This window comes from Artemia franciscana, chromosome 15 (assembly GCF_032884065.1).
Source record: "Artemia franciscana chromosome 15, ASM3288406v1, whole genome shotgun sequence".
In the NCBI taxonomy this organism is placed as follows: domain Eukaryota; kingdom Metazoa; phylum Arthropoda; class Branchiopoda; order Anostraca; family Artemiidae; genus Artemia; species Artemia franciscana.
In genome coordinates this window covers 31,843,731-31,987,909 of record NC_088877.1, presented here as the reverse complement: position 1 = coordinate 31,987,909, position 144,179 = coordinate 31,843,731, and the positions used below count along the sequence as shown (strand labels likewise).

The following is a 144,179-nucleotide window of genomic DNA, read 5'->3' as shown; positions in this document are numbered from 1 at the left end:
ATCATACTGTGTCATATTTACACCAACGATTGCCGCCAAGGCCGAACCCACGGGTGGGGTTAAAGGGTTTGAACCCAGCCCTCCCTGGGAATCTTTGCCTGACTCATAAAACGTAAAAAAATGCATATAAACAAAAAAAAATTATGTGTTTTTTGTGTAAATCCTCTCCTCGAACAAAAATCCTGGATACGCCTTGGATTGCTTTATATTTGAGTTAGAAATAAGACTGAGTGTTTAGTAGTGTCCCCTTTTTGGATTCCATGACACACATATCCATGGATTCTATGACATTCCCGCTTTTAAACGCATCCCTATCCCGTCATTCCGACGACAGCCCTAGTTTTAAAGACATTTTTATCTCGTTATTCTGACGACAGCCATCAGGTTTATGTTACGTCATAGGGAATATTTTCTAAAAGACGCAGGTGCATGTTACGTAATAGGGAACGTTTTCTAAGAGATGCAGGTGTATGTTACGTGATATGAGATTGTTTGCCTTCGTTTATGAAGACGTAATCTTGCGTGACTTGATTGATTTATTGGGAGTGACACAGGACTTGGGGCCCGCTGGGAACCCCCGCTTGTAACCGAGCACTGCGCACACATGGGTATTATGTAGTGGCGGTGCACACATGGGTGTTACGTAATGGCGGTGCATACGTGGGTGCTACGTAATGGTTGCGCACAAGTGAGGTATCACGTAGTGGCAGCGCACACGTGGGGTGTTACATAACGCCGATGCGCATGGGGTATGTGACCCAATTTTACACTTGGGCATTACGTATTGCGGAGGGGGGCACACGTGGGTGCTACGTAATGACAGCGCACGCGTGGAAAGTTACGTAATGAGAGCATAAATTTCGAATGTTACCTAATGATGGTACACACATCGGTTTTACATAATACTTTAAGAGATTTTTTCTTTGGGATTTCTTTTCCTTTCAAGGTGTTTTTTTTCTCTCAGGGAATCTTTATATTATAATGGTTTTTGTCCTCATAAGGATTCAAAGGGGTTATTTCCATCCAATGGAACTGTGCCCTAGACAGCAGGACCAGCAATTTGTTTTTAGAGATGTTTTCTTAGAGAATGATGTAAATCCTTTTTTAAAACATAGGAAAATACTCCTTCTTAGGGAATGTTTAAAGATGTTTTCTTAGAGAATGATCCAAGTTTACTCAAAACAAAGGAAAATTGGGGCACAAGACATATGACCTAATTCTATATTTTGTTCACTTTTTCTAGGTATTATTTTATATCATTTTCCAGCCTGTGACGTTTAATGGCTGAAAAACACCGCCCCTAGCAAGCACTATCACACATATGAGATTTTTCGGGAATTTTTATGCAAAAATATTCGTTTACACAACAATCTATCGATTAAACTTAATGAAAAATTCCCATAAGCGTTTCTTCTGATGACTCCTAGAGGTTGAGCTCAGTGGGGCACAATGTATCATTCCTGATGTCACCTTTGTGGTGCACATTATCACAGCTAAGGGTTTCTCAAGCTTTTGCCCTCGAAATAAATATATAATCTAAAAAATGACCACTGTTTTTTTTATCTGAAGAGCCGACACTTGCCATTTCATTGCTAGATTGCAATTTTCCATGGCAATTCCGAGCTTATGACGCTCGATGGTCGACAAACGACACTCTGGCATGTATTATCGCACATATAACATGTTTTCGGGTATTTTCCTGCAAAAATATTTGTTTACGCTAGAATTGATCGTTTAAACTTAATGAAAAAAAATCCTCATTAGCGTTTCTTATGATGACTCCTAGGAATAGAGACCAGCGTGGTACAATGTACCAGCACACGATGACACCTTTCTGGTGCATATTATCACACATTAGGGGTTTTCAACATTTTCCCTCAAAATAAATTTATAAACCCAAAAATAACCACTGTGCTTTATTTTGAACAATGAGAACTTGGCATTTCATTGCTAGATTGTGATGTTCGATGACAATTCCTAGCCTGTGACTCTCAGTAGCTGACAAATGACACCCTCTAGCAAGCACTATCACACATATGACATTTTTCGGCCATTTTATGCAAAAATATTTGTTTACACAAAAATCGATCGTTTAAATCTAACAAAAGAAATCCCCATAAACATTTCTTGTGATGACTTCTAGCAATTGAGGCCAACGTGACACAATGTACCAGCCCTTGATGACACCTTTCTGGCGTACATAATCACGCCTTAGGGTATTTTTCAACATTTTTTCCTTAAAACGAATTTATAAACTAAAAAATGACCATTGTTTTTTATTTGAGCAGTAGAAACTTGCTATTTGATTGCTAGATTGCGATATTTCATGTCAAATCCAACACTGTTACATTCAATGCCTGACATACGACACCCTTTAGCAAGCATTATCAAACATATTACATTGTTTCGAGCAATTTTATGTAAAAATATTCGTTTACATAAGAACCGGTCGTTTAAATTTAATGGAAAAAATACCCATTAGTGTTTTTTCTGGCAACTCCTAGCAAATGAAGTCAGCGTGGCACAATGTATCACTTCTTATGACACCCTTCTGGTGCACATTTTCACATCTAAGGGTCTTTTCAAAATGTTTGTTTACACAAGAATCTATCGTTTATTAATGAAAGCATCCTCATTAGCGTTTCTTCTGACTACTCCTAGCATTTGAGGCCAGCGTGTCAGAATGTACCACTCCTGATGACACCCTTCTGGCACAAATTAACACACCTAAGGATTTTTCAGTATTTTACCTTCAAAAATAAATTTATAAAACTAAAAAATGACCATTGTTTTTATTTGAACTTGTTGCGTGCTGATTTTTGTTCGTGAAACTTTTTGCATGTTGATTTTTCTCTTTATGAGCAATTTCAACGTAAATTTAAATAACTCATACCTCTATCAATATTCCAGGGATAAGAATCAAAAGGACAAAAATCAGTGTACAAGTTTCACGAAGAGAAAATCAATATGCAACAAGTTTCACGAAAAAAATCAGCACATCACAAGATCCACGTACGCAAATCAGCATACAAAACGTTTTATGAACAAAAATCAGTTTCACGAGGAGAAAAATCAAGGTACAAGTTTCACGAAGAAGAAAATCAACATGCAATAACTTTCACGAAAAAAATCACACGCAACAAGTTCTACGAACAAAAATCAGTAAGAAACAAGTTTAAGGAACAAAATCATTTTCACGAGAAGAAAAATCAAAATGCAACAAGTTTCATGAGACAAAAATCAGCACGCAGCAAGTTCCACGAACGAAAAATCAGCACACAACAAGTTCCATGAACAAAATTGGTTTCAAAGGAGAAAAATCAATGTACGAGTTTCACGCAGAGAAAAATAAACATAAAACCAGTTTCACAGACAAAAATCAGCATTCAAAAAGTTCCATGAACAAAATAAACACAAAACAAATTCTATGAAAAAAATCGGCTTAATGAGAAAAATGAACATGCAACGTGTTTCACGAACAAACATCAGCACGCAACAGGCTCCACGAACAGTAATCTCCACGCAACAAGTTTAATGAAAAAATCCGTTTTACAAATTTCATGAAGGTAAAAATCGACATGCAACAGTTTTCACGAACGAAAATCAGCCCGCAACAGGCTCCACAAACAAAATCAGCCTGCTACAAGCTCCATGAATAAGATCTGTTTCACGTGGAGAAAAATGAATACGCAAGTTTCACAAAGAGAAAAATCAAAACGCAACGAAAAAAAACATTTTCACGAACAAAAAACAAGATACAGCAAGTTCCTCGAAAAAAAATCATCACGCAAATAGTTACATAAAGAAAATAAGTTATACGAAGAAAAAATCAATAAACAAGTTTCACAAAGTGAAAATTCAACGTGCAACAAGTTTCAAGAACAAAACTCAGGACGCAGCAAGTTCCAAGAAGAAAAATAAGTACGCAACTAGTTCCAAGAACGAAACCAATTCCACGTTGAGAAAAACCAGTGCATAAGTTTTACGAAGGGAAAAACCAAGATGCAACAAGTTTCACGAAAATAAATAAGCACACAACAAGCTGTATTAACAAAATCAGTTTCACGAGCAGAAAAATCAATATACAAGTTTCACGTGGAGAAAAATGAACATAAAAGAAGTTTTACGAATAAAAATCAGCACCCAACAAGTTTCATGAACAAAAACCAGCACGCAACAAGTTCCATGAGCAAAATTGGTTTCACGAGGAGAAAAATCAATGTACAAGTATCGCAAAGTGAAAATCAAAATTCAACAAGTTTCACGAACAAAAATCAGCAGACGACAAGTTCCATGAAAAAATCAGCACGCAACAAGTTCCATGAACAAAATTTTCTTCGTGAGGAGACAAATCAATATGCAAGTTTTACAAAGAGACAACATTGATATGCAACAAGTTTTGTGAACAAAAGTAAGCACGCAACAAGTTCCATGAATAAAAAATCAACACGCAACAAGTTCCATGAACGAAAAATAAACACGCAACAAGTTCCATGAACAAAAAATAAACACGCAACAAGTTTCCAATAAAATCAGTTTCACGGGGAGAAAAATCAATGTACAAGTTTCACGAAAAGAAAAATCAACAAGCAACAAGTGTCACGAATAAAAATCAGCACACAACAAGTTGCATGAGCAAAAACTGTTTCACGAGGTGAAAAATCAACCTACAAGTCTCACAAAGAGAAAAATCAAAATGCAACAAGTTTCACGAACAAAATCAGCAGACGACAATTTCAATGAACAAAATTAGTTTCGTGAGGAGAAAAATCAATATCCAAGTTTCATGAAGAGAAAATATCCATATGCAACAAGTTTCACGAATAAAAACCAGCACGCACTAAGTTCTACGAACAAAAAATCAACACGCAACAAGTTCCATGATCAAAATAACTTTCACCCAGAGAAAAATCAAGGTATTAGTTTTACTAAGTGTAAAACCAGGATACAACAAGCTTCAAGAACAAAAATCAGCACGCACCGGTTCTACGAACAAAAAAATCAGCACGCAATAACTTCCATGATCAAAATAACCTTCACCATGAGAAAAATCACTGTACAAGTTTCTCGAAGAGAATAAAATAATATGGAACAAGTTTCGTGGGCAAAAATTAGCACGCAAAAAGTTCGACGTACAAAAATCAATACGCAATTAGTTTTATGAACAATATCTCCTTCACGAGGAGAAAAATCGACGTATAAGTTTCACGAGTATCAAAATCAACATGCAACAAGTTTTACGAACAAATTCAACATTCAACAAGTTTCACGAGCAAAAATCAGTATGCAACAAGTTCCACGAACGGAAAACCACATGCAACAAGTTCCATGAAAGAAATCAGTTTAAGAGGAGGAAAATCAATTTACAAGTTTCATGAAGAAAAAACAAACATGCATCAAGTTTCACAAACAAAAAAATTATCACGCAACAAGTTCTATGAATAAAATTGGCACGCAACAAGCTCCATAAAAAGAATCAGCACAGAACAAAATCAGTTTCACAAAGAGAAAAATCAATGTACAAGTTTCACAAAGAGGAAAACCAAAATACAACAAGTTTCACGAACAAAAATCAGCAGACGACAAGTTCCATGAAAAAATCAGCACGCAACAAGTTCTATGAACAAAATTTTGTTCGTGAGGAGGCAAATCAATATACAAGATTTACAAAGAGACAATCGATATGCAACAAGTTTTGCGAACAAAAGTCAGCAAGCAACAAGTTCCATGAACAAAAAATTAACACACAACAAGTTCCATGAACAAAAAATAAACACGCAACAATTTTCAAGTAAAATCAGTTTCCTGAGGAGAAAAATCAATATACAAGTTTCACGAAAATAAAAATCAACAAGCAACAAGTTTCACGAATAAAAAGCAGCACACAACAAGTTGCATGATCAAAAACTGTTTCACGAGGCGAAAAATCAACATACAAGTTTCACAAAGAGAAAAAACGTAACGCAACAAGTTTCATGAACAAAAATCAGCAGACAACATTAAGTTCCATGAACAAAATTAGTTTCGCGAGGAAAAAAATCAATATACATGTTTCATGAAGAGAAAATATCCATATGCAACAAGTTTCACGAACAAAAATCAGCATGTAACAAGTTTCATGAACAAAAATCAACACGCAACAAGTTCCATGATCAAAATAATTTTCACCCGGGGAAAAATTAATGTATAAGTTTGACGAAGAGTAAAAACAGCATACAAGAAGCTTCAAGAACAAAAATCAGCACGAACCAAGCTCTGCGAACAAAAAATCACCACGCAACAAGTTCCGTGAACAAAATAAGTTTCAGAAGGAAAAAAATCACTGTACAAGTTTCTCGAAGAGAACAAAATAATATGGAACAAAGTTCCGTGAGCCAAAAAAGCACGCAACAAGTTTCACGTAGAAAAATCAGTAAGCAACAAGTTCCATGAACAAAATCAGCGTCACGAAGAGAAAAATCGACGTATAAGTTTTACGAGGAAAAACATCAACATGGAACAAGTTTCACGAACAGAAAATCAACATGCAACAAGTTTCACGAGCAAAAACCAGCTTGCAACAAGTTCCAGGTACGAAAACCCGAACGCAACAAGCTCCATGAAAGAAATCAGTTTCACGAGGAGGAAAATCAATGTACAAATGTCATGAAGAAAAAATCAGCACGCAACAAGTTCCACGGACAGAATCAGCACAGAACAAAATCACTTTCACGAAGAGAAAAATCAATGTACAAGTTTCACACAGAGAAAAATCAACATGCAACAAGTTTCACGGAAAAAAATTAGTACCACGTGGAGAAAAATCAATTTGCAAGTTTTTCGAAGAGCGAAATCAGCATGCAACAAGTTTCACGAATAAAAATCAGCACTCAACAAGATCCAAGAACCAAAATCAGCACGCAACAAGTTTCATGAACGATATCAGTTTCACGAGGAGAAAAATCAATGTACAAGTTTTACGAAGAGAAATTTCAACATACAACAAGTTTCGCGAACAAAAAAGAATCATCACGTAACAAGTTTCATGAATAAAATCAACACGCAACAAATTCCATGAACAGAACCAGCACGCAATGAATTCCAAGAACAAAATCTGTTTCATAAAGAGAAAAATCAATGTACAAGTTTCAAAAAGAGATTAACAGCTCGCAACAAGTTCCATGAACAAAATCAGTTTACGTGGGAGAAAAATCAATTTACAAGTATTACAAAGAAAAAATCAACATGCAACAAATTTTACGAATAAAAATCAGCACCCAGCAAGTTCCACGAAAAAAAATCAGCATGCAACAAATTCCATGAGCAAAATTGGTTTCACGAGGAGAAAAATCAATGTACAAGTCTCACACCAACAAAGATGAAAAACAACAGGTTTCACGAGCAAAAATCAGCAGACGACAAGTTCCTTGAAAAAATCAGCACGCAACAAGTTGCATGAACAAAATTAGCTTCGTCAGGAGAAAAATCAATATAGAAGTTTCACGAAGAAACAATATCAATACGCAACAAGTTTCGCGAACAAAAATCAGCATGCAATAAGCTCCACGAACGAAATCAGTTTCACTAGGAGAAAAATTAATAGTTCCATGAAAGAAGTTAGTTTCGTGAGGAGAAAAATCAATGTACAAGTTTCACGAAAAGAAAATATCAATATGCAACAAGTTTCAGGAAGGAAGATCAGCACGCAACAAGTTCCATGAAAAAGAAATCAATGCACATAAGTTCCATGATCAAAATCAGTTTCACCCGGAGAAAAATCAATGTACAAGTTTGACCAAGGGTGAAAACAACTTACAACAAGTTTGAAGAACAAAACTCAGCACGCATCAACCTCCACGAACAAAAAATCATCACGCAACAAGTTCCATGACCAGAATAAGTTTCACGAAGAGAAAAATTACTCTACAAGTTTTACGAAGAGAAAAAATAATATGCAACAAGTTTCATGAGTAAAAATCAGCACGCAACAAGTTCTATGAACATCAGTTTCACGAGGAGAAAAATCGATCTACAAGTTTTACGAAGAGAAAAATCAACATTCAAAAATGTTCACGAACAAAAATCAACATTCAACAAGTTTCACGAACAAAAATCAGCACGCAACAAGCTCCACGAACAAAAATCAGCATGCAACAATTTGCATTCACGAAATCAGTTTCACGAGGAGAAAAATCAATTCAAAAGTTTCACGAAGAACAAATCAACATGCAACAAGTTTCACGAACAAAAAAACATCATGGAACAAGTTCCATAAATAAATCATCACGCAAAAAGTTTCATGAACAAAATCAGCGCGCAATAAGTTCCATGAAGAAAATCAGTTTCACAAGGAGAAGAATCAACATGCAACAAGTTTCGCGATCACAAATCAGCACGCAACAAGTTCAAACAAAAACAATGGTCTCTTTTTAGTTTAGTAGTCTATTGTTGAGGGTAAAATGTTGAGATAAACCTTAGTTGTGATAATATCTGCCAGAAGGCGGTCATTGGAGACTGATACATTGTACCAAGTTGATTTCAATATGTAGCAGTAATCAGAAAAAACTCTAATTGAAATTTTTTATTAAGTTTAAAGGATCGATTCTAGCTTAGACGAATTTTTTGCAGGAATATGCAGGAGGAAAATGTGATATTTGTGATTGTGCATGCTAGAGGGTGTCGTTTGTCAGCCATTGTGTGTCACAGACCTGGAATTGCCACGTAAGATCGTAATCTAGCAATGAAATGGCAAGTTTCTGCTTTTCATATAAAAAAACAAAAGTTATTTTTTAGTTTATAAATTTATTTGAGAGTGAAAGCTTGAAAAAACCAGTCGGTGTTATGATATGTGCCAGAAAGGTGTCATCGGGGAATGATACATTGTGCCATTACTGACCTCAATTGCTAGGATATATCAGAAGAAACGCTTATTCGGATTTTTTCATTAATATTTTTGATCCATTCTTTTGTAAACGAATATTTTTGCATAAAAATACCTGAAAAATGTCATGTGTGTGATAGTGCTTACTAGGGGGTTTCGTTTGTCAGCTTTTGAGGGTCACAGGCTGGGAGTGGAGAGAAAATAATACCAATAAAAAATGAACGGAATATAGCATTAGGTCACATGTCTTGTGCCTCCATTTTCCTATATATTGAGCAAACTTAAATCATTCACTAAGAAAACATCTCTAAGAAGGACCCTCCAAAATGCTATGATCATATCGCAAACAAGTGAAGAACTGCTTTGTCTGGGTTTATAATACCCTTCTAGAGCATTACTTAGCTAGCAGGTGTACTTGAAATATAACCAAATTCTAGTAATCGGTTTTCCCCTCTCCATTTCAGTTATTGTAGTCATAGGATACACGTAATCAATAGCTTTATTATTCTAGTAAGTGGGATATGGGTATTCTCTGCGGGTTGAATTGGGTAATTTTTGGAATCTATTTCCTGAATTATAATATTAGAAATGAATTGCTGGTCCAGCTGTCAAGGGCGCAGTTCCATTGGACGGAAATGGACCTTTCGAATTCTAATGGGGACAAAAACCATTAGAAAATAAAGGTTCCCTGAAAAAAAGGCCTCAAAAGAAAATGAAATTCCGAAGAAAAAACAACTCTTGAAGTAGTATACACCACCGATGTGTGTACCGTCATTACGTAACTTCCACGTTTGCGCTGTCATTACGTAACATCCTACTTGTGCACGGTCATTACGTAACATCCACATGTGCAGCCTGTCATTGCGTAGCACCCGCGTGTAAGAGTGCGTCTCATCTTTCGTGTGCACCTTCATTGTGTAACACCCCACGTGTGCGCTGCCCTTACATGACATCTCACGTGTGTGCCGCCATTACGTAACACCTCCGTTGCACCGCCATTGTGTAACACCCACGTGTGCGCTGTGCTCAGTTATGAGCGGGGGTTCCCCACATGCCCTAAGTCTGGCATGTTACACAAGATTACGTCATCCTCAACGTAGAAAAACAATCTCATATTACGTAAAATACACCTTAATCTCTAAGAAAACATTCCCTATTGCATAACATACACCTGTGTCTCTTAGAAAACATTCCCTGTGACGTAACTTGCACCTGCTGGCTATCATCGGAATGACGGAATAGGGATGATTTAAAGCAGGGCTGTCATAGAACCCATGGATATTTATGTCGTGGAATCCAAAAAGGATAGTACTGAGTTTGCTGGGCAAAGCTTCCTTAATACACCTATATGGCAGTCAAAGGATGTATCCTATTCGTTGTGTGCAAATCAAAGTTTAGGGACTGTATTTTAATTTCAAAGGCCAAGTCAATAGAGTAGAAGAAATCTGAAAACCGATTTAGTAGTTTTAGCAAAATTTTTCAATTGTATTTTTTTTTAATTATTTTAGGCGACTATTATAGACGCACCTGCATATCCACACCGTGGTCTGATGGTTGACACCGCAAGAAATTTCATCTCGTTGGAAAAACTCCTGCACATAATCGATGGTTTGGCTCACGACAAAATGAATACTCTTCACTTACATCTCAGCGATGCTAACAGTTTTCCATTTGATTCCAAAAGAGTTCCTCAAATGGCAAAATACGGTGCTTATTCACCAAGAAAAGTTTATTCGTTTGAAGATCTCAAAGTAAGACAAAGTTAAAAGACTCTACGTCAGCGGTCGCCAACCTGTGGTCCATGGACCACTGGTGGTTTCTTGAAAATATTTAGGTGGTCCAATTTTAATGTCGCTCCTTACTTTCAGTTTAAAAAACCTGTTTTTTTTTAATTAATATTCCATAAAAATCTTGTTCGTCCTAAAGGTACGACTTAAAACCTATCCCCTGGACGCTGATAGGGGGGGGGGGGTGTTTACGCCCTAAAGGCATTGTCTCTATCATCATTCCCATTAGATATGTTTGGTGAAAAGAGGGATCGCCTGGGGAGGTGGCTAGTTGCCCTCCATCACTTTCACTCGTAAGAGGGAACTAGAACTTTCAATTTTCAATCAAACGAGCCTTCCCTAAAGTTAAACAATCATCCCCTCCATAAAAACCTTAAATACCCCCAAGGCACAATTTATAACCCTATCCCCAGGTTTTCATATTTAATCAACAAAAGAAACTGGGTCAGATCGGCTTAATATCTAGACTCTGGAAGAACAGAATAAAAACTAATCAAAGGAGAAAGAAGCGAAATGAAAACTATAAAAAGCAAAAAATTTATTTAAAATATTTAAGGCTGTAAAAAAATTGAACGTTTTCAAAACGTTTTCAAATCTGGCCCGAGCTAAGTTAGTTGTCATGACTCCACATTGCTAACTAAATTTAGTTCAACAAATATTTCACCAGCTTTTATGTATTAAATTAAAAAAAGTTTTTCAACTGGAAGTAAGGAGCAATATTAAAACTTAAAACAAACAGAAATTATTAGGTATATGAGGGAGTTAAACCTCGTTCTTTACGCAAAGTTTTTTAGGAAGTTTAAAAAATGCTTCTTATTATTCTAATTGAAAGAACGTGTTATATCAGGAGTCGTTCTTAAGGAATTGGGACAGAATTCAAACTTTAGCGTTAAGAGTGAGGTGTTTTGGAGGAATACCTCCTTCATATACGTGATAATTTCTGTTCGTTTTAAGTTTTAATGTTGTTCCTTACTTTCAGCTGAAACAACTTGTTTTTTATTTAATTTCTGATCGTTTTATAAATAATTCCAGGAATGCTGGCTACTCCTCCGCGGAAAAATCCCCCTCCCCAAGGATTTATTCTCTGGACAATTCAATACTGATGAAAATTTACCACGGACAATTGCACTTAACATTTCCAAGCGTAAAATTGAGTCGGCAATGAGAAACCAAGACATAAGAAGAATTTCGTATAGGAATTGAGGCAAATTCCCACAGTATAAAGTTTCCTCTGAAATATTCAACCCCCTAGAAACTGCAATCCCCATGGAAAAATATCCCCATGAAAAATTTCATCAGCAGATAATTCCCCTCCTCCCACTCTCTCGAAAAATGTATGCATACTTCACAATAACAAGTACTATACGTGAGCAGTAAACAGATTCTAACCCAAAGGCTTAAGTTATTCGGCCTTTCAACTATGCCGAACAAAATGGCTATCAGAAAATTTCAATCGAACAATTTAGAGAAAAAATGGGCGTGGGTGAGGCCTTCCAATTTTTCCGGACATCTGAAAAGGGCACTAGAACTTTTATTTTCCATTTGAATTAGCCCTCTTACGATATTCTAAGATCCGTGGGTCGATACCATCACCCCTGGGAAAAACAAACCGACAAAAAAATGAATAGATATATAAACACACATCAGTGATCATTCTTCTTGCAAAAAATAAAAAATTCCACATTTTCTCTGATAGGCACTTGCAACCTCTACGGTAAGGTTCTCTCATACGCTGAATCTGATGATGTGATTTTCATTAAGGTACTATCACTTTTAAGGGGTTTTTCCCCTTCTTTCAAGAATTAAGGCAAATTTTCTCAGGCTCGTAACTTTCGATGGGTAAAATTAAACTTAATAAACTTATATATTTGAAGTCAGCGTAAAACTCCAATTCTTTTGATACATCTTTTAGTATCAAAAATAGGTTTTTTTAGAGTTTCGGTTGCTATTAACTCGGGTCGCTCCTTACTTACACCGCGAACTGTTTGAATGGTGACTTTTGTTTATTTTTTCATAAACATAGTATGGGATTCAAATTAGCCTATATTCATTATGCCAAGGCATACACGTTTTCATTCAAGGTGATATTAGATAAACGCGGAAGCGTATCGGTGAGCATCATTGCTCAGGCCTTCACGCACTAATGATCGGATCAAGCCAAACTTTTACAAGCGTCAAAGTCGAAGCTAGAATAAGTAATATAAAAAAGCTTTCAGGGAAAAAAGGAGGAAGCTGAAAATCATTATCAACGAATAGAAACAAAACATGTAACAGGACGATGCAAAATAAAATGAAATGAACATTTTACATGTAAAACGAAGAATAAAGGGCATTAATAATTTTTTATCATGGTTGCAGAGGAAGTTGCAATTTAGTAAAGAATAATGCAGCTGCGGCCTACTAAAGAGCGAACCACAGCCCATAGTAACCAAAAGTTAAGAAACTAGTTTTGAAAAATGCTGACACTCACTCAGGAATGGTAATTATTATTTCGGTTCGTTTTAAAAGTAAAAGTTTATTGTGAAGAGAAATTTATGGTGATTTCGAAAAAAGTTTGAAGCTCGAAAATGGCGTTATATCAAAATAAAAATTGTGCCATTGGAATCAGCCTGGTTAAAAATGTTATACGGGGAAATACAATCCCCCTTTTGGAACAACAAGAAAGTCACTTTATTGCATCGGTAGCACTGATCTATCTCCAGTTTTTATGGCACTTGATATAAGACAAGTGACATATAGCAATCGCAAATTCTGTCGGTCTGTCGGTCCCGGTTTTGCTACTTTAGGCACTTCCAGGTAAGCTAGGACGATGAAATTTGGCAGGCGTATCAGGGACCGGACCAGATTAAATTAGAAATAGTCTTTTTCCCGATTTGACCATCTGGGGGGGGGAGTGGGGGGCCGTTTAATTCGGAAAAAATAGAAAAATTGAAGTATTTTCAACTTACGAACGGTTGATCAGATCTTAATGAAATTTAATGTTTGGAAGGATATCGTGTCTCAGAGCTGTTATTCTAAATCCCGACCGGATCTGGTGACATTGAGGGGGGAGGGATTTGGGAGGGGGAAACCATAAATCTTGGAAAAAACTTAGATTGGAGGGATCAGGATGAAACTTAGTGGGAAAAATAAGCACAAGTCTTAGATACATGATTGACATAACCGGAACGGATCCGCTCTCTTTGGGGTAGTTAGGGGAGGGGGGTTAATACTGAAAATTATAAAAAATGCGGTATTTTTAACTTACGAACGGGTGATCGGATCTCAATAAAATTTGATATTTAGAAGGATATCGTTTCTCAGAGCTCTTACTTTAAACCCCGACCGGATCTGGTGACATTGCGGACCTAAAACTTGGAAAACACTTAGAGTGGAGGGATCGGGATGAAACTTGGTGGGGAAAATAAGCACAAGTCCTAGATACATGATTGACATAACCTTAACAGATCCGCTCTCTTTGGGGTAGTTAGGGGGGTTAATTCTGAAAAATTAGAAAAAATGCGGTATTTTTAACTTACGAACGGGTGATCGGATCTCAATGAAATTTGATATTTGGAAAGATATCGTGTCTCAAAGCCCTTATTTTAAATCCCGACCGGATCTGGTGACATTGGGGGGAGTTTAGGGTGGGGAGCCTAAAATCGTGGAAAACGCTTAGATTGGAGGGATCGGGATGAAACTTGGTGGGAAAAATAAGTAGAAGTCTTGGATACGTGATTTACATAATTGGAACGGATCCGCTCTATTGGGGGGGGGGGTAATTCTGAAAAGTTAGAAAAAATGACGTACTTTTACCTTACGAAGGAGTGATCGGATCTACATGAAACTTCGTATTTAGAAGGGCCTCGTAACTCAGATCTCTTATTTTAAATCTCCACCGGATCCAGCGTAATTGTAAGGGAGGCAGTTGGGGGGACCGAAAATCTTAGAAAATACTTAAAGTGGTGAGATCAGAATGAAACTGGATGGGAAGAATAAATACCTGTCTAAGATACGTGACTGACATAACCGGACCGGATCTGCTCTCTTTGGTGGAGTTGGGGGGTAATTTTGAAAATTGAGGTATTTGTAGCTTACGAAAGGGTGACCAGATCTTAATGAAATTTGATATTCAGAAGGATCTTGTGCTTTAAATCTCTAATTTTAAATTCCGACCAGATCCTGTGACATTGGGGGGAGTTGGAGGGGGAAACCGGAATTCTTGGAAAACGGAAAAATTGGTGTATTTTTATCTTACGAATAGGTGATCGGATCTTAATGAAATTTTATATCTAGAAGGAATTCATGTCTTAGAGCTCTTATGTCAAATCCCGACCAGATCTTTGACATTGGGAGGAGTTGGAGGGGGAAATCTTGGAAAACACTTGGAGTGGAGGAATCGGAATGAAGCTTGGTGGATAGAATAAGCAAATGTCCTTGATACGTGATTGGCGGAACCGTACTGGATTCGCTCTCTTTGGGGGAGTTGGGGGCAGGGGTTCAGTGATTTGGCGAGTCAGATGCTTCTGGACGTGCTAGGACGATGAAAATCTGTAGGCGTGTCAGGGACCCACACAAATTGACTTGATAAAGTCGTTTTCCCAGATTCGACCATCTGGGGTGCTAAAGGGAGAGGAAAAATTAGAAAAAATTAGGTATTTATAACTTACAAGTGGGTGATAGGATCTTAATGAATTTTGATATTTAGAAGGACATCGTGACTCACAGCTCTTATTTTAAATCCTTGCCGACATTAAGCCTCTTATTTTCCTTTTAAATCAATCTATTGATTCATAGAACTTTGTTAGAGCTCATACCATATGATCTCTTGGCTCTTAGCTCTTCTTGCCTCGTCACAAGTGCCATAGAAGCTCTTAGCTCTTGTTTTTTTTTTTCGTTTTTTTCAGCAGGCCTAGTGGGCTACCAAAACATCGTAGACAGATTTTTGTAGCTCATATAAAAGATATTGCTGATATCTAAGTTTTCTCTATAAAATTCACCATCTGCAAGTGCCAAATGACACTAAAAATGATACGATTAGTGTCTTGTCTCAAGTGGAAAAGCTGGGGCTAGTGGGAATCCAGAACTTCTTAGAGAGATGTTTAATGATTCGTTTCTACGTTTTATTGCTCATATCTACGTGCTTTTTATCAATTCTACCATCCATAAGTGCCATATAGCATTAAAAACAGCACTTATGTGCCACTTCTTAAGTGAAAAAGCTGGGAAGTATAAAACGGTACCATTGTAATATTTATAATCCAAAACCCCTAACTGGAGATTTACAAGAACCCCTCCCGTATAGTCCCCCTCCCAGCCCCCTTAGTAAGTCTCATTAGTCCGTTGGGAGAATTCACTATGAACTCTTTAACACGGTCAGCCGACATTGGGGCTCTCAAAATGATTATTAAAATATCGAATATTCTTTTGAGGAAGAAATTCATAGAAGAACAAATAATTGAATCTCAAAATCCCAAATGACTATTCCTTGACGTACCCCCTCCCCTCCTCCTATTCGCAAAAGTTTTGCTTCGCTAAATATAATTTAATGCTCTCACTCTTTATAACAGAAGCTTTTATTAACTCAATGTTTTATAATAGTCAATTACAAATGCATTTGCTGAATAAGGTCCAATAACTATGCTTTTGCTGATGACATAGCTCTCCATAGTCTTTGGTGAAAGGGCCGTAAGTTACATAACTTGGTCCTACAAGAACAAATAGATTGAGTTCGATCATCAGCTGCCGTAGTTGAGTTACTAGAGTGTTAGACTTTGAATCAGAATGGCAAGGGTTCAGTTCCTTAGTCTGGAATTTTCATTTAAATCATGGTTTTCTGCCTTATATACGATTATTTTTCACATATTTCACTTTTTTTTTTTGAATTGTGAATTGTTCCACACATTATTTTGAAAAAATTTGCGCGCCGGACCCCATCCCCTTCCCACGTAGGTGTTGGAGGAGTGTAGGCATAGGATTCTGGAATCACTCAAAGTTGTGACTTCAAAGAAGAATCACTTATTGTTACATTTATTTATTCATATTATTTCCTTTTTTACTATTTAATCAAACAGTTCGTGGTAACGAACTGTAGTAAGGAGCGACCCGGCTCAATAGTAACCGAAACTCTAAAAGATGGAATTTTGATTCCTGATTTTAAATATATAAGTTTCATCAAGATTAGTCATACCCGTCGAAAGTTACGAGCCTGATAAAATTTGCATCGTTTTAGAAAATAGGGGGAAACATCCCCTAAAAGTCATACGATCTTAACGAAAATCACACCATCAGATTCAGCGTATCAGAGAACCCTTTTGAAGAAGTTTCAGTCCCCTATCTACAAAAATGTGGAATTTTGCATTTTTTGCCAGAAGACAAATCATGCATGCGTGTTTATTTGGTTTTTTTGTTTGTTTTTTTTTCCCATGAGTGATCGCATCTACTCAGTGGTCCTAGAATGTCGCGAAAGGGCTCATTCTAACCGGAATTCAAAGTTCTAGTGCCCTTTTTAAGTGACCAAAAAATTGGAGGGCACCTACGCTCCCTCCCACGCTCATTTTTCCCCAAAGTCACCGGATCAAAATTCTGAGATAGCCTTTTATTCACCATAGTCGAAAAACCTAATAACTATCTCTTTGGGGACGACTTACTCCCCCGCAGTCCCCGTGGGAGGGGCTGCAAGTTACAAACTTTGACCTGTTTTTACATATAGTAATGGTTACTGGGAAGTGTACAGACGTTTTCAGGGGTATTTTTTGGTTTGGGGGAGAGTTGAAGGGGGTACGTGGGAGGATCTTTCTATGGAGGAACTTCTCATGGGGGAAAGAGACTTTCAATGGAGGGGGCGCAGGATTCTCTAGGATTATTTAAAAAAACAATGAAAAATAAATATGAAAATTTTTTTCTACTGAAAGTTAGGAGCAGCATTAAAACTTAAAACGAACAGAAATTATTACGTATATGTGGGGTTGACCTCCTCGTAATACCTGGCTCTTTACGCTAAAGTATTTTTAGTAATTTCAACTATTTATTCTACGGCCTTTGTGATTTAGGGGTCATTCTTAAGGAATTGGGACAAAATTTAGTTTAAAGAGCGAGGTATCGACGAGGGGTGAGCCCCCTCATATACGCAATAAAAATATACGAATATAGAAGTTCGCTACGTAAGTTAATTCGTAAGTTACGTATATTTTTTACGTATGAAAACGTTCGTAAAAAATTAAAAGTTATAGTTGCCTTTTTAAGTAATCAAAAATTGGAGGGCAACTAGGCCTCCTCTTTCGCTCGTTTTTCTCAAAATCTTCTGATTAAAACTATGAAAAAGCCATTTAGCCCCCCAAAATTAATGTGCGAATTTCGTTTTAATTATTTATATGCGGAGAGCCAAGATCAAAACATGCATTAATTCGAAAAGGTTCAGAAATTAAACAAAAAAAAAACAAGTTTTTTTTAAATGAAAGTAAGGAGCGAGATTAAAACTTAAAACGAACAGAAATTACTCCATATATGAAAGGGGCTTTTCCTCCTCAACGCCCCGCTCTTTACGCTAAAGTTTTTTACTGTTTTAAAATGTAGAGTTAAGAGAGACTTGAGCGTAAAGAGCGGGGCGTTGAGGAGGAAAAGCCCCTTTCATATACGGAGTAATTTCTGTTCGTTTTAAGTTTTAATCTCGCTCCTTACTTTCATTTAAAAAAACTTTTTTTTTGTTTAATACACAGAATAAAACTATCAGTAATGTATATAGAGAAATCATAGCACTAAGAACATTATTATAATTTTTTTTATTCTGGGATATTTTTCTCGTTGTCAAGTTACTTTCCATTTTTTTCTTGTTTATTGCTATTCCACGCCTCTATGTCTAATGTTTCTTGGTGTCTATCAGGGGGGAGGGGGGAGATTTTTAGTGAAATAAGTCAGACATACCAAAATTTTTGCTTAGGTTTTGAAAATTCTTCTTTCGAAAAACAGTTACTCTTTCCTCACTGTCGTGGTTGTCCACCTTCAAAAATCGTGTACACCATTTTTTGTAGCATAGATTTCCCTTCAATATTTGAAAAGCGATCAAAAATTGAATTTTTTTTCAATTGAAAGTAAGGAGCTACATTAAGACTTAAGCCGAAAGAAATTATTCCATATATGAGGGTGCTGCCCCCCCCCCCCTGCGCTAAAATTTAAAAAGATCACTGCAGTGTTGTTTCTGTACGAAATTTAAATTAAAAATGGACAAAGATTAACCTTAAAAAACAAAGTTTTTTGAGGGAAGTAAAGAGCGAGGTTGAAACTTAAAACGAACAAAAATTATTGCTTCACAGTCTGTCTAGCATAAATCAATAAAGCTAGTTCAAATAAACCAAATAATCATATTTTCCTATGTTTGTAGGATTATAGAAAACTAGCGCTTTACTGAAAACACAAAACAATATAGGAGTTTTGGTACAGTAAAAGTAGACCAATTAAGGCCACTTTTTACAGTATACAAAAAAAGCATTTTTTAGTAATACTAAAGTGTATTTCTTACAATTTAAGATTGCTTATTACTTAATATTGGTATTATAGCTGGTGAGACCAAAATATTACCTGACAAGCCAATCCAATATTTATGTATGCTGTTCACTGACCTTGCGGTTATTAAAAAAGTGTTTATTTTTATGCTTATGGTTTTAAGATAATTATAATTGTATACTGAAAGCTACTGATATCACAGCTGATGTAAGACAATGATAAACCTTATAGATTAGTTTGTTGTTACCAGGCTACGTACTCACTTTTAACCAGTAAATCAACAGTCTTGTTTTTTATGCTTCGTTTCTGTGTTTTCAGTAAAGTGATAGTTTTCTATAATCCTATAAATATAATGAAATATGGTTATCTGGCTTATTTGCACTAGCTATATTGATATATGGTAGATAGACTGTGAAGCAATACTTTTTTTCGTTTTAAGTTTCAACTTCACTCTTTACTTCCCAAAAAATGTCATTTTTTAATTAATCACGATCAAAGCCAACTATTCTATTGTAATGATTAATGAAGTCTGGAACAATATTTTTTGCTCCTCTCAAAAATGGTTTTGAGACGGGGTATTCTGCGTCCATTATAAAGGACTCTTAACCAGGATGGTTATGTTAGCGGGGCTGGATGTTTATCTTCTTGTATTCATCTGAGGTTGCACTTGAAGGCTATAAGATTCAATTCAGGACTTCTAAAATGGTTGCACAAAGCTGGGAATTTAGGCCCGGAAATTAGGCCGGATTTAGGCCCAGTTGTATTGATCCAAGTTCTTTGCGATAGAAACATTTTATGCGTATCGACAGAGTATTTTTGATCACTTCAATGATCGTTGTGAGTGCACGTGATAAAATAATTAATAAAACTTGTATTTAGCTTCCCATAGAGAAAAGAAGAACCTGCACACTGTATTGATGCTCTGCTTGCCAACACAGGGCCCACGACTCGAATCCAGCTACCATAAAGTTGGGTAAAAGGTTTTCTGCCTACATGGGTTGAGGGGGAGAGAGGCAGTGAGCCTGTGCCTTCTAGGTCATAAAATAGCCTTTACCTTTAGGGTATTCTATTGAAAACGCCTTCTTTGGTGTTCTTAATGAGAAAATTGAAAAAATGGCCAGTTTGCTCTCCCCCTTAGATACTCAAAAAAAGATCTTACCCTTCCCCCCAAAAAAAACAACAGAAAATTGATTCCTTTGGCTACTGTCCTTGTATAAAAGACCCTGCTGTTCAAACGTCAATTCGACAATCTATGCGGGATCAATGGTTTTGGAAGATCTTTATGCTTCCTTATAGGAAATATGCTACTCATACACGCATGGACAATTACATCGTCTTTCTGCTCAAATTAATGCTAGAGCGTTTTTTTTTTTTTGTTTTTTTTTTGAAGTTTCAATCCCTCATTTTGGCTTCTCGTTGGCATTAGACTTTCTAGTAGATTAGTTCACAACAGCACTGTCTGGAAAAATTGAAAATGCAAGAAAAATGTTCCCTTCTTTTGTTAGTGTGAGTAAAGTAAAGTAAGTAAGACTAAAGTTAGTGTGAGACAAGGTGTTTATCTCTACTAAACCCCAAATTAGATCAAATTAGCATACTTTTGTACCTTGCAAAAATAAAGTGTCAGTAATTGATATCAATTTAGCGTTTGTACAAAAATCTTAGGAAAACTAGAATGTGAGGGGGACAAGTGCTCTTCTTCCTCTTACCTAAATATGACGCATGGAATAAACTGTTTATCTGTAGATGTTGGCTTTGAAACTTACGAAATGGTAGAATAAATTTATTCAAGTTAGGCTAGTTATGTCTAGCCTCTCACTGGTTAACGAATGACTGTTATTGCATCTGAACAGTCTAGGGCATTGGCAAAGCTAGGGTATTTGCATCTGAACAAATTTGGGCATTGGCAAAGTGACACAGACTGCAAGGCTGCACTGAAAATAATTGCTGATGCTGAAAATATGTACCATTTTATCAGTTTTTTTGTCCATTGCTTCGAATATCTAAGCTGATATCCTGAAAATCTTGCTGCACATTTTGTATGAATTTGTCTTATTTTCAACACTAGTTGGGATAGTAAGACGAATTTGAGAATCTACAGTAGAATCTTGAAAAATTCGACAAAAAAAAATGCAAAATAATTTTAACAGCCCGATCTATAATTGGTTTATTAATGGCAAGAGAATAAGCGGTGAATGGGCTTTCAGCCCAAACACAAAAACTAATTTAACAATAAAGTGTCATGGATCAATATTTATCCTTGGCTTGATATGTAAATTATAGACACATATTTACTCCTTAAATTTTAAACTTGTACATTTCAGGAACTTGGTGAGTATGCAAACGTAAGAGGTGTCCGCATTATCCCGGAAATAGATGCTCCAGCACATGCCGGTAACGGATGGCAATGGGGCAGTGAATATGGACTTGGGGATCTGGCTCTTTGTGTAAACGAGTCCCCGAGGTATGTAAAAATGCCGCATGAGTGACTGTTAGCTGGAACATATAAACTACAATTTACCGTTCTTTTTAGACTTACATTATTGCCTAAATTGATTTTGGTCCAATATAAAATCAATTGGTCCAAGAATAAAATTGTTTTTCTTTTTTGAGAACAGGTCTGTCTGATAAGGGTAACGGATGGCAATCAATCGAGATAAGTCCCTCCCAAGAAAACTTATTTTATTCTTCTCTCTCTCTCTCTCTCTCTCTCTCTCTCTCTCTCTCTCTCTCTCTCTCTCTCTCTCTCTCTCCTCTCTCTCTCTCTCTCTCTCTCTCTCTCTCTCTCTCTTTCCTCTCTCTCTCTCTTTCTCTCTCTCTCACTATTAGGATTTGAAGTGAATCTTCATTTAGGGACATTATTATATATATGTATGAGCAGCTTTGATGATATGATGATATGAAGATTTGATGAAACATATTTGATCAATATAAAGATTAAGAAATAAGAAAAAATTTGACTTTTTGTGGTTTTTGAAGTTTCGAGTATATATCTTAGATTTCAATGCCCATTAATGAAGTCTTGCGTGATCAAAATATTTCATGGGGCATAAAAAACCATTTTTCGTTTGAAACTTGCAAAAGTTTGAAATATCATAGAACAGTTCAATATTTCATGTGACCCTCTGTACCAGGTTTTAAATTACCATAGAAAACTTTGTAGGAGCTAAATTAAAAAAAAAAACTTTTCCGAAAATAATTTTTTGAAGGAAAAGTCAAAGTAAGAAAAAAAAAGTAAAATGTTACCTATGAAAACTTACGAGCCTCAGAAAATTTGCTCAATGTTTTAATAAGGGAAGAAACACCCTGAAAACATCAAGTGATCACACACAAGAAAAAATCACACATAAAATCACAAGAAAAATCACACATAAGATTCCGCATAGTAGATAATCCTACTGAAGACGTTTCATGCTCCTACATACAAAAATGTGGAATTTTGATTTTTTTTTTTTTTTCAACAGAAGAAATATCACGGATATGTGTTTATTTAAATAAATGTTTTCTCCGGGGATCATCGTATCGAATCAGTGATCCAAGAAGGTCAAGAAAGGGCTCATTTGGTCAGAAATCAATACTTCTATTGTCCTTGATAAGTGACCATAAAGATTGCTAGCCCCTCTCCCATGCCGCCTTTTTTCCTCCTAATTCGTTTGATCCGGCTGGGGGGTATTTTATGGGAGAGGAGCTTTCCATGGAGGAGTTTTCCATGAGAGAGGAAAATTTTTCATGAAAAGCGAGCCTGATTTACTGGCTTTAGGCCTATTTGAAAAATGATCAGAAATTGTATTACAAAAAAAACAATATTTTTTCAGCTGAAAGAAGATGCAATATTAAAACTCAAAATGAACAGAACTAATTTCAGATATAAATGCGTTGCTCCCTCCTCAATACCTTGGTCTTCACGTTAAAGTTTGACTGTTTGTCCCAATTTCTTAAGAATAACTCCTGAAACACAAGGGCCATTTAATTAGAATAAGAAGCTTTTTTAAAAGGGTTAGAGAAACTTTAGTGTGAAGAGTAAGGTATTGAAGAAGGGGACAACCCCTTTATATACGGAATAATTTCTGTTCGTTTTGTATTTTAATGCTGCTCCTTATTTTCAGTTTAAGAATTTGCTAGTTAAAATGACCACAAACTACTAACAAAGAATGAATGAAACTCAAAACAAACGAAATCAAAATAGATGATCTCACCAAACATTAAGATTAAACATACTGATATATAGGAATAAATATATACTAAAACAACTGAAAATTAAAATGACTACTTAAGCCGAACTGGAAAAACAATTAACTAGAAGAAAGAGGAAAGAGGCTAGAAGAAAGAGGGAGAGAGACAGAAAAAGTTGACACATTTTACAGCAGAACCGTGAGAGAGAGGGAGTATATAGTTACCGAGAGAGATTAGTTGGACAATATAGTGTTTGCACAAGCTTTTTAGACTAATTTCGTGCCATTTTAATTTCTGCTTCTGTAATGCACGTGGGACGGTTAATCACGATAAAATTATCTGATTCAAAATTTCCGGCATCTTTACTGACAGGTATAACTATAATGTGGCATGAGGCTTGGTTTTAACCTGAATAAGCACCGGTTTTCATTTTCTTGGGAAACATATACAGTTATTTGTTCTTCTCGACGGTGAAAGTCTTACGTTTTTTCGGGTCCCAGCTCAAAGAAAATTCCTTACTCTTGCTATTTTTCATAAGCTTTTCTGTTTTTGATGTGCATAATGTCAAGTTTTGAGCATTAAAAGTAGAACAAATCATCTAAAGTTTACCCAAGTTTTTGATTTGATGTTTTTTCATTGTTTTCTTCCAGGTCACAAGGGGCTTGTTATGACCCACCATGTGGTATATTAAACCCAGTGAATAACTACACCTATGATGTTCTAGAATCCATTTATTTTGACCTTATGCAAGCTTTAAACCCAGATATGTTTCATATGGGAGGGGACGAAGTTAGATTCAACTGCTGGAACAATACAAATGAAATTACTGAATGGATGACACTTAATGGATTGTCAAGGTACTATGTCATTAGTTATTATTTTTTTTAGTTAATTAGTATAATAATTCCTATAATTGTAATTACTTTTTAAGGGTACAATAAAAAGTCATTTTTATGTTTCTTCTTTCTTTTTCTCTATGCAAATAAACTATTTTATTTCTAGAACAGAAGAAGACTTCTTCCATCTTTGGAAATATTTTCAGAACACGTCCTTACAGAGGGTTGACAACGTTTTTGGACGGGATACACCAGTAATCTTATGGACATCGTCATTGACTGACCAGGTTGCAGTTAATGGACACCTTGATCCTGGGTAGGTGAGTCAATTTGTTTCAATCTATTATACTTGAGGAAAAAATTGTTTCCTTGGCAAATTGTTTTAGAGCCTCCTAGTAAATTCCTTCCCTAAACGACTTCAAGTTCTTATATCACCCTTTCTTTATTTTGTAGCCACTTCACTTAAGTATGAACTGCTTAATTGGCTACCTCAAATCATGCTGTCTCCTAATAAATCAGACTGCAAACCAATGTTGTGAATCTTTTTAAAAAAGCCAAGTTGAATAATTCTTTCAAAGCCAAGGGTGGATTCACTTTTGCGGATTTCTACCTCGTCTTATATTATGTTCTGAACAAGCAATAAAAGGCTAACTTTTGGGCATTTAAGCATGCATTAACTTCACCATATCGCACATACAAATCTATTTTTCAAAGGGTCTAGCTCTGTGCCTGCATATAATGCTGGTGTACTCACTGTGCCATTAATTTTTTGTGTGTGTTAAGGGTTGGGTGTCACATTCATTATTTTCTATTTTGATACATAATTTATAATTGAAAACAGCAAACTTACTACAAAAAGTACAAAACGGGACTTGCCTTAATACTGTTCTAATGGGGATTACATTTTGCCTTGAAGTGGAGCTCTTATATGTCTTTTTTAATAGTTTATACTTAGTTATACAAACTAGTTTGTATTTATCCGTAAAATTTAGTGTTACAAATGATTCACCCCTCTCCCCTCTACGTTTTTTTTTGCCATTGCCATTGGCTTTGCATTGATCTATGAAGAATTATTTTTTCCTTTCAGACGATACATTATTCAAGTCTGGTCTGGATCTAGAGATTTTACCATACCGAGGCTATATTACACTGGCTACAGGCTTATTTTCTCCAATGTGGACGCTTGGTATTTAGACTGTGGCTATGGCTCTTGGGTAGGGGATGGGTTAAACTCGTGCGCTCCCTACAAGTCTTGGCAAGTGATGTATGACAATGACCTTGATTATTTAATGCGTGGATTTGGAATTAGACCTGATCCAGGGAAAATCCTTGGAGGTGAAGCAGCCATGTGGTCAGAACAGGTAAGTAGGCTTATATAATGAAATACAATTATTTTTGTTGTTTTCTTCTTTTTTTCGTGCATACTTTTTTCATTTAATTTTTTGCTGTTTTCTTTGCTATTATTGGTTCTAATTGTTAATTGTGATGTTTATTTTATTTTTTAAATCTCTTCCTAAGATTATGGCTATATTTATGATATTTATACATAAACTTGAAATTTCAATCTTTTGAAAATTCTTACTGAGAAAATTCGTACACATAAGAGCATTAGAAACGGATATAAACGTTTATGCTTTGACATGTTATGACATTATTAAAGATAAAAAATTAATAGTTTCATTGATAGAATAGTGTTTCCTTGTAAAAGAATAAAAAAGTTGCTTAATTAATAGTTTGATTTCAATTAAAGGTCTATTTTCAGTTGAAACAAGTTAAATAATTTTAACTTATCCTTGTTTTCTCTCTTCTTTATTGTCCTTTTTTCTCCTTCTTTTATTATCCTCATTTTGTCTCTTCTTGGTGATTTTATGTTTTGTTTTTTCACGTTGTAAATTAATTGGGGCTTTATTATTACGCAAAAATTCTCTGCTATTTCTGTTATTTACAGGTGGTCTATTCTGAAAAACTTAAAGGAAAAGACGCTGACATGTGCACACATTTCATGACCAAAGCTAGTGTTGTTGTGTACTTTTCTTACAACTAATTTCACTGATTTAGTGGCCGGAGTAGTCGTGGTTGTTTTTTTTTTATAACCTTTAGTTTCGTCTTTTGTCAGTCTCCCATATTTTTCGCTAATACCGCTTTATAGATCATTAACTTAAACGTTTGTATGGATGTATCATTTTCTAGTCTAAAATAAAGTTGTGTTTTTCTGGGTAAAATTTGTCATATTTTCTTTAATCAGCAAAGCCTCAAATGGGGTGTGCATGAAAAAAAATTGAAAAGCCATCAAAATCAGCTTTTCAGGTTCCTCCTTTGATCCGCTACAAAGCCATAAACGGAGCCAGATTTCAAATGTTCAGTCGAAATGTGTCGGCCAACAGAATATAAGACAGGCATAAATAAGACAGAGAATCGTTTATTGTTTTGTACTGCCAATAAAAATTCGTCCTTTTACAAGCATTAATCCATGTGATTAAATCGTTCCTACATCCGTAGATGGCGTTTTATCATAACTGTTTAGTTATAGATTTTTTTTTTATTTGTCAGCGTTATGTTTTGTACTGTCGAACCGTATATTACTGGACTACAGAATAGTAAATTTATATTAGAAAACCTGAAATTATTTAGTTTTCTTGTGGGTAGAATGTACATGGCTGATTTTTATTGACAAATGATGAGAACCCAAAAAAAGAATGTCCTGCTATTTATTTGAGCTTTGATTTAAATGTGTATACATGTGGCTATAGAGTCTTCAGAAAAGGAAGATTTAGGAATGATATCTGAAACCTGATGATACGAAAATTCCAGTGTTAATAACTAACAAATGGTTTAGCAGAGGTGTTAGAGATATTTAACAAGTAGATATAAATCAAACAATATTATCCTAATAATATTTTGCTTTTCATAAGAACGTTCGTTGTTTTCATAAGCAGTGCCCAAAAAATCTGACAGATGATGTAACGTGCATTCGACCCACCACCAAAAAAAGCACAGATATTACTTACTTCAGCGTTATTTGATGTATATGGTACTCTAAGAGTGTGTTCGAGGTGGAAATTGCAATTGCATTCGTATTTACTTCAAATATGATGCGAATTAACTGCCAACGTGGAATGGCTCATTAACTAATGCCTTAATTTGCATTGTAATTTATTATTACTACACGAGTAATTTTTAATGAGGAAGGAGTAAAATATAAAAAATATGAGTTTTAATCCCTTAATACTCATTAATTAATATCAGATTGGTCATTTACCTCCATTTTTTCCAATTTTATGATCATTGCGCAGAAGTTAATACACTGAAGATACTAATTAATCATTTTCACAAAAATCAAATAAAAAGCTAATTTTCGATCGTTCCAGCTGTAAATGTACTCCCACCTGGAGCTAAATAAACATTCTTATTAAATATTATTAATTTTTATCGAGCCTGGAACACACTTTTGGTTCTTTACTTGACTCTAGTTTTTCCTCTACTTAAAGGTAGATGACGCTACAATTGACGGTAAAATTTGGCCAAGGCTAAGCGCCGTTGCTGAAAGGCTGTGGAGTAACCTTCCAGAAAGATGGAGATTCGCAGAAAGACGCTTTGTACACCACAGGTAATTCTTTTTAGAAACCTAGAAAACTGAAAAATCGTATTTAATTTGAAATTGTAAAAAGATTATGAGAGCAAAATTGGAACTACTTTTAATAGATTTGAAATTTCTGAACCTATACAGACATTTAGTTCTTTATAAGACGTGTGTGCAGGGAAGGATTTGTTTATCCCCTTTAATAGAAATGATGATGTCCTTTTAATTCAAAGACTGCAATATTTTTAAAGTTCCATCTTTATTCTCCTCACTCCCTCCCCATCAGTTACTAATTCACCACTCTTCCTCGCTGCTGAAATATATTCCTGCAAGTGTGCTTGGTCATGGAAAGAGTGGGACTTCAACAAGAACTGGAACGATTTTAGATCGAACTAAATGTTTTTGTAACTCAATCATGCAGTTTCCCAAGTTTGAAATTTAACATGAATATTGGTTTACGAAAAATAATGGACTGGCTTGACTTTGCCTTTAACAATTAAGTAATAACGCACAAAACTATTGGCCTCAGTTTTACATCGGTGTGATGTCTGGATCTTAATCTCCCATCTCCCCCCCCACCCTCTGAAATTTGAAAATGCTGTAAATAAATCACGGTTTATCGTTATTAAATGTCGAAAAGGGTTCATAAAAAATATCGTAGTTGAACCATACTACACCTCCTATTCCCATGCTTATGGATATGATTATCTAGATGTATAACTACTATTAATATATCCAATTGAGTTAGTAGTAAGTTTTTTAAACCAAAATTCACCAAAGATATGACGCTAAGCCTAATAACTGAAAGATAACTTATTGCACTTGGGAAACTTGCAAAATAATTACCAATTATGTCACGGACAAAATATCAAAATTAAGAATAAATGGTCAAAAGTTCAATTATGAAAAATATTTTGTTCGGTTTTACCATTGCCATAATTGTTGGTCCTTAGAAATAAAATCATTCATCGATTTCCTATATTAGAGTTTCTTAATATTTCTTATGAGAAGTATTTCCTCTTCATGTCTTGATATATTTGGCAACCGTTTGAATTATTAAACCTTTTTTAGCCATCAACTCTTGTAAGAATCATCAGAAATAAAAGATTTTTTCCTAAGTTGTTTGTATAACTTACGATTATAACAAATATGCAACAGAAATGCCAAATACTTACTCGAAATGTCAAATTACATATCAACTAGTGGAAACGTCAGTTGCATGTCAACTACTTGAAATATGAAATAACATTAGCTCCACAAAATGTTAAATTATATTGGTATAAAGTTCATAATAATCTTGGAAAATATAATCTTTTTTTTATAGGGAAAGAATGCTGCTGAAAGGCATTATGGGTGACGCAGTTCAGCCACTGTGGTGCCATCAAAACGAAGGTTTCTGCTATAATTAGCAGCCTGTTGATAAAGAAGTTCCTAGCGATACGATTTGTGCTATTTTGTTGTATATTTTATAGGCACTTAATTTGTCATTTTAGACGTGCTATTTATTCAAATGACCTAACAGTGAGAAATAAATCGAAGTTATAGTTCCAATTTATTTTCTGTGTGCTGTTGTATATTATTTAGACGAATTACTTTTTTATTTTTTTTGGTCTGGAAAGTGAATTGATTCTGTAGCATCTTATTAAGTAGTCATTTAAAATTTAGATTTAAAATAGATTTTTATAGATTTGGGTCTAAACATTTACTGAATTTAGTTCCATTTTACTTGACATTGTCAAAAACGTGTGTGTCATGGCTTTTGCAGCGGGACGCTCGAGGTCGTCAACTACCTCAAGGGAGACAATTTTCTTCACATCCATAGACCTAGTTACGCTTCGCCAGTGTGTGGAGATGAAATGCGACATATTTCTGAGCATTCAAATACCATTAAAGGTAACGAATAGCGTGGGGCAGCTAAGTGCTTATTGGTATCGATGAAAATCTGGACATAGTAATACCTAAAACTGTGTGAAGGAAAAAGTTAAATTGTATGGCAAATTAAATAGGCCAAAAAAAATTTTTATACCATAATATTTTTTATTTACAGGTCCATTTTTTGTTGAAAATTGAGTTTTCATTGTTGAATGTTTTTTCCCAAAAAGTCAGTAATGTCGTAAAAAAAAATATATAAGAAAGTTAGTGCAAATATATGGTCGATACGATCTGCTGATACGAATAACCGAAGCTGATACGATCACCCTTTCTTTATATACCTTATATGCCCCCAGGGCATAACTTACAAACCCTTACCCTGAAGTCTGTGGGGGGAGGATTTCTTCCTCAAAGACATAATTTCCAGACCTTTCACTTACGTTGAACAAAATGGCTATCTGAAAACTTCAATTGGATGTGTTTGGAAAAATGGTATGCGTGTGAGGGGGGTTAATTGCCCTCCAGTTGCTTTCGACGATTATAACGGGCACTAGCTCTTTCAATTTCCAGTCAAGTGAGCCTTTTTCGAAGTTTCTACGACAACAAATTGCCATCTCAAAACTCCTATTAGATGTATTTCGGGAAAATACGAAGTGTGGTATCCACTTTTCGATCACTCAATCTTAACAAAGACACTAGAACTTCTGATTACCAATTCAATGAGCCCCCTCCGAAGTTTATACGATCGTCCTTTCTATGTAACCCCTATATGCGCAAGGGCATAACTGAGAACTCTTGCCCTGAGGGCTGCTAGTGGGGGGGGGGGGGGGGTTCATCCTCTAAAGACGTGATTTCTGGACCTTTTAATTGCGTTGAAAAAATTGCTATCACAAAATTAAGATTGAATGTGTTTGGGGAAATTTTGGGTGCGGGGGGGGATAGTTGCCCCACAAAAACTTTCAACTATTGAAAAGGGCACTAGCCTTTTCAATTTCCAATCGAATGAGCTTTTTTCAAAGTTTCTGTAACAACAAATAGCCATTTCAAGATTTCTATCAGACACATTTCGGGAAAATAGCAGGCGAGGTATATATTCCTTATGTGCCCCCGTAGTATAAATTACAACTCTTGCCCTGAGGACTCGTTTTATCCACAAAGACATAATTTCCGGACCTTTCAATTACATTGAACGAGATAGCTATCTCAAAATTTTGATTTGTTAGTTGCCCTCCAACCACTTTTGACTATTAAAAAGGGCACTAGCCTTTTCAGTTTCCAATTGAATGAGCTTTTTTCGAAGATTCTGCGACACCTCCTTCGATATGAAGTGCCCAGGTCTAAAATAAAAAAAAAAATATATAAATAATACATTGTGCCCACATTGCTCTTTACTTAAGCAGCGCTATTGCGCTGCCTATGATACTATCCAATAGTATATATTGAAATTATTTTTTCTTATGGTTGTGTCATTTGGTCAAGTAATTTTTATGTGAATTTCAAGAGGGTGCAAATTTTACAGAATAAAGCAGTTCGTTTGTTAGGTTATTACTAGGAAAATACCATCGATACAGTATCTTGTTTTAAGCGACTGAGAGTGATTTTTGTTGGACAAATTAGAGATTACCAAGCTACAATTTTCGCCTGGCAAAGTTGGAATAACATATGTCCTATAGTTTTTCGTCAGTTCCTTCGTGCTAATAGTGCCCTCCATACATATGGAGAAATGCAGCAATGGAGGAATAAACAAGCAATGCAAATAATTTCGTAGTCGAATATCGAGACACCAGAACTGCGGGCTTCATAATTTGTTATTTAGCTCCAGATATTTGGAATGGTATACCTACTAGCATTGAGGAAGCTAAACATACTAATTTGTTTAAAAAGAGACTGAAAAAATATTTCTTTAAGTGGAGAAATGTATTGTATACATTCTTTTTTTACTGAATTTGAATTAAGGTTTTCTTTGGTGGAGGGGGGAGGGGCGGATTAATTTATCTGGATTTTTTCTTCTTTTTCGAAAAATATGTGATGAGAGAGAGGTTTTTTTATATGACTCTGTGGTTGGTTGAGAGTAAAAGGGTTGCAGCTGTCTTTTACCAAGTGAAACGTGCATTCCCTGGGCGGTTGTTGTGTTTAATGTTTGTTGTATGAGTTTTGTAAATAAAATAGCCAAAATTTGCTTTAAAATCATCAGAAAGTTTTTGAAGTATTCTTCTGTTTTATCTTTTCTTGTAGTGTCCTTAAATTATTTAAAATATCAAAAGAATTGATACTTCTTCTTACTATGAGCAGCCACAGGATGTCTCTAAAAGAAATCTATCCTTGGCAGTTTATTGATTTGTTATTTGTTTCTGGTATAAATGACCATTCTGTGCTAAATTAACCGAAAATTTGAAAGCAGCAAAACAAAATTTTAATTCGTGTGCTACGAGATAAAAACTTACTTTTTCTAAAATTGCACATAATAATCCTAATGATTTTCAATTTCATTGGTTTTTGGTTCATTGGTTTTAAGTGCTGTTTCTTTTATATTTTACCGGAATTATTCGAACCAAGATAATCAAATTTTCAAAAATAGTTGGAAATATTAATCCTTAAATTATATGAAATCTTTATTTAACTGGCTCAACTATTCGTTTTACAATAGTAACTAATGTTTGCTTGGAAATTGATTGTCTACTATGGTTGGAGCATAGATGTACTTTTATCTTAATCCATTTAAGAGCTTTAAGATTCTCCGAACCTATAGAGCTCTCAAGTTAACGACTCCCAGTCAAACCTCTACTGCCTCTTCTCCCACTCTTCTTCAAGTTGGTATCTGAAAGACTAGATGGTGGGATCGATGACAATTGAGGGCTTTAAGATTCTCCGGACCTATAGTGCTCTCAACTTAACGACTCCCAGTCAAAATTCTACCTCCTCTTCTCCCATTCTTCTTCAAGATGGTATCTGAAAGACTAGATGGAGGGATCGATGACAATTGAGTCTTTGAATTAATTCCAGTGGTTCGTGATTCTTCTTAGGAAGTACATTTGACGGGTTTTCGATCAGGAGCTTAGTTTTGGCAGCTTCTTGGAGTTTCATCCTGTGTGATGATGGCTGGTTTGCAGTTGCTGATAAAGATGAAGCTCATTTAAGACGTATAGTATCCTTTAGAAGTATTAAAGTCAGTATTATATCGTTGCGCCTGCGTCTGCAGATTTAGGTAGGTAGCTTAAGTTGCTTAAGGCGGTCCTCGTACGGAGCTGATTTTAAACTTGTTACACATTTCATTGCTTGTTTCTGGATATCTTTGATGAGCCTTACACCTTGCTGATAAAAGGAAGCAGAAAATTACGTGCCAAAATCGAGATGGGCTCTAATGAGAGCCTTATGCAATTTTATGAATATTGTTGCCTTTCGGCTACTAATGGTCCGTTTCAGTAGGCCAAGGATGGAGTATACTCGGGAAACAACATGCTTAATTTGGTGGCTGTCAAATCTCAACTTGTCTCCGAGGATGACCCCAAGGTCCCTTTCTTCTTTTCTACTCTCTAGATGGTCCCTTATTTTAGTGATGGGATTGAAAATTGAGAAGCCATTGAGGTGTTGGGTCCAAGGTACAAAATACAGCATTTGCTTGCACTGAATAGGAGAAGGTTGTCTTGGATCCAATCGTGTAGCCTGTCTATGTCGCGTTAGATGTTCTGTGGGTCTGCAATGCCAAAAAGTTAGGCATCTTCAGCGATCAAATGGATATTATTATACACATGATTGAAAATGTCGTTGATGTCAGGAAAATATCAGGAAAATAGTTGGGCCTAGTACAGTTTTAGAACATGTTGAAATTATTTTAATATGTCTAAATATCGACATTTTATTATTATTTGATAGGCTTGTAAAAGCTATTCTAATGCTTTATATGCATTAATGCCCCAATGGGTTTGACTAGGCATTTCAACCTGCCATCTGTTTGAACCTTTATCAGGATAGAAACAAAGTCATGTGATTTGGTTCAGAATAATTTCTAATAGGCTGTAAAATATTGATAATGGCAGGATTTGCTAAAGAAAAAGTGGACAATTTAATTCAAAGTTACCCAGAAGATATCGAAAAAAGTAGGTGGAATTTGTTACAAGGGTCAACCTATGGATAGAAACATCTAAGCTACTAGCCTACTATAGGTTAGTTGGATAAACATATAGATTGTATCTTCATATAGATTAGCTAGAAAGAAAGTCAATTAATGTCTTTCATATGTTATATCCAATTTCAATGATTTCTTTTGGGACAATTTCATTTTGAGCCCATAGAGGCTAAAATGAGGCATTTGAATGGTAAAATTCTAGTTTAATGACTTCTCTCTATCTTGGAAAGGGGTTAGGTTAGGAAATGAAACTTTCAGGGATGGGTCTAGGCTACAGGCTAAAGTATATCCCAAGAAGCTTTCTTACAGTACCAACCTCCACTTGTTCTCCCTCTAGAGCACCCTGAAATTAGCCTACATGACAGGTCTATCAATAAATAAATAAATATATTCGCAAATATTGAAATTTTGACAAAACAACATTTTACCTTAATTTTCAGTTACCAGTTGCTTTTTCTCTGCCTTTATTTGTGAAAATGCAATTCCTGTTAGCCTATTTGAGTAGCCTACAATTCTAAGCCATATCAATGTTGTTTTTTTTCAAAATTTAGGAAATATATTTGCATACCTTTAAATCCTTATAAATTGGGATTAAGAAAAGTTGTGAAGCTGAAAACAATTTTGTTGTAATTCATTCAAGCAGAAGATCTATTTTGCAAGGTTTCACTTTTATAACACACATATTTTTGAAGGTCAGGACCCACTAGAGAGAGAGGGAGTAGAGTTAGGTACTTCAAAATACCTTCCTGGGACATACTTTAGCCTGTAGACCCATCCCTGAAAGTGTCATTTTCCTAACCTAACTGCTTTCCAAGATAGCAAGAAGTCACTAACTATAATTTTACCATTTAAACTTATAGCTGATTCACAAATAGTAAATATTATTTTCAGGAGTCTTATTGGTAAAATGTTATTTTGAAAGCAAATTTGCTAGGCTAGAATTTTAAAAAGAGCCCAAAACTTACAGTTTTGAGAAGTTTTAAGTCAATTACTCCCCATAATAGGAGTATAAAAATATAAATTAAAAGAGATTTAGGCTAATATCAGAAATCTATAGGCCAGGCCTAGGTAAAATCTTTGTTGTTTGTACTATTGACTTACAAATAAAATGAACATACCACTTGGCCACTTTTTTTATTATCTTTATAAATATTGCTTCTATTGTTGTGAGCTTTCAAAAATGACCAAAATATTTTAATTTTTGGGTATAAAAAAGGCTTAAAACATCAGTTTCACACTTAAACCAAACAACATAACTTTTAAAACAAACAAAATTTGCAATAGAAGCAATTATTATATTCATAAAGAGCTTAAAAAAGGCATCAAATGGTGTGTTCACTTTATTTGTAAGTCAGTAATATAAACAAAAAAATTACCAGACTAGGGGAGAGGGCTGATGCCCCCTGTCCAAACCTAGAACCACCACTGTCTAAACCCTCTTTAAAATGATATTGCAGCCACAGCCAAAAAAAAATTCTCCATTGAAATTCAGCATTATGTAAACTACCTGTTGAAAACTTACAGCCCCCACCTTGAACAACAAGAAAAAACATGTTTTTGCATAGGTAGCATTACTTCTGTTTCTTCTGTTTTGTAATGTGTTGTTTTTTTGTTTTTTTTTTCTTGCTAATAATGCACTAAAACATCACAGAGTTGTTTCAGGCCTTGTTTAAAAGCTAATTTTATAACTAAATAATTTTAACTAATTTTTTAGCTTTTCATTATAGTCTAAAAACTGTAGACAAGGTGATAATTTACCTTTTGGGGTCCCATTAAGGACTCTAAGTGGAATTTGCCTCAGAATCAATTATTGAATTTGGTAAGACTATAGAAAAAGACTCAAGGAAATATGACATATTTCCATTTCTGAACCATCAATTAAGTGAACATAGCATACTACTCAATGCCTTTCTTTATGCACTTTCTGAGGTACAACTGTAGACAAGCTATTCTTTACAATCTTGGAAATGGGTTAGGCTGGGAAAATGAAGCTTTTGAGGATGGATCCATAGACTGTAGTGTGTCCTAGGAAATAGTTTTGAAGTAATTTCAAAATAATTTTGCATTTGTGAATTGATATATATATAACACACCATTCTGTCAGATATTGTTACAGTCACAGCTATGTAATTATACTACATTTGATTCTAATGGTTTAATTAAAAGGTTCAAAAAATTGATAGTCTATTTTGACCTGACAATGCAGGTTCTTGAACATCCTCTCTTTTAGGTGGAGCCACAAGTCTACTTCAACAAAGAGGAAATGAAATCAGAAATCAATCAATTAACTGGCAATCCTATTTACAGTAAGTCAAACAACTAATAATGTGGGTTGATTTATCTCAGTAGGCTATAGTCTACCTTTTCAATTAGAACCTCTTTAAAATCAGAGATCAGTGAGTTAGCTGGCAATCATAGTTCCAGCAAGTCAAACAACTATTTATATGGATTGACATATCTCTATCAACTATACCTCTTGGATGAAGTGTATTTGACTATATTAATTGCATATGGGAAGGGGGGTGTGTAAAAAGTAGGAACTCTTTCTTTTAAATGCAGGATATTCAGCCTTAAAAATATTTCATTTGATGTTTACAGGATGTTTTTTCTCAATAAGGATATCAAGTCTAGATGTTTAACTAAATTAAGATATACAGGGAACTTTTTCATCCAGTTTTGAACTAATAGCTTTGTATATGGAGATATTCACTCCAGTTGATGAGCTTTGGGAAGTGTGGGTACTTGAGCTACCTATCCCCATCAGTTTAAGGCCTATAGGCCAGCTGGTACCAATACTGTTCTTCCTGCTCTCTTTTGCACACTCCAAAACAAATGATGCATAAACCCTTTCTTATTGTCTTCATTGTGCATTAGTGATAACTAATCAATTGGTCTGTGCTTTAAAATGTCAATAGAAACCTTAAAAATCTTTCCATCAATGTGCCAAAGCAGGTTAGAATTCAGGATTGCAGTGTAGGTAGTTGGTATATTATCCATGTAGCAGAGGCACTTAAGAGAATAGTCTCCACACTTGGGGCTGACAATCAAATAAGACATGCTGGATACATGCTGGATAGTTTCATTGGTTGAGAAGCAGACATGTCATTGAGGAGAGTGATGTAACTGCCAGCTAAATAACAAACTATTGAGAAGAAGGGCACCTGATTCCAGATGGTAATATAGCACTGTGTGTAATCAAATATGAAAATTAGATAAAATCCATTTACTGTGATTAACATTAGATCTTTGCCTAACAATGTCACGTGAGTTGAGATGAGAGGAAGGGTTTGGGTTTAACAAAGAAGCTTGGCTGCTAGTAAATCAGCAGTATCATTATATGTTGTACCTTTATGACTTGGAACATGTTGGAAATAAATTTGGTAGCCTTTGGCCTGAAGGTTCAGAAGCTGTCTTCTTATTTTGAATACTGGTAAGTCCTTTTCATTGGGAATTCTATTAATTTTCCTTTTTTTAGCAATTGCCAATATGGAGTATACTTTATATAATATACTTTATAAGAACATAGGGGGCAAGGCAAATGGCCCACAATTCAGTGGACAAAATTGAAGATCCCAAAGGAAGGGGTGAATAAAGGTTAAGGTCCAGTGATGGAGTGCATGCTGCTGCTCCAGCTCTCTCACCCTGGACAGATCCATCTGAATAGATTTTCCTGTGATTAGGGTACAATTTCAAAATATGTTCAACTAAGATAGTGTAGATTTCATAGTTGGGAATTAGGTTTTTATTAATTGGAATAAGTTCTGCTTGGCAAATAGGTGGACTCATTTCCCAACGCAGGTTGTCAGTAAAGGGGCATGCATAAGGCTAATACTGACTCCAATTTGGGACTTCCAGTTGAAACTGATTCCAAGATGAATGGGCATTAATGCAAGCTGTCTTCAAAGCAAAGGTATATTTATACACAATATGCTTGCTGCCATGAGCTTGAATTCGCAAGAAGTATTTTTTCCTTTGACTGGATGCTCTTTTACTTAGGGAGACCAAACCAGACAATTGTTTTAATTTAGACAGAGAAGTATGCCTGTGCAAACCCAGAGCAAGTCAAATAGCTTAATCTTGTAATGATTCCAGGTTTTAAATACAGATGAGGGACGAATTGAGAAGAATTGGATATCTTATTGTAGATTAGAACAGATATATCTATATATATAAGAATAAGTTGTCTGTGTGTGGATCTGTGGATCAGGTGACGTCATGTTTGTCCGCATATGACGTCTCAATTATTTCACACTAATACAAAAGAAGAAAAAAACTAAAAAAGGTAAAAACTACAAAAAAAACTAAAAAGAAAAAAAAAACTAAAAAAGCTAAAAAACTGAAGAAAAAACTAAAAAAAGGTAAAAATCTAATAACTAAAAAAAAACTGAAAAAAATAAAAAAAGACAAAAACTACAAAAAAAATAAAAACTAATAAAAAAACTAAAAAAGCTAAAAAACTAAAAAAACTAAAAAAAGGTAAAAAACTAAAAAAAACTAAAAACTAAAAAAGAAAAAAACTAAAAAAAAGGAAAAAACTGAAAAATAAAAGAGAAAAAGAAAACTAAAAAAATATGAATAAATATATATAAAAATAAGTTGTTTGTGGGTTATGTCTGTCTGTCTGTCTGTCGAGTGACGTTGTGTTTGTCCGCATATGACGTCTGAATTATTTCACACTAATACAAAAGAAGAAAAAAAACTAAAAAAGGTAAAAACTACAAAAAAAACTAAAAAGAAAAAAAACTAAAAAAGCTAAAAAACTAAAAAAAACTAAAAAAAGGTAAAAAACTAAAAAAAACTGAAAAAACTAAAAAAAGGCAAAAACTAAAAAAAAAACTAAAAACTAATAAAAAAACTAAAAAACTAAAAAAACTAAAAAAAGGTAAAAAACAAAAAAAAACTAAAAACTAAAAAAAAGGAAAAAACTGAAAAATAAGAGAAAAAGAAAACTAAAAAAATATTAATAAATATAAAAAATATAAATATAAATATAATATAAATTAGCAATCAACAAAGCACCGAGACACAAATGACGACCGGGACACAGGGAGTATAAATGACGACCAGGACATAAGTAAAAAAAAAAAACTAAAAAAATGGTAAAAACTACAAAAAAACTAAAAACTAATAAAAAAACTAAAAAATCTAAAAATCTAAATAAACTAAAAAAGAAAAAAAAGAAAAAAGGAAAAAAATAAAGGAGAAAAACAAACCTAAAAAACGAATGTATATACAGACCGGGACACCGGGATACAAATGACGACCGGGACACAGGGAATATAAATGACGACCGGGATACAGGGACACAACTACAATGGGGACTCCGGGGGGCACAGGGGGATATAAATGACGACCGGGACACAAGGAATATAAATGACGCCCGGGACACTCAAAGAGAAATCACAGACTGGAACACCGGGACACAAATGACGACCGGGACACAGGGAATATAAATGACGACCGGGACACAGGGACATAACTACAAAGGGGACGCCGGGGTGCACAGGGGGATATATAAATGACGATGGCGACTCAGGGAATGGTCGATTAGCAATCACCATCAACAAAGCTCAAGGGCAATCATTAGAATCATGAGGTATAGATCTGAATACGGATTGTTTTCCCATGGACCATTATATGTTGCATGTTCAAGAGTCGGTAAACCTGAAAATCTATTTATATGCACAGACAATGGGACAGCAAAGAATGTTGTATATTCGCAAGTTTTACGTAGTTAAAAACATATATATATATATATATATATATATATATATATATATATATATATATATATATATATATATATATATATCTATATTCACAGGTGGGACATAGGGACACAACTACAATGGCGCATAACTAATATGGCGCGTAACGACTTACGCGCGCGGGGGGGCTTGGGGGGGGGGCGAAGCGCCCCCACCAACTAGGTGTTGGGGTGGCGCGAAGCGCCACCCCAACAGCTAGTTATTTATAGAAATCCAAGATGATTTTGGGGTGGCATCCCCATTTACTTCCAGCAAGTCTCTTTAGAACGCAAAGTGTCTGAATGATCATGGATTTCAAAGAATTAACATGAACATGACATAACATTTTATAAGTGGATTGGGGCGATCTCTTAAGCAATTAGTAAATACAATGGCTTTGAATTTACTAATTGAAATTGGAAAACCAAAAGCTGAAGAAAATCTCTGAACTTATCTTATATCCTGTTGAATAGTACAAGTTGAAGAAGTACAATATCCTTTCTGGACTTCCAAATAGTCAAATCATCTGCATAAAGGTCAAAGAATCAATGTGATAATTGCAATTCTGAAACATACAATTTGAACAGAAGGGGACTCAGAATTGCTCCTTGAGGGGGACCTCTAGTAATGGAACAAGTCTCCCCCTATGCTCATTAACATGAACATAAAAACTTCTATTACTTAAAAAGGAATTCATAAAACTTATGAAAGACTACAGAAAATCCAGGTTAATTAAAAGATTAATCAGTTTATCATGGACTATATTTCCATAGGCATCTGACCAATCAAACAGGAGTGCCACTGTGACCTGTCTAGTTTTAAGAGAGTTACAAACATCATTCAAGGCAGGTGATGTTATCCACAGAGCCATGTCCCTTTCTGAAGTATGTTTGTTCACTTGGAAATAGATTATTAATTTCACCAAACCGCTCGATTCTAGATATGATAAGCCTTTCAAGGACTATACTGAAGGCAGGTAAAAGAGATGTAGGTCGGTAAGACTTGGGGTCACTAGATGGGTAAGAAGGTTTTAAAGCTGGAAATACCAATCTTCCAAGCATCTGGGAACTTTTGACTTGTAAGATTATACAGACTTAAGAGGCCAGTATGGAAACCTGTGGGGACTCAAAAATCCATTTAATATAAATACCATCATGTCCTGGGGAAGACTTGATATTAAGGGAATTCAGTGCTGCACTGAATTCATCTTGGGAAAATGGTTCCATTAAGGCCCTTTTATGTAAAAACGTATAAGGCAGGGTACAAAAGGAGGTCGAGTGGAATGAGAATCAGAGCGGTCATTTTTATAAATATTAGAAAATTTGTTTGCTTTCATCTTAACCGAAGAAATTGGAGAGCCATCCTGTATTATATCATATATTTACGATCATCATTAGACTGCATCCCACTATTGAGTTGGCTAATAAAGTTGCGAATCTTAGAAATTGTGGTTCTGAAGCTAATACCTGCACTAAAATTGAACTATGTGAACTGTTTAGCTTTCTTACATACCAATTTTACTTTGGCTCGTGATTGCTTATAGAAAATTGCTATTGTTGGAGATCGATTCTCTTGAAAAATTCGACGAGTCTTCCTTTTTGCCTGTACTGCGACCATACACTCCTCATTCCATAACTCTTGAGTTTCTTGGAACCATTGTAAAAATTTGGCAAAAATAAAGCAAAAACCAGCTTCCTTTAGTATTTCCCAAAACAGGGGCAATCGCCTTTTGAGTTTTTAAAAGTTGGTATGTGGGTTTTAGCGAGAATAGCATTTTGAATTTATGTTAGAATTGCAGAGTGATCAGATTGCAGAGAGGAAACCTTTACCATCTGAACTTGATCGTAATATGAAGATGGACCAAATAGCAATTCAATAATAGAGAAGGCATTAGATGAAATAGTATACCAGGTCGGGAAATTAAATAGAGTGAAAATCAAAGTATCCAGAACATTGAACCACATGTTCTCTGTGCCTCTTCCTGCTTTGTTTCTACAGGCTGTTTGTTCCCCGAGTTTGCTATGCACATTGAAATCAACAAAAAAAAAGGAATTATTTCCTATAGGTGCAGATTTAAAAACATTTTGGATATCATCGTTTCCACATGGACTATACAATAACTTTATGACAAGATGATTGCCGTTAGCCAGGTTAAGTATCATACCTATTGCGTCAATTTCATCCCTGTAAAGATTTAATGGTTGAGGGACATGAGCGATTATATCGTGCACAAAGATGAAACTCCTCCTCCCTTTCTTTCTTTCCGGTAGCCCTTGTAGCCAGGCATTTTGATTTTCTTGAACTGATGAAGATTGGTCTCTTGTAGACAAATAATCCAATAAAAAAAAATTCATAATAGTTAATATCCTAAGAAAAGAGAAAACAACAACAAAACCCAAATTGGTATATTCCGTCAGTTCAGTATTAAACTAAAACAAGTTAAGTCCTTGGACCCTTTTTTTGGGGACGCTGCAAAATTCATGAAACATGCATTAAAATGGAAAATTAATCAATGAATAAGGGGTAAAAATAAGTTTTTCCGGGTTTACCGCAAGACCCTCCTCCCCTTGAAAAGAAAGTGAAATACTGTCGTCGGTATGGCAGTATTTTTTTGAAAATTTATAAGTTAATTAATTATGTTGGAAATATCAACAGAAATGGAAGATTCTGTTCACCTTTCACACTCTGAAAGGTGAAGAAAGAAAGAAGAAGAAATAAATATATGTCTGTATTGTTTCTATATTGTTTGTCTCTCAGATGCTGCTTCAAGGGAAACATAAAGAAAAAATCTTAGATGTTTCTCCCAAAAATCAATTTACTTTGCTATAATGGAGAACAGATTACAAAGTTCTCATAATTATTTCAAGTTATACTCACAAAGGGTATCCACCAAATTATTTCGAAGACCATAGACAACCTTAAAATGCAGGGGTCCGACCCACCCCCTCCGGGAAATATCTTTTGAAACCCTTCTGTATGAAAACTACATATTATGTTCTAGACTTGTTCTATATATTGTCAAAAATAAAAAAAATATGCATTACAGATCTCAGATGATTAGTCAAGATGATTATCGATTTATTGTGGATTTTGATTCGGGTGATAGTCAGAGGAAAAACGAGGTTCTTATGCGTAATAAACAGCAGGCAGCTCGAACCTTTCTGAACTTACTATGCCAAGTTTCAAGGGATACCACAACTCAATATGTGTTAACACTTATTGATGATTTACTCCAGGTAATCCCATTTTTGTTTCTTTTTTTGACTTTTCCTTATTTCTCTTTATGTTTTTGGGCTGACAGTGTGCGCTGTCTTTCTCCTAGTACCAATTTTTTTCTTAAGTAGAAAGATTCTAAAACAAAAAGTCATCAATCAGAATTGAGACAAACAATTTATTTTGATAAGTTAAAAAGGAAATAAATAATAATACTATCCTGTCTTTTGCAGTAGAAAGTAAATCTCTTGACTAGGCTAGATAAATCTTCATCAGTTTTGCCATTTTTCCAACATACTTGTGTCCAACATACTGCAGATTATGATTTGAACTAACAAGATTGCTGACTGCTGTTTTTTAAATAGTTATTTTAGATTTTAAATTATTAAATGGATCAGTGAATTTTGTCAGTATTAAACTATGGTTTTGAGTGGGAACTCTAGGTGACAAAGATTTTTTTCTTGACAAGACTTCCATGGAGCTGATAATCTGGTTAAAGAGACAAGCCAAATAAGGATTGAAAATTTTCAAGAATTCCTCAGGGTTGGTCGACCTTACTAAGCAGTGGCAATGCTAATTAATCAAGCTCCTTTATGGGCATATAATATTATTTTCCTATCACACCCAAAGGGTCTTCCTGAATTAGACGGGATTTGGTTATGCACATTGATTCACATCTAAATCCAATTCGGGGGAGGGTGTCGAATTAGCTAAGAAAAATGTCAGATAAATGCAATAAGACATTTGGGGAAAGAGGACTTGTGTGAAGGCCCCCATTTGTGACTGTGCCAGTTAGAATTAATCTATTGGATATGTTTTGGAGCCGTCCTGTTTCTTCGCTCTCAATTGAAACAAAAACTTGATTTTTTTAACTTTTAAATTTTCTCAATACATATGATTTTTATGGCACTTGGTATTAATCAAGTGACATATAGCAATTGCAAATTCTGTCGGTCTGTCTATCTGTCTGTCGATCCCGGTTTTGCTATTTTAGGCACTTCCAGGTAAGCTAGGACGATGAGATTTGGCAGGCCTATCAGGGACCGGACCAGATTAAATTAGATACAGTCGTTTTCCCGAATTGGCCATCTGGGGCGGAGTGGGGGGGGCGGTTAATTCGAAAAAAATAGAAAAAATGAAGTATTTTTAACTTACGAACGGTTTATCAGATCTTAATGAAATTTGATGTTTGGAAGGATGTCGTGTCTCAGAGCTCTTATTTTAAATCCTGACCGGATCTGGTGACATTGGGGGGGGAGTTGGGAAGGGGAAACCTAAAATCTTGGAAAACACTTAGAGTGGGGGGATCGGGATGAAACTTGGTGAAAAAAATAAGCACAAGTCCTAGATACATGATTGACATAACCGGAACCTAAAATCATGGGAAACGCTTAGAGTGGAGGGATCGGGATGAAACTTGGTGGGAAAAATAAGCAGAAGTCTTAGATATGTGGTTGACATAATTTGAACGTATCCGCTCTGTTTGGGGGAATTGGGGGGGGGGGGGTTAATTCTGAAAAATTAGAAAAATGACGTATTTTTAAGATACGAAAGAGTGATCGGATCTCCATGAAACATCTTATTCACAATGACCTCGTAACTCAGATCTCTTATTTTAAATCTCTACTGGATCCAGCGTCAGTGGGAGGGGGGCAGTTGGGGGGGGGATCAGAAATCTTAGAAAATATTTAAAAAAGGAGAGATCAGGATGAAGCTGGATGGGAAGAATAAAAACAAGTCTAAGATACGTGACTGACATAACCGGACCGGATGCGCTCTCTTTGGTGGAGTTGGGGGGGGGGGGTAATTCGGAAAAATGAGGTATTTGTAACTTACGAACGGGTGGTCAGATCTTAATGAAATTTGATATTTAATAGAATCTTGTGCTTTAAAGCTCTTATTTTAAATTTTGACCAGATCCTGTGACCTTGGGGGGAGCTGGAGGGGGAAACCGGAATTCTTGGAAAACGTGAACATTGGGGTATTTTATCTTACGAATAGGTGATCGGATTTTAATGAAACTTGATATATAGAATGATCTTATGTCTCAGACGCTCCATTTTCGACTCGAATTGGATCCGGGGACATAGGGGGCTGGAGGAGGGAAACAGAAATCTTGGAAAACGCTTAGAGTGGAGAGATTGGGATGAAACTTGTTGGGAAAAACAAGCACAAGTTCTAGATACGTGATTGACATAATTGGATCGGATCTGTTCTATTTGGAGGAGCTGGGGGGGGGGGTGTTAATTTGGAAAAATTAGAAAAACTGAGGTATTTTTAACTTAAGAACGGGTGACCGGATCTTAATGAAATTTGATATTTAGAAGGAATTCATGTCTCAGAGCTCTTATTTAAATCCCGACCAGATCTGTTCACTTTGGGGGGAGTTGGAGGGGGAAATCGGAAATCTTGGAAAACGCTTCGAGTGGAGGAATCGGGATGAAGCTTGGAGGATAGAATAAACAGATGTCGTAGATACGTGATTGACGTAATCGTACTGGATTCGCTCTCTTTGGGGGAGTTGGGGGGAGGGGCTCAGTGCTTTGGCGAGTTTGGTGTTTCTGGACGTGCTAGGACGATGAAAATTGGTAGGCGTGTCAGGGAGCTGCACAAATTGACTTGATAAAGCCGTTTTCCCAGATTCGACCATCTGAGGGGCTAAAGGGAGAGAAAAAAATAGAAAAAATGAGGTATTTATAACTTACGAGTTGGTGATCGGATCTTAATGAATTTTGATATTTAGAAGGACATCGGACTCAGAGCTCTAATTTTAAATCCCGACTGACATCAAGCCTCTGATTTTGCTTTTGAATCAAGTCCATACAACTTTCTTCATTTTAAAACGCCCTAGTGCAATTTAAGAGGATAGTATTCTGTTTCCTTGTCCCAGAAATTGAAAAACTCGAAAATTTATATGAATAGTTGTCACAATGGAGAATTGTTACCCCACCCCTCTCTAAAAAATGAAATATGGTGACAAAAGATGTAATGGATGTGAAGCCAAGACGTTTTTCTCTCTGCCTCTAGTCAAAAACCCACCCGGATCGCTTGTTAGAGTCCCGATTGGGTACGTGCTCATAATTTTTCCAGTCTTCGTTAAGGTGAATGACCTCCTGAATGCCTCCACACTTCCGAAATTCTTTTTTCAAAAGAAGGGGAGGGGAAGTCTTTTTTCCACACTTCCGAAAGTGTGCTAAAGAATTTCACCCTGACTTTCTTTGCTGCATTATGCATTTTGGGCTTTTTGAAATAGCCTTGGATTCCCCTGTGGTGGGGTCAAGAGTGGAATGGTTAGACGTGTATTACTTTGTCATAGCTCATAGGTCAGTATCATTTTACCTCTTTTTCTTCCGTAGCTAAGAGAAAGTAGGTCTAGGGTTTGGAGTCTTCTTGTACCTTTTGTTTTGGTCAAAGGAGACTGGAAGAAGAAAAGTCCTTGAGGGTAAACAGAAAGAAATAGGAAATTATATCATGTTGGCTATTTAGCATGGCCAAGAAAACTGTAATTATTGATTGATTGATGTAGCAATATCGATGGAGATTAAAGAATAATATTTCTTAGACGAGCTCACTCAAAGTTAGACAATCTACTGAAATTAACTTTCGATTTTCTATATGGTTTGTGTTCAGAAAGTACATTGCGTTTGTCTTCTCAGGCCTCTGGTTCGTCATGAATAGGAATAATCTACCAAAAAAAAACAGTAAGCTTCCTTGAATTCATTTAAATGTAAATATCTCTATAAATATGGGTTGTAAACGCAATCAACTGAGTTGGTGTGTACAAAAATTGGATAAAAGAAAGCTTCTTGTTTAGTGAAAAAAATGAACATGCCTTTTAATGATATTTTGTGACAGTGTCGTGGGTATTTTCGTAAGATATAGAAAGGGTTATGCCCTAATAAGCGGTTTGAAAACGCAGATATGGAGAAGTAGCATAAATTTTGATCAAACTTTCAAGTACAATGAGTTACCATGACCACCACAATATGCAGTAGTCCGTGTCTGATTACAGAGTGAGATATTGTGGAAATCCTCCTTCTTCTGGAGAAGGGCCAAAAGGCTTCCTTCCAATAAGATGAGGGATTGGGGCGTATAAAGACAGTAACAGAACCGTGAGCACCGCCATGGTATTGTATTGTGGTTTAACTAAAATCATCCTAATGTTGACCCTTTTTTTTCTCCGTTTCATTATAGCTCTCTGTTACTTTGTATTTTTCAGTAAATCCACCAATTTGATGGTAAAAAAAATATTCTTCCCCAAGATTGGTCTGTAGGATCCTTCCTCTGAAAATTTGGAAATCCAGGCCAAAAAAATTTTTTTTATTGTTGTTCAGTTCTCTACTTCCAAATAAGTCATCTGTCCACCTCTCCCTAAAGTCTGGATTCTTTCAAATTTGGTCGTCAAAAATGGAAACACTTACCAAGCAAAAGCAAAAAATATATTCAAAGGGACCATACATGATTTTTAGTCCTACTGTATTGATTGCCAACATCTACAAAGTTGTTATATGTCTACTTTTTAATTTACCGTAACTTTATCTATCTATTCCCATGCAATAAAACATTTTAAATCTGCGTTTGGCTGTAGGATGATTGGCCTATGCACAATAACTTACGGTATTCAGGGATGACTGGCCTATGTACAATAGCTAACGGTATTCAGGGGTTTGATTACAGTTTTTATCACCTAGGTTAATTTTTTTTCGAAGGAGTGATTTTTTCCCCTTTGCATTCTTGTTCATGAAGTTGCTGGGTTTTTTTTTCGTTTCCTGTTTAAGCTTAGATGTTTTAAATTTTAGGAAGATAAATCTCGAATTGATATATTCAAAGAATACACGAAGAAGCGCAAGGAAGCAGTGTGGGCACCCTTTTTGAACTGTCTCAATAGATTAGATGGATTTATTGTCAACATGGCATCAAGGATCATTGCGAAGTTTATATGCTGGTCAACTGAGCGCATGGAGGGGTCAGACTTGCATTTCTACCTATCTTTTCTACGGGATCAAATTGTCTCCAATGTAAATATATTGTATTTTCGTATTTTGCTTTGTATAACTTTTTTCACAATTATCAATAATTGTATATCCGTCTCCGTTAATTTTGATACATAGGCTCTGAGATAATATTAATTTATGTAATTCTTGATCTCGTTAAGTTCTAAAAAGGTCACAAAGCGAAATTTCGACATCTAATGTTCGTGTTAAATGTGGTATGTTTTTCTAGCTTCTTGGTGCTTTGTTTACAAAAATGCTGTACTACTTTTAATAGTTTATTGCTATTTTAAGTTGCCCGAGACCATTACATCTCTTCCTTTACCTGTTCGTTACCTGAGATCATCTCCTGCTCTTCCTTTACCCCATTCAGTCTGCAGCTTCATCATTTGTTCTCTGCCATGAAGTTTCTATATCCTTTAAGATATGTCTTTCCCCCTGAAAATAGCGATTTCGTTACAAGCCTGTAGCTGTAACGATTTTGTGACAAGGCCTGCACCACAAGGACAAGATACTCATATCATCAGATTCATCATTCTCAGATTTATCTATTCACTGAGCTAGAATTATGACATTACTTATAATATCTCCCAGAGAAAGATCTAAACTTGCTTAAAAACAAAATTTTAATTACCTAACATATTTTCAACTTATTTTTAATCTAAAAGACCTTGTACACCAGATTTCAAAACTTTGATTCGGTAGATGTATAGATCTGAATCTCAGTTATGGCGTGGTTGCGGAATTTTCATCTTTTGTTGAGACAGTACAGCGGTACGAGAGCAGAAGAATAATATAAGGAAACTTTGATATGGAACACAAACATTAAGTTTTTTCTTGGTGTTGTCCTATCCTATTTGAGAAAATTCCGTTTTTCATTCAGCTCCTGATGGATGGCAATCTCTGGCAACCTATTATCCTTCATCCGTAAAACGAGACTATTAACGTTCTATCAACGAGACACCTGTTGGTGTTTTGTACAGGCTTTTTCTACCGGACTATCTATTGCAACCTACCATTCATTATAGTCCTAATTGGTAGAATCGTAAGTAAGTTTAATATATTGTCACTCATATGAGTAGGTTAAAACTACCTCAAGAAAGTGCCTCTGGGAAACACTTGGCATATTATCGTGAACATTTCGAACCTTACTTTTATTTGTGGCAGGAATCAGTCTTTTCCGCCCAAAATACAGGGTCTTAGAGACTTGTTTGGTCTGTGTAGTGCAGTCTGCTCTGCATTTTCAATCACCAGTGATTCACAAAAACACTTAAGATAGGCCATTTCCGTTAGTTCTAGTATCCTACTATTAGTTGCAACGCGTATCCTTCTATCCTGGAAACAATTCTTCAACTGCGTCAAAACATCGTACCTCCCGGTTATAGTGAAACACCATGCCTTCTGGTTATTCTACTTTTGTCTTCTCGCTTCGTCCACTTTCCAGTCAATAATGCTGATTAGGAAGTGAAGCTATCTATAAATCGTCTTGTTACCTAAAAAAAATCACGTTACCCCTAGTTGTTCCTAAGCTCGAATCGCTCATTGAGCGACAGTAATTCTCTTAATTCTCTGCATTGAAATTCAATCCTGATCTCACTTTCATCACTCAAAACCTCCACATACATCTTCCATCTCCTTAGTAAATTGGTCTATAACCTACAGGCCTATATTATATCAATAACTTACATGCCAGGCATATACAGGGGCGGGGGCTATCAGTATAAAACCTCCCCTCCCCTCTTGAAATTTTTAGACTTGTAAAAATGTAACAAAAATGTTAATAAAAGTTTGATTCGCTTTTAAAGTTCCCCCCCCCCACGAAATTTTTTTCTGATCCATAAAAACATAACAAAAATGCGTATAAAAAGTGTTAGGTTCCTTTTTAAGTTTTGTTGTTTGTACTTAAATACAAGAGGTCTTAGAGCCTTGTTTTCCGTATGCTGGAGTCTATCAACGTCTTCAATATATGGCAAGGTGTTCCTCTTCGCAGATTTCATATTGAAACTATTTCTTGAAACTACTAGAAAGTGTCAGCTTTAATATTTTCAAATGAAAAAAAAACAAAAACGAGTCGTTTGAGTTTTTTTTAACTACTAAATGCATAAAAGACTGAAATAACCAAATATAATAACAAAGAATCTGTAATTTGACATGTTTGTGAATCTGAAATATTTAATCCACTCCTTTTTTATATCAGCCCCTCCGAAAACCAACTCATGCTTTGTACTTTTATACCTATTCATAATTCATACTTTAGTGTCTTTTCTAGTTTCTCTAGTTTCCTTTTCTTGTCACACATCCATCATTAAAAAAAAAGGTTATAAATCCTCCGAATTTAAGTACAAGAGATTTTGTAGCCTATAATTTTTTTTTTTTTTTTTTTTTTTTTTTTTTTTTTTTTTTTTTTAATACTTATTAACCCTTCCTAGAACCAATCCATATTTTCTACTGTTATGTATAATCTCGATAGAATCGAGATTTCTTGCTGCTCAGATAGATCTTTGGCTTGCTCGAAAAATTAAAGAATGAAACTTTTAGGAATAAATAAATTTAATAGCTTTAGCTACTTCTATTAAAAGCTACTTCTAAAAACTGCAGTAGGGCCAGATACTGTAATCAAATTGATTTGACGAACTACCTGAATCGTTACCAGTATAAACACTACTCAATGAATATCTGCAGTAAAATTAGGATTAAAATAAAAATCTCAAAATCATTCGTAATTTGAGGGGCAATTGGATTCGTAAAGTGTAATATGCTTCTCTTTTTCTTATTAGCCATTAAGAACAAATTCATATTTATACTTTTGCACATATTCTCGATCTAATCGAAACCTGTGAAATCTCGACTCAATCAACATTTCATGCAGCTTAGGTGCAGCTAAGATCTTAGGGAATTTTAAGACATTAAGAGACTGGAAAATCTTCTACTGCAACTATTTATTCCGGGATTTCAAAATCCTTTGACAATCAGGACCATTCAATTGCTTTTGAAGAAAGTAATCCGTTTAGGTTATTGCTACTATTATCAGTATTGCTAGGTCGTCGCCAATAGAGAGTGTAGATGAGAGTGTAGTAGAGAGTGTAGATGAAGAAATAATTGAGCTTTGTGTTTCCTTATGAATGAATAAAATTACGTGGGATGCATATGCTGTTTGACGTTTTTTATACTTCTTTTAAATTTATGTAAAAAAAAATACTTATATACGCCCCTTTGGCTTATAGTGAGCACTTACTTTTAGGAATTAAACCTCTGGCTCAGGAATCAAGTTCAGGAATGAAATCCAACTCAGTTATTAAAAATGATATGTTTGCCTAAATTATTCTAGAATGGAAAAACTGGTCACTATTCACGAGTTTTCGGCATTGATGGGTAGCAATCCAGGGGAATTACAATAATTGAACAGCAGTAGTGGTACTAACAACCAGAGGTGTCACAGACAGAGGGGAGGTGGGTCGTCCTCCAATTTGTTTGATCAATTGGTAGAATGGTAGTTGTGATCCATCTAAATTGGAAAAATGTTGCGATCCATTTCAATCTGCTACAGTTGTCATTGTGTGGATCTGCTAGGCAGCAGTCCCAATCAGAAGAGTTGTCATCTAGCTATGGAAGTAAAACTATTGAAATTTTTTGTGACAAAGTTGCTGTATACAAAGCAGAAATCATCTGGGTACTCAAGTCCTTGCAAGCTTCTATGTCTGCAGCTTTGTGTGACGGAATCATATGTGTCTTTGAAGCCATGTTGCATGGTAAGCTACTCCCTGGGATGTCGATGCGAAGAAAGCCGTGTAAGTAATAACTGATGCACGTCATCCACATTATAAACAGAGTTTTATTAAGGATATAGGTAAAGCTGACTTTGTTCTTGAATACAACGAAACTACGAACAGTTAAGGAAAAAAGAGCTATAGATTAGAGTAACCCATGGTTCTCTTTAAGAGATTAAGTTGTGTGCTGCCATCTGGTGATGCATTTAATGGGATATGGAACTGGTGATGACATTGCATAAAAGCTGTTGTCATCCGTTGGGAGAATTTACCTCTTGAAAGACTAATAAAGATAGGTAGCGATGGACCTAATTTCAATAAAAAGGTATGGTCGCAAATGTATGCATTGAAGAAGAAAAAGTCTTCAAAGGAGCTTGTGAATATTAGCACGTGCAATATCCATGCTGTACATAATGTATTCATGAAAGGATTTCAGGAATTTGGCGTGGAGTCATTAAATTTTTTGTAATTTTGATGTATTTTTTCCCTGGTTTGCCTGCATAATATTAGGATTTTTGAGAATATCAGAAAAAGAAAGGCGTCCCATACAACAGTTTCATTCAGCAGGTCCCAACAAGGTGGCTGACGTCCTGCTGTTCGCTGAGCGATTGATAAGCAGCTGGCACTCTTCGAGTATTGTTTGCGTTACTTGCCATTGAAAAAACATTTAAGGAATGTCACGTTGTCTGCAGAATATCCCAAGATTGTAAGCTACCTAAAAAAGAAAGATATGCTTGCAGAAATCGAATTCATTCATTTATCGTCTGAGCCTTTTACGCAATTCCCAGCAGCGTTTTAGAAGAATGAAGCCGTTTGTTCACGTTCTTCATGCTGAGCTGAAAAAATTTCTTCTCACTGTTTTGGCAAGACTTTTGAAGCCTGACATGCTCGTGCTTGCGGAAGAAATGTCTACCAGTTTGCTTGAGAATTTGGACTACGATTTGCAGGACACTATTGTCGGTGAGCAACTTGAGTTTGCGTTAGATGCTCAGAAACTCACCTTTGTAGAAAGACAAGGGTTCTGTGGAAGGGCGCGAAGCCCTTTCAAGGCAGCTGCCGAACACTTCATCAAGAAGCATCCCGTCTCTTCTAACAGTTTTCTCGAAACGCTTAGGTGCCTGGATCCTAAGGAAAGGAAAAGAGCTAGAAGTATATCAGATATAGTTTTGCTTTCTCGAGAGTTCCCAGTAGGAGTAAGTTTTGACGATGTTAACAGTGAGTGGATATTGCTGGAAGTCAATAACTCAGTAGAACCAGCGTCATCACGTGTCGACCATTATTTGACATCAAACCTTCTCTATGATAGATGCTTTTCTTGCGTAAAAGTATACGCTTTTGTCGAAGCTTGTAAAAGCTGCGTTAAATTTATCGCATGGTTGTGCTGACTTAGAGAGGGGCTTTTCGCTTACAGAATTACTCCGTCACACAGAGCCTCCATGCCAGAAAGAGTCTTGAATACGAAGTTCTATGTAATTGACAGATTGAATGCACATATAAAGGCAAACCCGGAAGGTTTCCTATTCCCAAAAACTTTTTGACTTTTGCTAGGTTGGTATAGTCGAAATGCAAAGGCTATTTGGGGAGCAAGGCGGAAGAACAAGCTCCTGAACGAAACGTCCAAAAGAAAGAAAGGGAGCTAAACGTAACTGATATCTCTAGCAAAAAAAAGAAGCTATATAGACTTGAGGAGTCATTGCAAGAAAAGTTGGCTTCTGAAAAACAAGAACAAGCAATTGGGGATGCCCTCTTGAAAGAGGCCACCGATGGCTTCCAGAGACTGGTGGCCTCAAATGCTTCTGTGGACATCCAATTCCCTACTAGATAATGCCATAAAAACGCGAAAAGACCAGAAAACGAAACTGATGAAAAAAAGCTGAAAAGGACATACAAAAGAAGAATTGAGACATCATAATTAAGTTCACCAATCTCCCAAAAAAGTTGAAGCAAGTCAATGGGTTAGCTTTTAAGCTGAAGTCTTAAGAATTTTTTTCCTTGTTTCTAGTCTTGAAGTTGCTTTCCTTTTTATGTTTTAAATAGACATAACTGAAAATTAAAAAAAAAAGAATATGGAGAAACAATGACGACTGACCCGTCTCATGGGAAAATGAGTTCCTTCCGAGGTTCGTGAATATGATGATTCTTAGGGTGATTTTGTCACCGTTTCTCATTCATAGTAGTAGTAGTAGTAGATCAATTTTATTAGAAATAAACATTTCTTAATCAATAGCACAAAAGCGAAGCTTGCGAGGCTGTGCTAAATTCAAGGAAAATAAAGAGAGAATAAGGAGAAAGAGACCATATACCGAAATCAACAACAATAAAAAAACATAAACAATAAATTACCTTGCGTGGCCCCCAGACAACAAAAAAAAACACATAAATATTACAAATGAATAACCTATGGAAAATTTATTTTAAAACGTAAGGAAAGTAATATTTTAGTGGTGAATGTCAATCAAAATTTCTTCCCACTTTGGTCCCTATTGGTCCCTTTTTTCAACCCTAATAATCTCTTGACAGGTCGTAAAGTCCCTTTTCTAATGAACAGGAATCATTCTGAACCCTGCAATAAAATATATTGTAAATATATAATTAATATAAATCATATATGCTAGTATCAAACAGTTCGTGGTTATGAACTGTAGCAAGGAGTTTTTTATTGTTTTAAAAAGTAGAACTGTGACAAAGAGCCAAACTTTAGCGTAAAGAGCGGGACGTTGAGGAGGGGACAACCCCTTTCATATACGGAATATTTTCTGTTCGTTTTAAGTTTTAATGTCGCTCCTTACTTTCTGTCGAAAAAACTAGTTTTTTTTATTTAATAAGTAATAAAAATACTAAAATATGGATATGAAATATAAAAATATTAAATGTTAAAAATATATACATTAATATAAAAAATATATATGTAATTATAGTATTTCTGTGGTATAGTAGTGGTAGTATTTCTGTGGTATAGTAGTTCTGTGGTGTAGCATTTCTGTGGTTTGGAGTTTTCTTAGCTTTTTTTTAGCTTGTATTTTCTTTGTAAGTAAATTTTAAATTTAGCTTATGTGTAAATTTTCTGTAGCTTTTATATTTTCTTGGAACTTTAATTTTACAGCAAGTGCGTCCCTAAGGATTTGTCCTTTAAATTTATCTTCTTTTTCTTTCAGAGTAACGAGTACGTTCAAACGTCTGGAAGATGTCTCCAGATGGTGTTACGGATCGAGGAATATAAAGCTGCGTGGATACGCATGGACGGAATCCGTACACTTGTCACCGTTCTACGTGGGAAATTGAATTTCCAGCTTCAGTATCAATACTGTTTCTGCTTATGGGTTATTACCTTTAATCCAGAATATGTAGAAGAAGTTACCAAACACGGTGGCATTCCAGTATTATCAGATATACTGAATGATTCACAGAAAGATAAAGTTAGGCGAATTGTTTTAGCTGTTTGTCGAGTAAGATATTTTTGAGTTTACTGGGGAAAAAATAGATGTGTAATTTCTCATTGGAAACTAGATCAGTTTGGTTAAATTAAGATGATTGCTTTAAATTTTATCAACAAAGCAAATAATTTAAAACTTAAACTTTTTTTTTTTTAATTGGGACCTATGTATTTATGCAGCTGAAAAACTTGATAAAAAGCCAGATTCTGTAAATTTTGTAGGCTGTCTTTTTCCAATAAACCCGAGACCTTTAGTCTGCACTATTCTGAATTTGGACAGTGTTAAAGAATCTCTTGTATATTGCGTTTTCTGTGACATTTAATTTTTTTCCGCCTTAAAATTTTTTTTATATTTACAAAGATCCCCTCATGAGGACGGAACCCTATAAATTCAATATTTCTTTAATGCAAGACAGTTTTTCTTTAATAGAAAAATTATCATTTATTTCTTTATTTTTTTCCTTTTAATTGTTATTTCAATTATGTGCTTCTGTCCAAGAAATAAGTGTATCAAACTAAAAAGCTATATTCAATCTTTCAAAAATTATATTTCACCCTTCGAAAATCAAGCATGAATCCAATTTTAGTCAAATTTTAATGTCAATTTTAGTCAATTTATCCAATGATAATGTCAATTTAGTACAATTTTAATGTCATTTCTTAAGGTCACGACTGCAACAGTGTTTTGCTCTTATACGCGGTGTCACACCTAAAATAAGGGGGAAAAATATATATTGCATGATACCCTTGATATATTGCAAGATAAAGTTAGACGAATTGTTTTAGCTGTTCGCCGAGTAAGATATTTTTGAGTTTTCCAGGAAAAAAAATAAAAATAATTGTCTAGTTTCTCATAGGAAGCAAGATTAGTTTGATTAACTTAAAGATGGTTACTTTAAATTTTAGCAACAAAGCACATAATTTAAAACTTTTTTTTATTATTATTATTATTATTATTATTTTTTTTTTTTAATTGGGACCTATGTATTTACAGACCTGAGACCTATATACATATAAAGAACTCAATGAAAATCCAGATTCCGTAAATTTTGTAGGCTGTCTTTTGCCAATAAACCCGAGACCTTTAGTCTGCACTATTCGAATTTCAACAGCTTTAAAGAATCTCTTGTATATTGCGTTTTCTGTGACATTTTATATTTTCCATCTTCGAAATTTTTTAATAGCTACAAAGTTTCCCTCAAGAGGACGAAACTCTATAAATTCAATAAATACAAGGCATCGCAGTGTTAATTTTTTTTTTTTTTTTTTGAAAGAATTATGAGCGTATCATGTATTATACCTAAGGTAGTATTTCTTAATGTTTTACTACTGCAAGGGGTCGGTTTTAGTGTAGGCTACCCATAAGACAGTTTTTCTTTAATAGAAAGATTGTCATTTATTTTTTTATGTTTTTCCTTTTATTTGTTATTTCAATTATGTGCTTCTGTCCAAGATATAAGCGTATAAAATTTTTTATAATAAGGTTTGACACAGAAAACTACCCCTTAAAAAATATCCGTGTGTTTCCCAATAACAAATACTATCTGTAAGCAGTGGACAAATTACAAAACTTGAAAATGCACTTAAACTTCTACAATGGGTTACTCTGATTGTTTTGTAGTTTGGTAGGAAGGGAGATACCTTAAAGCGTGCATTTTAATGCCAAAACATCCCAGCTCTCATTGAGCCGTCAGATAAATACAGAATTAGTTCGAAGGAAGAGACTAGAGGAGATTTGAGGTAGAAATCTACGCATAATCCCCAGGGCCGTAATCGAAACTTGGAGGGGGGTTTGGGTGGGGGGAGTGGGCACAAAAAACTTTAAAATAAATAAAAAATCGGAAATTGATGTCTACTCCTGTATGATTTTTCTGGTCTGCGCTGTCATTTTGAAAGTAAAGAGTAATATTAAACATCAAAATGAGCACTTTATTCTGTACAGGATGGAGACTGCCCATTCCTTTCCCACACCTTTACCTCATGGTCGCAGAAACTTCGGAATGTACTTATTAGCTCAGAAATTGAGAGTTTCAGTTCTTTTTTTTTTAAGTCGAAAGTGATTGGAGACCAAGCAGGTGTGGGGGAGGGGGTATTTTTCGTAGGGGTGTAGACGCCGGTCACCCTTCGTAAGCTTGACGTAAACACGTTCTATAAAGCTTCAATGTTAAAGCTAACCAAGTCAAGTTGGGTTTTTTTTTTTTTTTCGATGAAATACTACCTTATACTACAAGGCATAAATATTTTCAGCCAACACGCAAAAGGGAAGTGGGTGCTTTCTTATCGTCGTGAATCTTTGGAAATGTGTGTCTTCTGCCTCTACATAATGAATCAGTTTTACACTTAAGTCAATGTTTTGCTTATTTAGTTTAAACTTAGTCTTAGATTAACATATAGTTGATGATTAATTTTGCTTACTTTAGAAAAAATTGGGTAGTTTATTTATTTAGTTGTTGTTATAGAATTTAGTTGAAAAAGTTGAAGACTGGAAAGTGGCTCGTTTTAACTGCATTCAAATGGTTCAGTGCAAAATACTGAAGCATCTTGACTTATTTCAACAGTCTCGTTTCGATGATGAAGAACTAGTTGCTGATATTGAGTTCTTAAGTGAGAAACTCCAGGCTTCCGTGCAAGATTTAAGGTGAGATTGTAGTCGTTCCTTCTTTTGGTAATCCAATTGCTAACCAACTTTTAACTCCATGTTCACTTTTTAAAGCTGGAAAATAATAAAATAATAAGGCTGCGAAATAAACCTGACCTCGGAGATTGAGAACAAAAAAAAAATGAAGAAAATCCATGTAATGTTAGGCAGTTTAATGCGAAAACTATTTGTGCTTTGTAGTTTAAATGTGTACCGCTACCCTTTCTCTGTCGCTAATGCTATAGGCTGGTGCATTCAACTGGGTAACCTCTGTGGCACAAGCTGTTGGCAGGGCTGTTCCTGGGGGGGGGGGCAACCAGGGCAGTTAACCTAGGTGCCGTACAGGGGCATGATTTGCTATGGGGCAGGGGGCAACTGTCCCTGCCATACCTCGTTTTTCCCATCCCCCTACCCCAGTTTGCCCCCACCCCTCCCCAGCTGAAACTTTATTTCTTCAAAAATCTTGTCAAAACTAAGACAAATCTACACAACTCAAGATTCAAAATATACTGATCCGTTTTCCTTAGTGTATACTTGCCTTTATAGTACAATAAAACACCCTTATAGTTGTATATTGTACCATGATGGTACCAAATTATGGTATTTACAGTCATTTTCACCTGTTCTGGGGAAATCGGCTCCAACTTTGCCCCCCTCCCCAGGATTTTAACGAAATTGAGCCGCTGGTACTGTGGCTTGGGGCATATCATGACTGGGGAATCAGCCACTTTGATTTGTCTTTTTTATTTATTATTTGAGTCGGAAGGGGGCGCTGTAGCTAATTTTTTCCCGGACGCCACCAGCCCTAGGAATGGCTCTGGTTCTGTTCTGCTCCTTGGTTTATGTAGTGTGAAAATGCAATACAAATTTTGGTTATGCATGGGTGCACAGTAGAGGCACCATACTCTGGAAGTTATCAACACTGTACAGGCAACCTGCTTTTCAGAAACTATAATCTCGTCAAAATCAGGTGGCATCAAAGAAGGCATGAAACTAAAGAGAAGCGGAGGTTTGTTGCTTCAGCGTGGATCCTATATCAGTCAAATATTATAAAAAAAAACTAGCTTCTTCTCAAGAATATTAAAAAGCGACATTAGAAATTAAAAGCAAACAGAGATCAGTCTATGACAGAGATCGTCTATCTTCTCAGCCTACCTCTCTTTACTATAAATATCGTTTTTGCTTAACTAAAATTAATGCACAAGCGTGTATGTATTTTCATATAATGATAAATGTTATGCATAAAGGTTGTATCTGAAATTGCTATGCTCCTGAGGTAATTGCCTAAAACTATTTTCTAAGCTGTTCTCAAAGGGGCCATTACCTGGCGAGTGTAGATCAGGAGGATCAAAGTGTGCTTGAACATGCATTGCCTGCCGATCCTCCTTTTGAATACAGCTCAGCAAACGGTTTTAACAGCGACGATGTAGCTCTCTAGGTTTCAATTAATTTAATAATAATTTATGTTTCCTCCAATGGATGTTTCAGCAGAAGCTGAAAGGCTCTACTAATATCTGATTTCATATGAACTACGAATTAAAGCTGTATGTATAATACACAAATGTATCTATACGTATAAGTGTATATATATATATATATATATATATATATATATATATATATATATATATATATATATATATATATATATATATATATATATATATATATATATATATATATATATATATATATATATATATATATATATATATATATATATATATATATATATATATATATATATATATATATATATATATATATATATATATATATATATATATATATATATATATATATATATATATATATTATGTCAAACAGTTCCTAACGGATGTCAAGCGGTTGGTGGTAACGAATTGTAAGTAATGAGCGACTAGAGCCAATAGTAATCTACGGTGTAAATAATGAAATTTTGATAACAATATAAGAATTGGCTTTGTCTCCTGCCCATCAAAATCTACGAGTCTGAGAAAATCTGCCTTATTTTCAAAAAAGGGAGGAAATATTGCCAAAAAGGCAAGTGATCCTGGTGAAAATTATTGTATTATCTATAAGAGACCAAAGGACCATACTGGAACAGGACCCTCAATCCTCTATTTGTAAAAAATGTGGAATTTGCTCTTTTTTCCAGAACCAATATCACGGATGCATGATTATTTCTTTCCCAGAGGTTATCGCATCGGATTGATAGTCCAGAAAAGTTGGAAGACGGCTCATTTGAACAAAAATTAAAAGCCATATGACAGGTTCAGGTCCGAAGCTTATCATCAATGTTTTTTAGCGGATACCGTTTTACGAGGATGGCTTAGCAACCAAACCCCCAATCAGTATCCTTAACTCAGCTAGGGGCAGGGGCACCACCTCCTGACTGATGGGTCGGAGCCTAACAGGCATACCCTTATGTGTTTTGGTAACCTTATGTTTTTGCAGTTTACTGGCCTGTCTGTTAAAGTAGTGACCTAAATGTAAAAACGCTCTTAAAAATTAGAGCGAAATAAGAGCAAATATTTGAATAATTTGGTTAATGAAGCAAGGGTTTTTGAGTTACCTTTTGCCAAAATGCCTACTGTGCGGCTTAATTTTAACTAATGGATTTCGTAAAAAAAAAAGGTATTTCCATTTCGGAGTTAGTAATTTAAGGTTGCTTGTCACCAAACATCTTGAAAGATTTAATATTTCTAACGGATATTCATATCTTGTTAATTGTTTTTAATGGAGCTTTCAGTCTAAAACCTAAGCAAGTGCAGAATTTTGCTTAAGTTAATTATATTTCGTGTATTATGAATCTCGTGTCAAAGCTTAAAGAGAAATAACAAAAACTATTACATAAGAATTCAATAAACTTTAATTTCCTCATTCCTGTTTTTTCTTTTTTTTTCTTTTTTTTTTAATGTTCATATTTTTTGTATGTACTTTTGTAAATGCACATTTTATGGTAAATGTTATGGAAGCATTTAGGTGTTTTACAAGTTTTTTTTGCCGAATTTTCGCGACTTTGTTGCTTTTTATTTATACAACGGATAGCGTTATGTGACAAATCGGAAGTTTTCCATTTTCATAAATCAATTTTATCGCCGTTTGTTTAATCTTATGTATATACCCCAATTATAGCATTCCTACATGCTTAAACAAGACTGAATATTTTAAAAGAAAATGAGTATAAAAATTTCGTCCAAGTCTATTTTCTAAATTCCTTTCGATATCTAAAGAACTCGTCGTTACGTTGGCGCAAAGGGTGCAAAAAAAAAATGCTAAAGCTGCGTCTGCATTCGGTGTTTTCTGGAAAATTGGGACGGAAAAACGGCAATCTGGATAGTGTGGACCTCTACTACTGTCCCAGTTTCTCGTTTCTGGGTTACACACAACAGAAAAATCCAATTAATGGACCGGCATGCCAAAAAATAGGAAGTGGAAATGGGTTGTCCTACCCATAAGTTTAAAAAGCAATAAGTTTAAAAAGGCTTTCATGAGGCTTTATCAAGGAAGATAAAGAAGCTTCTAGAAAGTCTCAGGAATGGTTATACAAAAATAGTTTCTCACTAATTCAATCGAGATGGACAAATGTGATGACAAAGAAACTGGACGGTAAACCAGAGAACGGAAAACTGGGAGATAGGCAGCAAGTCGATATTAACAATGTACACTGCTACCTGTCTCAGTTTTCAAAGAAACGCCAAACGTAGATGCACTCTAACCATTTTGTGATGTCAAGTGTTAACTTACCAATTGTAAAGGCTGAACTTGGGAATATGAAAGCACCTTGAAGTACCACCGATGGTGAAAATGAAGTATGATAGTTTGAATTGGTTGATTGGAAATTTATATAACTGAATATATGTTTATCTGATAAATCAGAAATTCAATTGTTAATAAAAGACCTGCACATGGAGTTGTGCGGTTTTAGTAGTGGTGGACGCTAGTTAACAATAAAATATGAGTGAAAGATGAGCAAAAGTAGGATAAAATCGTATGGCACCTAACTGAAGAGACTGCAGCTTTCCTTTGAAGGTTTACTTGTCTTTGGAAATCAAGAGATCCTCAGTCTTTAATTTTTTTTTTTTTTTTTTTTTTTTTTTTTTTTATGGACAATTAGCGTTAACAAACTTTACTAATTATGTTGACTTTTCTTTATTTAACGTCGCAACACTAGTGAGAATAACTTCATAATTTTGAAACAACCAAAAGAGAAAGCTTAGGAAATCTTGGTTTTCAGATATGAATACACCTAAGGTGAGTCCAGAGGACAAAAAAAGCTTTTATTTTTGCGTCCTTGGCACTTTAAGGATGTGCAAAGAAAACAGAAATTGTGACTTAAAAAATAGCCAATAAATGATGGCGTAAGATGGTCCTTTCGAACGTTCATTGCTAAAATTGACTTGTGAAATTTTTACAAATCATCTGCCCTGGCAGATGTAAGCTACTGTATTTATTAGTCTTTTTGTAGTGAAGTTGGATAAGTTACCTTAAAATAAAATACCAATCAAGATGTAGCTATGCAAAAAAAAATAATAACAATAATAAAAAAAGGTAAAGAACACGCCATTGGACTTTACAGTCCCTACCGGCGGTACTGATCTCCGTTTCTTGGTCCTTCAGCCAGGAAGTGGGACGGAGGGTGGGGGGCCAACCACCCTGTGCTTTCGCACACCCCTCCGGTTTATCTTCCCCAGATTTCTCCAGGTGCCCATTTAGAGCTGGGTCGACTCTGGCTGAGCTTACAGAGTCACGCCACTGACCCCGTCCCAAACCAAATTATTGGGTACACTGGGATTCGAACCACGCAATGGTAACTTTAATCTAAATAATCTGTTTTGCCTATTGCAATACCTTAGAAAAAATTTCTGGTGGCTTGGAAGAAAACTCGCAGAGAGGTTGTAAAACATCTGGTATGTGTAATCTATTATAAATTAATACGTCTATGTATTCTGCCTTACCATAATTCCATTTATTAATCAATGATTTAAATGTTACATTGCCATCATTCTCTGTAAAATACAGCCGGAAGTATGGCTTGGTAAATGCATCTGTGTATAATCATGTACTAAATTTCGTCCCTTTTTTACTGTTTCAAAGCTTCTTCATGTTTTTTTTTTTTTTTTTTTTAGTTCATTTGAAGAGTACGCTACGGAAGTACGTTCTGGGCGACTTGATTGGAGTCCCGTACACAAATCTGAGCGGTTTTGGCGGGAAAACGCCCCACGTCTTATTGAAAGCCAGTGTGAACTACTGAAAATACTCGTTCACCTTCTGGAAAGCAGCAAGGACCCCTTGGTTTTATCTGTAGCTGCATATGACGTGGGGGAATTTGTCCGTCATTACCCTAGAGGCAAAAGGTTTGGATTGAAATTATTTTTGCTAATGCTAGCTAAGACTATTGCGGCCCGTTAGGATAGAGGTGCTCCCGTGCATGTCTAGCTGGACTTCTGTGTCTAGGCAAATGTTGGGCCAGATGCGGACTTCCAGCCTGACATACGGACGAATACTGCTTCTAAACATGCTTGGTGGTGACCAGGGACATGCGGCAAGGAGAAGGGGGATCCCCTCCCCCACCAAAATTTTGATTTTTTCAATTTTTGGGCACTTCTTATTCAAAGTATCAAACAAGGTTCGGTTCTTTATTATCTCCATAAAAAAAACGGAGTATGTGCCTGCCTTTCACTTGAAGATTAATGATTGGTTGAATTCACAATTCTTGATGCAGTTTCAAACTCCAGAACCACATCTTTACATAAATAAAAACGACAAGCTAATGTGTGAAGTTCTTTTCAGTTTATTAGGTTTTTATCGGAGGTGCCTTTGGTCGAAAATGTTGGGGAGGAGGGGGTAACGGATCTCTTCGATTGGCTATAGGTTTTGTACTGACTATGTAGCTTGACAATTATAATCAATTCTATTAAGTCTTAGCGTTTCGAGCTGCCATTATGGAGTCAACTGTTTTTTGCTGAACATATTGGGAGGGGGATTACCGATCCCTCCTTAGCCCCATACGTTAGCCCTCCTATCTTAATTGCATTTATAACCGTTCCCTTCTGTGGCTTTAACACCTTTTCTGTTTACATTTTGTAACTCTTATGCAAAAACAATTGCGAAAGATACTTAACTGATGAATATGGTGTTTAAACTGTGAATATATAAAAAAAAGTATTAGAAGCTTTAAGAGATTGGGATGGAGGAGTGGCTCTTGCAGCTGTGTTACCCTCATGTCGCTTGATGCTGCAATGAGTTGTTAGTTGTAGTAGGAGTAATATCTTTGTAACAGTAACAATAATATTTGAAATCAGTGGTTCCATCTGCATTGTTAGTTTTCACTGCACATTAGATTCACATTAATTCAAATAGGAATTAGTTTCAATCCGAATCTAAGTAATTCAGTTTTAATTTTGAATGCTCAAAATTCAATTAATACAGTGGGTTTGATCTCAGTTTGATAACCACGGGACCCATATTTGTAGACTGACAGGCTTAGAACAGCTGATGAAAATGACAGCTGATGAAAATCCCTGTGCCCATTTGCATTGTTAGTTTTCACTGCACACTAGATTCACATTAATTCAAATAGGAATTAGTTTCAATCCGAATTTAAGTATTTCAGTTTTAATTTTGAATGCTCAAAATTCAATTAATACAGTGGGTTTGTTCTCAGTTTGATAACCATGGGACCCATAGTTCGACCCTAGCTGCAGCAATACACTGCAGGGCCGATGCTAGGACCTTGGTAGTGTTGTTAATCCGTTACAATACAATAAAAAGAAATTAGATTATTTCAGTTTCACGCTGTTTCAGCTAATTCAAGTAGGTCTAGATGAATCAACTTACTTTATAGCCATTCCGTTTGATCTAACGTATTCCTGCAAACACGTAACACTTTTGAAATAAATGAAGTTCATGGCACAATTGTAACGATCTGATTATCATTTTTGGAAAGAATATTGAATAGACAATTCAATGGTATAATTTTCTATCGATTTCTCGCCTGAATAATATATTTATTAATTGTATTGTTGGCTAAATTTTGTTTTATTTTTCACTTTATGTTTTCAAATGCAACGAATTCCGAAAGTTTGTACTCTGTCGTGTTCTTTTTCAACCTTTTGAGTTACGAAATTTATTCTAGGTAAAATGTAACGATTAGTATGCTGATTTTATTAGTCAATGTTAACTTTCTATAACTTTTGTATAAATACTAGATTAGAGGTAGAATTGTATATACATAATGCTTTTGATATTAAGGTCAATCACAAAGAGGACATGCAACCAATTTAAAGACGTTTTCAATCCATTCAGTGGTTTGCAAGCAGGCGCATACGCCTGAATATTTATTCTTGGGGGGAGGGATAATTTAAAAATATTCAATAATTTGAATAAAATTGGGGAAAATTCAGGATTTCGTGGAAAGGGGCTGGACCCCAAGAATTTTCTTTTGTTGTTAATTCTGTTTTGCTCATTTTATGAATGTGCTTCACGTTTTGATAAATACTGTTTCACCTGGGAAATAAATTTAGATTCAGTGGTTTGTGATACAGGGGTACAATTTGGAGGAGGAAGTAATTGCCTTCATCCCCTCAAATGTTTAATAAAGACTTTTGTATTTTCATTAAATAACTACGGTCTCTCTGGGTTTTCAAAATTGCACGTTTTTGTAGCTTCATTAAAAAACGAGAAAAAAATTATTCTCCCCCCTGCCCCTCAATACATTTTCGTGAACTGTTGCCACTGCTGCGATAATTATTTATGAGTATAATTAGCAGCTTTTTTTATTACAAAAATACAGAACATTTTTCTATTATTTTACACTAAAAAAATCCCTCAACAATAGAGTCTATATTTATCACATAAAAACAGGGGGGAGGACAACAACCTCTCATATATAAAATAAACAAGAGTAAGAAATCCTGATAATAACCAATCTAATGCTCTTCTTACGCATTTGATGGCCACAGCTTTCGGCCAGCTGCTTGTTTCCCCTCTTTCCCTTGTTCCCTCGATAAGTTTACCCCGATAATACATTAAGGAAAAGGGTACTTAATGAAATTAGATGTTTGGATGTTTCATTAGAGAAGCAAAAAATAATTGATTTTGAAATAAAAATAGAACATATGCACATTACACATTGAACATATTGAGGAGCAAACATTGCAAATTGGATATTGAACATATTGAGAAACAATGTGAAATTGAACGTAAATCAATAAGAAAAAGTCGGAACTATTCAAAAATTCTTTTAACTTACAGTCTTGAGATACAGCCCTTTGGTTGCAGACTTTTTTTGTGTGATTTTGACTTGGACTCAAAATTATTTCCAGGTAAAAACAAAATACCTTGCTAGAAGAATTTTTCCATGGCCAAAATAAATCTAGTTTGACTTACATAAAACCAGTATAAACTAGTTATATGTAAGTCAAACTAGGGTAGTGTAAAATATGTAAAAATTCTCCTAGTAAGGTATTTTTTTTTCATCTGGAAATAATTTTGAGTTTTCTGCGCCTTTAAGTTCCTGCATAATCAAAAGGAGATTAGGAGTTCAAGTCTATTTGAGGACAGTTTTTTAATATAACATTTACATGACTATTGTGTGAGATTATGTTTTTCAAAGGGATATTGCGACTTTCATTTTTAATCTTGTGATTGTTTGAGCAGTTTTATTGAACAACTTGGTGGAAAGGAATTGGTGATGCAGCTCTTAACTCATGAGAACCCTGGTGTCCGGTATGAATCACTGCTTGCTCTTCAAAAGTTAATGGTTCACAATTGGTAAGTGAAAGTTTCCTCATTTCACCTTACCGATTTGGGTACTGTCAGTTATGATTTTACTAATAAAACTAGTAGCAACATATTGCAGCACAAAACCCGCTGAGGCTACCACAGCAGCGCTCCACTCAAATCAGTTCGAAGCCCAAAACCTGCTAAGGCTGCCACAGCAGTGTTCAACTCAAATATGTTCAAATTTTCATTCTTTAATCCCTCCCATGGATTTCCTTTCAATTTTTTTATATGACATCTTCCCACCTCATTCGCGGACATAGTGATTTTCGTCTGGGACCAGATTGTTGGCCAAAAAGCACGGTTTTTGGCAACCCTGTCATCCATGTTATTGTTTTGTCAATTTCTTGTCATCGTAACTTAAGTTAAAATGTCACCATGAATTACGAAATAAAAGATAATTTAGGCAACTTAGCGCAATACCCTAACTTATGAAATATAAGATAATTTAGGCAACATAGGTAATTTCCTGCGATTCGAATTGAAAGCTTCATGATAGTGTGAGAAGGTTTCTGTAATATTACTTAACTGTGCTTTCTTTGCATCACGTCAGACTAATTATCTCATTAGATACAGTGCATTAAGTGAACGAATGATAACATGAACTGAAATTATAATAAACTTTTAGTGATCGATTGAGTTAATGGGAGCGTTGCAGTGTTTTTGTTTGACAACATGATGGCAAGGCTGTCATTCTTTACGAACTCTCTCAGATATTCTCCTTTCAGTCCCGAATCAAAATTGCCTTTAAAATACCAAGCATAATTGAAAAAGATTTCGAATAGTTCGAATTGGTTAAGTGGGAACTTGCACAACTGTCTTTAACTGTAAAAATTAGATAAACTGAGAATCCAATTTTTTAATGAAAAAGATCTCCATGTTATTGGTAGTTGCGGGTGCCAAATTTCCACAAAAGAAACGTTGCTGATTTTTCTAAATCAGCAAAAAATAAGCGAAAAAACGTCAAACTAAGTAGCTCAAGACGCTTAACTGTTCTTTGGGAATCAACAGATTCTTAACTCTTAATTTTTATGGACGAAAAACTTGTAAAATTTATTGGATTAGTTTTGTTTATTGATTTTCACGATTAAACGCAGCAACACGGACGTAAGCGTGATAACCTGCTTCTGTAAATATTTCAATATTTGAAACGGCCAACATAAAAATCTTAAAAATGGTCATTTTCAAGTAAGAATAGACATAAGAGGTCTTTGGAACTTTGAAAAATATTTTAATAGCAAATACCAGATATGTCCAGACTTCACTACAGGTGAAGCTGCATTCCATAAAATCGCATTACGAGAGCCGCATATAAATAAAATATCACAAACGTTAGTTTTACAGATTTTTTTTTTTATATATATATATGTAAGCTAGGTCTCCAAGTAAAAACATTGATATGTTTTTCGATATATACCTATTGTTTCGATAGATGGCATGTATATTTTTAAGTTGGCCAATAATTTTCTGAAATCGGGTTGATAGTTCGTTGGCGCGGTAAGACTTTATTCGGTTGAGTGCCCATTTGTAAGATATACCAATGCCAATTTAATTTTACAGTAAAATCTCTAGGCGAAAAATATTGCCATCCAATTCTTCAAAAATCCTTCAATAACTATCGATAGTTGTTCGCTAGCTAATAATAAAATATGCCGAAAAAATAGAGCTGGCGAAACAGTAACCTGTTCGTCGCGTTCATATATCCGCCAATTTTTTTATTTTTTACGATAATCGTTCAGTTTGGCTTAAAGCAAAATATTTTGATATTCCGTGGCAAATATTTTAAAGTCTATACCAACATATTTTGTAGCCCTTTCAGACTGTAGAAAAAGAAATCGAATTCTTAAAATGTGAGTTTACTTAACGAAACTTGGGGGGGGGGTTCAAATTATAAAGAAATTAGTCTGCTAATATGCGACTTAAAAAAAATTATTTTTAAGGTACTTCATATTCCATAACAGGTTGCTGACATACTAGCCTACTTCTAACCTATTTCTTTATATACTTTCTCTCAAGCTCTCTTGACTGTGTATGTTTTCATGCCGCTTTTGTTTCTTTTCTTGAATTTTCTCATTTTAGTCGTTATCACATGAACCTTTTTAGTAATTTCTTTTCTTGCTTGAATCTGGGATTTATTGTTGGTATTAAAGTTACTTAACCTAACCGTATTTTTAAAATGCTGTCGAATTTATCATAAGAATTAGTGAAGCTACGGTAATCGTTAAGAAGAACACAAATTGTAAGAATGAGAAACATCGCGTAAGAATGAGAATTTGTGAGCGTAAGGTAATAACTTACTGTACTTCTCCTTAAGTTAACAATCATATCTAGCCTCTAATCAAATGTTATTATTTTTCAGGGAATACCTGGGCAAACAATTGAAGGACACGACTGAAGACAGTCAAAAAAGGCTAGCTGTTTAAGGTGTTTATTCCATTCCATTTTTTTTTCAGTTTTTGTTAATTGTTGTCTAAATATTACGTGTGCGTTTGTTTTAATGTTGATTTTGAATTTTTATTGCTAAAAGTTCTTCGTAAAGAGTGCAGGAAAATAACCGTCCCAATTTAGGAGTTATGCCAATGAATACATTTTACCAAATAGACCTAATTAATGAAAAAAAAATTTAGTTTTTGTAGGGATTGTCATTTAAGATTTAAAAGATAAAATATATATATTTTTATTTATAAAAAAGCTGCTAAATTTAGAAATCGCTGAAAATTCTTAGCAACCTATAGCTTTGACTCTACTAAACTTACTTACTGACTTAGTTCCTCCCACGCATACGGCAGCAACTGTTGGCCTCCAGATTTCGCAGTCCCAGGCCGACTACTAGAGCTCCTCCATTGATCTTCTTGACTATGGTGCCTCCTTCTCCAGTGACCGCCCGAGGGTTGTACGCTACCTACCGCATTTGCGAGGACCAGGTGATTTTCAAGCATAATACACCAAATAGGAGTCTGCCCTCCTTCCTTCTCGGCATATGCTCCCAGTGTCTCCAACTTACTTACAAAATCCTCATGCGGGGGTGGCGTTGAGAGCGTTTTCAGCCTTCTCCACACAGGACGGTCAGCAGTAAAGACCTATGCATCTGAAAGAGCAGCCAGCAGTACCTTTAACGTCTCTTGCGAATTCATCAAGGATTAGAGGCCGTTTGGTCTGGGTTCTAATCTTTTCGTTTGGTATCCTTTCAGTCCAGGGAACTGCTAGAAATTTTCTTTCAATGAAGATACGTTGTTTTCAAATCCAAGTAGTCTTTTTCTGGCTGTTTTTGAGATTCCTAAGGATTCACCACCGTATAGGAGTACAAATAGAGCTGATAGTAACTTGTTATTCAACAATCCTAGATTAAAATTTTGGGAGTATTTGGTAAAAAGACCTAATTCAAAGAAAGTTGAATTTAAAAGCCTTCTGAAATTGAGTGATAGCCAAGACCTCTCGAAAAGAACCCATAAAATACCCTGTGCTGCATATGCATAAACCCGAGAAAATAATAAAATATGAAACAAATCTTAAAAATATAGAAAAAAATTAGGTTGAAACCATTAAAACTTAAAGTAAAAAGGCCTAATTCAAAGAAAGTTGAACTTAAAAGCCTTTTGAAATTGAGTGAAAGCCAAGGCCTCTCGAAAAGTCCACGAAAATAATGAAAATATGAAACAAATCTTAAAAATATAGAAAAAATTCGGTTAAGACCATCAAAATAGTAAACAGATCGTGGAAACGAACTGAAATTTGGAGCACCCCTGCTCAGTAGTAACCGAAACTCTAAAAAACCGTATTGTGGTACCAAAAGATGCATCAAAGAATCAGCTTTCTATGTTCATTTTAGATTTATAAGTTTCATCAAGTTTAGTCCTCCCCATTAAAAGTTACGAGCCTGAGAAAATTTGCCTCATTTTCGAAAAATGGGGATACACCCCTTAAAAGTCGTAGAATTCTAATGAAAGTCATACCATCAGATTCAGCATATTAGAAAACCCTATTGTACAGATTTCATGCTCCTATCTGCAAAAATGTGGAATTTTGTTTGTTTTGTTTTTTGCCAGAAAAAAGATCATGGATGCGTGTTTATTTGTTGTTGTTGTTGTTTGTTTTTTTCCAGGGTCATCGTATCGACTCAGTGGTCCTAAAATCAGAAATTATCTTATTGATATCAGAAAAGTCAGATTCTTATTGTTTTAAAAAGTAGAGTTGTGAGAAAAAGTCAAACTTTAGCTTAAAGAGTGGGGTGTTGAGGAGCGGACAGCCTTTTTCATATACGGAATCTTTTCTGTTCGTTTCAAGTTTTACTATCACTCATTCCTTTCAGTTAAAACAAACTTGCTTTTTTTTAATAAAGTAAAAAGATCTAATTCAAAGTAAGTTGAACTTAAAAGCCTTCCAAAATTGAGTTACAGCCAAGACCTCTCGAAAAAAAAAACCGTGAAATACCCTGTACGGGATGTGCATACACCCATGAAAATAATGAAAATATGAAACAAATCTTAAAAATATAGAAAACAAAATCGGTTATAACCATCAAAATATAAAGCAAAAGGGCCGAACTCTAAGAAGGTTGAACTTAAAACCTTCTAGAATTGAGTGACAGCCAATGCCTCTCGATAAAATTTTGTGAAATACTGTGTATGGAATATACATAAACCCGAGAAAATAATAAAAATATGGAATAAACAGAATATTGAAGAAATTCGGTAAAAACTATCAAAATATAAAGTAAAAAGACATAATTCTAAGAAAATTGAACTTATAAGCGTTCTGAAACTGAGTGACAGCCAATACCTCTCAAAAAGAACCCGTGAAATACCCTGTGCGAAATATACATAAGCCCGTGAAAATGATAAAAATATGGAATAAATCTTAAAAATATTGAAGAAATTCGGTAAAAACTATCAAAATATAAAGTAAATAGACATAATTCTAAGAAAATTGAACTTATAAGCCTTCTGAACCTGAGTGACAGCCAAGACCTCTCAAAAAGAACCCGTGAAAATGATAAAAAAATATGAAACAAACCTTAAAATATAGAAAACAAAGTCGGTTATAACCATCAAAATATAAAGCAAAAGGGCCAAGGCCTCTCGAAAAGAAGGAAAAAGGAAATAGATCATATTTCCATGCTTTCTCTATTTTCCTTACATTCCTTTTACGTTCATCTAATCCATCACTCCGCAAGCTATTTTCAAAAATTATTCCATCTATCTTCAGCGTTGTCCAATTTTAGACTTTTGAGTTTAATATCCAACTGTTTCAGGAAAGTTTCTCCAACTCTCATCCAGGAATTCGTCAATGTCATAACTTTCTGGAAGATAGTTACTCTTCCTAAATTTCAAATTAAATAACCTAGACACTACTAGATGGCAATCGTTAGTTTTAAAATCAATAACTGCAATCCTACATATCCTGGTATCTTGTATCGATCCCGTCAGTTTTCTGTTTACAATAACATAATCCAATAGGGTCCGTTGGCCATCTTGTCTTCACATGAACACCATGTCAACTTCCGGGGCATTTTATGATCAAACACCGTATTGGTTATAACTAGATTGCTATACCTATTAAATTGCACCGACCTGTAGCAATTACTAATTATTGTTGCTTGAATTTTGAAGGACAAACGAAATTTAACTAATTAGTTGTACCTATTTTTTTTCACGACTCAGTGCCACAGTATTGTTGACTGTGTGGTACAGCTCTAAAAAAAAACTCCATAATTTTCAACAACCAAAAGAAAATTCTTAGAAATTTTCGTTTTTAGGATTGATTTGACATAAGATGGGTCCGGGAGGCAAAGATACTTTTATTTCATGTTTTTGGTACTTACGGTTTTTGGTACTCCTGAAAACGTAACAAAAATGCATAAAATTATATTTTATGCGTTTTTTATTTTTCTTATTACTCTCCCACCAAACCCCTCTCGAAAAATCTAGGATACGGCCCTTACTACAAGTGAAAGGCCATTTCTTCAATAAGTGAATTCCCAACTTCCATTAACTTGCAAACACAGCTATACGTAATTGTTTGAGTTTGCACTTAACCAAACAATCAAGTTCATTTTCAACATCCTCGATGCTTTAAGAAAAAGATACATAGATTGGCCTGTTAGAAATTCTAAGAGAAAAATAGCATGGGTTCAGTTTGGTTTTTTTTTTTATGATCCCAAATATCTCATAGGTCAGTTACTTAACTGCTCTGACATCTTCTAGTTTTATTATGCCTTTCGTATCAATTGATGCATTTCCGAGCAACTAAAACTTAAAATAATGATTTTAATGTATTTTAGCTTTCGGTTGTTTATTGTTAGGGATAAATAAGATTTTGAAAAGGTTCAAAAGAGAACATATAAAAAATCGGTGGGAGCAAAAGAATCAAACGAACATAAAGCTTGGGTAAAACCAGTACCAAAAAAAAAAAGGAAAATTATCGTTTTGTTTCGTCAGTGATGAAGGGGACAAAGATTTTTTCATACCTGTATGTTAAGCCACGGATGGGAGACAATATAGGAACAGGTTCAGAAACAATACGTGGCAGGCGGTGTCTGAATGGGGAGTGCCTTTTGAGTAAAATTTTTTCCGTACTAAGGTTTATTATTGCATTTTTTTTACAAAACGGATACACGACGTTCCTCTCCTGTGCTCAAGTTTCCAGCTTGGCCTTTTTTAGAAGGAGCGAGTATGGTACCTTAGCTTCCTGAAAAATTATTCTCAGGGCTCTTTTTTGAATGGGTTTAATTTTTCTGATTCATCATGGGAGATGCCAGGATGCCAAACTGGACATGCATATTCAAGATGCAGGCGAACAAAGGAAGTAAGCATCTGTAAAGAATGGGATGAGGGGACGTTAAATTTATTCAAGAACTTAAGGAGAGACATGGACGCATTAGCTTTATGGACATTATCTTCAGCGTGAATATTCCACTTTAAATTAAAGGAAATTGTAACCTCAAGTAATTTAAAGGAAGACACATAAATATCTGGGGGGATAGAGTTCAGGAAAAGGGGTGAGGGGTCCGCTAGACTGGAAGCAGAAATGCGGGTAAATCTTTTAATACTTTCAAATGTAAAAATACTAGGTAGTTTCTTTCCATTTTTACGCAAACAACAATTTTTGTGGTTACTATCACTTATAACCCCTCAGTGATTATGATAAGCTGTACTTGACTATCGTAAACGATTTAAAGCTAAGGGGGCGTTCGAAAAGACAATTATCATTACTTATACAATGATTAGCTATTATAATACTACTACTACCACTAACAACTCACTGCAGCACTAAGCCACCTGAAACCACAACAGCTACGGACGCTCCTCCTCCATCCCAATATAGTCAAAGCCTCCCTTTTTAGCCCCGTCTCAAGAAGTTACCATTTCCTTTAAATATTTTCTCACGACATCCTTCCACCCCGTTCGGGGACCACCTGCTTTTCGCTTGGCCCTAGACCTTCGGCCGACAAGGACCATTTCTTATCCATTGTAAATAATTAATTTCCAATAATAATAATTGACTTTTAAAACACACCGAACGATAATGAAAAAGGCGGAATCGAATGCTTTCAAATTTCAAAGGCCAGAACAAGCATAGTAAGATAGAGCTTAAAAAGATGGGATAGCTCCTCGATCTCTCCAGTGCAAATTACGTATCGGTTACATTCGCCTGGCAGCAAAATTCAAAATAAAGCGGCACGACTGGAAAAAGAGCTGAGACGAAAGAAAAGCTCCATCACTCCATTCAAGTATACTTGTTAAATTTATAAGATACTCCTAATGACTTCAATACAAAATTTGTGAACTCAGAATGTCATAAAAGTAACATTTATTATCATAACCAAAATACCGAATACAATAGCTCAGGCACATAAAGTACCCGAGGGGCACATTCGCTAATAATTAAATAAATACCCACCACAACCTTTTTTAATTAGTTACAGCATATTCACTATACAGCTCACAAAACGGTACAAACCAAAATTACGTTTAACTTCCAAAGACTTTACCAATTTATTCAGTAAAAGTGCACGATACTGGACTATATCGAGGAGATAATTTATAATATTTCAGAAGCGACCGCTTTGCAACTAAAATACTATTTCAAGATGACAACAGTAAACCTTAACAGTTCTTTCACTATCTGGCTGATGTCGGGCCAATTTTATATCACATTTTATAATATTAATAAAATTATTCTTTCTACAAAGATTGGTTCCGATTCGGTTTTAGTGCCAACATGGTGCCAAACAACTACATTACTTTTCATCAAAAAGAACGTCGGAACAGGAATTTTTTTTATTAAAAGGTAAAACTTTTAGATATGGTAAAAAGAATTATGCTGTTACCAAAATTGAGCCATAAAAAATACTTTAAATAGGCGTTCGACGATAGAACTGCGCCATATAGACAAAACGAAGTCCAGATTGTAATGCTGCCGATTGTTAAAAATATTTTAATTCTTATTTTGAAATTTTTAGTAAACAAAGCCAGAGAATGAGTCGCAAATCTCGATGAACCCCAAAAATACTCACTATTTCAATATTGGCATCATTTAGATACAAACTTCCAGTTCGATATATAACTTGATAATATTACGCATTGCTTCAATCTTGTGCATGATATCGATACAAAAATCAAATATCGTACATCCTTACAATTCAACAACAAAATGATATTTCTTCGGTAAAAACATCCAAAATTTAAATTGGCCTATTTTGTGAGCTGTTCTACATTTTTGCACGCTTCTAGAATATAATCGACAATAAAACAACATATAACAAATCTATAACAGTATTGATAGAATTAAAACATAATTACAGATGGAACATATTTTGACGGTGTATTAAAAGCAAGAACAAAAGGCACGTTATTTTGTCTCTTTAGAGCTCACATTAGTTGAAAATACCATAAAAATTAAATTTATTTCGATCTTTCAGTACTGCATACTTAAGTCATATAGCTCTTAAAAGAATTATTGTATTTCTTTCTTTAATCAATTTTATATTTTCCGCAAATATTGTAAATTCGTTCAGATATTTGAAATTATTGATTGGCCTTCAAATGTTCAACTATTTAAAAAATAAATTTTAAAAGTAAAAAAAACTTTAGATTATATAACTTAACAAAAATAAAACTTATTTATAAGATTGAAATAGCACAATAAAATTGAATAATAACAATAATATAGAGCAAATTTAACGACAAGAATTTTATGAATTCAAGTTTAAAAATGAAACATGGCAGAACACAAGATTGGAATAAATAGCCAAAAAATGTCAACAAATATAAAGAAGAGAAAGAAAGAAAGATGTCAATTTAAAAGCCTTTAATATCCAAATATATAAGAAAAAATTATCGAAAAAATAATTTCATGATGAACTGAATAATATATAATTAATATAATTGAAGTTATTTCATAGTTTAATGCTCAAATACAAAAATAGTATTGACTGCTTTTCCCGTTTCCTATTTTTAATACACCAACGACAAAGAGGCGATGAAAAAAAAAAAATGAGACTGTAATGCCTTAACTGAGCTTTTTTATACAATTTGGAGATTGTATAAACTGGGCTATGTTATACAATCTCTAAACAATGCTCAAACTCTTTAGTATTTTAAAACCCGGTTAGGCAACAGACATTTCTACACTTAATTAAATTGTGCATGTATTCTGTAGGATTGAGCAAAAACTTTTGAAATCCCATTTTTGAGAGAAGTTTTTGTTGATAGCAAACATAAATTGTACTGACGATTTTATCAATTAATTGCAGTTTCGTCACAGCGTTTAAAGTCTGGGAGAATCTCCTAATGATGTTTAACTAACGTCGAGATTTAGTTAAATACTAAATTTGAAAATTAGCTTTTTCTAGACGCATTCAAAACAAAGTCTAGCATCCAGATTACCCAGAGCTAGCTCAACAAGCCAGCACCAAAGTTTATTTCATTTAAATATTTAGAAGTTTAGTTAAAACTAAAAATACTGGAACTTCATTGTCAATCTTTAGCTGAATAGAAAAAGATTTAATAGTTAACTAAAAATTTAAATTAACATCGTGGTGGCACAGACGTATTGATTTCTGCTGAGTAACACGGAACTCAGCTGTCACAGGGTCCAGAATTGCAAGGTAGTTATGCATTAGCAATCCCAAATAAGCACAGAAGGAGAAAATTTAACTTGGATTCTGGCTGTTAGAATGAGTTGTAGGAGAAAGTTGTCGAGAAGTTAAAATGAGCCAATCGGGTCATTCATAAAATTGATCGAGCCATTCCTGAGCCACTCTCCTCCCCGATTCCATGTCTAAAGCTTATACTTTGGCTTACTGTAATAAAATCTAGGAAGAACCTTCGCCATCTTTGTGAACTTCTCCCAACTTCAGCTAAAACAATGTTGTAATTTAGAATTGGATATTATTGTAAAACTGTATCTTTAAATGGCGGCTTTTTATACTTTGAAGTTGAACTTTTAAATAGTGGCCAATAAGAAAAGAAGCAGGGCTAAAACGTCAATTACAATGGTGATTCGGGATTTACAAGCCTTTTTGTCAAAGTCGATTTTATGCCCAAATTTTTAATAGAAACTTTGTATAAAAAATCTTTCCAAATTGACAAACAGGAGGCCAGTAAATTTAAAAATGGGACTAAACCAGTTTTTGCTGGATCCTAGAGATAAACTTTGAAGAATTTCTCAGGTTCGGGCGAAATATAACAATGCATACATGAAAACAAATACACATTTGTATGTTAATTTATGTATACTGCATATGTACAGTTTATTTGTCAAAAATTCTATGTATCCTTTTTTCTACTTCGTTAAAACCATAAAAAAAATTAAATATGAGAACTTTGATGAGTCTAGTGCAAAATTCGTTAAAGCAATAACGTTTCTGAAACTGGGCAGGGTTAGAAAAATATTTTCCTGTGAAGAGGGTGATATTAGTTTACAAAATATGTTTCAGTCATAAATATCTTTACACAGCAAAAATAAATGAAAAAATAGATTATATACTTTAAAATAATTATACTAATGAAAACTAAAAAAGTAATCTTGCGGATTTTCTAAAAGAAAATAGTTGTAAAATTTGAATTAAATAAATATGAAATTAACGAGATAAAATTAATCTAAAATAAAAGAATAAATACGTCGATTAAAGCCAGAAGTTGCATCTAACTTAATAGCTACAAGTAAAAAAGGGCCGACGGATACTTTTAAGTATGATTGCATGGGAACTATCCCGACAAAGGTTATGGGGGGAGAAAAAAATCCATTGTCTTGAAGCCCCCTGTTTCTGGATTTTATTTTCTTATTTTTCACTTTTCAAAAACAAAACAGCATAACTTGCGATCATGTATCTGTAAGGGCAGGGCTTCGAGTCCTGACGCTCCTGATTATTTGGTGCGGAACAGGGTTCAGTGGTGTGACTCTTGATTAGCCAGAGTCGACCCAGCTCCGAATGGGTATCATGAGGAATCTGGGGGAAAACATGGGGAGCGTTGGGTGATTTGCCCCCAACCACGCATAGCACCCCCAGCCGGAGGCAGAGAATCAGGAGGTCAGTACGCGGATCATTGGTCAGCACGCGGTGTGTTTTTATCACTTACTCTTACAGAATGAACCGCAAAGAGTGGCTATGACTACGAATGACTATTTCTTGTATAAAAAAAAGTCTTTGTGAGGAAAAAAAGACTGAGAGGGAAACTGCTAATCTGCTAAAATTTATGATCGACTTCTTTTGAAGCAATGAGTCTGAAATATTAATTTCGCGTAGCATTAATTCCACGAAATATCTATTCCGCGTCAAAGCTCAGACTGTTGTTTGTTCTTTTGGTTATAAAGGGTTTCCCCTTTGTAGCAAATCAAGTAATGACAAAAAAAGAATCGAAAACTGACTGATCAGTTCCCTTGCTTTTTTGGCTTTCATAAAATAAAATCAACTACTTAATTTAGGCAACGTTGCGCAAAAAGTATCCACATTCCCAAGGGAACACTTGGAAGCGTTGTCCTACACTTTTTAACCATAAAGAAAACACACAACCTCTTTAACTAATCTTTGGCGTTCAAATGCCGCAAACGGAGATATAAAAATTAATGCATTCTAATAATCTAGATTAGTCAACAACTTGCATTTATTTTCAGTATTATTGTATACATTCACTTATCTGCTTAGTTTTTATTTGCGTATTGTCGTATTTATTTAGTTTAGTAAAATATGATAACTACATTGCTGTGCCGTAAAAAAGAAACAGATGTAGTTTTCCTATTTTTATATTTTATAATTTTTTATTTTTATATATTTATTTTTTATTTATATATTTTATATTTAAGTCAAGGAGCAATCCAAATTACCTTTTTTGCAATTATTGTAAGAGGCTAATAATTTTTCGGTGCTTTCTTTGCACGTTACATATGTCAAGCGATCATATCTTAAGATATTGTTCTTAATGACTCATTAAATTTGTATATTTTATCACTGCAAAAAAGAAGTAAACTGGATATTCAAATTTCGCAGTCAATTAATCTTTGGTTTTTTCATTGAACATACCTCAAGACCTCATTAAAACTCAATTTCATTTAATACCTCAATTGGAAACGAGTAAAAAATGTTAACATAGCATAATTTACCATAAGTATATACAAGAGATGATTTTATTAAACCGCTAATTACTTGAAAAAAAATATTTCCTGACATACATTTTTTGCACTAAGCACGACAGTATAAATATTGGATTTTAGTAGTTGGTCTTTGGATCTGATTTTCTTAGTTCAGGGTCCCTATTGGCTGGATATTTTTTGCACAACAATTACTCAAAATTCTCTAAGATAGTTCTAGACTGTTTCAAAACCAAATAAAAATTAAGCTATACCTAAAATTAAAAAGATACTTCTAAAGGCATTTAAAAAAAAAATAACTAGATTTACTGAGGTGGTTCAAACGTCCGGCAGGAAAATTAATTAATTAAGTAAATGTAACAAAAGTAAATTTAAACAGTAAAACCAGGAAATCAACAGTTTTCTGATTGCATACCCTTCATGTCAATATTAAAACCATAGAATTCAAATCATGATATTAGACACTAAATTTTATAAGCAGTAGAGCATTGGGATACTAAACCAAATCCCAGAAAAAGGGGGCAATAGGGATCTTCAGGAATTAGTAAATTATGCAATAGGGACCTTTAAAAGTAATATTTCTTAAAGGGGCACAGATATGTAACCTTACTTACAGAGGGGAACTGAGGTTAAAAGAGGAGGATTTTAACCAAGTAAAGGGCGGCGAGAAGTTTGAGAGCATTTTGCAAATCCGCTGAGCAGAAAAGACAGCAGGAGCATTAAAAATGTAACTTAACCAGAAATTGCTGCTTCAATTAAAATATTAAATTGGATTCTGTTGCGCTTAGATTATTGATTATGACTGCGAGTTGACATCTATTGGATTTGTATAAAGTAATGACAGTAAAAAGATATGAAATATTTGAACTCTAGAAATGATTAAGAAAATTTGAACCACCCTAATATTAATTCTGTGGTCCCAGCTATTAGAAAGTACTAGGTGCTTTAAGATATAAAAAATTGAAAGCAACAAAGAAGATTTTGTCACATCTTATGAAAGCACTATTCTTGATCACTACAAGAGGTACAAAACTGTTAAATTCTGAATAGATACAAAGTTAAGATATAGGCTACTATTTTTCTAGTGAAAAAAACATTGCAGTAAAGTCAGATTACTATCGCCGTCCAGAAATGGAAAAACCACTCGAGATCCTTCACAAAGTAGAAAATCGAAAGAAAACTGAAAAAAAAAAATCACTTATTCATTTATATGCAAATACAATTACCAAGCACAGTAAAAATAAAGTTTAGTTGGATTAGTTACAATCACCCTAGATTTGATTAGTAAATCATAGATTAATTAGTAAATGTAATTACGAAGGACAATGAAAATAAAATGTGGTTAGATTATTTCAAAAATACATTTACCTAGGATAGTGAAAATAAAATCTGGTTGAATTAGTTACAAATTACAATTATAAAGGACAGTGAAAATAAGACATATTTAAATTAGTTTAGTGGAAAGTTATATAACTAGATACATCTTATAACATTAGAAAGAACTGAAAATTTAATTTTTAAGGAGGAAAACCTCCAGGAAGACCTAGGGAAGAAAACTATAATCTGCAGTTTTGATGATAGCAATCGTTAGATTTAAAAGGAAACAGGGATGAAAAATCAATGAAAAATAAGCTACAAACACATGGCAACAAAGCAGCTTAAGAAGCTGTAGCTTTCCTTTGAAGGTTTAGTTGTACATAATAAGTATTTAACTAGGGCAGAGAAAATGGAACCCGAAGCTTTGGAAGAGACTCTTTTTCCTTTATTTAGATTTATCTGCTAAGTCTTTTTTTTTTCTCTCTTTAGGTTTATCTGCTTGGTTTTATCTTTATTTCCTTTCTTTAGTTTCCCTTTTTATTACTTTAGATTTATCTGCATGGTTTTCTATTTCCGTTCTTTTTTATGGCACTTGGTATTAACCAAGTGACATATAGCAATCGCCAATTCTGTCGGGTCTGTCTGTCTGTCTGTCTGTCGGTCTGTCGAACTGTCTGTCGGTCCCGGTTTTGCTACTTTAGGCACTTCCAGGTAAGCTAGGACGATGAAATTTGGCAAGCGTATCAGGGACCGGACCAGATTAAATTAGAAATAGTCGTTTTCCCGATTTGACCATCTGGGGGGGGGGAGTGGAGGCCCGGTTAATTCGCAAAAAATAGAAAAAATGAAGTATTTTTAACTTATGAGCGGGTGATTGGATCTTAATGAAATTTGATGTTTGGAATGATATTGTGTCTCAGAGCTCTTATTTTAAATCCCGACCGGATTTGATGACATTGGGGGGAGTTGGAGGGGAAAAACCTAAAGTCCCAGTTTTGCTACTTTAGGCACTTCCAGGTAAGCTAGGACGATGAAATTTGGCAAGCGTATCAGGGACCGGACCAGATTAAATTAGAAATAGTCGTTTTCCCGATTTGATCATCTGGGGGGGGAGGTAGTGGGGGGCCGGTTAATTCGAAAAAAATAGAAAAAATGAAGTATTTTTAACTTATGAGCGGGTGATTGGATCTTAATGAAATTTGATGTTTGGAATGATATTGTGTTTCAGAGCTCTTATTTTAAATCCCGACCGGGTCTGATGAAATTGAGGGGAGTTGGAGGGGGGGGACCTAAAATCTTGGAACACACTTAGAGTGGAGGGATCGGGATGAAACTTGATGGGAAAAATAAGCGCAAGTCCCAGATACATGATTGACATAATCGGAACTGATTCGCTCTCTTTGGGGTAGTTGGGGGGGAGTAATTCTTAAAAATTAGAAAAAATGAGGTATTTTCAACTTATGAACGGGTGATCGGATCTCAATGAAATTTGATGTTTAAAAAGATATCGTGTCTTAGAGCTCTTATTTTAAATCCCGACCGGATCTGGTGATGGGGGCGGGGAGTTGGGAGGGGGAAACCTAAAACTTGGAAAACAATTGGAGTGGAGGGATCGGGATGAAACATGGTGGGAAAAATAAACACAAATCCTAGATAGATGATTGACATAAACGGAACGGATCCGCTCTCTTTGGGGTAGTTGGGGGGGGGGGGGGTATTTCTGAAAAATTAAAAAAAAGAGGTATTTTTAACTTACGAACGGGTGATCGGATCTCAATGAAATTTGATATTTAGAAGGATATCGTGGCTCAGAGCTCTTATTTTAAACCCGACCGGATCTCGTGACATTGGGGGGGGGGGGGAGTTGGGAGGGGGAAACCTAAAACTTGGAAAACACTTAGAGTGGAGGGATCGGGATGAAACTTGGTGGGAAAAAAACGAGTCCTAGATACTTGATTGACATAACCAGAACGGATTCGCTCTCTTTGGGGTAGTTGGGGGGGGGATTAATTCTGAAAAAATAGAAAAAATGAGGTATTTTTAACTTACGAACGGGTGATTGGATCTCCATGAAATTTGATATTTAGAAGGATATCGTGTCTCAAAGCTCTTATTTTAAATCCTGACCGGATCTGGTGACATTGGGGGAAGTTTGGGGTGGGGAAACCTAAAATGATGGAAAACGCTTAGATTGGAGGGATTGGGATGAAACTTGGTTGGAAAAATAAGCAGAAGTCTTGCATACGTGATTTACATAATTGGAACGGATCCGCTCAATTGCGGGGGGGGGGGGGGTAATTCTGAAAAATAAGAAAAAATGACGCATTTTTAACTTACGAAGGAGTGATCGGATCTTCATGGAACTTCATATTTAGAAGGACCACGTAACTCCGATATCTTATTTTAAATCTCAACCGGATCAAGCGTAATTGGGGGGGGGGGTAGTTGGGGGGACCATAAAATCTTAGAAAATACTTAAAGCGGTGAGATCAGGATGAAACTGGATGGGAAGAATAGAAACCTGTCTAAGATACGTGACTGACATAACTGGACCGGATCTGCTCTCTTTGGTGGAATTGGGGGGGGGGGGAATTTTGAAAATTGAGGTATTTGTAACTTACGAAAGGGTGACCAGATCTTAATGAAATTTGATATTTAGAAGGATCATGTGCTTTAAAGTTCTAGTTTGAAATTCCGACCAGATCCTGTGACATTCGGGGGAGTTGGAGGGGGAAACCGGAATTCTTGGAAAACATGAAAATTGGGGTATTTATATCTTACGAATAGATGATCGGAACTTAATGAAATTTGATCTTTAGAAGGAATTCATGTCTCAGAGCTCTTATTTCAAATCCTGACCAGATCTTTTGACATTGGGGGGCGTTGGAGGGGGAAATCTTGGCAAAACACTTGGAGTGGAGGAATCGGGATGAAGCTTGGTGGATAGAATAAACAAATGTCCTTAATACGTGATTGACAGAATCGTACTGGATTCGCTCTCTTTGGGGAAGTTGGGGGCAGGGGTTCAGTGATTTGGCGAGTTCGGTGCTTCTGGACGTGCTAGGGCGATGAAAATTGGTAGGCGTGTCAGGGAGCTGCACAATTTGACTTGATAAAGTCGTTTTCTCAGATTCGACCATCTGGGGGGCAAAAGGGAGAGGAAAAATTAGAAAAAATTAGATATTTATAACTTACGTGTGGGTGATCGGATCTTAATGAATTTTGATATTTAGAAGGAATTTTTTACTCAGAGCTCTTATTTAAATCTTGACCGGCATTAAGCCTCTTATTTTCCTTTTTAAATCAATCTATTGATTCATAGAATTTTGTTAGAGCTCATACCATATGATCTCTTGGCTCTTAGCTCTTCTCGCCTCGTCAAATGTGCCATATGAGCTCTTAGCTCTTGTTTTAGTTTGTTTTCCCTTTCTTTCAGTTGATCTGCTGAGTTTTGTTTTGGCGTTGCTTTTCCAGTTTTTTTCTTCCTTTCTTTAAGTTTATCTGCTCGGTTTTATCTTTGCTTTCTTTTTTTCGTTTTTTTCTTTTTTTGTCGTTTTTTAATTTATCTGTTCGGTTTCCCTTTTTCTTTCTTTCTTTTGTTTCCCTTTTCCTTTCTTTAGCAATGAAGAAAGAAACAAAATCAAAGGATTTTGCATGCAGAATGGAAAATGAAGGAAGAAATGAGATAAACAGAGCAAGTGGCAAAACTAATTTGAGTAGGCCATCTAGTAACATAGGATAACTATATCCATAAGGACAAGAAGATAATTAAAGATATAAAAAAAATAAAAGATATAATACCTTACAGAAATCTAAAGGGAAGTTCAAAAGCAAACAGATAAACACATTACTTTAGCACTTTTGGAGACCAAATAAATAAAAAAAGAAAGTAAAGAGAAGAGTCAATAACGAAAGGAAAACCAATGAAAGGCAGAAACCTTAAATTAAAAAAAAAAAACCTAAAAATTTTATTTCCGTATTTTCTAATATGCGCCGCACCTAGCCTACTTTAATCTTAATAGCATTAAGACTTTCCAGCTTAATTTAAGGAAACTTATTTTTGTCAGCTCCATCTTTTGATATAAATATGTTTGCAATGGTCGTTATGTTTTCAGAATGGCAGAAGTTTATTACGCTGTCTGATTGATACGTCCGCAGCAACGGAATGGTCAATTTTCAAAATGTGTTTTTTTCATTTTCAAGTTTAATGGTAACATAATTTTTTGATATATCTTCGTGTAAAGCTGCCAATTCCACGTCGGAACAGTTTGTCAAATTTTGGCCAAATTCTATATAGAGGGAAGAATTTGCTTGGCAAAGATGTTCAAATCCTTTTTTATAAAGTGAATTTTATTTTTTTGCTTTTAATTACTTTTTTTTAATTATTTCAATCCCCTTTAATTTATTTCAATTATTTTGGCTCTTCTAGACAGTGAAAATTATTTTCCTTTAACACTGATTTGAAACAGGTAAGCTTAAACTTCAGCACTTAACGAGAATTCACATGAGAAGGATTTGTTAAGAGATTCTCCTTTTCAAAATAGGAAATCTTCATTTTTACCTATGGTTCAACATTAAATAGTTCTTTGTGTAGAGCTGGAAATTCTATGTGGGGCGCTGATCGTCGGAATTTGGCTAAAGCATCGAGATGCAAAACCGAAAGTTCCCTGCAAAAAGAAAGCAAAATTAAAACAAAAAAAGAAGACTTCATTATTTGTAGTATACGGCACAATTAATATTCAACAATAATAAAATTACAGTTTTATTGGAAATAATTAGAAACTTGATTAATAGAAATTTTCTTGAATCTAACAAAATAGCAATTATGCATTGCAGCTTTTACTTTTAAAAATAATATTAAAGCAAGATTACAAAAATTAGGCAATTGTAGCGATAAAATCATAGACAACAGAAATAATAGTGCAGTTCCAAGGATGGGAACATACAGGAAGTGCCCCTACCCTAATTTATGTTCATTTCTGAACGAAGTAAGGTTTAAACTAAACAGATAATCCACGATCTGTTGACGACATTGCAGAGTGTAGAGATTTTTTTTGTTCTTTTTCTCGCGTTAATGATTTCCACTGATTTTAAAAACTCCTTTGAAGGCAAAAATTTTTGCAGCATTACTATCAGCAGGAAAATTCTGGTGATAGATGTCTAGGAGACTATAGTATTGATATATATGCTGACAATCAGGGCCTCAGTAGAGCTTAACAGCAAAGAAAAAATGGCTTTAGATAATGTTCAGACAGTATTTATCTATTTAACTCTGGAAATAAACATCAGCTTCATAAGGAGCTACAAAAAATATTAAAAAGAAATGCAAACATCAAAGAACAACCTAATGGTAAAGAACAGCCAACAAGGTCTAAACCATGAAGAAAAACACGGGTAGGGAAAAAAAGAGAACTCAACAAGCAATAAAGATATTGTATACATATATACTGCAACTAACAACTCTGAAACACCAAGGTGCCTGAGTTCAACACAGCTGCGCAAGCTCCCCCTCCGTCCCAATCTAAACCTTCCCTCTTTACACCATCCCAAGAACTTCCAATTACTTTTATATCCTTTCTTACGGCCTATCCTATCCCATTCGGGGAAGAAATTATATATTTCATATACATTTTATACGAAAGATTAGCTTGCAGAGGCGGATAAAGAGTATTCTCGATCCAAACTTTATTAACAGAGGCGTCTAATCTCAAACACTTAAGCGTTAACCACTACCCTCAAACAAAATATGATGACTGAGTAATTGAATTCTACCATGCAATGAATCCTGTATATAATGTATCGCTTAAGATAAATTTAACTTTTAGTTACCTCTTTAATGGAACAAGTTACTTGAAGTTCATTCTCCCTGTGCAAGTTTTTGGCAGTTTATTTCTCTGTGGTCCATGGTTTCAACGTAAGACAACAGTTCTGCTATCATTCGATTTCGATAGCTGAGATTTAGGTGGGTCCATATACCAAAAACATTTTCAAAATTTACTTTGCGTTAGATGGACAATACGCTGAATGAATGATTCAAACAAGCAAAGATACGACAATTTTCTTTTGTAGTTTTTTTTTAAGTTTTTAAGTTCTCAGAGAGAGGGCGACCCATTGGTTTAGATCATTCTCTAAAGAAAATCGTAGGAAGCATCCTAATTCTAGATCTGTGGATTGACAGATATAAATCAAATAATCATATCATGGAATAAACATTTTGATATGCTTATAAATCATATAAACATATCGTTTTTTAGAGCGAATTACTGTAAACTTGTCGCAAAATCACTTATTTCACACGAAAGATAAGCTTCACAATTCACGTGAATTTTGTTTTCACACATGAAAGAAAAAGTATTATCAAGGAAATGCAAATTTAGTAACTACATTGTCATTTCTAGTGGAATAATAAAACGTTACGTTACACCCTTAAAATGCTTATGAGAAACACGTTGTTCATCTTCTGTTGAAATAATCAATAGGAAACGAATTTATTTCCCAGAATATTGTCTGAAAGTTTCTAAATATTTCGTTTAAAATCTTCTCTTGTTTCTATTTAGATTTGGTGAAAATAGTTGAACAAGAAATTGGAACAATGATGTTAATTAGGACAGGGCCAAACGGGAAGGGGGACAATGGCACTTCAGTTATCCTCAAACATTAATGAAATACGTACATAATGAATGAGGAAGGAAAACAAGAAAAAAAACATGTCATAAAGATACACACAAATTACTAATAATAGCAAATCTAAAATAGTGCGCCCTTCAACGGGTGAGAAGAGGACTGGTTACTCAGTATCTGAAACTGTTCATCCCCAGCCTGAACCAGTTCCACCACACCAAAACGGTTAACGATGTACCTATTCTTGAACCACCGAGGGGCATGAAGCAAAAACTTTGCGTACTTATAATCGTACAGTCGCAACATTCGCCAATCAGATTCAGTAAAAATGTTCCAAAATGGGCTCAACTATAGAAGGTGCGGGAGAGACACACTATTATATATTCGAGAAAGGGCTTTCCGTTCCAGATTAAGCTGCGATGTAACCACACTAGCATAAGCAATTCTAAGCTTGCATTCAGCGTTCCGAAGCAAAGATTTTCGTGTATTATTAATCGAAGACCCAATCGGGAGACCTAAATATGTTAGTTCAGTGATGGGTGCCACCTCAGTATCACCTAGAAAGACACTATCGGCCACATAACTACCGTTTAAATTAAAGAAGAGGACCTGGGACTTCGCAGCATTCATACTTAGTCCCATTTGTAGATATCTATCAGATAGGTTATCAAAACTCCGTTGAAGACTAACTATTGACCGGCACGGTCATTTAGCAGATCGTCCGCATAACAAAGCACTGATGTATCCGTCCCTTTTGAAAAGCAACCAACAGGTCAGGTAACCTGCACAGGAAGAGACGTGTTGTTGTAGATAATTGGTGATGTGATGGCTCCTTGCTCTATTCCGACGAATACAGGGAGCTCACTATCCGAAAGTACACTTCCCAACTTCAAACGAACTTTTAGATGCCTATACATATAATAGGATGGGAAAATTAAATCAAGACTAACAAGGCTATGCAACTCTAACATGACCTGTGAATGGATAAGGGAACCAAAAGCATTCATAACATCGTATTCTCCAGAACCAGAGTGCTCCCAGACGCTTCTGTATCTCTGAGTATATTACAGAGTCTTCTAAGGGCATGGAAGCAACCTAAACCTGGCTGGAACCCGAACTGGAATGGTGGCATAATACATTTTCCTCTAAGTGGTCAACAATCAGAAGCTCAAATATCTTTGCAAAAACGCTTGACACAGTCACTGGCATATATGATGAACATGATGATTTTGGTTTATTCTTTTTTAGAATTGGCCTAATCACTCTAATACATAAACTGTCCGGAACCACACCAACGTTAAAAACCATTTGAAAAAGTAATGCAAGCTGGTTATAGAGGAGGTCACTAGTGGCAATAAAATGCTCAGCAGAAATACTGTCGGTGCCAACCAAGAATTTCTTCTTTCTAAGCTTGAACACTAAGGCCTCCTTAATAGCAGATGATGTTATCATAATAGAATTTGGTTTCTGACTAGAATCAAGCAACGAATCCATCTCACTATCGAACGAAATTGTTACGCTGCTGTTGGGTTTTACTAACTGACTTTTGAAATGGGCAACCCACTCAGACTTTAGGATGCTATCGGGGCCCTCGTGGCTCTGCTTCTCAGAAAGAGGACGAGACTTCCAAAGGTAATTAGGGTCATTTGCAATCTTCTCGGCAGTAATCGACTTGACCGCCACTAATGCTCCTGCAGAGCATTCCTAAATATTCTCTTAGAATAAATCCGGACCGCATTTAATACCGCGTTGGCCTCTCTTTCTCGTCCCATAGCCGCAACCACCACTTCGCCATAGCACAGGTTGACACTAGAACTGGGTTACTAGACGACCTGTATTTCTCAATCTTCCAACGTATCCGCCTCACCGAAATCGCAGCCTTATCAGCACATTTCAGTGCACATATTATCTGCTCACAGTGCAGGTTTAGTTGTTACCTTAACTCATTTTCACTTAGGTTGATACTTGGCTGTAACATATGGTACTGAACCTTCAGTTTCACTAGGATACAGTCGCAAGACTCGCGAATTTCTGGTACACATAAGTTACTAATATGCAATTATTTTATTTGTTACTATTTGTATGAATGGTAGAAATAGAAAAACATTTTGCGTAATGGTTTTAAAACAAGGTTTTTCATTAACTTTTAGTCTTTCCTATAAAAATACTCTGAACTTCGACCCCCCCCCCCCTCCTCGCTCTAAAATAAACTAAAGCACGTCAACTGTGCTATGCATAATTATTGTACTAATTAATTAATTAATAGAAGCATTATGAGAGACCCGATCATAATTAATCGAAAATTTAAACACTTATTAACAGGCAAATTATTTGCTATAACTTGTGAGAAAAATAGCAGGAAATATTCACATTCCAGCACTGATTTGAAATGTGGTCAATCTTTCTCCAATTATACACTTATTTTGAAATATTGCAGTAAAATCAAGAATAGCGTGTCTTGCTGAATTTCTTATTTGAGTCTTACCTGCGCCACATCATAGTCAATGGTCGATCAAAAGCCAACATTTACTCACATGGTTTTTTCCTTGATCTTAGCGTCACACTTGTATTCAATGGCATACCCAGGTTTTTTGGGGAGGGAGGGTTATTTTTTTCGGGAGGAGGTTACGAAAAAACTTCTAAAAGCGCAGCAAAATTTGTTTATATGTATTTTTTGTTATGTTTTTTATGATCAGGACAAAACTTTGACTCGGAGGGAGGGTCAGACCCAGTACCCCAGCCCCCCCATTCCCCTTCCCCTTGGATACGACCAGGCTTGTATTATGCTTGGAAAACTAAAATGATAAGAAATTGGTTTGAAAACTTTCATCAATTCTGCTTCTCTGCTAAATGTTATAGCAGCTTTTGCTGGATTTCTGTTACAATTAGAAAAACTGCTGATCCAACCAACCAACCATCTTTTCAAGTTTCAAAAATCTAGGCCTTAAATCTTGACTCAGATTAGTCAAATCACAAACTTTGAGCTTGAGAACTGAGCATAGTTCAACTCGAGCAATTACAAACGGGACACATAATCGGTTGTTGTCCGTAATTTGATTTAAGACTCGGGCATTATACTTAACCAACCTTACTGCCTGTTCCATTTTAAGAAGGAATTAGTCAATGGAAGCTTACCTTAATCCAGGCACGCGTGCAATCAATGAATCGCACACTGATATGTCTCCTTTCGCTGGAAGTCGGTGAGTTTTATTTAATTCATGTCTCAGTGCTTGCAATAGCGCATCGTGAAGCCGAGCTATTTCCATAGTTCCTCTTAAATTATAACGATCTATAAAATAAATTACAGACAAATAAATCTATTTAAATGAAACAAAGCGTTTCATTGTTCATTTTCCCTTACAAGGGAATTAAAGCAGATATTTTAATTAAAAAGAAATTTATGTACAGAAGACTGATATAATATTTCCAGTAATAGTTCTTGGTTCCATCCAGCAGAAAAATGCATGAAATAAGCCGCAAACACTAGAGGCTGAATACACAGTGGCTTTGATATCCCTTGTATTTTGCAATTTCCATGGTACACTCTCTTATATTCTATGTTATCAACTTATCTATTGAAATTTCTAAAAACGTTTCCCCCCCCCCAAAAAAAAAATGAGAACAACTTCTGCATACAAATCCGCATAAACATAATATTGTTGTCACTAAGACTTCAAAAAAGCAAACATTCACAAAACAAAACAAAAATAATAACAATAGTTGAGCTTAAGAAGGGCCGAGATACGTAGATGGCTCTAGAATCTAGTTATTCGTCACGTTGTGCCAAAAATTACATGAAAACATTCAGGTTTTTTCCGTGATCTTTTAATATGCGCAAGTGTGTTTAACATATAGAGATTAATCCTTAACCATATCCTTAACCTATTTAACATATCCTTAACCACAATTAAGTATGAATTTAGTCCTGTTGTGGTGCATTGGGTTTGATCTCAGCTTTCGAACAGTGATGCATTGGGTTTGATCCCCTCGGGTTGTTAGAAGTGGCCCAGGGTTCGAACTCAGCTGCAGCAACTCACTGCAGGGCCCAAAGTTTGATTCTAGTTATGAGATTATGCAAGAGCGTCTCCACACTAATCCACTCAAGAAGAAAAATAATGAATTTAGCGAAACTAACAACCAAAACGCCAGAACATAATTTATACTTTACTGGAAAATAAACGATTTAAAATATTTTCACTTTTATAACTTTAATAAATAAAAAATTATTAAGATTTTAAGGAATTAATATGAGCATATGTATATTAAACTGACAATGCACATTCATTTGTAGTTTTTAAAGTGCAAATTATGTTCTGGCCTTGAGAGGGCATAGGGGTTGAGAGCCCTAAGCATGTTAACTTCTGCTCGTTTTTTAGTTTGACTGTTGTTTATTGTAATTTCTGCTTGTTTTGGGTTTCATTTATTTACTGATGCTGATTTGTGGAAGTTTTACACTTGGTAGATTATTTGATTCTATTTTTGCCAATTTTAGGTTTAATGGAGTTCTTACTTTTCCTGAAAAACTTATTTTTGAAAACGTTTTTCAAGTAATTTAAAAATAGGGAATAAATTCTTGAATATAGAAAATATTTTTATGATTTCCTTTTACTTTTGAGTCTTTACAAGCGTTCACAGGTACTCATGAGAGAGAGGGGGAGGGGGTCTTCAGGCCCATCCCCCAACCGAGAAAATTCCAGATCTATATCTTCAATATCTTTTCTGTATAATTTGCATAAATATGTTTGGTGTCTTCTGAAGTTATGCTCCCATAAATTTGGCTTATGTACCTGAACAATCACCTGTGTAAAACAGTAATTTATGAAACTTTATCGAGGCTTGTATATTGGTTCAAATTACAACACTAACGAAAGTTAAATGAAACGATTACGTTTAAAAGGTTATGTATTTAAAAAGATAACTTTAAACAAAAATTTGAGTACATATAATTTGTAAAATTTAAGCATTTTATTTCACACAACCTTTAAATTCTAAATGCTTACTAAAAGTTCTAGGCATGTAAATTTCCTTTCAAATGAACACCTCTAAACACCTCTCTACGATGTTCCAGTGCCTTGCTAGTGGCGACAGAAAAAAATGAAAAAAAAATGAGAACACTTCTGTGCAAAAAAAGTGATTTTCCTTGTTTTTCAAGATAGAGGGAGATCTGTAAGTTTCCCGTCTGAGGTTTTCAACAATGGTTAGTCCCTGGATGTACTTTGAATTTCGATCCAATGTCATTTTTGAGGAACTTCAGGATCTTTCCAAAATTCGTTCGAATGTATTTTCAAATTATCGTTTTACTATTAAAACTAATTAAAATAATAGTTACCATTTCTGAATCAGTTATAAATGACAATTTTTTTCATTAAAGTGTTTTTAATACGTATTTAAACTGTTGGTCACTTATAGATGCGATTCGTTCACTACTAGATTGTAACTATCCTTACAAACCACGATGACAAAACTTAAGATTTAGTAAATATTTGGCCTTTCTTAAATAATAAATAATCTAAATTTATTACCTGAGTTAAGTAAGATTAAAGCTTGGTATAGTGCAAGCTGTGAATCTGAAAGCTTAAGCTCCGCTAGATTTTTGGCAAACTCAAAAATTTGAGACACCAGCCTCATTTCTTCCGTGTTTCCCGTCACAAATACGTCAAAGGGCAGATAGAAATCGTCAAACAGCACAGAATTAGATGATAGATCGATTAATCGGCTCATGCGAACAACGACCAATTCAAAACTCGCTAGAAGGACAAGATTTAACAATTTAGAAAGTGTCAACAAGCAAATAGAGGACAAACTAAAGAGTAAAAGACACAAACTAAAAAGTACAACAACCCCATCTCTACTTACCCAAAACGAATCGTAGGGCTTAATTATAACAGTAGGACGGATTCCGCTATTTGGAAAGCAGATCCTGAATTACTTTCCATGTGCTTCAGTGAATGAAGACGGAAAGAAATAACTTTCTTTTTGGATTTTCGCGACTTAGAAGCGTTTTCTACTTTTCCGGGAAGTGAATCCAGACAGGCCGTGAATAAAGTGGAGCTGGAAACCACATTTCTGGCTTAGTTTTCAAGAAGGCCAAAAAACATGGCTAAACTTGTGAAAGAAAATTTTTGTGGTAAAATGAAGAGGAACAGTTCCTGTTCCAAAGTGCAGGCAAGCTGGGTAGTGGTCCTGAAACTGATTCCACAAGTTTTCGTGCTCCAAGCGGTGTTTTTGCTTTCTACTTTCCCATTTTCGCTTTCCAGCGATTTCGAAACGTGAATCGAGAAAGTGTTTCCGGAAATCTCGCGAAAACACTCTTAATCGCAATTGGTATCCCCATTAGCCCTCAATTTTTCCTGACTTTAATAAATATCTTCGAAAAAATTGGGTAGTCGGAAATCTACCCAAAAATTAACGTTAACAAACGCTAACAATATTGTTTTTGTGTTAACGTTCGTATGTTTACGAACGTTAATTTTTGACGAGGTTTCAGAAAATCAAATTGTCTTTTAGGCAAGGTCTAGGAAATGCCAAAAATTCGGAGACAGCGGAGGCACTATTGTCAGTGACAATATTAGTTATATTTATTTTAAATTTATATGCTTTATCTTTCTTACTTTTAGTTTACATTAGGATAAAAATGTAAATCAAATGTTTCCCAAAGGGGCACAATAGTTGCAATTAATTGCGTATATTTTTTTTTTTACTTGTCTATATTCTGCGGACCACCTAGACCCTAACTATTGTCTTACCTAAAAGATTTTAGATTATTAAGATAAGATTTAAACTTGTTTGGAATTTTTTTTTAGTTCCGCAGAGTAATGAAGAACTCTAGGTGGCTCGTTGTAAAGATCAGCTGTTACTTAAATTTCCTATTTGTGGTATGGGCTGAGCTTCTTTTTATTCGAAGGCCATATTAAGACAGAGCGTATTAAGTCTTGTTTTTAAACTTGCCTAAGGACAAGCAGCACCTTAAAAATCCTCTCGTGACCTTCAGCGTCAGCTGACCGCCACAAAGACAAAGGGCCAATTAGTGAATTCTCCCAGAGGCTAGTCAATATCTCCCAAGACGGTCAAGCCACTCAAATAATAATTTCTTTGGGCTTATTCTAAGCGTGCTGATAGTCGGTAGGCTAAAGCATTTTTAAGGACTTCTTTCTTGAACTTTGAAAGAAAAATTATACTCAAATTCACCGAAAAAGAAAAATTTATGCTTTCTGGTAATAAAAATTTAGGTAAAACTGACTATCTCTTATCTCCAGCATACAAAGCGAGAAGTTAAAACAGTTTTCTAAGATTCATGGGAAAGTAGGAGTCGGCCTTTAGTTTTCTGTCGTTTATTCAGATCTCTTATTCAAGCTCTATAAGTTCGGGCAAGACCGCCCAATAAATTCTAATCAGTTTGGCCACACAAACTGAAAAACTTTATAACGAGGTAGGGTGATACTTTAAGGTGCTCTTTTTAAGCAATCGCCTAAAAAACCATTAATAAAAGTTAAAAAAACAAAAACAGATTTTACAACTTTTCATTCTTGGGGAAGACATATCAAAATAAAATTTTAGGGGATACCATGCACCATTCAAGGTCACAGAAACTCATTTCAATAATTACACCAGCCTCTATGCAATATCACATTCTGAGTTAAAATGTGTAAACTGATTATATAGCTAAAGTGGTCAACCTTTTACGATGATGGTTGTAGGGTATAGTCTACCAAATGATAAAACTTGAAAAAATAAACTGAAATATTTAGATAACGCAAATTTATAACTGAAATTAAGTAATTTAAGTAACTTGCTTTCTAAGCTTTTCTCCTACTTTGTTCTAACAATTATTAGTTCAAAGTGTTTTAATCAAGAGCATTTGCATAAGTATTTAATCATGGGGAGGGGCGTGTGGATATTTTTTAAGGGGGAGTTGAATCTTACAATTTTAATATATTTTAAAAATCTAAATGACCATATTTGCTTGAAAAAGAATACTAAAATTTCAAGAATCTGATCACGTTCGGTCACTATGTCATTACGAAAAAAAAAATTCAAAAAAATAACGTCACTCCTCATAATCCATGTGCAAAAGGAGGGGTAAAAGCTCAAAAGCACTTTCATCACAAATTGTAATAAATGTGAATGATACCATTCATTTTTTGGGGATAATTTAAATAAACTAACATTTTGCATAAGATCTACTTTGGAAATCCTATTCGATTTAGAAACTAAAATGATCTTTAAATTTAAAATAAACCCTTCACTAGACTAGACTTCACTAGACATAGAAAATGACTAGTCCTTACAAAATAAAAAAAAAATACGTAAGAAACTTATGTTTGATAAATTCAGTTAAGCTCCTCATTAACGAACAGACTAAAGTTCAAAATAGGGATAAGTCCTTTTATCAGACACTAAATAAAGATACAAAAAGCTCCTGATATTTCGATCACACACACCAGTGATCGTCATCAGCAGATAGACTGATCTACTGATAACTATCATTGTTATGTATGATCAAAATATCCAGAGCTTTTTGTATCTGTTTTCACTGGATTTGAAAAGGCTTATCCGTATTTTGAACTTTTATTTGTTCGTCATAGAAAGGCAGTGTGGTCTTCAAAAAAATCCCTTAAGTTCCTCATTGAATGAGCAACAAATATATATAAAGGCAGCAGATACAAATACAAGTGAAAAAGGGACAAAGAAAAAATAGATAGCAAGAGCAGAAAGAATAATGAACCAAGTTACAAGTAAATAAATTTGTATTTGCATAGCAGCAAAAAAAAGATGAAAAGAAATTAAAATAAGAATTAAAATAATTAAAATAAGAATTAAGATGAATTCAAAAAAATCCCCTAAGTTCCTCATTAAATGAGCAACAAATATATATAAAGGCAGCAGATACAAATACAAATGAAAAGGGGACAAAGAAAAAATGGATAGCAAGAGCAGAAAGAATAATAATAAAAAGAATAATAAGAAAGAATAAAATTTGCATAGCAACAAAAAAAAGATGAAAAGAAATTACCTGATTTAAGAAGCACGATTTGATCATCTTGGGAAAGTTTCATAAAACCAGGTACCATTTTAGCGAATTCTATCACTTGTTGAATTGATTTCGTTAGTTGTGTCGCACACTGCATCCACATTTCAATATGAGGCTGAAAAGGTCAAAAAAGGTTTGGGTAATCAAAATAAACATGGGTAGGTGTAATCCTGACTCAAAATTGTTAACTTTGTAGAATCCCTGACCCAACGACCTGTAGCGTCTTTGATGCCCAAGGCCTTGCATTAGTTTCTTTGCTTAATCCTATTTGTAGTTTAAAAATTAAACCGATTAGAAACAAATTAAAAATTAAAGCGTCATATGTCTAAAAGGAGAAGCTCAGGTTGATTGGCTCAAATCATACATAAAGTTAGTGCTTTAAGATCAGGGACTTGCCGTGAGGTAGACTCAATTTTGGTAACGATGAATATCCATTGCTCAGGCGGTAATTTTTAAACGCCATCTAATTTTGCATTTAGATTTTTCATCGATAGAATGCAGAGCGCGGCCATGTATTCTTATACCTGCATTATGTCTCCCGCAATGATAATTCGCAATGTAAAAAAAAATCATATATAACAAAATTAAGCCAATTGCTGCAATATTTTATTGTATGAACGAATTAGATTACGATTCTAGAATGCACAGAAAACCTTTGGCTATGCCGTAAAACGAAGTACTCTGAAAATAACAACGTGAGTCTATGTATTACCTGGTCTATTCATCATGGTACCCCAACTACTTCCAGGAAATTTTAGAAAACGTGTCAAAATGTATCGAAATCTAGAATATCTGATCACAGAACATACTTTTTGGAAGAAAAACCGCGCCTTTCAACACCAGAATATTGGGCTTCAAACTACGCCTTTTCGGTTCACACCTTACCATGAGCAAAAACTGGGGTTGGTTGAAAATAGTTTTAAATTTAAGAAATTTAAGATTAAGTTTTTCTAGCATATGAAAACAGCTAATCCTGGTTGAACTGTGTTCACCTGCCAATAACTTTAGAAATGGGACATAACCATAATTGTCATTTTCGTATATTCTATTTTACATATAAATATTTTTATACCTAAAGCGTGAATACTCTTGACATTCCTTCACATATTGTTTAACCTGATTTTTCTTCTCCAATTCTGCTAGCACTTCCTCGGGTGTTGTAAAACCAAGGTTTTTTTGCATTTCCATAAATATTTCGTAAGAATCTCGAAATATTTTACTTTTACCATCAAAATATGCGGTTTCCTTGGAACGAGTAAAAACAATAGATTCTGCTACTAAATCATGAACAAAAGCATTGATTACCAAATTAATTTAATACAGAGTAAAAATAAAATGTTGCTTAGCTATATTTGCGTTAGAAAATCGAAATTATATGTAATGGTGGACTTTATTATAACAGAAATTAAATAAAAAAAAACAAGTTTTCTAAATGACAGTAAAGAGCGACAATAAAGCTTAAAACGAACAGAAATTACTCCGTATATGAAAGGGGCTTTTCCTCCTCAACGCCTCGCTCTTTACGCTAAAATTTGACTCTTTCTCTTAACTCTACTTCTTAAACAGTAAAAAACTTTAGCGTAAAGAGCTTAACTTTTACTTAAACAGTAAAAAACTTTAACGTAAAGAGCGGGACGTTGAGTAGGAAAATCCCCTTTCATATACGGAGTAATTTCTGTTCGTTTTAAGCTTTAATGCCGCTCCTTACTTTCATTTAAAAAAACTTGTTTTTTTATATTTAATTTCTGGACGTATTTTAAGTAATGCATGTTTTGATCTTGGCTCTCCGCATATAAATAACCAAAACGAAATTTGCATATTAATTTTTTTTTTTGGCTAAATGGCTTTCTCATAGTTTTAATCGGAAGATTTGAGAAAAAAGGAGAGAGGGAGGAAGCCTAGTTGCCCAATTTTTTGATTACTTAAAATGGCAACTAGAACTTTTAATTTGTTTACGAACATTTTAATTAGTAAAAAATATACGTAATTTACGAATTAACTTACGTAACGAACTTCTATATTCGTATGTTTTTATTGCGTATATGAGAGAGTTCATCCCCCGTTGATACCTCGCTCTTTACACTAAAGCTTAAATTCTGTTCCATTTCCTTAAGAATGACCCTTGAATCCACAAAGGCATGTTTTGATCTTGGCTCTCCGCATATAAATAATAAAAACGAAATTTGCATATTATTTTTTTTTTGGCTAAATGGCTTTCTCATAGTTTTAATCGGAAGATTTGAGAAAAAAGGAGAGAGGGAGGAAGCCTAGTTGCCCTCCAATTTTTTGATTACTTAAAATGGTCACTAGAACTTTTAATTTGTTTACGAACATTTTAATTAGTAAAAAATATACGTAATTTACGAATTAACTTACGTAACGAACTTCTATATTCGTATGTTTTTATTGCGTATATGAGGGAGTTCACCCCCCGTTGATACCTCGCTCTTTACACTAAAGCTTAAATTCTGTCCCATTTCCTTAAGAATGACCCTTGAATCCACAAAGTCCGTAGAATAAATAGTTGAAATTACTAAAATACTTTAGCGTAAAGAGCGAGGTATTACGAGGAGGTAAACCCCTCATATGCGCAATAATTTCTGCTCGTTTTAAGTTTTAATGCTGCTCCTCACTTTCAGTAGAAAAAAAACTTTTCATGTTTATTTTTTCATTTTTTTTTTAATAATGCTAAAAAATCTTGCGCCCCCTTCATTGAAAGTCTCTTCCCCCGTGAGAAGTTTTTCCATGGAAAGATCCTCCCACATACCCCCCCCCCACCTCAAGTATCCCTCCCATACCCAAAAAATCCCCCTGAAAACGTCCATACACTTCCCCCTGAAAACGTCCATACCCAAAAAATCCCCCTGAAAACGTCCATACACTTCCCAGTAACCATTACTATATGTAAACACAGGTCACAGTTCGTAACTTGAAACCCCTCCCACGGGGACTGCGGGGGAGTAAGTCGTCCCCAAGGACATAGTTATTAGGTTTTTCGACTATGATGAATAAAATGGCTATCTCAGAATTTTGATCCGGTGACTTTGGGGAAAAATAAGCGTGGGAGGGGGCCTAGGTGCCCTCCAATTTTTTTGGTCACTTAAAAAGGGCTTTTTATTTCTTATACTAGAACTTTTAATTTCCGTTAGAATGAGCCCTCTTGCGACATTCTAGGACCACTCGGTCGATACGATCACCCCTGGGAAAAAAAAACAACAAATAAACACGCATCCGTGATTTGTCTTCTGGCAAAAATTGCGAAATTCCACATTTTTGTAGATAGGAGCTTGAAACTTCTACAATAGGGTTCTCTGATACGATGAATCTGATGGTGTGATTTTCGTTAAGATTGTATGACTTTTAAGGGGTGCTTTCCTAAATAGGGGTGTTATTTTCTAAAATGAGGCAATTTTCTCAGGCTCGTAACTTTTGATAGGTAAGACTAATCTTGATGAAAGTTATATATTTAAAATCAGCATTAAAATGCGATTTTTTTATGTAACTATTGGTATCAAAACTCCATTTTTTTTTAGAGTTTCGGTTATTATTGAGCCGAGTCGCTCCTTACTACAGTTCGTTACCACGAACTGTTTGATTTACCAGCCATCTGAGACGATTGGATGGGGGAGGGTGTTGAGGGGGAAAAGTGCATTTTTGACAACCTGTTTTTTTTTTTAAGGCCAAACTTGCGTTAAGTAGAAAGAATTTACGTTGCATGCTTGACTACAATGTACCTCTCAGCTGGGAATGGGGTGTTTTTCTTGCTACTACTATTACAAAATTTTACTTAGGTGTAGGGCGGCCAAAATTAAAGAAAGTTCATTTTAGGGATTATTTTTCAGCTTTTTCAAATGATGGGTTTTATCCAGGGAGGGAGGCTGCCCCGTTTTAGCCCCCTCCCCCTTAGCCGTAAAAAAAGTAACAAAACCCCCCTCTGTTAGAGGAATGACCTTGGTGCATTAGACATTTTGAGCATATTCTTAGCTTTAGTTCCCGTTAATATATATCCTATCAAAAAACGTAATGTGTATTACAAAACACATATGCCTTTTAATAACTTTATGAAAAGTTTGAAGAAACCATCCATGAGTCTAGCCAAACCTCAGTCTTATCAACTTTTTGATGATATGTTTAAGAGCTATGTAGCTTGTGTATACTGCGTATACACAAGCTTTTCCAAAAATAAGACAGTTTAACCTGATAGTTCTATAGACTCATTTGACGTCTATCTCTCGATCAACACAGTCTGAAATGAAATATGTTAAGAAATTATTAAAATACAAATGTACCAATCAGGCAGTATTTACAAAACTTTAGAACCTCACAATTCTGTGGCGTTTCGCAAAAAAGGGCCCAAGTCCACTTTTTTCGGAAAATGAGTTAAGCATATGGTTAATATCTATCGAAATAGCTCAAAAATATCTATTGAATGGTCTATTCAAATTGGGCTTATCATTAATTCTGACAGAGTTATAAATTGTTCCAAAATGGCGTAAAAGAGAGTGCAAGTCTTTTTTTCTTCTAAGTAATGAACAATTCAGCAATTTAGACATTTCCAGTGAATCTCGATTGAAAACTAGGAGTCAGTCTTTAAAGTTTTCACTGTCGTAGATTTCTGATTTGAGAGAAAAGATTTTTTTTATTGTATGTTTATTTTCATTTTGCTCTCCTGTAAAGCTAGGAAAAGTGGACTTAGGCCCTTTTCGAAAAACGTCACTGAATTAAAGACCTGGATAGGGATAGGCATATTGAAAATATAGATTTCCAAATAAATTTGATTAGAATTAAGGTGCGTTTTTCTTTTTGAATTTATACCGAAGTCAATCACTACATTAACCATGGTCCACAAAGGTTTATTAGTGTTAATGTTAAAATTAGTCGTTTGAAAGTTTGGCTCAAATTAGCTCTAGATAATCACAGTATTAGCAAAATCTCATTTTGGATGAGCCTTAAGGGTACCAATCTAAAATCAACACCAAAGCTACGCTATTTCAGGCACCTTTCTAGTAATTATAAACTGTATATTCTGTACTTACCATATTTCTGTAGTGTAGAATACGAGAGACATCTGGAAGCCTTTTTTCGTCAGGTATCACACAGCAAGTCCGAGCGTGAGCGTCACCAATTGCCTTGGCTAGCAGGTCGGATAAATGGACTGTATCTTAAAAAAAATTAACCACTCATAATTAAAGAAACACTTCTAGAGTAAAAAAAAAGAAAAAAGGTAAAGAGGAAAAAACAAGAGAAAACTCCAAGCTGAAACAACCTAGTAAGGTGGATATACGGAGAAATACGAAAGCAGGAGTGTTTGAGGGCTTTCTGAGCAGTATTATATTTTTACAGTAATATCAGACACTTTGATAAATATTTTGTAATAAAAACCCGTTTCTTGACCAAGGGGAAATAAAAAACAAGAATTACAAAATCTAAAAAGTATTCCAGATTCTTTTTTACATTTTTTCTTATGGAGGAGGAAAATTCCAGAAGCAAAGAGAATAGGATAGTAACAGAAAGTTGAGTAGAGCTAGGGCGCATTTCTGAAACATTTCCATCTCTTAGCAACAATCTTAGCTTACCCTAATTGGATTTACCTAATCAATACACGAAACTGTTAGTAAATATTATATATTGAATATTCTACTATTTTCATATAGTCCTTTCACTAGTCTCCCCTCCCCAGTGAATGGCTACGCATTTACCAGATATACTTCACTCTTTTTTTGTTTCCCTGTAGTTCCTAAATGAAACTGAAACTAATGCAAAACAATTTCTCTTACAGTTATAAGAATCCATATACACGTGATAACCCCAATAGTAACTTGATCAGTGGTACGCACTTCACTCCTTTTATCCTTAATGCATTTATCATAGCTTAATTGAGACTGAGAGGTTAGAACTGTGTTGGACAACATGTTTCCAAAAAGGAAGAAAACAAGTGACTATACTGTCACGTGTTGGTTGAAGCCATCAGAATAGCTAGTAGAAAAACAACAAGGACAGCATGGCTCTGAAGAAAAAAAAACCTCTAATGGCAGTTTGTTCGGCATATCTTAAAGCCACAAGCCTAGAATCTGACTCATTTTAATACAACAGCCGGATTTAAGGTCGGCCCAAAGATTGTGGCTAACTTAAGAGTTAAATCGGTCGCTATTGTTAAAAGAAGAAATCAGCACCATCTATCGTTTGGCATCTCTTGGCATTTTTTTTTAAATACAACAGTGAGATCAAGCCATTTATTACTAAACTAATTTTGCCATTTGCCAATTATATATTTTCACTTTCCTCAAGCTTCTACAAAAGTATCGTGTAGCAAATAATCATTAAAACATTCATGATTAAAATTTAAACGAAATTATAATTTTACAAACAATTTAATTGGAATTTTAAACCAAGCTTTAGCATTTGATGAAAATTCAATTCTTGTGAAATCATAAAATATAATTAAAACTAAATTATTCATTAAAAAGATAGTCACAATCCCATTTCTTCAAGCTTCAACAAAAATATTACGTAGTAACTTGAGCCCTTTTTATTTGATATAGCCAAATGACCATCCCATGTTACATAGATCTATTTGATTGAAAAACAACAAATAATTACGTGTGATAAACAAAAAAAGAATAAAATAACTGAGAAAACGGGGGTAATATCAGAAAGTGGACGGAAAAAAGCAAATAAGACAAAGCAAATATTTTGGCAAGGACTTCTGCCAAGCGGTCTTTAGTACAAAACAAGAAAAACTAACCATTTGCTTGATTGACTTTGACTGACTGACTTAGCTTGCCTACAGGCACGTACGCAGGAATTTTTTCAGGGGGGGGGGGGCAAAACCTTCAAAACAGCAGATATAAAGTAGCACTTTTTTTTATTTAGTAATACAAAAAGTACGTATATCGGAAAATACAGATTAACTTTAATCTGTAGTATTGTAGCGGATGGGGGGGGGGAGACTGAAGCCTCAAAAGTACGTTTTAGGCTCAGGTTATGTTCATAGCGATTTAGAACCAGTGATTAATCTATTATATCCCACTGAAAGGAAAGTTTTAGGGTTAACAGTGCAATATGGGTGGTGTGAGGGGTAGTTGCACAAACGTAGATTTTAATGAAGAATGATAGTTTCCAAAATTGATCCATTAAAAGCTGTACTTTATCTTGAAGAGGGGGGATAAACGCCCTAATACCAAGGATAATGCTATTTTGCTGTGGAAAGCAAACTCTTTTTACAAAAAAATAACAATACAATTGGTAATTACTTCAAAGAGAGTAAAAAGTTAGACAGAAAATGGGTTAATAATTGGGCCATGCTGTAAAATCCCCCAAAAAAGGCTTCACATATGTATCTAGATTCTTAATAAATATCCTACTTTTGCCAGAAATCCCAAGAAACCACGGGGAAATTAAACATTTCACAAAATTTGGGGGGGGGCCGAAGCCCCCCCCCTGCGTACGTGCCAGCTTGCCTACTTACCCGATTTTCATTAAAAGTGCAGTCAGATTATCTCAGTTTAAGCTTAGGAAAATGTACATACAAGAATGTATTTAGAACAGATTACCAGGATGTATTTACAGTAGCTTATTACAAGGACTTACCAGGGGATATAGAAGGCGTCACTGGGCTATCAGGCACCAGCGTATCTGAAGTCATCACTTTATTTTCAAAGGGAGAAGTTGTACTGTCCACAAAATTGGTGCTTCCAACTTCATAATTCCCATAAGTGTTGTAAGAGTGGGTTGGATAGGGACTGATACTCCCGCCGCTATAGCTGAAACTAAATAAGACATTATTTTAATACCAAATAATAAATTTGAAGATAGTTGCTGTGACATGACAGTGAGGCTCCAATTCATGAAAACGTGGGGAAGAGGAGGGGGCTCGGGCTTTTCAAATTTTTATAATTAAGATGAGCTTTTCTAAATCTAGGGGGGGATTGATTTTAATTCAAATACCAGGCTACATCTCAAAATATAGAAAAAAGTCTCCCCCTCACAACAATTGGTACCTCTACTGGCCATAGATTAGACAGTGTTATGTCCATAGAGACAAAAAAAATGGCACCAGATTCTGAAAATTTTCAGGTCGTATGTCGCAGTTAACCCAGAGTAACATAAAACATTATATTGGAATTTTTGTTTCGGAAGAATGGAATGAATGATCTGTATAGACAAAAATTTGGTCTACATTACTTACCCTACCCCAATGGGTATACCAGGCAGTAATTAATAAGTGCCAAGTCGAAAAGATTAAAAAATAATATAGCATTCATACAAGAGGTTTTCCCTTTTAAAAAAAATATAAAAAAATTAATTGGTCTATATTTAGACAATTAGTCCTAACTTATAGTTATTACCAGTGGCGTAATTTTGTTAAAATCTTGAGAGGGAGGGGAGAAGTTAGGGCCAATTTTCCCAAATCAAGTAAAACTGAAAAATTAGCTATACAGTACCACAAAGACAAAAATATACTGAAGAAAACTGACCAGTTTACGTGTATGTTTGAATTATGCCGGCTTATCTTAGCTTTGACAAGATTTTGAAGAAACAAAATTCCAGCTGGGGGTGAGGGGCAAACTTAGGTCTAGGAGGGGCAGTTGCACTCCCCTCCCCTTGCCCCATAGAAAATTAAGCCCCGGTTGTTACGTAGATTAATTTAGCATTATTTGTTCCATCAGCCAAAGAGAAACAAACGAATAACGTTCTACTTTCAAATTCCGATCTGGAATTACAAATGCATTTTTCCTTCCGGTACGTGTTTCATTTGCTGACTTGAAAAAAAATAAATGGATTTTTAGACTTCAACCAATTGGTAGGAAATCCTAAATTTTTCTGGGGTATTTTTCGGGGGGAGAGGGTAAACACCTAGAACATTCTGATATATTAGGTCATTTCCTTTTTCCTCTTTTCTTTTATTCACATTACACTCGGTTTTTAATGTGTATTATAACGGGTTATAAATTATTCAATTCAATTCAATTCAATAGCTAACGGACCGCAAGAGGCTGTGATGCTCCTGATCGGGCTAGGGTGAGGTCTAAAAGAATATTTCAACCGAAACTTTTCCTGAAGTCCATAAGGAGGCACTTGGACACAGATTATACAACGTAAGCTTATTTCTAGGATAAATTATTGCAGTTTGGAAGGCTTAAGCTTTCACAAAAAAAAGAAGAAAGAAGTACTGAAAAACATACAACCTCCATTGTTGACATTTTACCACAATCCACCTTCCTCGAAACTAAGTCAAGGAATCTTCTATGGCAGAAGTCAACCCTAAAAGTGTATCATTTCGTGTTTTTAACTCTATTTCCCGTAAAAGCGTTGAACGGCCCATGATTGGGTGGAGATTTAAGCGTAAGATGGAGAAAGGGTTGGCAGTATCTCGCCCTTGACAAAATCAAATGCTACGCAAAAAACAACAGAAACACTTACGTTCCGGTATAATGCTGATCGGATGAAGATGGCTGTTGATGATCATACACAGAGCTGTCTGGTGAACTGTCTGATGGCTGCTGGTTCCCTCTCATTTGGGCCTTGTGGAATCTCACTTCATCTTCAACCTTTTCTCGTTGCTTTTTTGACATTCGCCCGAATTTCACAGCTAATAGAGAATATAATATTTCAGTTCTTCAAGATCTCAAAAATTTCGGGGTATAGGTCTTCTGACCTTTTTGTAGTTTATAACTGTAATTTTATTTAGAAATAATGAAACATGAAGATGTCTAAAATAAGTTATCGTATCCAGTTCAAAAATTATACTTAATGTACTTAAATACTTAAATGTACGGCAAATAAAAATATTTCAGAACACCTCAACAGATAGTCAATAGTCGTCAGCGATATTTTTCTGCTTCTCAGAAAATTAAAGACATGTGGGTCTATTTTGAAAAATATTTAGCGACATCTAGTAAATACTTATTGAGTTAAATATAGGCAAATCGTTTCAGACAAAACTGTAAAATTAGTCTTTGTTAAGGACAAATGCGATAAAAATAAATAAGTAGCCTACTATAATGATAATAAAAATAAAAGAATTTACAACCATGTTTAGTTTTCTGTTTCAACATTTTGTTTCTATATATACATGTACCGTGTTTTAGAAAAACCTAAAACATGAAATTCAAACATCTAATAAGGAAATGGACGGGGAATGAGGCGCTGTGATTTGGCTATTTCATAGAGCTGAAATTTGATAGAAAGAAGGACTATAATATCTCACAGCTTTGACCTTGTTTAACAACTGGAAAGAAGGGTTGACGAAAGCTGCCGAAACTTATAACCGAAAGGATTCAATTCAGTTTATCTTTATTATTTTGATCAATTAGTTTAGGTGTTAAGAGATAAGGAGCCCTTGACATATATAGTTTCTCCAAAAATAGGTTATTTTTTCTAGAACAGGAAATCCTTTCGATTTCTACAGTCAAGATAAAACTTTCCCAGCCTATTTTTACAAAACATTTGTACAAATACAATATTTCTTATCAAAAATACATATATCCCTCCACAAAAAAAATAACATTTCCGTTAACTTCATTCAGTGAAAAAAATTTCTTACAAGCCAATAAAAGGTTCCATCTTTACAAATACATGGTTTGAAGTTTGATACAACGTCAAAAATATAAATCGTAACCAAAGAACAGCCTAAAAAACTGTTCAACACGATTATTACACTAGAGGCAAAAAAAAAAAAAAAAAAAACACTTATTTATTAGCTAGGTTATATTAGTGGACAAGATACATAGGATCTAAGTGCAGCAAAGAATTGACAATCCAGAAGACAATCAGTTGACAGTCAGAAGACAATGACAGTTGATTGACAATCCAGATTATTGCATTGGATTGTGAAAAGAAAGGCAAGTTTTACAAGCCAAATAAAAAAAAAATCTCGTAATTGTTTATTGTAAAAAAGTCGAATTTTGGCGCAAGAATTGAATAAATGGTAAATTCATTACCATTTTTAGTTGGAAGTTCAGGAATTGAAATTTATTGGAACTCCCTGTAGTGGATCAGTTGTTGGATCTTGATCAACAGCCTCTTGACATTATTCTTGAAATTATTTCATCGTTCTATCACAATTCGCACAATACTTATTCTATATGAAAAGCTAGTCTTAAAAATTTTTAGTTTTCGTACAGCCCCTACCTCCAAGCAATTTCAGAGAGTGGTTTGTACATCATAGAGGAAATACAGTAATTGTCCATTATTCAGAAAACACCTAAATTGATTCAATTTACAGGTACACGGGATGAAATAACTTAGACGCTTGGAAGGGAGATAGGATATATACACATAAATATATAATTTATACTGTATATTTGCACATTAGGGGGGGGGGCTGTTAATTATAGTGGTTCTGCATGCAAAATGTAACCTAACCTTACCTAACCTTACCTAACCTAACCAAAATACCAACTAAATATTTAATTAAAATATAGCTACAATGTAGTTTTTCATTGAGCTGACACTAATTCTCTCCGAGTACAGACAGCAATAAATCGGTTATTTTCTGATATTGCGGATTCGAATTCTTTGTGTTTTCTGTTATGTACAAGTACAGAAAAAAATCTAAAGCCTCTATTAAAGAGAAAACTGAATGTTTTGACAACAGTTGCAATTTAAACTCTCATGGCAATCAATTATTATTCTTTTGGACAGGACACAAAACGATTTGCTGTCTGAGATTCAACTATAATTTTGGTTCAGATCCAAATGGGACCAAAAGAGGAAACATGTTTAAAGCTTTTTTCTTTTGTCATCATTTCCGAATTATCAGTGTTCAACTATATTTCAAGCTTCCACACATTTTTATTAACAATAGAGATTTAATAAAAACAAGCTTCCCAACACATACATGTTATTGAATGATACCTTGAACCAGCCCCCTCCAGAAATTAAAAAAAAATCCATTTTTACCTATATTTCCCATGTCATTCTCCGGTTTTAACCCTTTTTTTGGCCTCACAAATTTATATTTAGCCTTAATGTTTGCTTACTAACTTTATTTAAAGTGGTAACAAATCATTTAAGACCTTTTGTCAGAGCTATATAGTGCCCTCCTGTATGTGATCGAAAGAATTTTCAGGGAGGAGGTATAATTCTCAAAAAAATGTGTCATTATCCTCATAATTTAAGATTCTCACACAGTTCGACAGAACTTTCAACTAACCATCAACCATCAGGGTGGCGCATCATCACTTTTTCAGAGCCCACAAGATATTCGCCGATTAAGAGGGAGTTTACATTGGCAACGACAGTGGTTTACTTAAGGTGCTTAAGAATGTAAATTTATTTCGGATTGGTGGATTATCTTTAGCTATCCAATCAAAGACCATTTAGATTCTTACAGTGATAAGCTTAATTTAGGAAAGGAAACATGAAACAACTATAAACTTGCCAAATTGGTTTCTGCTGTTTTTCTCAAAAGTTACAAATTCTCCAAGAAACGCAAATTAACGGATACGCAGCGGTTCCAAGGCGTATTCTATTAACAGAAATCAGGCTCGTAAAAAGGAGGGTGTAATCTCACGGTAGTTAAGGTTTCCCACATCTTTCAAACAGCCTACCTAGTTTTTAAGAAGCTTTTTCAATTTTTCTTGAAAAAACAACCGTAAAGTTAGTAAGAAGAAACAACCCTTATGGTAAAATATACTTTTTTTTGCTATTTTTGGAAACCAAGAGAAAGTGTTTGTTTTTCTAGTCTCCCAATTTTTGTAACATGAAAGAAACAGATAAATTATTTGATGTAGCAGCATTTTCAGACATACAAAATGTCACCAACCATATGCGTCGACTGTTTCTTAACTGCGCAATATAGTAAGAATCAGTTAACTTTAGACATAGGGAAACAACTCGAAACTTGAAAAGCTTGAAAAAAGTAGAATTTTATTTGAATATGGGGTGGACAACCTTCAGCTGCGAATTCAAGGTGTTAAATTTACAGATGTCCTGTACAATGCAAAGGTTGAAATGGTAAAATATAAATTATATTGAAATCACTAAAAATTACATTCAGGATGGGTTTAGACCTTCGAGACACTGAAAAATTATTGTTAATAATCTCCGACAAAAAATGTAACAAAATATGAAATTGAAAAATAAAATCTAAAAAAAAATTAGTTTCAATAGTAGAAAAATAAGTATGTTTGCAGCGATGGGCGTATCCAGGATTTCTGTTCGGGAGAGGGGTATTTTTTAAGAAGGAGGATACAACAAAAATTTTTAAACGCATCAAAATTTGTTCGTGTACAATATTGTTACTTAATACAAGTCGGAATTATTTTTTGGGGGGCGGGGGTCAAACTCAATAGCCCCCCCCCTGGATACGGCCTCGGTTGAAGTGGAAGCTGTAATATAGTAAAAAGCGAACTATAGGACATAGCTCCTGAAGATCAAAGAATAATTTGAAAGAATTTACCAAATGAAAACTAAATGACACTTAAGCTCCTGAAGACATAGCTCCTGAAGATTAAAGAATAATTTGAAAGAAATTTACCAAATGAAAATTAAATGACCTTTTGAATTTGGTTACACTTAACTGGAAAAAGTAATTAACGAAAGGAAATTCTTGAAAATTACAGAAAAGAGCCTGAAACCAGTAGAAAAATAGCGGCGATCGAAATAAACAGTACATGGTTAGATTTGACATGGTCAAAAACCCTCAACCGGAAGTTTTTACCTCTTCATACCAAAAAACATAGGTGCTAATTATATTAGCGCCTCTTAAATTGACGCTACCATCCATTAGCGTCAATTCACGAGAATTTGTAGGGGGAGGGATATATAAGGATATATATATATATTTTTAAATATCTAACAGCGGGCAAATGTGCCATTTTTCATTAAAAAATGCCAGATTTTTTTATTCAAAATCAAGGGGGGAGGAGGCAAAAATCAAGGGACATGGATCCCCCTGTCCGCCCCCATTGACTCCATCTTGTAGTGAGGGTTAAAGACTGGCGGATTGCACATATTTTGTAAAGTAAACAAAATACACGATCTTAGGTGTGTGTGCACAATCAAAACCTAGTCAAAACCTCAGACAGAAACAGCAGATTTTTCCTAAAAAGAGGTCTGTAGATAGTTTTCTTGTTTTTAACAGCCTCCATGAATATCCATATTTGGGGTAGTTTGAAATGGCCTTTTCATTAGTGAGACACCCCAATCACTTCCAACCGCCTGATTGATCAAAGATAGGTTTTGATAAAATTAGGATACAAATTGCATTTCCTTCAGGGGATTTTTGCCTCGTCGTAAAGTTTTGTAAATTTGATAATCTTGCTCATTTTTTCCGCTTACATGACCTCAGAAATACAGGATCTGAGAAAAGATTCTCAGATTTCAGAAAAAAAAAATCAAAATTGCTGACCATTAAATAATCGGGATTTTAAAAGCTGCATATTTTAAGAATTTTCTCCTTTAGATATAACAAAACCAATAGCTAGCATATTATGAATTATAATTAAATTTAAAGCTGTTATCCCAAACACACCAAAGCAGTGAAGTTAGGTTAATTATAATAAAATATACCAAAATTTGATAACACTATAATACTTTAGTAACAAATTATGAAAACTATAACAGAGAATTATAGAAAGCATGCCGCCCAGAACAAATCATATTAAATACCTAACTAAATACTAAATAACAAATACTAAATATTTAATTAAATATACCTGCATGGTAGTTTATTTCACTAAGATTAAGCTAATTATTTCAGAATAAGACAGAGAAACCGGTTTTAATCAGATCAAGAACTGAGTATGGTCAGGATAACACGTAACTAGCTGTTCCGCAACAGCTACGCATACAAATTTTTTTCGGATTGGGGCTAATAATAAACAGCAGATTTTAATTGATGATTTGAACAAAAAGGGCCCAGAAATTTGACTAAATTAGGAAATAGTCTTTATTTCACAACGTGTGCGCTTTTAAAACGCTGGAAGAGGACACTACCGTCTATCGAGTCCTTGAAATCCCATTCAGGGTTTTCCTGATCTTAAAGCTCATAAGACAAAACAAAACGAAATCGGTGTGTTCAAGTCAACTCTGGTAATGAATCTTCTTCTTCCATTGCTTGTTGCTAAAATAACTAGGACTTGTTGCTGGCCATCTATATGAGACCATTTCGAAATTTTAATGGGTTTCAAATCATCATTTTATATTATTATAAGGGTAAAAATATTCTAAACAACGTCATCTTTTTGTACCGTTTTGAGGACTATTGAATACCATCTAGGACCATAGATACTTTTCGAGCCTATTGCGGTTAAAAGACTACAGATTGTGGTTTACTATAATTGTCAAAACCTCATAAAAAAGTTAAATAAGATACGAGTTTTACATTCATAATCCTTCAGGGATTTTATTCAAACGATGTGATATACCTATTACTTAACCACATGAATCAAATTACCGGTTTTTAACTGCCTTGAGTCATAGCACATCCTACGTCATGAAGCTACCCGTTTGCCGAGCACCGTTAACTTTTTTGTGACGGTAACCTTTGCACAAGTAACCCATACCCTAAAGGCTATGGTTAAATTCAAACAGCAATACCAAGACAATAGGTTACCGCAAAGTTGTATCTGCCAACTTCGATATTCCATAGGACTTTTTTTTTGCGAAATAACTTTTTCTTGCATGATAATAACTTTAGGATTACTGGAATAAGCAAGTCATACAAACGGCAAAACTAGAAGCTTGATTCATGAAAACGAAAATATTCAACGAAAAATTAGTTTTCATTTGTGATAAAATTTTTCTCTAAAGGAGATGGAGGAATCAAGGAATAAAAGAGGAATTATTATCCTACACTCACATCAGGGGCGGTTTTAGGAGAACATGCCCCCCCAGAAGTTAGAAAACCACACTAGTTAAAGGGTCAGAGGAGTGATAAATACCAACGGGGGAGCCAATTTCTTCACAAAAGAATAGAAAAACATTAATTCTGTTTATGCCCCTGCCCATTTTTGCATTTACCTGTTGCTGCTGTCTTAAACCTCGAGTTCGTAAAAAAAATACCTGATTGGTACTCCTGTATGAAATTTTAAGCCAATAAAAAACTTTTGAACCAAAATATTGTTTACAATTAAAATATTTCTCTGTAAAGCTATCCACAGCTCTACGGTCTGAAAAAAAAGCATTTCGAATCTTCTTTTATGTTATTAACCATCATTTATTCATATAAAAACAAGTTACAGGCGGTAAAAATACCAAAGAATAATTTTGACATCAAAAGCCCTAATTTTACAGATGAGAAAGGGGTAGAAAAACAGAAAGTTTAATATAGCTCGAGAAGTAGCCTATATAAAATATGATAAAGTTACTGATTAACAAACATTTTGCATAGTGCCCTTTGTATTGCTGCAACCAAAATCCTGCATTTCTGCATCGTTTAAACTAAGTCATAGGTCTTGAACATTACCGAAATTTTTAAATTGAGAATGCCAATTTTTTTATGGTGCCGAATGAGTAGAAGAGTTAGTTTAAAAAAAAACAGGGGAGGACTCACGCTCATTTGATTTTGCCAGGTTTAACGAGCTGACATGGTTTTTATTTCAATTCCAGATTGCATCATTATTTCTTGGCTTAGACCAAGTTTGATTTCACCATTTGAATCGTCATAAAAGTTGCGTATTACATTGGCAATCAATAAGAAAGATAAAATTTTCAGAAACCAAAAAAAGTGAAAAATAATAAAAGATTAAATGAACTAAGGCACGCGTACAGGAATTTATCTCGAGATGGTGGGCACAAGCTCGAGAATATACTCCTAACAACGGAATGGTAGGAAAAACGAGCAATCTAGGAAGACACAACCTGAAGCACTTATTCCCTCAACTGAGTGTGTGCCAAGACGAAAAAGTTTTACAGAAAGGTGGAAGGAGAAAAAACGCTCACTTCATCAAGATTGGATTAGAAATCGTAGAGGACAACCTGGCAAACATTTTTCGAAGTATTGTAAATAGCTATATGTTTTATGAATTGAGAGTCTAACGTTCAATTTTATATTGCATTTTAAATCATAGATGGTATTTTTTTTTCTTTTCCTTATTCATTTTGTTTTTCTTAGTACAGTGTCCGTAAAGTCCTGACACAATTCCTTTCTCTGATCCGCCAAAATGCTTTGTACTTTCCAAATACCTCAGTTGCAATATTTCAGGACCGGCTCAGGTGATAGAGTTGGAAATTGTTGGTAGTATACGACTAAGATTGTGAAAAGTGGGTAATAGTATAGGTGAAGGAGGAACAGAGGTGTCGTTTGGAGAGGGAAGCTACCTCCATAATTTGGAGGGAAAAAATTATATATCCCATGCCCCTTGACTATCCGAATATGAACCCCCTCTTGCCTCCTCCATCATCCAATAAAAATACTGGAGCTACTGGGGAGGGGTACTCAACTCAAGTGGGCTCTATCGGAATCACAGATTCAATTCACTCGAACCAACGAGTGAATTCATTCCATGAGTGAATTTATTCCATCGAGTTTACGCAAATTTTTTGAAACACGTCAAAAACGCATTTCAAATGCCAGATTAAATTGAAGATGTTACCTGAACAAAAAAAATTGTTATTTCATTGATTATGTAATTCTAATTGTAATTTAATTGATAATGTTGCTTTAAAAACATGTAATTTCAAAAAACAAACTTATTTGAAAAATAAATAGTTAAAATAAAATTTATTTTAATTAAGCACCACCGCTGTCGTATCCAGGGGGACGGGAACACATCTTTGATGCGTTTTTTGTAACAACGCCCCCTCCCCTCGAACAAGACTTGGATACAGCCTTGTATACCATATTTTCTCCCCAATCCATCCTTAAATTTAGAAGCTTATTACACCTAAAAAGAGAATATCCGAGTCCATCTCTCAAAATGTCGTAGTGGACAAAAGTCGAAGTTTAGTCAAAAAATTTAAATTCTTAGAAATTGGGACGCACCTAAATCCGAAATTCTAGCATAGGTACTTGTCTATTATCCCGACCACAGTCAAGTTCTTGATCTGAGTAAAACCGGCTTCTCTGTCTGCATTCGGTTATAATTAGCTAAGCCTGAGTGAGATAAACTACTATGTAGGTATATTTTAATTAAGTACTTAGTATATGGAGTTGGTTAGGGTAGGTATTTAATATAATGCGTTCTGGGCGGCCTGCTTTCCATAATTCTCTGTTGTAGTTACCATAATTTTGTTATTAAAGTATTATTTTTTCATCGGATTTTGGTATTTTCATTACGATTAACCTAACTTCACTTCTTGAGTGTGGTCGGCATAATAGACAAGCACCCTAGGATAATGCAGACAGTTGCTAGTACAAGGAAAATTTGTAGGTTGCCACGAGTTGACGGACGCGATTTTTATTTTAAAAGCTAAAAATTCCATATATTTCTGCATTTTAGAAAAATACACGTAACGCGTCTCGAAAATATAGAGCGTTTTAATGGGGTATTTCGTTTAATAGGGTGAATTATAAATAACCCACTTATAAGAAGCGTCATACAACTTCTGAATTACAGCAGTCGTAATCATTAGGGGAATTTGGTAAGATGTTTTCATCAGTTGAGTTCTTCTTGAAAACTGTCCCTTTTTCACTTTCCAAACTGTTACTTTTACAACATAAATTTTGAACGCTGTACACTACTGGGATGATTGCCCAATGTGCCAAAATTTTGGTCGACTCTATCACAAACGGTCGTTGAACCAAAGTACTGTTATTCAGCTGTCTGGTTCGATAACGGAGGCGATTGTTTTCCCATCAGGAAAGTGACTAAACGAAAATTTGAAGAGGAAACCTTATTCAACAGTTCTCAACATTTTAGAAAATTGGAAATAACGTAGTTGTAGAATTTGCTGTATCTACGGGGGATTCACTAGGGATATAGATGCGGGGGGCAGTTGACCATGGAAATTTTGGGGAGCGATTGCCATTAATAATATTATGAAGTATAGGGGGTGATCTGTGTGTGATAACAGGTAAATTCAGGAGCTAATAGGTAAATTCACATTTATTGTATCAAAGTGTATTTCCTTGCATTTTCATTTATATTTACTACGATCATTTTTGCATTTATTTTTTGTTTAAAGATTTTGTTAAGTCTGGAGTCTGTACGTGCCCCTGTTAATACTTATGCCATATTTTATAAATTGTGGTCCGTGTGGCTTTTGTGATTTGACAAGCCAACAGGTGGAGGGGGGATATTTTAGAAAACTTGCACCCTTTGGCTGACTATACTTTAGAGCCTTAATTTTGAAAAAAAAAAACATTTTTCGCGTGAATAACGTCCCATTCGTATGCATTTAAAGAGCAAAAAAGATGCATTATAGCATTGCAATAGCGTAATTGGCAACATTGTACAAAAGGTGTTGCATAAAGACAAAATTTTTCATTAAAATAAAATATGCCTAGAGGACGACTTGAGAAAAATACCACACTAATGGCCTTTCAAGTTTCCTTCAGGTGAAAACACACAAAAATTTTGAATAACAGAATTTAAATATCACAGGGGGGGGGGCATCAGGACTTTAGAAATGCTTAGGTGCAGCATGGCCCCAAATCGGTGGGGAGCCAGGTATAATACGGCAATACACCCAAGGTTTTTACGGAGGGGACAAGAATTGATGACTTTTTGCCCATACAATTTCATATAGTAACTTTAAAACTCATATTTTTATCAAGGTTGCAAGGTTTCTTCCCTTTCGCTTGACTAGTTCGTACAAGCGTATAAGCTGCACACACGCCAATGAAGTTGCCCCCCTCCCCGCTGGAACCACAATGGATCCTAGTTAGTGTAGGGAATTTTAGTATCTAGAGGGAACTATATCATGCATTATCTTTCATTACTTTTGTTAAATCTTTCTGGAAATAATGCGATCGAAAATTACGCAATTTTTAAGATTACTTTCTCGGTGGTATAAATGTCCAAACAGGGTGTAGTTCTTATCAGTCTCTCAGATAAGCTTAGTAATAAAATATTTCTTATTGGAATTATTTTTTAATAAAAATTGTCGGGCGAACTTACAAATTGAAAAAGAATGAGTTTTTAACCTACAACAACTACTAGTCTATAAAATTAATTATTAAACCCGCTTCAGCTGTAAATTGGAAAGCTTCCTTTTCCACAAACATCAGATTTTTTTTTTTACTTTTTGTTGCTGACTTCCGTCTTATTTTAGATGTTGTCATTCCCAAATAAATCAATACTTTCTTACATCTACAATGCTGTCCCTCTCACTTAGAAAATATGACGGCCTTGTAAGGTCGTGTAAATACAAAGGCAGTTTCCGAAATCGTGTTGACAGCTTTGAACGGAACATCAACCAATTGCTAGCGGCATGAGTTGTGCTTATAGAAATGCCCATATAAGGCATCACTTTTTTTATGTACAACTTTACCTTAGAACAATTCTCTAAGAATAAAATCATCTGTGAAAAACATGACTACCCCCCCTCCTTAATATTTTTTTGAATGGGGCCAAAAATGCCAAAAAAAAATAATATCCATGAATAAGACATTGCGACAAACCAATTAACAAATGAACAAATTCTGAAATTTTATAAGCGAAAATTCTAGAAAAAGTTTCCGAGCAATCAGCGGCCCTATCGAATTCAATTTTGTTTTAAGTTGGAAAATAATGGAACATTCCCAACCAAAAGTTACATTTTTAAACCGTTCGACCTACACACAGCATAAAAATTAGGGTCGACAAAAAAAAACCAACGTCATCTGGCGTTTGGCGACACTTAGCATTTTTCAAGCCCTGTATTAATTTTTCTATCAGGAACTGGTATGAAACAATTACTACTATCCTAATTTTTGTCAATTGCACTAGCTAAATTAAAAATTCTTATTAATACACTGAAAAAAAACTAAGTGTCTTCAGATGCTAGATGGCACTGATATTTTTTTGTCGACAGTAGCCTAGTGCCAATTTCCACTATTGTAAGTTACACATACTTTTTGGGCTATTCTTTAGCCCTCCTAACCATCCGCAAAAAGAAGTAGAATTTCTTTTTTAGCCCTTTTATGTTTAAAATATTTAATCATAATTGCCCAAATCTATTAGAAAGGTTTACACTCTCCCCCAAACTATCCCTGACTGCGTCATACCCAAGACGTAACAAGCACGTTGTGGATGATAGCTCGTTTCCTTAGAGTTGAAGATTCTTATAGGAAGTTAAAGCCTTAAACCGTTCGGATTAATGACACTTGTTATTGCCTATAACTAGAAGGATGTCAGACTTTTCTTCCATAAAATATTCAAATTCAAATGGCAAGAATTTTGAAAAAAAAATTGCCAATCAAAACCAGAAAAGAAACATCTGGCACTGGTGATATTTAAGTGTTTTCTACAAACATGCATTATTTCTCGAAAGCTCGTAAAATAAAGACTAAGGAAAAATACAGCAGAGCTTTGAAGAAAAGTTTGCAGCAACAAAGGTGACCCACCATCTAAATTTTTCCGGGGGCAACACAACAAAAATTCCTAAACGGGGGGAGGGGGAGGGCAAAGGTTTAAAAAGGTATTTTTGCCAGAAAAATTACGTATTTTTCCGGAATATCGTAACATGTTACATTTTTTTGCAAATTTGGTCTTTCAGCTGACGGAGGTCAAATAACCCTTCAAACTTCACCAATGTGGGTATCCTTTGTCACGCACTGGGTTATATTGCGCATCCCAGGATACGGGGTTTTACAGTGGGCTTCGTAAACTTTTCCAAAAACTTCTAATTGTTCAAAAGAATTATAAATAAAATAGTAATAGACAACTATGTATAAAACATGTCCTATAGAGCATCTTTATGCTGGGACGAGTTTTTAGCTGTAGAATAACCCAGAGCGCCCATATAAATAGTCCCTTCCCCCAAAATATTATTACGAATACTTTTATCTGGGTTTTGTGTCCATTAAAAATTGTCTTTCCGTCTTATTTGGCAGCAACGTAACTGTGTAAGAATTACTCGTACTGTTCAGTGTATTTATATAATATAAAAATAGCTATACTGAGAAAACGCGTCTTAGTACTCAAGTCTGAAAAAGTCGATTTTCTGGAAATAAATCTATACAAATCGTTTTTCGAATTTTTCTATTTCATACAAAGGGGTATGTGATGGGAAAAATAATCATTTATGCATAAAAAAGTGAAAAAAAAACGTTATACAAGGAACCGTTCGTCAATAAAAATTGAAAACTATTTTCAGTTTTATTTTTTCTTACTGTTCTTCAAAATTTAGAATTTGTAACATATATCCTTTTGAAAAACCTGAGTCGGTGTATTTAGGATGTACCAAAGCTAAATCCCCTATAATCTTGACTGCACACACGGTGTGGGAGATTATTTACTGAAGGTTGATCCACAAGACCCTCATCAAAACTGTTCCCATCCCACCCTGGAAAAAAATCCCTGTGGGGTCGAGGGTACACCGTCTCTTCTAATTCTGAAGTTGTTGATTGATCTGTACACTGAATGAACAACAAAACCGACTCTGGAACATACTTAAACTAAGAGTGGAGATGGAAATCGGGATTTTCAACTTTGACATGTGAACTAGAACAATAAAGTCACGTTACTAAGATTTGAGAGTTGTCGCAGAAATACAAACATGGTTCCCAACGTGATAGAATAAATCAATAGGGAATCACATGGGATAGCAACAAAACCCCCCTCAATACATAACGGAAACGCGAATGACCTGACAGGGGGGATGTTCGTTCTCAAGAAGCTATAAATAACTTGGGGACTATAAGCACAATGACACCTACTAATCTAGCACACAAAACCATGGCACACGCAGCAATTGAGACATTCAGAGGGAAAATCGAGTAACTTTAAAACAAATAAAGGAGAAATTTGATTTTTTTTTTTTCTCTCGTTTGCGCGAGATCATAGAAAACTTGATTAAGTAGACTATATAGTATTTCAAACCAAATCAAAGCGATTTTTAAGGAAACTGTCTGAAAATAAAAAGCTAATAATTTAATTAATTGTGCATAACAAATACTCATTTTCAACATTTTAATTTTTACAGATAAAGTAATAATGAAAAGTCAATCCTTTTCTTTCACCAAAATCAAATAAACCAAAATGTGTCAAAACGAGACAGCTAAATCTTCACTAAATGCAGAAGAGAAAAAATATTTATAAATTATAATTTCACAAGTGGGATAAAAGCAAAATACGTTCTATTGATCGTTTAAATCCGAAAGCAAATAAAATATAAACGATTTTATTTATTTTCGAGTTTGTATTAGCAATGAAAGTTGTTTTATTCCCCAAGAATGAATAAATCAATATGCAGAAATAGGTTGCGGCCAATCAAAAGGCGGTATGTTGCTCAAGAGGTATCTTAGCGGTGAAAGAACGTCTGGATAATGTGCTTTGGGTTTTTCAACTTTTATTCACTATTATTAGTCTCCAAAAGAAACAGAAAAAATGTGGATCTCAAACACTCTAGGTTCCGTTAGTTCTGTATCACGGTTGCAGCGGGAGTTGCGGCTTAGTAAAGAGCGAACCAGAGCCCATAGTAACCAGAAGTAAAAAACGCGTTTTGAAAAAAACTACCTAGTGAAAAAATTGCCATCTGACACTGACTCAGGAATGGTAACTATTATTTCGCTTCGTCTTAAACGTAAAAGTTTATTGCGAAAAGAAAATTTATGGTGATTTCAAAAAGACGTCTGAAACCCCTCGAAAATGTTTGTCAGAAAAAATAAAAAGTGTACCATTGGAATCAGCATGGTCAAAAACCATGTAAAGGGAAATTATACCCCCCCCCTCCTTGAACAACAAGCAAAATCACTCTTTTACGTCGGCAGCACTGATCTGTCTACCGTTTTTTGTTGTTTTTTTGTGTTATTTTTTGGCCCACAAGCTGGGGCTAGTGGGCATACAAAACTTGTTAGAGAGGCGTTTAATGGTTTATTTGAAAGCTATTGTTCATATCTACGTGCCTTTTCTACCATCCGTAAGTGCCACATAGCACTAAAAACGGGACTTTTGGTGCCACTTCTTAAGTGGAAAAGCTTGGAAGTATAAAACGGTACCATTGTAATAGTTGTGGTCCAAAACCCTTAACTTTAAATTTACAAGAACCCCTTCCTTATACTCCCATTACCAGCCCCCTTAGTAAGTCTCATTAGTCCGTTGGGAAAATTCAATATGAACTCTTTAACATGATCAGCCGCCATTGGGACTCGCAAGATGATTTTTTAAATATCGAATGTTCGAGGAAGAAATTCATAGAAGAAAAATAATTGAATCTCAAAATTTCAAATGACTATTCCTTGACGTACCCCCTCCCCTCCTCCTACTCGAAAAAGTTGAGCATCGCCAAATATAGTTTAATGCTCTCATTCTTGATAATAGAAGCTTTTGTTAACTCAATATTTTATATTGACCAATTACAAATGTATTTGCTGAATAAGGTCCAATAACTATGCTTTTGGTAATGTCAGCTCTCCATAGTCTTTGGAAAAAGGGCTGTAGGTTACACAACATGGTCCTACAAGATCAAATAGATTGAATTCGATCATCTGCCGCCGTACTTCACTTACAAGCGCGTTAGACTTTGAATCAGAATGGCAAAGGTTCAGTTCCTTAATCAGAAGTTTTTATTTCAATCATGGTTTTCTGCCTTATATATGGGTTTTCTGCCTTATATATGATTATTTTTCAGCTAATTCACTATTTTTGTTAATTTTTTTGTGAATTGTGAAATGTTCCATACACTATTTTTGGAACAAATTACGCCCAGGACCCCAACCCCTTGCAACTTAGGGGGTTGGAGAAGTGTAGGCATATGGTTCTGGAACCACTCAAAGTTGTATCTTCAAAGAAGGATTACTTATTGTTTTATTTATTTATTCATATTATTTCCTTGTTTCACTGTTTAATAGACAGAATAAAACTATTTGTAATGTATATAGAGAAATAATAGCACTAAGAACCTATTAGCATTGTTTGTCTCTGTGATATTTTTCTAGTTGTCAGGTTACTTGCCAACTATTCCTTGCTTATTGCTATTCCACACCAGTGTGTCTAATGTTTTTTTGTGTTTATAGGGGGGAGGGGGAGATGTTTAGTGAAATAAGTTAGACATACCAAAATATTGCTTAGGTTTTGAAAACCTTAAAACCTTCTTTCGGAAAATGGTTGTTCTTTCTTAACACGATTAAAAATCGTGTACCCCATTTTGTGTGGCATGGATTTCTAGGCATTATTTAAAAACGATCAGAAATTAAACATTTTTTCTCCAACTGAAAGTAAGGAGCGACAACAAAACTTAAAACGAACAGAAATTATTCTGTATATGAGGGTGCTGCCCCCCTAAAAAAAAAGTTAAAGAGATCATAGCAGTGTTACTTCTGCATTAAATTTAAATTAAAAACAGGCAAATATTAATTTTAAAAAACAAGCTTTTTTAGGGAAGTAAAGAGCGAAGTTGAAACTTAAAAGGAACAAAAATTATTGCTTCTCAGACTATCTAACATATCAATAAAGCTAGTACAAATAAATCAAATAATCATGTTTCCCTATGTTTGTAGGATTATAGAAAACTAGCGCTTTACTGAAAACATAATAAAATATGAGAGTTTTGGTACATTAAAAGTAAACCAATTAAGGCCACTTTTTATAGCATAAAAATAAACATTTTTTTTAGTAATACTAAAGTGTGTTTCTTATAATTTTAGATTCTTTGTTACTCACTATTTGTACTATAGCTGGTGAGACCAAAATGTTACCAGATAAATCAATCCAATTGATAAATCAATCCAGCGGTTATTAAAAAGTATTTATTTTTATGCTTATGTTTTTTAAGATAATTTTAATTGTATACCGAAAGTTACTGATATCAGAACAGATGTAAGACTATGAAAAACTTGATAGATTAGTTTGTTGTTATCAGGCTACGTATTCACTTTTAACAAAGAAATCAACATTTATGTTTTTTATGCTTGGTTTCTGTGTTTTCAGTAAAGCGCTAAGTTTCTATAATCCTACAAACATAGGGAAATATAACTATTTGGTTTATTTGTATTAGCTTCATTGATATATGTTAGATAGACTGTGAAGCCTTAATTTTCTTCGTTTTAAGTCTTAACTTCGCTCTTTACTTCCCTCAAAAAACATTGTCTTTTTTTGTAATTAATTTTATCAGAGAGCAGCATTTTCGTATTCATTTACCTATGCCTACATTTTGTTTTCTTCTTTCAGATATGCATTAGGGGGATAACTTATTAGGGGGCAGCAAGCATGTAAGCACACACCAGGAATTCTGGAGAACCGTCAAAAAGAGAAATATCCATCTGGGAAAAAATAGAAACATGCTTGAAATGGACAGAAACCTCTATATTTCAGCCTAAATTAGTTAAGGCATCATAATCCTCTGGAAAGGAGTTTTACCCCCATACCTCGGTAGATTTCCCTTATGGCTGTGAAAAGAGAACAATAGTCAGACAGGAACGTTTAAAAAAAAAAGATTAGTTCATAACCCATGAATTCAATCATGCATTTAAATATTGATGGATGTGTCTTATAACCAAATTCTGCCTTGAAAGAAGTATTATGGACAAGAAACTAGCTTATTAAAGAATTCTTCTAATCTCCTAAAAATGTTCTGAAATTGAGAGGCCACATAGAAAAAGTTAATGTTAAAACTAGTTGAAGTAATATAAAAGCTATTGTATTTTGACAAACCTGGCACTTGATTTCTAGATTTTATCGACAAGGCAAAATTTTCAGAGGACTATTTCCATTAGAAAATAAATCCACGCTGGAGAAGAGGGAATCATGTCTAGATCTGTGTTTACATTTGAAATCATTGCCAAGTTACAGCTGGCAACTTTCCTATTAGAAAACAAAACATACGGAACGACCAACAATAAGTACACAAGTCTCTGGTGATTGGTTAAACGCTTTGCATAACGGTTTGCAAAATAAAGGTCTCTAAATGAGTATTTTCACCTCAAGGACTATTTTATACACCTTAGATGTAATTATGACCTTTATTGATCAATAACTGACGCAAAACAGCCATGCATATGTCAAATTATCTATTCTACTGCAGATTATAGGGAGAAGGGGTATCCAAATTCGGTCTATGAAGCGAGAATGTAAATTAAAAGCTTGGGAACTTGTTATCTACAGCTTTTTACATGGCCAAGACTAATGGTTTGAAAGCAAAAGAACATATTCGTAAAAAAGCAAATCCGAAAAAGAACAAATGAGACAAAATTGTGTGAAGAAATCACAAATTAAAGGGGAAATCAGAGAATTTTGAGTACCTGGCAAACGGAACCATTTTCCGTACATTCCTGGGTCGTGGATTGGTTCAGATGTATGCCCCCCCCAGCCTAATCCAACATGATTCGAAATACTATAGGCAAGGGCGTTTTTCGAATTTTGGTTCAGGGGGAGGTACAAAAGAAAACTGTAAAACGCAGCAAAAATCTGATTTTATGCATTTTTGTTTCTCTTTTTACGATCCGGATAAAATTGGTGGGGGAGGTCCGATTCCGGTAACTCCTCTCCTCATATACGGGCTTGACTAGAGGTATGTAATTTTAGAATGTATGAAGATCACCCCCTTAATTATTAGCTCTCCCCCTCAAAATTTGAATCTTAGCTACTTCCCTGGTTCTGCTGAACTAAAACCACACGAGTCCTTTTCAGAGCATAGTTATAAAAATATGTCGATAGCCTAATCTACTTAGAAGACTGATACAACAATTTTCATATGAAATACGTTCCTAACAAGTTTTGAGTTGAAACTAATTTAAAGCGAGGTTTTTATTTGAAGTAAAATTTTTAGTTACACGAAGGATACATTCTGAAAAAAGATCGATTAACTCTTAGTTTACTTAATCAGTGTCAGAATTATGGTGTACATTAGTAACACAGTTCTCATGGTACAAAAAAAAATACATAGTAGATTTTAGTTTGCCTAAACTGATATCTCGTTTCTCATGAAAACTTCTGCAAACTAACATAAAAGACTTGGATAAAATTGCTGAATATGTTATACTTTATCACAGCCCGGTAGAGAATTGAAGCTTTTGCAATATTCTGATCTAATCAACTATACAATCCCATTTTTCAAATGAAGCTTAATTTTTCTATCTTTAGAAAATGTTGACCCAGCATAAAGAGGACTTCTAATCATTTCAAATGTGAAGAAAATTTCAGCTTGGCAATTTTTAACAAGAATTGGTTTTGATTTAATAAAAAGGAACCTTTTTATCGAAGAAAAAGCATAACCTCTTCACCTGCATCGAAACGTGGCTAAGTGAAATTTAAGCTGACTACGGAATCAATAAATAAATAAAGTTTTCAGTGCTGTTGGGATGCAAAGAAATGAAGAAACGGGAAAAAAATGTCAGTATAGCGGGATCTATTCTATCCAAAATCGCGATAAATAGCAGCTTTTATTTTTAAATTACAGTAAGAGGACATTGTTTAGGGCCAACACACAGGTAGAATCCTTGAGGGAGAGGGACAGAACACTTACATGTAGCTTTTCCTTTATTTCACTCTTTGTGGAAGGGGGTTCTTCGGATCCATCCCCCTGTGTAAACGAATTGATTCAGATTCAGGAGCGGATAATCAACTCGATTTTGAGCCATCTCCCCTTGAAAAATCCTGGTACCCCTCCCCCCGAAAGGTTTTAAGTTGTAGTAGTAAAATGTAACACCGCCAGCTACACTACTTAACTAATTGACATGTCACAGTTGACTTAGATGGAGGGGGAAGATTTGGGGGAGTATTTCTCAGATAGTCTGTTCTCAAACTCACTGGACTAACTGTTCAGTGAGTTGGTTGGAATGAAGGTGCCTTGAAAAAGGAGCAAACTTACCATCTCTAGACATTCCTAATGCCAAACATTTTTGCAGTCTGCAATATTGGCATCGATTTCTGTTGACTCTGTCGACCACGCAGTTTTTTTGTCTTGGGCATTGGTAGTTTACCACGCTGCTTTGTGATCTTCTGAAAAATCCCTTGCAGCCTTCACAGGTTATTACTCCATAATGAACTCCGCTTGACTTATCCCCGCAAACCTTGCAGGGGATAATTTCAATTTGGGCTAGAAACCGAAAAGGAACTTCAAAAAATCATTAGGTTTGGAAAAAATTCGTAAATTAACACTGGTAAAAATATTAGACTGAGGTAAAAGACACATCATGTTAATAAATTTGAGGCAGGTGGTACATTCACAGCCCCCTCCCTCATGGAGTTGCTATTTTATATAATTGATAGCTCTGCTTTAAAAAACGCACTTGAATTTTATACTATGCTAATTATGGCACATTTCCACCATACCTGGCGCTCGTCACCTCGCATACGTGATTTTGAAAGTGAACAAACCTTTGAATCCATGTAATTTTCGCCTTGAAACATGTTGTAAAAATCACAGCTTTATTTTTGTATCCATAATATTTTTGATGTACTATTATTTGCATAACAAGTGGTTTATTTATTTATTTTTTGTACGAGCTATATCAGTTTTTTTGCAGGCTAATAAAATTATTAAGTCATTCATTCATGACTGTTATTACATGTATGCGTGCACATTTCTTTAGTCAATGGTGACGGTAGCTTATACAAAAGATGAGATAAAACTCGAAGATGTAAAATTAATTACAAAAAAATGAGAGATATAATTGAAAATACATAAATATGTCAGATCCCAAATTAATATTCTGTCAAGTACTATAAAATTTTACATTAAAACAAGCAAAATATACGATACATTGTAGGGAAGCCAGAATCATCCTTAGGCCCCACTTAGGATACTAGGACATAATTCACCATTTATTTAAAACATAAAAAATTGAACATGCAAAGGGTGCCAGTCCGTCCTTAAAAGTTTACAACTCTTTGAAGTTTAACTCTTGAGTTAGTTAGCAACCCCTCTATAGGCTTTTCTTTGTGCACTTAAAGAATACCCACTGCCTAATGAGCCTAAGTAATTAGTTAATGTTTCTACGTTTTAGTTAATAATTTTCTGCCTTTTATTAAGCTCTAAAGTAATAGGATTTGGAGTCAATGGATTGACTCAATCCATTGAGTTCACCAAAACCAAGGGGGACGAGAAGTTATTTCGTCGAGAAGTTATTTCGTGGAAGCGGAAAGCTGGTTAACAAAAGGGGCAACTTAGACGAAACATTATTAGAGAAGCAGAGAGGGCATCCTTCCCTGTACGCACCTGACATAATTCAGGTATTACTCATGCATAATATTTGGCCTGGGCATCCTTTTTTTTTTACTACATTCGATTCGAATTCTTAATGTATGAGAAATATATATACCAATACGAAGTGAACAAACTGTTTATATGAAAGCTTCAGGTATCTTAACTCAATTAAGACTGATCAGCTTAAATTAGGGCTAATCACTTGCAAATAAGACAGAGCAACTTTAATGTCTGCCAAGAGACTCGAAAAAATTATGAACAAAAACTAAATCTGTTTTCGTTTCTTTTGAGGTAAAATTTCTTTTAGTTCAAGAGTGGAAAAATAAGGTTATACCTGGAGCAGCCCCAATTCAGCACTAACCTGAAGCAAAAAAGCCCTTATAAAATAAAGTGATGAAATTTACCCAAGCAAACTAAGGATGTATTTGCGGTGGGGAAAGTGCACTTAAAGCTTTCATTCAGGGTGGTTTTGACAGGTTCATTTTTTGGTTAACTGAACGTCTTATGTTACTTTTGGGTTCAGATAAATGTGGAATGATTAGTTCCGATTTCAAAGTATTTTAATCTGGGTTATCCTTCAAATAAAACTATTAAAAGGGGTATTTTGTATAAGTATCTTTAGATATAAAATGTTAGTATTACACCTAACCATATGATCATTTTAGTTGTCAATTCAAATGGTAGTTTCGCAGCACTTATAAACTTTGTGACTGCGCCTTACTGAAAGCTGATCTTATTTGAAATTTTGAAAGAACTGACAATGTAGGCTTTTACCTACTAAAATTTTCTGATTTTGTGGCCAATGGAGAAAGACCATTGAGAACCATATAAATTAGTCTTTTGTTTTGAGCAAAGTAATTATTCTCTGTTCTATTCCCGTTTTGTTGCGTCGGTTTTACGTTTTCAGTAAAGCGCCAGTTTTTCTCAATTCTACAAAGTTAGGGAATACTATTTAGGAGAATTATTTTCACATTTTTTAAAGCTTTGGTTATTATGGATCTTTAGATTTATGGATTATTATGGAACTTTGGTGGGTTGGTGGATTCGCTCATTCACCCTACGATCCCTCATACCTTCTGTTACTCATCAACCAGTCAAAAGAACAGTTGTGTGAAGTTTCTACATTTCTAATTCCAAAAAACTATGCCTTAAATGTACATTCTGATTGGCCGCTCATAAAAATTATGCTTGAAAGCTGAACATAGCCCAACTCACCTTACTGACACTAAAATCGTCTGGAATTTCACATTTATCAGTATATGTAAATATAGTACGGCTTCGGCGTGATTCTAAAAATATGTAATAATTTTATGATGCAAAGCCCACGTTAAAAAAAAAATGCGAAGCAGCAGAGTCCCTCCCTACCCTAAGGGAAAACTGCATGAGCAAAAAAGATGAATTTTTTATACTCCTATAACACCAGATTTCACTTTGAACTACCTGACCCTCACAATAAATGAAGGCCACACCTGAGCAAGTGGTAGGCTTCAAAGTGATTTTTTGGCTCCTTTTAGATTAAAAATTTTGGTAATAACTGTTAAATCCTGCATAAACACATTCTCAGCGCAGAAAGAACAGTTCGTAGCATAAACAAGGATATAAGTTTTCTTTAAATGTTTCTTAGTCAACGTCGTACCACACTATTGGGCTGGAAGTACTACTACTAGTAACAACTCACCGCAGCACCAAACCGCCCGAGGCCAACACAGCTACGCAAGTTCCTCTTCTATCCCAACCTATTCAATACTTCCCTCTTTACACCCTCCCAAGAAGTTTCCATTTCCCTTAAATCTTTCCATACGACATCCTCCGAACCCCTTCAGGAACGACTAGCTTTTCGTTTGGCCCTAGAAGGTTGGCCGACAAGGACGATTTTTGACAATCTATCCACCTTCATTCGCAGAATGTGTCCTAAGCACCTCCGTCTTGCTCTCATTAGCCTGTAGCCCTATAAAGTGGGATGGAATAACACTTTTCATACAACTTACTATTTGATATAATTGTTTTCTTGCAACAAATCATACACATTTGGCAAAAATATTCAGTCTTCTCCGAGTTTTCATTTTGACCCTCTTATAAAACCAACACGTTAAATACTAGTTTTTCTTTCTTTTTTTTGCAACAATGCTCAAATAATACTCGAGTTGCTACATATGGTAATCAAATAGTGAAGTCTCGTTCACTTCAAAGGCCATCTTTAGTTGTTTTTTGTTTTATTATTTTAGCAAAACCAGGATAAGACAATACAAATACTGTTTGCACTTTACTTTCTGATCAACAAATATTTAAAAGGGACAAGCTCCAAGACAAATTCTAACGTAAATGTAGAGAGGCGGGAGTCAATGTCACTTATTCATACAGCCAAAATTTTATAGGAGCCGAAAATTCATATAGCAAAAGAAAAGAAGCGCTGATACTATTTTTGTATTTGGCATCGTCAAAAACAAAGCTACATACTGGAGGGAGAAGGGCCAAATCCCAGGATATACCCCCCCCCCGGGTGTTGAATGGGTAAGGAATGGTATTTCTCTTTCGTTGTTATATGAATTAGTTCACACAAAAAACCTTACCATCAACACTATAAAATTAAATGAAGTCATACCAGGAGCATAAACTCTAACTGAACAAGCGTGATATCTATCCACTGGACCTGGGGTGTTTGTCCAAGGAGTATATTGATTTTCAGGGGCAATGTGATTGACAGTGCTGTCATTTATCAAAGGGATATATTGGTTTTCGGTATTTTCAGTACCAATATAATTGTCAACACTAGTTTTAGATTGTCTATAATGGCCAAGAATATCATCAAATTGCAAATTGTTAAAGTTCGGATGATCTGCCATTTCTACACTATCAAGCTCTCACACTAGCCTTTTTTGGACTGAGCCTCTTAAATAAAATCCCGCGATTAACCTGGAATGCGTCACACCTCGTATGGTGAAAACAACCAGGAACAAAGTTCTGGCTTTTAATTGGTTAAAAATGATTAAGGTGGTTAGGTAATTTCGCTATCCGGAAATGACACGTAAGTTACCTCTAATAACGGTGCAGTTAGACCCACAAGCTAATTTTTATAAAGCGGTTTACAAAAATGTAGGCAACACTAGTAAACATAAAGTGGGTCTTAAAAAGGTAGTATTGCATTAACTGACATCATTAATGACGCGTAGTCAATCATGACTATTATGTAACTTTTATTTAAGCGAAGCTACTTATAGGAGCGTAAACCTACCTGCCTAGGATGAGTCACCTTCACCAAGATCGTTTCAAGAAGTGTCACTCCTTGAGATCTTTCCCAACACATCAAAATTTCCGTCTGGAACTTGGAATTTTAGAAAAAGTATATAGACTACATGAAAAATTAGCCTCGAAAGTTATATTAAGCGTAGCCTATTATATATTATTATTCAAACACTTTTCAAACCTTGGTAATTTTTGTAAGTGAATCTAAGGATATTGCTGAAGTACCAGGACAGGGGAAAAGAAATCTGAGTGCATGAATTGGTTAAATAGAAGCATACGCAGCTATATATGCCTTAATAACGTAAAAAAAATTACTTAATGTAAAATAAAAAAATTAAATTTCAAATAAAAAGGTCCTCTATGATCAGTCTCTGGATAAAGTGAGCGCCAGAATTTAAAAAAAAAAAATTTTAATTCTAGTTAATTGACTTCTTGCTATCTCAGAAAGGGTTTAGGTTAGGAAAATGAAACTTTCAGGGATGAATCTACAGACTAAAGTATATCCCGGGAAGGTATTTTGAAGCAACTATCTCCACTCCTTCTCCCTCTAGAGGGCCCTGACCTTTGATGACCTTTAAAAATATGTGTGTTATAAAAGTGAAACCTTGCAAAATAGATCTTCTGCTTAATTGAAGTACAACAAATTTTTTTTCAGTTTCATAACTTTGCTCAATTCCATTTTATAAGGTTTTAAAGATATGCAAATACGTTTCCTAAATTTTGAAAAAAAAAACCATTGATATGACTGAAAATTTTACTCAAATTACAGGAATTGCATTTTCAGAACTAAAGGCAGAGAAAAAGCAACTAGTAATTGATAATTAAGGTAAAATGCTGTTTTGTCAAAATTTCAATAGGTCCTCTAGAGGGAGAAGGAGTGGAGGCGGGTACTTTAAAAAACCTTCCCAGGACATACTTTAGCCTGTAAACCCATTCCTGAAAGTTTCATTTTCCTAACCTAAACCCTTTCCGAGATAGCAAGAAGTCAATGAACTAGAATTTTACCAAAAAATTAACCATGGTTGAAAAATGGCAGCAAATAAACTAAAGTGCATGGCATCAAACAGCTAATTGAGGTATGGTTGCCTTTAAGAATTAATAGCTTATTAATTTTTTAGTTTTTACGAACGAAAAGCGATGTTGAAATTAACTGTTTATTTTTGCTTATTTATTTTCGCGGTTCAGTTTGGCAATAATGATGAAACTGAGGTTCTGCCCTAAAAACTTCATAATTTCAAGCACCAAAGACAAATCTTCGACTAAGGTTCTACTTAGAGGTCGACGCTATAGTACATAAGTATCGGGACAAAAAACGATCTATTTTTAAATAGAACATGGAAAACTTGGGCCAAAAACAAGCTTTTCTAATTTGAACGCGTACACCGGAACCTATTTTGGAGGAGGTCAAGGATATATTCAAGGGGTCTTTTATCCACCAACTCTGAACTTCTGACTTTTTTGCTTATCTCGTATCCCCCCTGAAATCACCCTCACAAAAGAAACAATATCCTTTGTAGACCTACACACCTGGAAAGGGTTAGAGGTGATTTGATAAGCAAGGCAAGGCTATGTGGAATAGTGTAGACATTATCGTGATATTTTTTTTTGCCCGCTGTTACGCGTCATGATTAGTCATCTGAACTGTAAAAATTATCGTTGTTTTCATCCACGAGTGTAGATATATTTTTATATGAGAAATTCATAAAGAAGCTTATTTTTACCAGTAGTGTCAACTAGGGGAGGGGCACTCAAGCACCCCCCAGATGTTTCGCCTTTTTTAGTATTTTTATCGACAAAATTGCACAAACATTCCCCCTAGTTCTTGAAAATTAAATTTCCCACCCCCCAGACTTCCGTGGAATTGACACCACTAATGGGTGCAACAAAAATTGTATTTTTATGCTATATAGTGCAAGATTCCTTTCGTAAGGCGTACTAGCATAAAATCTGCTACAAATCTAGAAATTGCTAAGTAACGTATTCAAAAATCCCTATTTTGAGGGCAGGCCGTTTTCGATTGAAAATATCACCGTTAGAAATAAAAAGTTTGAACAAAATTCAAGGCAATTGGACTACATTCTATCTACTTCAAATTAATATCATCCACAGAAAATTAATTTTCATTCCCTTTGTAAAATTTAACTTATTTAGAGCTATTTATTTTCAATAATCTACATGTAGTTGCAACACTGTCTTTGAAAATCCCAATATTTACCTCTAATTGAGTTCAAATTATTCTTCCTTTGAGAGACAGGCGTTGTCGTTGTATCAGCAGAGAAATCAGGTTTGAATTCCACTTCACTACCAACAGGACTTCCCACTTGACTATTTATATCAGAACTAGATGGCCCTGGTGAATTCCATTCATTGCCAAAAATTTCATCCAAAATATCCATTGTATGCGGACCAGCTATAGCAGTCGTAGTCCCTTCCATATCCACAACTTAAATATCTTTTTCTACAAAATCTTTATATATTTTCTTTTTTTACACAAATCACAAAATTTCCTACACAAACTCGGGCACACAATTATCGAGCACCTCTTATTTTCAATTCACACCGATATGCATCAAGGGGGGCTAAGGGCCTGCCATAGCGGGGGTGCGAGGGTTCACCTGCTCCTGGTGACCCCCGCTAGGCCCCCCAACATTTAGCCACTGCCCATATTTAAAACAGACATTGCCAAACTAGTGATTTCAACAGCTTGAAGCGTCCGGATAAATCTAGTAGTTGTGCTGTTTTTGCAGGATCAGACGTAGGACCTAAAGGGTAAAAATATTTTAAAGGAGATAAAGTTACACATTTTAATTAAGATACTACAAGATTGTCGTATTCCTATTCTTACAATGTTCCTAAGATTTACTAGTCAGTTTTTTTTTTGGGGGGGGGGGACCCAATAGTATTATCATACAAGAATCACCAAGGCAAGGAACCAACACAAGGAGGTGACTCAAAAACTAACAAGGATTTTCTTTTTTCGGTTTATGATTGTTTGTTTTTAACTTCCATATAGTCTTATACATAAGTTATAAAATATATTCTTAACTATTTGGTAACAATTTTACAAACTTCCAGCGTTTTATATTTTTTATTGTTGTTTTTTTGGAAAAAAATCGTATAGCCTTCTGAATTGGTACCTCCAAAATGTAGCTAAATTAATTTTTTTTCTTGATATGTTCTATGTTTAGTAAAAAAATTCTGCGTTAGGTGCCTCCAAAATATCCCTTCCCCAGGAATAAATTTCTGCGTCCGGGTCTACTACAGGACAACTTCATTAGACACTTCAGTCTGGTTAGATGATGTTTTAAATTAAAGAACCTTAGTTCACTAGAATAAATACAAAAAAAAAAAATCATTCTCTTTTTTATTCCGCGACCCACAGGTCGTATAACAAATCAGATATAATTAACGAAATCTTTGTTAAGCCCTTTACGAAGGGAGGATAGGCAGTCTAATGTGGATCAGAACGATCAAAGTATGACTGAATATACCTTAACCTGTTGATACCCCTTTGAGAACAGCTTAGAAAAGGGTTTTGGCAAGTTTGAAAATGTCCAATAAGACTTTTAGGCCTGCCAATGACAAAAAGGTACGATATTGATGAAATTAGTGAACTTAGGTAAGTATTAGTGAACTTATCTATTTTTCCTCCCTAACAAATGATTTTTGTCTCAGGCCAGAACACATCAACCCCCTCCTTTGCACCAGGACAATCTAACGCTTGGTGAAGACATAATTAATAGCAAATCATAAGATAATTTCAAAGTAAAAACCGCATTTAGCCACAAATCAATTAATGTAATCAAGCACAATCACGTGTATAAAAATATAAACTGAGTTGTTCAATGCTAAAACGAACTAATAGACTTTCGCTTTCAGTATGTTGGATAAGGTGATATGCCAACGACAAATTATTCATGATCCTTTAATGTAACTCTGAGAGCGTTTTGTGTAAGCGAGGTGCTCATGTAGAGATTATTTATCTTACATTACACACTTTTAAAAAACCAATCCTTCGAAAAAAAAGCCGTAGTTTTCCACAGGTATTTAATTAAGAATTTAAATTTAGTATTCCAACTGTCCCTAGAAGAAACACGTGCGTAGGAGTCTTTTTAGAGGGGTCTACGTTTATTAAAACATCGAAAGAGAGAAATTATGATTTGCCGCAGCGTCACCGAAGTACCGACTATAGTCGCTTGTGGTGTTGTTATTTTTCATGATATCTAATTTTGCTATATTTTGTTATATATTTTTCAGTTCTTTATTTGTCTATGTTATTTTGTCTAACATTCGTATGGTTATCAGCATATGCCTATGGCTTAATGATTTTCCCATGCATTTATTATTGTCATTATAAAAGACGATTAAAATTTCCTTATGCTATTGATGGTGCAGAGGGAGTTCCATCGACATTTAATTTACTAGGTCTGTTTTAAAAGGAGAGGTAGCAAGCCTCTCGCCTAGTGGCTGCTCTTGCTTCTCTTCTGCCCCGAGCAAAATTTTGATACAAACCCCCTATGTGTCTCCAAAAATTTTCAGATCAAGTTTTAACGAAAATTTCATTTATTAATAAAATGTGTGATATATCTAAATATGATTTCTCTTAATTTACATGGGAAAGCATACGGGAAAAATGAAAATTTTAGATTCAGTTTGCTTATACTTACTGCCAACTGTGCTCCGTCTACTTTATTTTAATAAAAATAAAAATTACCAAAATTTTAAATGTTAGGTTATTTATTTGAAATTTTCCAACCCTAAAATTTCTGCGCCCGGGATAAGAACCCCCTCTGCCCCCTTAAAACCGCTCCTGCTGTTGTCCAGCCTTATGGCAACAGGGATTGAACCCCAGGCACCGTATTGCCAAGCAGAGCATCAATCCACTGTTCTAACACAAGGCTATTATTTTTTTGTGAGTTATTACGATAAAACCGTGAGATCGGGGTAGAAAGGACGAGTAGAAAGGGTTAATTATTTATTAAAAATCCATTAAACCATGTTCAGTATAGGTTTTCACATCAGTCAAATTACTTATAGATGAACACCCAGATCGCCAAAATCTTTTCGGAAAATGATTAACGCATGCGCAAAATTTGTTAAGAAACCAGAACATCCAAGACAGCTATATAAATCAATCAATATGTAACACTGAAGTTCATCAACCTTTCGAACCCCTACAGTAATGGGCAATTTTCGCAAATAACATGAAATCATCATCAAATGTGCAAATTTCAAGTAAACAACATGCTCGTTCAATCAACCCTTTGAAACTGTACCTTAGAAAGTTCAACGTCCTACCCCGAAAGGAATCTGGAGAAATGAGATCAGAGAAATGAACGTAGCCTACATTTACTCATGGGTCATGAAAATATATCATATGTGGTTGGACGAAAGGTGTTGCCAAAAATCAGAAAACTTTATACAAATATGCCTTAGCTTCAAGTTAGACACATCAAATGTTATTCTGGGTCCCACAACATCGATTAGGGAAGTCTGTGAAACCCCCTTTTTCAATTGCTTCTATTAAAACCCTTTGAATCTTTGACTTCGTGGCCGTGACTCTGTGTTAATGCAGCAAGTACAGCTGATGTATAAAATCAGAAGACATTATGTACATATTATTTGGCTTCAATCTAGGCGCATTATATGTTGCTATGGGTCACACATTATCGAGAGGGGAAGTTAGGGAAAGTCCCTTTTTCAATTCTGCCAATTCAAACTCTTTGACCACATATAACATTTCAAATCTGTCAACCCACTGTCTCACAAGCAGTGCTACGTTGAAAAATTGAAAAAATGGCATCTCCAGATTTTGAAAAATATTTTCATGAATTGACACTACTGAGAAAGATGCTTTTTTTGTTTGACATGCAAAAAAAAACGAAAAAGGAAGATATCAGTTTTAAATAGAAATAAAATAGCGACAAAGACCACACTGCCTTTCCATAACAAACAAATACAAAGTAGAAACAATAGGGAAAATCTTTTCAAGACAGTGGAAATCAGTTCTGTGAATATTTCGGCCCTATGTCCTATTTCTCGTATTGTGCTGAAGACAGCCCTTGGACATAGGGCCGAAATATTCACAGAACTGATTTCCACTGTCTTGAAAAGATTTTCCCTATTGTTTTTACTTTGTATTTGTTTGTTAAATAGAAATGCGAACTCAAATCAAAGTTCTTATCCCCTTGCTATAACAGCATATACTTGAAAAATTTCTGGGAAAGAAGAAGATAAAGAAATGTGTCTTTATCTTTTAAGAGCCAAATATTGGTAAAATACTTTACATGGGATGCAAATTCATCAAACGTGCTAAACTGAAAGATATACACGTCACCGAAAGCCATCCAAGATTGCATTTCTAAAATGATCAGGCATTAATTATGGAAGGGGCAATAGATTGAAGGTAAGCCACAGCAAAACCAATCAGAAAGAACATCTATTTAATTTATTTCAATAGAGCCAAAGATGTCATCTGTTACTTAGTAACATGCAGAAAATACTGGCAAATTTAAACTTATTTGGTATAAAACTGTTCACGTTCCGTTAAAGGGCTCAAACGTCCCTCGACACGGGACGCTACATTTGCTTTTTCGTGTTTATCCCTCGTACAGGAAAAATCCCGCTCGAGGGATATGCATTGGGTGGAATGAACGATTGTTGTTGCTACTCTCACAGAGGTTATTCTGCATGACAGTTTGTGGTTTAAAGTATTGGTCAAGTTAAAAACATGAGTGAAGCTGCAATCCACAAGAGCTATGTTAAGCACGATTTCATTGCCATATAGCGATATTTGGGGAGAAGGGGGAAAACTTAAAATAAACAAATATGCAAGTCCTACAGAAAATATAAACAAATTACATGCAACAACCTAAATATTTAAGTGCATGTTGTTTACATTTATAATTTCAAATGATTTATAGCAATGAAAGCACGATTTCGCTGCTAAAGGCAATATTTGCGGGAGGGAACTTAAAAACGAATATGCATGTCCTGCAGAAAATAGAAAAATTGCATGTAACACCCAGAACATTTAAGTGCCTGTGGTTTACATTTATAATTTCGAATGATTTATAGTAATGAAAGCATCGATTCATTGCTATAAAGCGATATTTGGGGAGGGGGACAACTTAAAAAACGAATATCCAAGTCCTACAGAAAAATACAAAAATTACGTGCAGCGCCCTCAACGTTTAAGTGCCTATAGTTTACATTTATGATTCCAAATGATTTAAAGCAATTAAAAACATGATTTCATTGCTATAAATCAATATTAGGGGAGGGGGCTTAAAAACCGAATATACAAGTCCTACAGAAAATATAAGAATTACGTGCAGCACCCTAATCATTTAAATGTCTACTGTTTGCATTTATAATTACGACGTTACCCCCCCCCCTCATCCTCTGAAGGTCGTGATTGCACCTAAAACTGAATACTTGGGGAGAAGATTTGACCAAGTAGAATTCGCTTATCTATTTTTTTGGTTTGTGAAACTGGCCTTCATCAGATCGTAATGTTAACTTATTTCTAAGTTCAAATGCAACTTACAACTTTCAATAAGACCGTCTTCCAAAAGTTTCTTAGGCAAAACCAAATCATCTTACCGATTCTAAACTCAGCACTGGCAGTTCAAAAGACGTTATGTGACGGTTATTGTCAAATCGATATTTGTAGCCCGTATTATTTTAACTAAGCAGATTTTATCGATTGTTTCAATCCCTTTCCCCGTACCTTATTTGGTTCTTGAGATAGTGAATTTTTTCAAAAGTTTTAAATCCCCTTTAGTCAGTCAAAAAAATAATACCTTTAATGTGATTGGAGGTTTTTTGTAACTTTGCTGCCTGAAAAACATATGTAAGAACAACTAATGGTTAATAAAAAAAAACAAAAATGAATGCTTTCTAATAACGTTTTTTGAGTTGCACAACTAATGGTTAATAACAAAAACCAAAGATGAATGCTTTCTAATAACGTCTTTTGAGTTGCAGCACACGAATTATACTACTACTACTACTAATACTGCAGCACCAGGTTACCTTAGACTAATACAGGAACCCCCATTCTTCAGCAATCCCAATATTTTTAAGGCCTTTCTCTTTAAGCCCTCACAAGAACTTCCAATTTTTTTTTAATTCTTCCTTGTGACATCCTCCCACTCAATTCGAGAACAACCTACTTATCGTTTTGCCCTAGATGGTGGGCCGAAAGGACTACCTTTGGCAATCTGTCATCCTTCATCCGCAAAAGATGACCGAGCCATTTCAACCTTTCTCTCATTGTAGCCCTAGAGAGCGGGATTGAACCACAATTTTCGTTCATCTTACAGTTTGAAATAGGGCTAGTCAGACGGGTATCCAAAACAATCCTTAGACAATTCCTCTGGATTATTACCATTTAAGTTACAAATCCACTTCTCCCCATAGCTATCGGATTCATATCCTTTATCTATCAACACATCTGATGAAACGCAACCATTTTCGAAACTATCTTATACATGGCGCTCCTCAATGTTTCGCATCAAGGCCCTCTAAAATCACAAGACCCATTTTCACCTCATAACACAATATTCTAGCCCTAGTTTTACATTCTTTTTCAGGAAAGTTAGAAGGAAAATTTTGGCATTTTTTCCCAACTTTTGCGGGGAAGCCCAATGACTCCGCCTTTTTTAACCGTTGTTTTATTTACCAGTAGTTGCTATATCAAATTAACTGACTTTCAATCTTATGACTTCAACTGACTGTTCAACTTGAATGTTGAATCTTCTGACTATAACTGACTTCAATCTAATTTGATGTAAATATCAAATTTACTGACTATTAAAAGTCAGTAAAAAGAACACAAAACCGATTGGTCATTTGTATTGAATTTTAAGCCAAAATATATATAATCTTTGGAGTGATAACTTTCTTTTTAAAGTAAACTTTACTTTTCTTTGATGTTGCCCTCAAATCTGGTAGGGACATGTACGAAGAGTAAGTGAATTTAACCCCCATTCCAGTAAGAACAAACAATTCTCGAAATTTTTTTTTCACATTTTGTTACATTAAGTTTTGTTATGACGTCTCATGAAAATTACAATAATAACTTGAAAACTGAAAGATTTGATAAAATGTATCAATAAAATAAATTGATTGACAATTTATATTAAGCCGTCTATGAATGTGGGCGACCGATTTCAGTGAATTTAAAAACCTTTATCCTGTTTCATCTATTTATACCAATCCCACACACTCTTTACAGTTGATCCCCACGCTTTTATATTTGTGTAACCTACATTCTTATTTACACTTTGGAATTATATCCTTTTTTTAACAGTTTCTACAAATATGCAAATTTACTCTATGGTTGCTTTATACATATTCGTAGCCTAAATTTATACATGTAAAGCCTTGCATATCCAAGATTCTTCGTCTATGTTTTATCCAGTTTATTTAACAAGAAAAATGATTAGGCATAAAACTTAATAGTAAAATTAAGACTTCATTTCTTAGATGCTCACTTTGATAGATTTACTTAGAATTTAGAAATGTATAAACTACACATAGAAAAATTAAATAATTAGAGTAAAAAATAATAAATAACTAAAAAGCTGTTAAATAATAAATAGTCTTAGAAATTTAAGACTTTATAAATGGTGCACAACAATTCAAAATGGTAATGTCTGAGAAGAAGGTAGCTCAGAGAAACAGAAAATTTACTTGTAACCCAATTGTTGTGACAGTAATTTTTCTTTTTCTCTTGTAGATACTTTATTTAAACCGGATCATTTCCAAAATAAAAATGATACACACGACATAAAAAAAAAGTTGGTGAGACAGGCAATGATAACACAACCCCTAGATGGAACAGTTACTGGGTTCGAAACCTTCTAAACCAATGGTTATTGAAGAATTTTTTTTTTACAATCATAATGCTGCTACATCCATATATTCATCAATATATGTTTAAACATCTAACTTTATCCGCTAATGTGAACACCTAGTGCCGTCTAATACAGTTCAATCCCAACAGTCTTTAGCTAAAGGTCCTGACACACATAGCTTTCTTCTGGCACTAATTTGAGCAGCTCAGTATGCAAACGGTAGCGGTAAAAAATCAATGCACTTTGTTCACATTTCTCAAAACCAAACATTATGAATATATCGTCAACTGCATGTTATCAATAGTTGCATGATTGATCACAAATTATTATTTAGGCTACTTCTTTTATTATTATTAAGTTCCTTTACTATTAGAATTTTTATTCTTTTTAAAGTTTTACTCCATTAAAAATTTAACTAAATCTTAAATTATTTCATTATTAAGTTATGAAATTCTTTGAATATTTAATTATTCATATTATTATTATTTAGTTCGTTTCTTTTTCCTGTTGAAGAGAAGGAATCGATTGATGGGTTTCTTTATGATCATGATGAAATTCGGTGCCGTTTTTGTAAATCGGCACTGAAAACTAGAAAATTTTTCACACTCAAATCGGCACCGTTTTCTTTGCAAGTCGCCGCCGAAAAAAACTATGTGCGTCCGGCCCTTCAGACTTTTTGATCTATAGTAACTAAATTGATTCTTGTACATCCCTCTGTCAAATGCAATAAGGTGGAAAGGCTTATATTTTGAGATGGATTTGTTTATAGAAATTTCTACAGACATAAACTTACCCCTATAGGAAAGGCCGCATCCAGGGAGTCAGGGGGTTTTAACCCCTCCACCCCGTAATGGTTGTCCGACTCGTAAAAACGTAGCAAAATGAAGATAAGAAAATGTTTTATGCCTTTTTTAGACTTATATTTGTAACCCCCAGAAAAAATTATTTTGTTACCCCCCCTCCACCCACTCTCGAAAAAAAAACCCGGATATGGCCCTGTCTATATGGATCATGGCTACCCTATTTATTTGTGAATTTTATTTGGGCAAATCTGTGAATTTGACGGAAAATATGTAAACCTAGTACATAAATTGTGAGGGGTTTTGACACTAGCTGGGTAGCCAGGAGAACAGGCAAAGGCGAAGCTGAAAAAAAAAATGTTAATAAGGAAAACGAGCATTCAGAGTGCAGCGTAAGCATAGTTTCAAAATACAACCACTAAAAGACTTTCTAAATGATTAGTAAAATTCTGATGATAATAAAAGCCGTTTCCCTTTCCAAATTTTGAAGTTGTCTGTTCGGCTAGATACAAACCCTTTCGGAAGAATTTTTTTCACTGAATGTACGTCATTCAATACCATAAAATATTTCTTACTCCAATTTTGAAAAATTTTACCAGCAAGATCGTATAACTGACATTTTTAGTTTTGATAAGGTATCTCCGGCTTTTAATTTGTATACTTCTGTATTAGCCAGTATACACTCGAGAAGTGAAGTTAGGTATCGTATTGCGGTACATAAGACTAATGAAATGTACAACGATATGACGAAAATATAATGCTTTAGTTTATGTAATAATATAGGTAAATGTTTAGTTTCGTGTTTAGTTAAATATAAAATACAGACGTCGCCCCGCTGCCCGCGGGGCTTATGGACTAATAAGCTTCACTCTATAGGTAATGTTACCTGTAAGCGAGCCCACTTTACGCATTTTTGTCTCGTTGGAGGGGAATTTAGAAAGCTAAAAACTGCATGCGCTTCTCTAATAATGACAAAGAAGCAATATGCGATCATCAGAATCTTACTATATGCAGTAAAACACACTTTAGAGCCCTTGGAAGGAAACTAAACATTTACCATAATATAATTTGGCTTATATATTTGCACATTAGGGTATGTGAAAGTAGCCTAACCTTACCCCCATACCCCTTATGTGGAAACATGTAGCCGAATTGGACAAGTCCAATGCATTCTGTCACCTGTCATTTATCTTTGTGGCTATGGAACCGGTTTTTCTAGTTCTTACCTTCAGCAAACTTATCGAGTGTGTACTGGCTAATACGGATGTACTTTAATTTGTTTTTCACCTCCCCCGGAAAACACAATCTGTGGACATGACTACTTAGTCTAGTTCGAGGGGTTGCCGACTTTTCACCGCCTGGTGTACATGTCGGAGCGCCGTGTGTGCCGCACGGTTCCGCTGCTTCGTGCCGTTGTTTGTAGTCGTAAAACTAATTTGAAGAGAAGAGTTACAATTGGAAAATTTATGGAGAATATATAATTTGGGATATAAATTTGCGCATTAGTGGGATGGGGTAAAATACAGGGAAACGTCTTAAGGAATGACATAAGTATTTTACAATTTTTTAGTTTAGTTTTCAGAATTTTATACTGTTTCCATATGTACGGCCCAACCACTAAAATAGAGCCAAACAATGGGGGTCGTGAGCTCTTCCAGATTTTGAAAGAATCTTCCTTAGGGATGATTTTCATTTTTTTTTAAAATGCCTTCTATTGGTTTTTTCAATAAAAAAAAAAACAATAAATTCCCCTCCTCCAATTTGTAATACATTTTGCGCCCTCCCCAAGAAAAATCATGAATTAACGGCACTGAGTCAAAGAAAAGCATACTAAAATCAAAACTAAGGATCAAATAAGGTAAAATCATAGTAGTATATTTCATAGCGTTAAATCGAGCAGTATATTCATTTATTTGGTAAGCCAGTTATATGAACTGCTATAATTTTACCAATGTTTTACCTTATGAGTCTTTAAACTCTTTCATTGGCTTTAGTTTTATTTTTTGAATACAATTTGTTATTTTAGCAGAATTTCAAGCCATACCAAGGGTTTTCCCCCCAAAATTTTAGATGCAGTTTAATAGATCTTCAAAACCTTATAAATTAGGATTAAGCAAAGGTATGAGGCTCAAAATACTTTTCTTGTGCCTCATTTGAGCAGAAGATTTATTTAGTAAGGTTTAGTTTTTATAATACAAAGTTTGTTAAAGGTCGTCTAAGTTCAGTGATCTTTGGAGGGAGAAGTGGAGGTTGGTGCTTCAAAATTTGTTCCCAGCAGTTCATTAAGGCTCTGGGTGCATTCCTGAGAGTTTCATTCACCTAACAACTCGGCCTAGTTTCCAAGATAGACTAGACCTAGCAACAAACCTTTAACTTAGGCTAGCCTAAAATTTTTTGAAGGCGAGTTTTTTTTAAGTCGTAAGTGGGATGAGAAGGGGGTGAAGATAGGAGCTTTCTATCACCTTCCGGGGAATCTAGGCTCTAAATTATTTTCAGAAAGTTAATTTCTAAATTATAAAGAAAGTTGAATTCCCCTCGCCCAGAATTCTATCAAAATTGAATTTGGCTAGGCTCATAAAATTTGTCAATAATGCCCGTGATTAAGGATAAAAAAATTTGTATAACTCGAGGGCAGGCACGTACGCAGATTTTTTTTGTTGGGGAGGGGCCCAAAACCTTCGAAACAGCCGATACAAAGTAGCCCTTTTTTATTTAGTAGCTTAATATATGCAGAAAGCACGTATATCGGAAAATACAGATTAACTTTAATCTGTAGTATTGTAGCGAATGGGGGGAAGAAGACTGAAGCCTCAAAAGTACGTTTTAGGCTCAGGTTAGGTTCATAGCGATTTAGAACCAGAGTTAATCTATTATATCCCACTGAAAGGGAAATTTTACGGTTAACAGTGCAATATGGGTGCTGTGGGGGGGGGGGTAGATCTTCTATTGCAAAAACGTCAATTTCAATGAAAATATGATAGTTTCCAAAATTGACCCATTAAAAGTAGTACTTTATCCTGAAAAGGGGGGGGGATAAACGCCCTTATATCAAGGATAATTGTATTTTGTTGTGGAAATCAAACTCTCTTTACGAAAAACAAACAACAAAAACAGTACAATCGCTAATTACTTCAAAGAAGGTAAAATGTTAAGACAGAAAATGGGTTAATGATTTGGCAGTGACTTGACCAGATAATTGCATGCTGTAAAATACCAAAAAAGGCTTCACACATGTACCTAGATTCTTAATAAACTTCCTACTTTTACCAAAAATCCCAAGAAACCATGGGGAAATTAAACATTTCACAAAATTTCGGGGGGGGGGCCGAAGCCCCCCCCCTGCGTACGTGCCAGCTCGAGGGTATACCTAACTTGAGTTCGGAAATAAATTTACAATATACGGACGTAACAACCCCATGGGATAACGTCAACTTCATCATCAGATAGGCTAATCTAGTAACGACAGTTTCCTTTCTTTGGGGTTTCAAAGTAGCCTACTGGATTTCGCTCGTTTATACCATTTAAATAATTTTGAATCAATCTATCGGTTCTAAATGTGAGTGACTAGCTCTTAGACACCTGTCATTCAAAAGATTTATTCTTTTGGACTCAAGCAAGTATGTCAATGTTTCGAAGCTACCTCGCTAAGATAGGGGACAGCTAATCTAGTATTTAACCCATATTAATTATACAACAAATATCCAAAATGATTAAATCACCTACAGTACGATTGTATCAATAAATCCAGGGTTAACTCTTTATAAATCCAGTCGGTAGGCCTGACTTAACTTCACCGCGCGAATTTTTCATCCAAACTAAAATCTGGTTCCTCCGAGAGGCAAGGCGGACTTGTCATCAAACGGTACTTGAATCTCCAGGCGATTTGTTCCGTTCATGTAAAGAGACTTGCGCGCTTCCAGCAATGGAACAGTAATTAAAAAAAAGGTATATGAAAAAAATTGTGGTTTTTCAGCATTTACAAACACTTAGAATGCGGAAGAGTAACGCTTCTAGTTGCCTTAGGCATTATACCGCTATTTTGTTGCGAAAAAATATAGGTGAAGGTGGCTAGATTGTTTGTTTTTTCTCAGATCATAAACACGTCACTCAACACTATGATTGTTATTCCCTTTGCAAGGTAGGGATAGTAAACAGTGACAGACCCTAAGCTCCAAGTTCTAATAGAGCAATTTTTCGCATTGATTAAACTAATGTACTTCAAGCAACGTGCTAGTTCAAAGAGACTGCTTAGCAAAGTTTAGGACCTTT

General features: G+C 34.9%; 3 protein-coding genes across 7 annotated transcripts in view; 2 read left to right on the top strand and 1 right to left on the bottom strand.

Annotated features, from left to right (window-relative positions):
- The window catches only part of LOC136036368 (chitooligosaccharidolytic beta-N-acetylglucosaminidase-like), a 579,146-nt gene extending 549,881 nt beyond the window's left edge, over positions 1–29,265 (top strand). For all 3 annotated transcript variants that reach the window (XM_065718539.1, XM_065718538.1, XM_065718536.1), the window contains 7 exons: positions 10,369–10,611; positions 21,450–21,589; positions 23,949–24,155; positions 24,301–24,450; positions 25,222–25,495; positions 27,623–27,741; positions 29,039–29,265. In XM_065718539.1, the coding sequence (XP_065574611.1) occupies positions 10,369–10,611; positions 21,450–21,589; positions 23,949–24,155; positions 24,301–24,450; positions 25,222–25,495; positions 27,623–27,741; positions 29,039–29,123 (1,218 nt within the window). In that variant the 3' untranslated portion in view covers positions 29,124–29,265. The remainder of the gene's footprint in view (positions 1–10,368; positions 10,612–21,449; positions 21,590–23,948; positions 24,156–24,300; positions 24,451–25,221; positions 25,496–27,622; positions 27,742–29,038) is intronic.
- A 4,285-nt stretch (positions 29,266–33,550) lies between these two features.
- Positions 33,551–68,765, top strand: LOC136036356 (V-type proton ATPase subunit H-like). Its single transcript, XM_065718523.1, has 9 exons — positions 33,551–33,683; positions 35,943–36,018; positions 42,506–42,695; positions 47,472–47,690; positions 54,586–54,876; positions 57,323–57,501; positions 62,613–62,840; positions 66,145–66,258; positions 68,627–68,765. The coding sequence occupies exons 1-9, from the start codon at positions 33,617–33,619 to the stop codon at positions 68,688–68,690; spliced, it is 1,428 nt and encodes a 475-aa protein (XP_065574595.1). The 5' UTR covers positions 33,551–33,616; the 3' UTR covers positions 68,691–68,765.
- Positions 68,766–78,564: 9,799 nt separating this feature from the next.
- On the bottom strand, positions 78,565–143,746 carry LOC136036355 (probable nuclear hormone receptor HR3). Of its 3 annotated transcripts, none has more exons than XM_065718520.1 (11): positions 143,634–143,746; positions 131,463–132,009; positions 124,667–124,912; positions 105,251–105,419; positions 103,418–103,596; positions 100,864–100,988; positions 95,810–95,942; positions 92,319–92,543; positions 89,932–90,085; positions 84,737–84,842; positions 78,565–80,038 (listed from the first exon to the last, which is right to left on the bottom strand). In XM_065718520.1, the coding sequence occupies exons 2-10, from the start codon at positions 131,680–131,682 to the stop codon at positions 84,737–84,739; spliced, it is 1,557 nt and encodes a 518-aa protein (XP_065574592.1). In that variant the 5' UTR covers positions 131,683–132,009; positions 143,634–143,746; the 3' UTR covers positions 78,565–80,038. The 3 variants fall into 3 exon arrangements, with proteins under 3 accessions (XP_065574592.1, XP_065574593.1, XP_065574591.1); XM_065718521.1 differs by having other exon boundaries at positions 124,667–124,894; XM_065718519.1 differs by lacking the exons at positions 131,463–132,009; positions 143,634–143,746 and adding an exon at positions 128,607–128,862 and having other exon boundaries at positions 124,667–124,894.
- Positions 143,747–144,179: the final 433 nt, after the last annotated feature.

Coding starts and splice junctions, on each gene's coding strand:
- LOC136036355 (XM_065718519.1), bottom strand. CDS start 128,847: ATGGCAGATCATCCGAACTTTAACAATTTGCAATTTGATGATATTCTT. Junction 92,544..95,809: donor AATCGTGCTTCTTAAATCAG/GTAATTTCTTTT, acceptor TTGTCCTTCTAG/CGAGTTTTGAATTGGTCGTT. Junction 90,086..92,318: donor TTTAATCTTACTTAACTCAG/GTAATAAATTTA, acceptor TTTATTTTATAG/ATCGTTATAATTTAAGAGGA.
- LOC136036356 (XM_065718523.1), top strand. CDS start 33,617: ATGGCAGGATTTGCTAAAGAAAAAGTGGACAATTTAATTCAAAGTTAC. Junction 54,877..57,322: donor TTGTTTTAGCTGTTTGTCGA/GTAAGATATTTT, acceptor TTGTTGTTATAG/AATTTAGTTGAAAAAGTTGA. Junction 57,502..62,612: donor GCTTCCGTGCAAGATTTAAG/GTGAGATTGTAG, acceptor TTTTTTTTTTAG/TTCATTTGAAGAGTACGCTA.